Source organism: Tachypleus tridentatus, chromosome 12, assembly GCF_004210375.1.
Source record: "Tachypleus tridentatus isolate NWPU-2018 chromosome 12, ASM421037v1, whole genome shotgun sequence".
NCBI classification, from domain to species: domain Eukaryota; kingdom Metazoa; phylum Arthropoda; class Merostomata; order Xiphosura; family Limulidae; genus Tachypleus; species Tachypleus tridentatus.
This window is the reverse complement of record NC_134836.1, coordinates 40422527-40566705: the sequence shown is the minus strand read 5'-3', so window position 1 is coordinate 40566705 and position 144179 is coordinate 40422527. Positions and strand designations below refer to the sequence as shown.

Below are 144179 nucleotides of genomic sequence, written 5' to 3'. Positions count from 1 at the left end.
AGTAAATAAATTATAAATGACAGTATAAAGATTTATACCTACAAAGTATGATTGGTGTATTTCAAGGATCCTGTGAGGTTGTCTTGTTAAACTGGGAAGTGAAAACTTGTTTTAAGTCTTACTTCTATGCAAAAACTCTTAAGCACTTGTTTGTTTTTCAGCTTAATAATCTACTTAATAAGTTTGATTTCTTTACAGGAAATTTACCCACCTAAGTTGTCAGAATTTGCTTATGTCACAGATGGAGCATGTACAGAAACAGAAATTCTAGAAAAAGAACTAGTCTTACTCAAAGTAATTACCTGATTTCTTAGTATCAGTATTAGTTTTTATAAAATCTACTTAAGTGCATAACTTACATAATGTTCCAGTGGCTTACGTTAGTTCAACAAAACATTTATTTTGTATTATGTCACTTTATTTGTGTTTAGAAGTTATGAACTTGACAATAGGTAATTAGTTCATAATGTCTTTCTTCAAAGATTAATTTCTCTAAAACAAACCAATATAACTTGTTTCTTGATAACTTGATATCTATTGAAAATTCAATGTTGAAAAGTGAATAACAGATGACAATAGATATCTGACAGATATTACCGTGCTGAAAAAAAACAATTTTAACAGCCAAGACTAATTTCTTCAGATATTTATGAGGATAATAAAGTATTTAATAAATTAATGTAATGAATTAGCTCTTATAAAGTGATAATTGAATCACAACATTAATGAGGGCATAAATTACAACAGTTGATGTGAAGAAGCATTTGGAGAAGAATGATCATTTTTTAAAATTAATTTGATGTTATGATGTGTGTTGATGAAAAAACTTCATATTTTCAGGAATCTGATTTTAAACCCATAATATATTTCTCATTAGTGAATTGGGGTAATGATTTAATGTGGGACATTTAAAAAAAAATTTAATTCAAGACAGGCACTTCCCAAAAAAAAAAAAAAAAAAGGTTAGATGAAACCTTATTTTCACAAAAGACAAAACTAAATAAAAATGTAAATAGTTTAATTTGAGTGAAAGATCTACAGAACTATGTGAAAGCTATGGATTTACTTTAAAAAAGAAGAAATTAGTCAATCAAAATGACTTAAGTAAAGTATTGTTGAGATAAAAAGTAACAGTAAGAATCTTGTAAAGTATGTTAGCAAAAACGTTAAAACTGGATCAAAATCCTAAATGGACACTGATAACAATTTTTTGTTAAAGACTTAAATGGTTGAGCGATCAAATGTTTTTCTCTTTATATTTTTACAAGTGAGAATGGGATGTTCATCGTCACAATATTCAAGACCCTAGTTATTTTATGGGGAATATTGAAATTAACCTGAATTGTGTAGATATTAATTCCTTGCTTGTAAGTTGAAAAGAGTTGAAAAATTAGTGTTGGGGAAAACACCAGGGTCAGAAAAAGATTTTCCCAAGGTTTAAAACGTGCATTTTTCTTGATAATTTGAGAACTGAGGGGGATAAAAGTTATGTTAAAAATTATTGTTAGGTTAGTCTTACTTCAACAGTTAATAAAAAGTTCTAGAGAGTTGGATAAAAGTTTTATTTGCTATTTTTGTGTATGGCTCTTGCTCTGTTTTTACATGAACCTTCATAAAATCAATGGTTAGAGGGTAACATGAAAAGTTGAAAATCCTCACATAAAATGCATAATACTTTGTTGAATATTACACTGTATATGGTTAACTCATGTACATTTTAACCTTACTTATGCACCTAGGTAGTTGTTTTTTTTACAGGAAGAAGTTTTTTTTTTAAATATAAATTTCCACTGGCAAGACTGGAGTGGAATGCCTTACAAAAATTTAAATGAAAAGATTATTAAAATTTTTACTTTGTGAATGTGGATGCACAAGTGCAGCTTTGAAAGACCATATAATTGTTTGTGTTACACGAGACAACTATAGTAACTATAGATAGTAGAAACAAAATATATATGTTATCTGCTTGTTGTTTTCAATGGATTTTACTGTTAAAATAATATAATTTGCTCTTATTTTCTACCCTAAGACACTGAATTGGGATCTGACACCGATGACTATTAACAGTTGGTTAAATATATACCTTCAACTTGCTGATGACCCTTCAAGTACACGTGGAGATGATTTTTTAGTTCCAGACTATTCAGGGCACATTTTTGTACAGGTTGCACAGGTGAGAAATTGTGTAATCCCAGCTTTTCTAAAACTATTAAGTAATTTAATAGTAACATTATTTTTATTTAAAGTAATATAGAAACAGATTTTTTTTAATGAAATTAATTTGACCTGGCTGTTATCCTGAATTTATTTAAGGATATTGAATAAATACAAAAACTACACTGCATAAAATAATTACATGAATCTTTTATTTTTATGAATGTGGCAACTGAAGTGTAGTTGAAGAATTTATCTTTCATTTTCAAAATTTCAAAAATTTTGTTAATATTAAAGAATTTCACATAAAGTCTCATAATAAAAAAAAAACTATTAAAAGGAACATGATTTATAGTAAAATCAATTGAATTACAATAATGTTTTACAAATTGTGTTTAAATGTCTTATCAATTGTGAATGGCAACATGGCAGTCTGTAGAATTATGCAAGTAACATTGGCCTGTTCAGATTACTTACTTTCATTTTGATTCTAATTAGGATAGCAGTCAAACAACACATCCAAGAAAAAATTGATGGAAAATACAGGATACTTTAATAAAAACTGTTTTGATAACCTAAAAGGTTGTGTATGTTTCACATTCCACTTTCTTCTTTGTATCAAATTCATGTATTTGTTTTTACAGTTATGTTAAGAATAAAGTTTTTTCATTTATTAAATATGATCACTTTCAGGTAACTTTTTCCCATATTGGATGGTCCTAGAGAACTATTTTATATAATGACTAACTAATTATATACTATGCAAACATATAAGATTTATAGATAAGTTTGCATTGATCAGTTTGAGCAAACAAATTGTTACAATCACAACTGAACCTGAAAAATGTGTGTTTTTTTTTTTCATTTCAGTTGATGGATTTGTGTATCTTAGACGTGGGATGCCTTCAATTTCCTTATAGTGTTGTAGCAGCATCTGCTTTATGTCATGTGACATCTGAAAATCTTGCAACATCTGTGTCAGGTGAGTATAAAATTGATACAAAATAACAGAACCTGTTATTTTAAAATTTAGTATAAGCTATTATCATGAATGAATACAAGACTTAACAAGTACCAAACATACCATCTTTAATATTTTCTTTATCAATATGCCTTAAATGACAAGGGCTTCAAGTATCCTTTACTGTGCATGGGCTAAAGTTTTAATGTCTTACGTTCAAGGTTTTATTAGTTTAGTCTAACATAAAATATTAACTGTTAATCTATTTTAATAGTATACAACTTCAAAGTTCTTAATTCTACAAGGCAATTATTAAAAAAGAAACTTGAATTTCTCCTAATCTGATGCATTTTTTGTAGGCATTTTCTCTGGTTTATCCACCATTCTTTCAAAAAGTATAAAAATTTAATATAAATTACTTGCTATAAAATTATTTCCCAGACAAAACATAACTTTTATAGCTTTCAATTTTTTTAGTTACAGAGCTGTTGAATAGAAAATCAGACCCCTCCTGTTGTTATTTTTCAGGATTTGTTAGTAGTTTTCTCTTACGTTTAATTCTGTATTACCTATAACCAAAAGAAACTCAGGGTTTTTGGCTGTGAAATTGCGTACTGTATTATGTTGTGTTTTGAATAGATAAGTGTCAGTTTCACTTAACTTTGGTTGTCACGAAAATCACAACTGTTAGCTTGGATGAATTTGCAGTGGTTGTTGTCACATAGTTCGAAGGCAAGAAAAATTGTGATTGTTAGAAAAAGTTGTTTGCTTCTTGCATTATTGTTCTTTTGTGCAATATTTAAATTAAAAAATTTGTTCATTACTACTATTAGTGTATAAAAACTGGCTTAAGTTTCACTGATGATTCACAGCAAGAAAAAAGTTTGGATAAGGACTTTATTTCTTATTTTTTTATATATTGTCTTTATCTGTTATAAAAATAACTAAAATGTAACTGTAGTGACCTTTTTAGGGTAGTTACGATTACTATAGGTAAAATAAATAATATAATAATGTTCTCTTAAGTATGCACACCAGCAGCTTGTATTAACTTGTGGATAATGTAATTTGATAGTAACATGAGCTGCATGTGCCCCTAGTGATTTATAATGGTTCAAACAGTAGTGTCACACTGATGAGAGGGTAATAAAACAGTAAAAGTTAATTGTCATTAGATGTATACTGTTACAAGTGTAAAGCTACTTTGAATAAATAAATTTAATCTTATGCTACAATTTGAAGTCATTCTAGAAAGGAAAAAAAGTAATATATATACAAAATATATATAATAAATATATTTATTATAATAGATATAGAAGTTTCACTTTATACTATTTTGAAATAACAGAACTGTACTTCAGTATTTTAGGATTATGGTATTGAATTGCTATGATTTTTTTATAAGCAGTTGGATACTTGTAATTGAGAATGTTTTTATATGCTATTCATTAACTTTCCAGATAGTATGATTTTTTTCTAAATTTGTGTAAATTATTTACTGCTTTGGCACTGAATCAAAATAAGTGTTGTTGTTTTTTTGTACTTAGCTCCTTAAATTAGTCAAACTAATCATTTGCTCACAGTGATCACTTTTTTTGCCCTTCCTATAGAATTGAAAACAGTGGGTTGATGTTGTGAATTTGAATGAAAATTGCTAGAGCAATGCCTTTGGATTTTTTTTTGGACACATTCTGTCCACATTGGATTGTTTTAAATATTTGTGTGTCATTCTAGGACTAAAGAAAAATGAATTAGCACCCTGTGTACAGTGGATGGTTCCCTTTGCTAAAGCAGTAAAAGAAAATGGTGAAGCCCAACTGAAGTTTTTTCATCAGGTTACACTGGACGACATGCATAACATACAAACTCATAGTGTTAATCTTCAGCTACTGGTATGGTTTAAGGATGTTGTTTTTCCATAAACTTTGCAGTGTTTCACAAGTTTAACTTAATAATGAAGAATAATGGAGCAAAATAACTTTCTTTACTGCATTTTAATTGTGGAAAAAAATTAATCAGATATTGAATGTATTAAACATAATAAGTCAATCTTACAGTGGATGTTACAGCTGTTTAATATCATGCACATTTAGAGATATCCTAGTGGATGTAGTTGAAATATTAAATTATGGATTTGTACAAAGTAATAACTTAAAAATTCATGAGCATTTGTGTGAGAGAGAAAGAGGGAAGTACATTATATAAAATAAAAATCATCTAATTGTAGACTTCCTATATTGTTCACTGTTGGTGAGGTCCACATATTGCATGTAACTGAAATTTTATTTTTGCCTGTTGTAACACTCAGTGTAAAGAAGGAATCAAAAATAATTTTGAGTGAAATCACTTATGTTCTATGTAAAGCATAAAGAAAACCTCCAATAGTAATTAGTGGGACAAACTTGTTCCTTTTCTTCTTTCATAACTTGTGTCATAAGGGACCCTGTAATTCACAAATTATGAACTACCAAGAACTTGATGCATGAACAGTTTAAGTAAATGTGTATAGATAGCAATGTCCTTTGGTTGTTCTGGGATGAACTGATGCTTTACATATTAAATAATTTTAATTTCCATATAGATTTCAGTGAAACTTGTGGAATAATTTGCTGAAGTTCAAACATTGCAGATACAATAAAAATGTTTGTATTAAATATTTTTTGTCACTTAATATATACTAAAAGACATTTTTGTTCTTGGTGTGATTTACTAGGAGAAAGCCCAGGCTCTTCAAGTTGAAGCAATGATGTCTGTACAAGCCAGCCCACAATCAGAATATGGAGCTTTAACACCACCTCAAAGTAGTGAAAAGGAATCTTCAGATTTTAGTTCACCATTATGATTTGTAAAAATATCCTAATTGTGAAAAAAGCAAAAATTAAACATGTTGAGGTTACATTTATGCATATTGTGAAAAATTATCTTTGTGTTAATCATAGTCAAAATATGACTGAATAAATGCAGAGTAACAAAAGTGTGGTTAAAAGAAAAAGGTGTCTGCAATAGAGATAAGTTTCATACGTTGGCTTTCATTGTAGCCACGAGGGAATTTAAATGTTCTTAAGAAGTTAAGGAACACAGTGGTATTAGCAATGTTGGAATCAAACATATCTAGTGTTTATATCACTGAATGTCTTGGGTTTATTATATGACTTTTAATGTTCTTTATAATTTGAAAATACTTGTGTTCTCTTTTAAATGGAATTTTTTAACATTGTTTGTGAATCTTGTTGATGTACAGTGATACTGCCATGTATTTATTTAATGTCAGGGATAACTTGAGTGTGCGAGTGAAAATTTCATAGGTTCAGAAAATAGTGAGTATGAAGTGAGGGTGAGAAACAAATGAATTAAGTTAGAATCTTTTATATGGGCAATGTATAATGTAGAAAATTATACCCATGTTATCCATATTTTGAGGTGATTGAATTTATGAATCCTTATTGATGTTTCACATATTTTTTTCAATTATAGTATGAATTTAAACCTAGCCAAATGATTTTTTCACTTTATAATCTAAGAAATGAAATATTGATTCTGTTGGCTCAGTTTTTGGTGTTTTGAATTTTTTTAATATTAATATTATTTAAGACTAGTTAGTATACTTATTTTGTACATTACAATTTGATTTAATTCAAAACATATATGTGGGTTAAAATGGTGGGTGGGAAAATATTTAAAATTAAAATATATTTTTCTAATTTTTAAAAATGCAATGCCTTTGAAATGTTGATAGTGTTTTAAAAATGCACATTTTCTTAAGTGCATTATGATTTCAGTCTTCAGAAGTTAAATAGGACTTTTCTAATGATTTTGTGCAAAAAATATTTTGAATTTTCATGAAAATGTGGATTAGTTGCTTTGTAGTAAATATTTAAAATAAAACTTAGTCAAGTTAGTTTTTGTCACAAAATGTTAGTAGCAAATAATTTTTACAGCCATATTCAAGCTACATAGATGTTTATTTCATTTCAGTGACTCTCTGCTGTTTGTTTTTTTAAAATTCCTCTGTTTATTGCATTAATAAATAAAAACTAATATATAATAGTTTAATGCAAACTTCATATTTATAGCTAGTATTAATTTTTTTTTCAATTTACCAGTAGTTTTATCTGCAACTGTTTAAGTACGAAGTAAAATTAATGTGGATTTAGTTTTCTAGTCTTCTCTTTGCCAAAAAGACTAAACGTGTTTTGGGTAGGAAAATTGCAGTACAAACTGCAAGAACATCATGCTAAATAATGAAGTCAGAATTTTGTACTGGTACAGATTACTTTTTTTATAATAAATGGTCATGCGTGAAAGTTAAATTTCTTTAGGGTTTGGTGTGCATGTGTGCTGACATACAAATACTTTTAAAAACAAATGTGTTAATGTAGTCAAAGTTATATATGGATAATCATTGTATTTAATCCATTTCAGTGTGGTGAAATTTAGCACACATTTTTAAGCATGTATGTGCAAAAAGTAGGTTACAAGTTTGACATAATAATGTTTTTATTACAGCATTGGATGTTTTGTATATTAAAATATAACTAATTTTTGTATGAAGAATCTTAAATGTACTTGTGTACAGTTTTAACATGGTCTTTGGAAAAAATGTATGTAATAAACATGAGAATTTCTACATATTAAGTTTCATTTTAGTTATTCTGAAATAGATATTTTAGTAAATACTGAATACTAGCAATTAATAGAAGACAACTGAAAATAATTTTTATAATAGAGGGAAGGAATCTTCCAATTTTACAACAGCTTTAATGTGTTTCCATTTCAGTCAATAATTGTAAAAAAATAAGTCAAAATTACTTTACATATTTGAGAATTTAAACAAGTTTAAATTTCTTTTTAAATTGCAATAAGTTGGCTCCAAAATGCAACTGTTCATTCTATATGCGAAAACGGCTCGTTTGGGCTGAGAAAACACTTTGCATAGAAGAGCGAACAACGTTTCGACCTTCTTCGGTCATCGTCAGGTTCACAAAGAAAAGTAAAGTGTTTTCTCAGCCCAAAGAGCCGTTTTTGCATATAAATTTCTCAACAAGTGGGTTTCTCGTCATCACGAACTGTTCATTCTGAAAATATTAATGTAAACATGCACACACTCTCAATACCTTCAGTAAACCAGATGTCTAGGAAGAGAATGGAGTTACTCTTTAATTTGAAATGTTGGTGCAGAAAATTTTAACACCTCCATTTTATGTATTCTTTAAGAAAAATAGTTAAAAAAATGAAAAGGTAGATATAAGTATTTGCAATGTGAGTACAAAAAGCAACAAATAGTTTTATGATTTCTGCCTTTAGCTTATAAAAATTTTTTTCACATTTTCAAAACTTCACACGTTTATAGGATAGTGAAACAAAGGCAAACTAAGAGTGGGACATGTTTATAACACCAGTGAAACATTTTCCTTCTTGTTCAAAATGCACTGAATTAATGATCACAATGTATTACCATAAAATTTCATCCAGCACCTTTTTTTTCATACTTAGTAAGTATTAATAGAAAAATAAATTCAAATATTATATAATTTGGTGTTAACATTTATGGTCTAAATAAATATTTAAAATTAATGTATGCATGATGCAACCATATATTTATGAACAGTGTTTCTCACTTGCATGCAGTGCTTGCATCTGTCAACAAAAAAGAAATGGATGTTGGCATGGTGATCAGAGGAAGTTCTATGGCTTCATACAAACCTGTCTTGTTTTCATGTTTTATGAATCTTAAGATTCACTGTTACCAGTAATAATGAATAAGTATCATTTGGATTATAAAAACCATGGGTATACATAATCTTTCATGATTCATCATACTAACTTTTGTTCAAGATATTTTAGATTTAATTGAATAATTTTCATGCTGAACTGAAAATTACATAATTTTATATTTAGTTAAATATGATTCCAGCAATACTTTTTAGTGTACTTTGGTCTACAGATTTATTTCATGTTTATTTTTCATCTAAATTTGTGACTTTTAATGCTATCTATATACATAGTCCATTTCAAATTTGTTTAATAATAATAATAAATTGCTTCAATATTTTACTGTCTTTTTTCACTGACTCATAACTATATTAATTTTTTTAAATTTATAAACAATAGTTGCAGGTATAGAAGATGGAATCTTCAAATACTTTAAAACATATATAATAATGAGCATTCTCTATGTCACAGTGATTTTTCAAAAAGTTTGTGTTTATACAGTCATAAATAGTCTTACAGGTCATTCTGACTATGTGTCTTAAACTATCTTAGTTTTATGTTTTAGCCAAATACAAGTGATCTCTGGTTGAAATTTTATATATAAAAATTACAATTAAAAATACATTTATTTTGATATAAATACAACAGTATATCCTGAAATAATGAATTGCGAGTACAATGAAGAAAAAAAAAGTTTTGCAAGGTTACAGAATCCATTTGAATAAAAAATACAGCAGTGGTAGAAAACACAAGCTAGGACAAAACAATAATTTAAAATTTTGGTGTTAAATTTGCTTTTTAATAAAATACAGTATACTTGATACATAAATTTCAAAACTTGAAATGCTGTTGTTTTGAATTAAGCACAAAGCTACACAATGGACTATCTGTGCTCTGCCCACCACGGGTATCGAAACCTGGTTTTTAGCATTGTAAGTCTGCAGACATATTGCTGAGCCACTGGGGGACAGGAAATGCTCATATTTAACAAGTCTTATTGTTAAAAAGCAAAAGGTTGTCACAGTTTGCTTTCAACAAAAGTACTGTAACAAGTTATATGTATAAGCCCATGGTAAAAGGACTGCTGTTAGTCTCTATAAAGAACAAGGAGATTATTTGGTAGTTTCGTGAATAGTTCAGGTAAGATAGTTTATGTTGTTTCAAGACAACCTGCCATCTTTTTCCAGGCACACACAATTCCTATAGTTTTTTCACCTATAAAAATGTATCATTAAAACTAATGGATACAGATAAAAGTTGTATCAGAAAATGCATGTATGTGAATGGAGTTTTTTTTAATATAAATAGCACCCTTTTCTCACAATTTTCAGTTATGATACAATGTGCTTGAGTTAAAAACAAATTGCATTTTATATCCACTGACATGCATGTGCGCAAAAACTGTAAACAATTTGCTGTCTTCACAACATAAGGTTACCAAATGTTAGCATATAGGATATACTGTTGAGATCATGCTTATAATTTTAGGTTTGATGTTGAATTCATTTTCGAAGTCCTTGTTATTCAACAGTCAAAATATTCTTCTTCTATTCAGTAAGAGTTCAACTTATGAATTTTTATTCTTTTTCCATTTATGGTCCTTCATTCTTCTCTGTGTACATTTTCTGGAGAAGCACAGAAATATGACTACATTATCTTGGACCAAAAGTTATACATAAATCAGAAGTATCTGGATTATTCTCATATGTAGAACAATAAAATGTTAACATTAACTGTCAGTTGGGTGAAATAATAACTCTTCACAGCCAGTCTAACAATATTGTGAGCTATACTGATTTAATACTACATTATGCTTGTTACAGTCATAAAACAAAGAGGGTTGATTATGTTATTTCAATATGAATTTGAATATGTAACTCAGCAAGTAATTTGACACTCTCAGGAAAAAAAAATAAGTTGCAGTAGAATTGCATGTTATCTGAATTACATGTTGACATATCTGGTTCTATGTAAGTAGTGTGATACCACAGAAAATATCATTTTTTTGGAAGGGTACATTACAACCCTCTCGAATACAATATCCTTAAACAAAGATGTGTTAAAATTGGGGACTTAGTACCAAAATGGGGATATTCTTTCTATTTAATGGCACTGAGAAACAAAGGAATATGGATCATTTTGAGAGGTGCAAGACCATCAATAAAGAGAACTTCAAGTTGTAATTCACCTATGATGAAGAGTGGTGTTTTGTAACAGATGAGTATTAGTAAATATAATGTTTAGTCATAAAAATCATACAAATATACAAAGCAACAGTGCATTATTAATCAAGAATCTATATTTAGAAGTGAGACAAATAGGGTTTAGTCATAACCTCCCATTCAACTATTGCATTCCTCAAGCAGCTGGAGAATGAAATAGATTTTTATGCATTTTAACATAAAGACACATTGGTTAAGTCTTCAGATACAGTGCTTATAAATGTTTATTTGATGGGGCTGTTGAAATGGGTACTGAGAAATTATTGTCCTCATACTCTAAATGCATTATGAAAACCACATTGGGAGTAGTAGTCTGTTTCAGTTATAACTAATTCCAAATTTTAACATGGTAATAGTTTTGGTTTTTAAACCTCTATGGGAAAAACCCAAGAGGCATACCAGGGGTGCTCAGAAACTGTTCTTTCTCTTCAGCTCCCCATGCATTCATAAGTTAGGACTGTCTTGAAGGACAGGGAAGTATCTTGTTTTATGTCTGGGAAAACTGAGAAGTTGGAAAGGCTGTGGAGAAGGACAGCTGGGCCATTTCAATTTGGTTATAACTGACTTATGATAGAACCTTTTGTAATGGAAATTATGGTGAAGGGTTATTTTCAGGATGCAAATTTATGAGATGGAGCATAACTGGATATAGCAGTATGGATAGTAATGATATAGCAAATCTCAAAAATTGTTTTAATATAGCATATTCTATATCAAAGATATTGATTCAATACTATATCATGATGATTTTGCAGTCATACAGTACTAAGTTTCATAAAGTGTTATGTCAAATTACAATGCTATATGCACTTCTGCCATGTCCCCAAATGTGTTCTGTTTCAAGAATAAATAAAACCAAAACTAAGAGTTACAAATATTTTTATTTCTTGCTTTCAAAGTTCATATGTCATGCTGTGTTGTAGCCTACAGAGTGCATGATTCTTGTGATTCATGGCATCTGCACATAACTGGCTAGCAGACAACACAAAAACACTGAATTGTGGTTACAATAGGCATCTCCTCCATGTGGCCTGAGGCCCGTTTTAAGGCAAATAAAAAGACCTACCAAATTCAATGTTGCATAATGAATGTAATCATAATTATACAGTATCAAAAGTTATGCTGACTTAGAGCTAAGCTTTGACTAACTTTCAGTTCAATAACGTCCTCTTAGTACATAGACTTTAAGAATGTAGCATGAAAAACAAATTAAAAGGCAAAAGAAACTCACATTAATCTTTTTTAGTATGTTATAAACACCATAATCCATGCCAATTCATGGATGCAGTGTCAAAGGTGTTTATTCATATTATGAATAGCTATAAAGACTGCTTCAACAAATATTAACAAATACTTTTAATGTCTTAAATATTTGTGAGAAAAGAGCCATTTTACATCCTGCCACTTAAAGTATTCTTTTTGATAGTATATATTAAGTTTTTAATTCTGGTTTAAATTACTAGTATCTGTTTCTTTAAATCTAATGCTGTGGTTGATAGGGTCAAAATTAATTGCAAACAAATATATATTTATACCATATTTTGTAATTATACATTTTTTAATATTATTATATCTTCCATGGGAATAGTTATAACTACTCTATATGTTTTCATCTCAGATTTAAAGTCTTTATATTTCTCATAATTTTACTTAACTTTATGAATGTGATAAACATACCTCCTGGGTTTTGTGCTTGTAAAACAAAACATTCCAATCTTGTCAGTGATATGATGCCAGTTTTATGTAGATCTTATCTCTTTAGGCCATCTGTGGTACAGATTCTCATGTTGGTAATCCTCTCAGCTATTCCTTTCATACCTTTAAACCTACAGAGTTCAACATTAAGATATGGTAATGTATCTGTTAAAAATGTATTTAGATGGCTGTCTTTAAGGCAAAAGCCAATAGCTTTAACCCAACCAAACTCACCCAAACAGGCTTTAAGAACAAAGAAGTACGAATTGCAGAAGACACACAAGTATTAATCATAAAGGTTAGGAGGACTTTATGGTTTATTCATGAAAACACTCATAACATTTCAACAAAAACTTTTGATATTACACTTTATTAAAAAACAGCAATTTATTTCAAAATTCTTAAACAGAACTTTCATTTTTACATATATATTTGACAAATAAGATACACTTGTTTCATAATAATTAGATTCTGCATTTTAGGCCTGGGAGTGCATTATAATAATTACTCCCAAATCCATTACATAGTCAAGAAAAAAACAACCCAAGAGTTAGTAAGTAAGAACTGTTGACTAACTAACTTCTCTCTAATTCATCAGTTCAAAATTATGAATGACTATCAGCAGACAATCTTATATATATCTTTATTTACGTTCTTAAATAAGAATTTTATTGGAATTATTATTTAGTTACCATTGCACATTTGGGGAGGCACAAGTCCCATTGTCTGTTCTTTTTTGTTAATCCAATGTATGTTTTTTATCCAGTAGCCTTGAAGGTTGTTATTAGACCAAGACACCATTGCTACAGATGGCAAATTTTCTAAGCAATAACATAAAGAAAAAGACTACCACAACATTAGTTTCATGGTTTAAATGAATTATGCATCAATGTTTTCATGTTTCTGATACTGCCCAAGGTTCTTTAACACTCCTACACAGAAGTCATTCAGTGTTGTAAAGGTGATTGGACAGTCTGTGATATTACCACCATTTCACACTAGATAAGAATAAACATATTCATTTTACACATCTCATCCTTACAACTTCAGAGAGTAAAAGATGGCATTTACTTTTAAAACATAAAGCAAATATGCTCACAAGCAATGCAGGCTAAGATGGCAAAAAACAAACAAAACAAAAAATAAATTGTTGCTGCACATTTTGTAGCATCATTAGCAAAAACTATTACTAATAATAATTGATGTAAATTATTTAAAATCCATTAAACAGTTGGTAACTTCTTTTGATCTGGGATTTCAATTAACTAATGTATTTCAGTATTTTAATGCTTGAAGCAATAACAGCTAGTTTTGTGCATGTTCTTTTTCCTCCACTTTTGCATCTTTAATTTCCTTAGCCAGCCATGTTCTGTTCAGTGAGGTGGTGAAATATTTTCAAAGGTTGCATTCACATGAAACTTTTGCACCACGTGGCTTTTGTCTTGCTGTCTTATTACTGTTTGCAGGCACTTTAAAAAAATTCAAATCATGCTCTTTTGAGTCGTATTTAGAGCAAATAACAATTCCTTGTTGCACATATGTTCTTGTCTCAAATATTTATGCAATACAAAATTATTTGCAACAACAAATATACAAGTACTTTCTCAGTGAACAAAGCTATATTCATTATATTACTTAACACAATTTTTTTCTGCTGTGATAACATAACACTTCTTTATGTTACTTACCAGGAAAAAGCACCCATCATGAGTTATTCTAGTCCAGAAATGACCTGGAGAGAGGCAATGGGTAAAAGACAAATATATGCCATCTTTGTACTACATTAAATAAGAGACAAAACTATGCATTCCATAGTAAATTAACACTTACACAGTACTAAAAGTCCCTTCTCAATTTCTTGTGCATCTCAAACTCATGCATATCTGTTTAATAGTGTTTCTAAATTCATGAAGTCTTATACCTATGCACATATGTATTTACATAAGTTTCTAACTTTCTTTCTTAATTCAAAGATTTTTGCTTGTTAGTATAAAATAACATTTTAAAAGTAGTAAAAGAACATCTATATAACATGTTTAGAAAAACAATTAAATCAGTTGTATAATTTTCAATTATTTCAGAATTCACACACACAAAAATATCTTAAAGCTTAATCTCTGAAATGAAATGTTCTCACTGACATAACAAAATGCTTGCATGTGCAAATACCAGGTGCCAGACTTCCTGCAGATTAACAAATTACGGGTAGCAGCATATTTTCAAATCCATGTTTCTGGTCATTGTGAACTCTTCAGCCTATTCAAGTAGTTTTTAATCAAAAATTGTTGTGAATACAAAAACAGTACATCTGATAAAAATATTAAAACATTAAAAGTAAACAATAAGTGAAATGGAGACTATACTGACAATTCTATTCTCTCTCCACTATTTCAGTTTTTGTCATCTGAAACTTGAGCAAGCCTTTATTATATCTAAAATAAAGCAATTTCAGTTTTCAAATTAGCATGTCTAAGTCATACATGAACATGCAATACTAATTATCTACTGATTTTGTATCCAGACTGAGAAATTTTATCATACAAATTTTCAGAAACTTCACACAAAAAATACAAAGATAATAATAAGAAACTAAAAAATATTTCATCGTATAATCAAGACTAAATGTGAAAGTAAAGAAGAAACTTTTCATTTATTTTGCTCTAATCAAGTATTCTTCAAAACCACAAGCTTCCATCCTTCACAGAACCTGTTTAAAACAATGAATTTAGCCTAATAATCACAAATAGCAATTATGGTTATACCTGTGTATATACAACAAAGGTATGAAAAAGCTTGGGTATAAATGCAAAGGTGGTGCAAGAACCAATACAAAATAAAGTTTTGCTCTTTATATTTCTATGGTGTTTTGGTTGCATTTTTCTCAAAATGGTGAGCCTATATTTAGGTTTTGAGTAGTATGTAACATTTATACTGTTCATTTATTTTTCTCAGTCATCCAGCAGACACATTGTTTAGGAATTGAAAAAGAAATATGAAACTCAGTATATCATTTGGTTCACCACTTCTTCTTGAGACAAAACAGTTTAAAGAAATTCCATCGTCATCAGTAACCATATCTAAACAATGTTGAAAAGATGGACTTCGTGTGTTTTTTTTTGTTTTATCCCCCCTTATCTTTGCTAGTTGGTCATATATGTATAAACATATGTACAGAACAGATTTCAGACAAGAAAATGGGACATTAGTTGTCATTACCAGGTGTTCTTGAAATCAGTTGCAGTCAGATGTCAGAGCTCATTCATTGGTCTGGAATTGTTGCATACTAAACATTTTATGTGACTTGCATTAATACTTCTATAATCTTAAGATAATATGACATTTACTGTTGTTCTAAAATCTAGACTATTACAGTGTTTTTTATCTTTTTAATAAATGTGGTTTATATATTCTTATAAACCAATACCAACCGGTAAAGCTGTTAGGCATATGTTTTTCCATTACTTAACCTCGGTTTAATGCCATAAATACATACATACACACACATAGATATAAATATATACATATAACAATAATTTCCCTACTTTATACAGCCTTAATTTGTTTTAAGAAGTCCCATGAGGGACCACACATAAAGTTACAGTTACGTAGATATGTACCTTTTTCACTTCAGGTGAAACAAAAACATTTTCCTTGATCATTTCCAAATGTAACTAGACTGTATAGTATAACGGATTTACTATTATGTATTTATTTTAATATCGATGTTTGTTTTAGTTATATATGTATAGAAATGCTTGTAACTTATGCTGTTAAATGTGTATTGCGAAAGTCCCGCCTGTTCTCTTAATTTGTGGTAGATTCTCGAAACTAAAAAACAAAAATATGTGTTTTACATTACTGCCAACTGAACTTTCGAGAACCTCGCCTTAAAGCTTATAAAAGGTAACAAACGCATCGGTTTGACATATTGTTGGTTTGCTACATTTAGTATACTATAAAGCTTAGAAGCTATAAACATGGTAAACGCATATTAATTGGAAAACTACAGATATTTCACCAGAAACAATTATAGATTTCGAACACTACAAACCTATATAAATCATATATACAGAACATTTCGTGTATAAATCATTATTTGTAATAACCATTATTATAAATTGTATTGTTGTTTGTATATTAAAATATATTTATGTTAAGAAAGAAAATTTTGTGTGTCAATTTTGTTGGCAAAGATCATAAATTTGATACATATCGACATTCAATTAACTTCTAAATTAAAATTAAAATTTCCAGCTGCTTGAAACTGTAATACGTACCATAATAAATCGGAGACTCGTCCAAAATAAATGATACGTAACATTAGTCACTAGAATATTTCTACAAGTTGTTCTCTAATAGGCCGTTTCTACTAATTTTGCAATTCAATATGAATGCTCTGCTCAAACTACCTATCAAAGAATATCTTCAAGGTTAATTTTGTGAGAGCTGTAATACCTGTTTGAATGCTTTTATAACTCATGAACAGAATCAGGAGGTTCCAGTTTCACATAGAACTACCAAGAGCCAAAAAAAAAAAAACACAAGAAAACAGTAAAGGGTGAAAAAAAATGAAAAGAAATAGCCGGAAACTGCATGGTTGGGGAATGCTTTAATTTTTTTTTTCCAGAAAGTTGATTCACAACATGTTAGCTTCAAAAATACGTTATCAAGCAGAAAGTCTTTGGAACAGGGCTCGGCATGGCCAGGTGGGTTAAGGCATTCGACTCGTAATCTTAGGGTCGCGGGTTCGAATCCCCGTTGCATCAAAAAAGCTCGCTCTTTCAGCCGTTGGGGGCGTTATAATGTTACGGTCAATCCCACTATTCGTTGGTAAAAGAGTAGCCCAAGAGTTTGCGGTGGGTGGTGATGACTAGCTGCCTTCCCTCTCGTCTTACACTGCTAAATTAGTAATGGCTAGTGCAGATAACCCTCGTGTAGCTTTGCGCGAAATTCAAAACAAACAAACAAACTTTGGAACAGCCAAATGTTTATAAGGAACATTGATTTAATAGTTGAAAATAACATAAGTCAATGTAGGATTAAACGTGCGCTAGGTATGTGTCTAACAGTATTTTAAATGAAGATGTTATAAATAAAGGTTTTGTATCGGTATTTATTTTCGAATATTTAAAAATAAATAAATAAAACGCGTTGGAAATTTAGATATTATTACGTTAATGAAAACAGGAACGATTTGTTATTTAGGGTTGGGTGATTTTTGAAAGTGGAAAGGCTTTCTTTAATTTTGGAGTTTTAAAAGAGTGTGTGTGTTTTCTCTGTAGCAAAGTCATATGGAGCTATCTGCTGAGTCCACCGAGGAGAATCGAACGCCTGATTTTCATATTGTAAATCCGTAGATTTACCTCTGTACCAGCGGAGGACTTTAAAAAAAATAGGATGATTATTATTCTGACTATATAGTTAGATTCAAGACTCTTATGCATGAGTTTATCTTACATCCATTTTTAGTTAAAATTCCCCATTTAATCATGTGCGTATATTTGTAGTTGATGCGTAGTTTTACCAATACAAGCAAACTTATAGATATTACTAGTGCATTTATAAACGCTCCGTGAGCGCATAGGAACGAGTAACGTCTTTCCTTTCAAAGCAGTAAAATGTCTTTTTATTTTTTAAGTCGTGTTTACGTTTTTTTTTTTTTCACCCTCATAAGAAGAGACTAGAACTAGCGGATATTTTGAAAGAGAGCGTGTCTTTTCGGTGAGTTTTATTTTATTTGTTAAAAATACTCCTGTGATAGAATTAAAAGAATAGTCTTTAGTTTGTAATGTATTATGAATTTTGAAAAGTGTAGAGCTAAGACACAACTAGCCAGAGCAGTTATTATACGCTCTATTCAAGAAACTCAGAACAAGATTACAGTGGAACAAAACTTATGTGAAATCGTAGAAACGTGTGTATAAACCTATAAATATTTTCTTACGGCGAAAATATGTTGCAAAGGTAACGTTTATTTTATTTTCGTTGACTAGGTTGTTGTTTTCATCCATTTCATATGTAAAATTTAGACATGGTATGATCGGTATTATGTAAAAGTAGAAAAGTGTCGTCACCGTATCTTATATATAACACTGATTTGTAATATCGCAGGGAATCCAGCCACTAATGCTCATAGAAACAGAAAACAAATATTCCTAAGTATTGGACCTAGGGGTTATAAAATTTTTTCTGGTGTGTTTCTACACAAAGAAATAAAATTTCTATATCTCTCTATCATGAAAATTAGGTTTCCCAGATCATTACTTGAAATCATCATTCATGGTTACTTGTATATAAAACCCAATCCTCTTAAGCAAACTAAACAGATTACTGTGCTTAAATATCATATATTTATGACTTACTTATGTAAACAGAACTTAACTCTTATAAACCAACTCATCAAACTTTACACAAGTCTCTCTCTTTCTATGTACTGTATTCAAACAGGACTTTAGTGACCATGGCCTATCATAGATCTCTTCTTCTTATGGTATAAAGAAATTCAAATGTCAGGTCCGTAAAAAATTATTTTTGTTAAGCCTCTTTCAGGCCCTGAAGTTGTTCAAATCCTGGCCATTAATGATCGGCCTTGGTAAGTCTTCAGTTTGCATCAGAAATTTCTCACTGTACAAATTAAAAAAGTCAGGAGAAGAGACGCAACGTTGAATCGCACCTTTCTTAATTTAATGATGAAATTACTTAATTCATTTAATATCTTCACTGTTGCAGTTTGGTTTCAATGGAGTTTTCTTAAAACTCCCAAGTCTTTATTATCAATTCTCAGTTCTTCCAGTATTTTAGCTAAATATAAATAAATAAATAAAGAATTATTTAAATTAATATTAAGAATGTCAATGAGTTGAAGCGTCTATACATCATGGTATTGATGTCTTATCTTTATAACACCAGTTTTTAATTATCAAAATAATACATTATACAGAGGTCTTCTTTCCTTGCAGCCTTCAATAAAACTGAGCCTGGATATGTATGTGTATGCATGGTATGTTATTTCATCCGTATGATATCCTCTCTATTAATTAGTCTGACCCTGGAATGTTATCATCAACTGCATGCACATACCTGGTGTGAAGTTGGAAAGCGTGGGTTCTGAAAATGTTCACTTAACGTTGGTCGAATGCGCTTATACCGTTCAGGAGGAACCATTACATCTTCACTACCTTCCCTCATTTAATCTACTAATAGAATAAATTATTTGTTTCTCTCGTTAGAACTATGAAGTATTCGTTGCACATACAACAAGATAAAACGAATATTTTATGGATTTTTAAAATCTGTTCCTAGATGGCGGACAATTCATTTTCTTCATAAAAAAATATTATTTTCTGTTAATTAAAGTGGATTTATTTTTCCAAAACCATTATTATTAGGAACATCTCTTCTTTACGCTAGTAAGATATAACACAAATATAAAATATAATTCCTGTGGATTCTTAGCCCAAATTAATGTGATGTCAATGTATAATTTTGGTTATTAATTAAAGTGTAATATTAAATCAAGTTTTGTTAATTGTAGATAATAGAATGTAGGCAATTTGTTGTATTATAACAAGTACATCTGTAAAGAAATTATAAAATATACAGTCATCAAGGAAAAGAGGGACAAGTTTACTGGAGTTAGAAATTAGTAACTCTCACTCCAATTTTATATTGAGTTTTTTTTTAAATCCATTGTTTTATTTCTTATTAATTTAATATAACTCTTAATACAATTACAATTTTACTTACGGAATGCAATACACTTCCCATTTGTTTTGCCTACTTTTAATATTATTTTGCACATCATTGTTCAAATGTACTAATTCTGGCGCTCCCCAGTGGCACAGCGGTATGTTTGCAGACTCACATCGCCAAAAAACGAGTTTCGATACCCGTGGTGGACAGACCACAGATAGCCTATTGTGTAGTTTTGTGCTTAATTCCAAACAAACAAACTAATTCTGGCTGATTGGCATAGCTACTCTAGCATGCAAATTTAGCTACAAATTCACAATAATCACGTCATACACTTTATTGTATTGTATTGTATGTTGTTGTTCATCAACAACAAAACTATTCTTATACAAAGAAACATGAGCAAGAAATTAAATTTATTTTGATACCAAAACTGTAGAAATAAAATTTCTTACGACTATACTAATTTCACTGCCCGGCATGGCCAGGTGGTCAAGGCACTCGACTCATAATCCCTGTAACACCAGCCATGCTCGCCCTTTCAGCCGTGAGGGTGATATAATGTGATGGTCAATCCCACTATTCGTTAATAAAGGAACAACCCAAGGGTTTTCGTTGTGTTAAGTGTCTAACTTCTTCATCAGTGTTTTCTGTGTTGCATACAGTGTATGCTAACATTAAGTTATTATTTAGAGTGCCTATTTTGTTTGTTTGTTTTTGAATTTCGCACAAAGCTACTCGAGGGCTATTTGTGCTAGCCGTCCCTAATTTAGCAGTGTAAGACTAGAGGAAAGGCAGCTAATCATCACTACCCACCGCCAACTCTTGGGCTACACTGAAAATAAATAAATCTCGTTAGTTGTAACAGTTCAATTAAGTGCTGTTGTTTTATGCTGGTTGTAATAAACAACTTAATCACTAAGTAATCTCAAAACAAATATAAATATAGTAAAACAACCAGTCCTCAACAAATGTTCCAGTACCTCAACTTTACCAACCACTTTCTCATTCATACTCTGACCCATTGGCATAGAGAACAATTCCTAATCTTTTAAAAAAATCTCTCTCACCTACAATGTAACAGCCAGTTGTCCAAAGTAAAATTGTTACTCTATGATTATTATTTCAATATGCTTTATTTACAGTCCTGATTTGTTACGTAATTTCTCATTGGCCTGGTTTGTTTCCAATCAGGTAATGTATTGTAATTGCTGGTATGGATATTAACACATTTACTGATATGGAGAGAACAACGTTTCGACCTTCCGAGGCCATCTTTAGGTTAACCTGAGAACAACGTTTCGACCTTCCTGTTAATACCCATACCAGCTGTTCTGAGATACATTTTTAATTCAAGTGAGTTTCTCGTCATCAGGAATGTATCATAATTATCTATTAAAAACTTTCTTCCATTTAATATACTAATTTCAATCCAGACAGATTTAACCTCTTGACTGCATTCCATTTTTGTTTTTTAACCTTATCAGCTTGCAGTTCACCTGTTATATAGAGTTATCCTGCCCCATTCTTAAACGTTTGTTACTGTTAAGTAACTTATAAACTGGAATTTCAAAACCATTTCTTTTGTCAACGTTTTCCTATTCAAACCAAGTTTCAGTAATTTTAAATACTTTGTTGTGGATTATGTTTTTATGTTTTCATTTAGAGTTTTCATAATGTTTGTTCAAGGAATATTTTGTACAATTTAGTGATCACTTAGAAGTTTCCCGAGTTGTTAGATCTGGCTCGAAATAGAATTTTCTTGAGTGATGTCTCGAATTTGCGTAGAATTTGGGAAGAAACAAATATTGTGATACATAAAAACGAGTAAGTCAGTTAGGAGTCAAAAGATTATACAATGATTTATTTAGCTATTCAGTACTGTTGCTCTGGAATTTGTGTTTTGACAAAATAGAGAGCTTCCAAGTTAGTGAATATTTAGCTTCATTTGCAATTTTATGAGCTAAGAATGTCAATAAATGTAGATTGTAGAAGTTGTGTATTACAGTTGAAGAAATAAATTAGTTTTAATGTTGTTAACGGACTGAAGTCACTGGACTTTGGTGTGTTTTTTTACCATATAATCAAAACAAATCTTCTAACGATAGAAACTACTAAAATAGAAATTATTAAACTATTGCAATATTTAAAATGGAATTACTTTGTGAGAAATAAAGTACGTAGCAGACCAAAGTCAAAGATGACGACTCATACTGAAAGTGAGATCGAAAATGCTTTGGAGATAATGGTACAGTAAAAAGAAGAACAAGCAGAAGAATAGAGATAATTAAAAGAACATCAAAGCTTAAAAGACTAAACATTAAAAAAAGAACAAGAAATAGTTTACAGGAAAGTAATCGAACAAGAAGAAAAAGAACAAAGAGACGAGAATTTAAGAGAGGAGTTAAAAGAAAGAGACGTAAGGTGGAGAAAAAATAAAGAAAATGAATTGAAAATAAAATCGAAAAAGTTATTAAAATGTGCAGAAGAATACTGTAATGTAAAAATTGAAATAATGCAGAAAAATATCTAAGAAGTGCGGAAAGACTGTATTGACAAAGTTGAAGAAACACAAAAGACATCAACTTAGTACAAAAATAAATCAATGAAATGCTGTATGACCGTAACAGCAAAACCAGTGAGATAGAAAATGACATCTGTGTTTGTTTGTTTGTTTGTTTGTTTTAAAGCAAAATTACATTGAGTTATTTGTTGTGTCTTCTGTGTGGAATCCAATCCCGGAATTTAGCATTGTAAATCTATAAAATTATTGCTGTTTCACCAGAGAACAAAAACCAGTAACAAAATAAAATACATATAAAATGAAATGAAAAATGTAAAGATCAAACTAGGCAAAACTATTTTTTCATTTGCTCAAGAATTTCATTCTGAAATTTAAATAATATTATCTACACCTATTATGTTATCTATATCACATGATATTTTTGGACTAATTGAGCTATATAATTTCTTCACCGCGTTACATAATTTAATGGGCCAATTCAATAACATTGTCTGAACAAGCAATTAACATACTATGATAAAAAAAGGTACAATTGGAGGCATATCAAGCACACTTCAAAATAATTTCCAAAGTGAATGGATGGTTAGCAAACAACAATGTATTCCTTTTACTGCTGGTTCGGTTCCCTTCGGTGGGCTGAGCAGATAGCCCTTTGTGGCTTTGCTATACGAAAACACACACACACACTTTTACTGGTCGATTAAAAGTACTAGACTTAACAACATCAAGCAATCTTTCAATTGAAAATCATAAGAACTGTCAATCATAATGAGCTGGGTTATTCAGTTGTTTTGAAATGACATATGAGAAAGTTTCCAAAGTAACATTTCAATGTAGGTAAGTCGGAAGAATGATTCCCAAGTTGAACGTGCGGAAGATGTGGATAGGATAGTTATCTCATATGGGTTTGGAGACAATTGCTAAGTAGGACCCATACTGTAGTGAAGATACACCGTCCACCAGTCTTGATATCCATTCACTAGTCTCACATATTGAAGAAAACAAAATAATAAACAAACGTATATTAGTAAAGCAGGGCGTGGGTGCTCAAGCCCACAACGACCCACATCTATATCACCCTTCACTACCTGAAAACAGTTGTGAAAATGTGACTGCTCTCCAAAGTAAAAGAAAAACTAGGAAAAGCTCCTAAACTGAGGGTAAGTAAGAAAAATGTACTTCCTGATCTTGGCATTGCAGCCCCAATTATAATAGTAGATTCCTAAATTAAGTTAACTGGTAGTACAGTATACATATTATAGTAGTATAAAAACCCAACCAAGTTATCTAAACTACTATAACTCTGTACCATCATCCATTAAGTTTACTCGTAGAATCCACTGTAACTACCGGTTTTCAGAGTTTCCCTAAGCCTTTACATATTGTAAGGAGTTCATCCACATAAAGTTAGTTTAACTTGTATAAACGACCTTATGAAGAAATAAAAATAGTTATCAGAAAATTCAACCAAATACTTTTCAATTTTTACTTCTTTATTTTATTTAAAATATTTTTATATTTATCAAAAAATATTTAAGTAATTTTATTTAATATATCTTTATTAAACCCATTAAATACTAATTTTTGCGTCAATATTCTAACATTAATAACTAAATACTGTGATTCAATAAAAACATTTGTGAGATCTGAGTTCAAGTTGTCTTTGTGTTTTGTTGTTCTCGATAGTATGGGGATACTGCGATAATTAGTGTAGGATTGTTTTTTGCTGGTTGGTTATTTTTTAGAGCAAAGTCACACTGAGTTTATCTGCTATGTTCACTGCAGAGAAATGAATCCCAGATCTTAACATTATTAGTCTATAAGCATGCAACTGTCCCACCAGGAAACTCAGTGTAAGAAAGGGAAAATGACTATAACTTCTCCTGTTAGTCGAGTGGATGATGTCTCTATGTTTCAGCCAATAAATACAGTAAGAGAGTGACCAGACACGCCGTGACAGTATTAAAAAGAAAGGATACGAGACTTCTTACAAATATGAGACTTTTGTTCTTGGCTGTCTTTCTGACTAACACAGCAAAGATTTATCTATTGGTATAATTATTGATTAGTCTCTTAAGCTGTCCAAGCAATTTGTTGTTTCTAGTGATATCGTAAATAGGATTTTTGGTTGTATCTACATAAATATTGAATACAACTCTAAAGAAGCGATAACTACATTGTATAGGTCACATATGGCGTATTGTGTTCAGTCTTAGCCTCCTTACCTGAGGAAAGACATTGAATTTTTGAAAAGGGTTCAGAAAAAGGTTACTAGAATGATACATGGGACAGAGGGGTTGTCATACGAGTAGAGATTAAGATCCTTAATTTTTTTCTCTTGAAAAGAGAAGAGTTACAGAAGATCTGATTGAAATGTTTAAGATGACAAAAGGAATAAGTAATTTTGACACGTCAATATTTTTCAGCAAGAATTACAAAACTAGGGAACATAAATATTGATTTAGGCAAGGTAGGAGCCGTCTTCAGCTGAGTTTGTTTGTTTCGAATTTCGCGCAAAGCTACACGAGGGCTATCTGCGCTAGCCGTCTCTAATTTAGCAGTGTAAGACTAGAGGGAAGGCAGCTTGTCATTACCACCCACCTCCAACTCTTGGGCTACTCTTTTACCAACGAATAACGGGATTGACTGTCATGTTATAACTTCACCACGGCTGAAAGGGCGAGCATGTTTTGTGTGACGTGGATTCTAACCCGTGACTTTCAGATTACGAGTCAAGTGCCTTAATCACCTGGCCATTCTGGGCCCTTCAGCAAAGACAATCTTATTTTTCAACTGGATGGCTAGCTGAATGGATTGCAGAGGCAGTAAATTTGAATAAGTGTATACTGCAGGAATTATTACATTGGGCTGAAGTTTTTAACAAGTGTTCCAGTATATGTAATACTTATGTCTATGGTTTTACCTATATACTAGTCATGGACCACAAAACATTTGCAGTAGTTTTAATGCCCTTCACTTGAATTTACCTTATTCTATTATTTTAGTTCTGGAATTTAAACAACACTTTCTTGCAGGCATTATATATTGCATCCATAAATCTTAGTCTTTTTGAAAAATTGTTACGTGGTCAGACAAAGGAATTCGTGTAGAGGTTACTTTATTTAATAAAACTACTCAAAATTCAACAATAAAGTATAGTAATGGTATTTATGATAGTGTGTGTTTTCTTAAATCAAAATTACGTCGTGTTGTTTGCTGAGACCAGCAAGGGGAATCGAACTTCTGATTTTAGCGTTGTAAATCCGTAGACTTACCTTTGCACCAGCGGGGGGCATTTATCATAGCATGAAACAGTTATGGTCATTCAGTGTATAACACGGTTTTTAGGTTGAAATAAAGAAACAAAAAACCCAACCAAAAACAGAGAATATATCCATAGCAAAGAAAAACAGCTAAAAGGTGTTTATAACAGTTTATAAAACGAACTGGAGCTAAAATATTTCAAAGTAAAATGAAGGCAACGTAGCTGAATATGGAGAAATGTTATAGACCTCAATAATTTGTAAAAGCCCGTATAAATTGTGTTAAGTGTAATGTTCAATTTAATAAATTACATACAGATTAAGTGCTGTTTGTGTAAAATACTTGTCACATAAAAATTGACGCCGGTCGTCACGTGATGACAAAAACAATGTGCCTTCACGTAGCAAACTTGAAATGGAAAAACCAATATGTAATCCGACTCCTAGGATAAAAGCATTTCTAACAATATGATAATTGTAGCGTTTGATCGAGAAATATGCGAGAAAAGTTTTAGACAAACAGAGAGATATATGCAGGCATATTATTTATTATATATACATATTAATGATAGCACATGAGGCTAGGATGAAGCATGAGTTTAATATAAGAAAATTATAAATGGAGACTTGAATGAGATTTTCAAACATACTTGTTAGAAACTGTTATTCATGGGTGTAATTTGTCATATAAGACTAAGCTAGACATGTATTCATTTGAAATTTTATCTTTAGTCTGAATAGTAGCTTGTATAATTTTCAGTGAACAGATAAAACACATCAAAACGTTATTTCAAAGTATATGTGAGGAAAATATCTGTTTTAAAATGTATAACAGTTTTTATGAATCTATAAATTGATATTTAACATGCATTGAACAATGAAAATGCAGCACGAAAAATATTACTGTAATGACTATAAGGCACATATTTGAATCCGTTATTCATTTATTTATGTAGTGACATATTCTTCGTATGATGTATTAAAATTTCTCATGATAAATCCAGTGCTTGTTTTCAATAATGTTACACATATATAAATTCTAAATGAAATAGTGATATTAACATAATGCACAAAAGCTGTATGAAAGCTAGTTCAATATTTTATAAAATAACAAAACATACGTAATACATAAAAAACATAAACATAAGTTGAGACAAATTGAAATCTACATGCAGTTCTAGGGAAGTATAGTAACATTGTATCCCAATAGAAATATTATTCTTAGTAAGACCATCCGCCTATAGAACTTTAGTACACTGCTCCCTTATCTATCCACATATAGACCATTAATAACACTATCCTCCTATACAAACACTATCCTCAGTAACAGAACTTGCAAAGTAACACTGTCCGCTTACAGAACTTTGGCAACACTATTTGTCTGTAAAAGCACCATCCACATTTGTAAAACGTATACAATTAAATATATAAGTGAAAACTATAAAGTTAATTGGAACAAGAGAGTAAAAGAGCTAATTTAATGTTCTAGTTATAAAGTAAAAGCGTAAAAGTGATGAAAAAATTTCAAAACTGAAAAATATAAACACAGCGTTATGTAAATTAGATAAAATATTAACTTTAAGACTCTGATTGCTAGTATAAAGATTATGACAAACCTTTTGTGGGCTCATCATACCACTACCTGAAACTATCACCTTAGCAACACGACATCTGGTGCCTATTATGTAACTCATTCGTATATCACGTAATAATTATCTAACTTCTGAGTCTTGCAATAACTTGATTATAATGTAACAGTTATTTAACCCTCAGGTGCCAGCGAAGTTGCATGTTATACAATAATTATGTAATCCTCGAACAGCATCCATTGTTTCCACTTACCTGGCGACTCTTCACTGAGGCTGCATGCATTGGTTGCTGAACAGCTGCCCTACTATTTACATGATAGTGTTTAGTAAATTATTTCCAAAAAGTGTCCAACTATATTTTATCAAAGGCTGTTATTATTTTAAAAATGATTCTTTTATGGAATATTAGGATTATTTGTTTGTTGAATTTCGCGCAAAGACACACGAGAGCTGTGTGCGCTAGCCGTCCCTAATTAGCAGTGTAAGACTAGAGGAAAGGCAGCTAGTAATCACAACACAATTCCAACTCTTGGGTTACTCTTTTACTAACGAATAGTGGGATTGACCGTCACATTATAATGCCCCCACGGATAAAAGGGCGAGTATATTTGGTGCGACGGGGATTCGAATCCACGTACCTCGGATTACAAGCCGAGTGATGACCTAACCATCTGGCCATGCCAGGCCCCGTAATATTAGAAAATATTTACAACCATGATACTAAAACCCAAAATAAACACTTTATTTTCAGATTCCTATTGTCCAGAATGAAGAATACCTGAAGAGCTCACTTTTATTTGTGTTGTATACCACTGATATTCTAAACCCTCAACAAAGGTAGTTGTATTAATACAAAATATTAAATTAGTTTTAACAGATTGTGAATTGTAGATATACTGTTTTAACCACAATAAAACCCAGTTTATTGTTTTTCTTAAGAAAATTAGTATAAGAAAAGAAGATATTGCATTAGTGAAAAACTTAATGTAGTTATCATGCTGATAAATTGTGTAAAATATTTAGCCATATGATATACCTGGAAAATATACTGGCAAGGGTATATAAATTATTTAATGCAAAAGGGTTGAGCCAGAGTTAACATACCGAAGTAAATTGCATCCAAGAGTTTTGTGTGTAATAATAAATCTATTTTTAAAAACTTATAAAGTATTCATTATGTACACCTTTGAATATACATGTAAAGTTTGGTGTATTTCAACAACGTTTTTAGCCCTTTGCAAATTATGTATTGAGATTGTATGCCAAACAACTAAAATTCACTTCTATCAAATTCTTACATGTATTGTTTTTTCTCGAACGATGGAGCCGTCTATTGAATCAAAAATATTAATATTACACCAAAGTAAAAATTATTATTAAAATACATTCAAATTAATACTAATTAAAAAATAATTAGTTTAATTCTCCTTATATGCTAACTGTTTCAGAAATTTTATGATTTCATAATTTTGATTGTTTATAAACCAAATATTTCTGTGTGATCTCACATTTAACTGTTTTATTTATTAACTCTTAATTTTTATTATATTGTTTTATCATCTTATTTTATATTTTATTCCCCAGTCGGTTTTCAATTATTTAAAATTTATTGTTTATGGTTTTATTATTATTATGTATAAAATGATTGTATTTTTCTAAGTTATGCTTTTGGTTCAAGTCATTGTTGTATTTATGTGTTTAAAACTTTGCTATTTTTTATGTGAAATGTTTAATCTAATTTAAATATGGTTTGATTTGGCAAACTTGTTTTAGTTTTAGATATTTTGTTTAATGATTTAAATATCATTAATTATGTTTGAACTTATTTCTTTTATTAAATAAAATATGTTTGTTCATTTACTTTGGCATATTTTATTGATTTTAATTATTCTAACATTTTAGGCAACCTATGTTTATAATGTTCTGTTTATGTATAATTTTGTAGTTTTATTTATAATTATTTTACATTTTTATTTGACTTTCTTATTAAGACCCATGTTTCAAATTTTATTTATTTTATGTAATTTGTGATAAATTATATTTCTATTGTTCTTATGTAGGATGTATTCAGTTCAATTTTTAATTTTGTTTTTCTTGTTTAATATATTTTACATGTATATTGAATTTTACTTAAGCTGAATTAGGCTATATGCGTTTTTATTCCAAAACCTCTTGATTCATTTTCTATTAATTATTTTTTATACACTATTGATATTTAATTTATGTCGAACTCTTATGAGGTCCAATAACCCAAGTCACCATTCATAATGGATAATTAAGCATCCCTATTGTAACTAAATGGCTGTGATAATCTTAGTTCAAACATATCTTCTCGTTATTCATATTAGTAGATTATATTGTTGTTGTTTTTAGAAATTTGTAGATGAGTCTAGAATTATCGTATCGCGACCCTGAGAAGAATTTCCAATACTGTTGAGTTATAATAAGGCCTATGTGCGTTTCCCTAATCCATTTGTCAATTATTTATAAAATATGGTTTAACGCCATGTAGTTAGAACGGTTTGCTTACTTTTAAATCCGTCGTCAACCGTTTGGAAGAAAAATAATATTACAATTTTACAGATTCCTACAAGGAACTAAAAAAGGTTCAGAAGCTCAAGAGCCTTTACGAGAATGATCTTTTTTGGATACCACACTTCAAAATTACTCGTAACTTTCGCACTGTTTTTTGTATATCACGACAACTTTTAGCTATTCACTGTGACATTTCTCTTTAAAATAGCATGTTTTAACCCTGGCGTTTTATGAATTAATGCTATGACTTTTTTAAATTCCCTTTTGATTCTGTTAATTTTTCTTTACTTCTCATACAATCAAGTTACCTATTTTTTGAAGTCGATTGTTATGATTAGAAACAAAGGCTTCTTTATGTACGTCATCTTTAATTTTTAATTACAGTTTTTCACAATCATTTTTGCAGCTTTTAATGTTTTTAATACAAACCTTATTTTATGCGACACATGAGCTAATAGCCTCTAAAGCTTAGATATAGCCATTGCTTTGTTTTATTTGTCTATTGTTTGAAACAAAGGTACACAATGGGCTGTCCGTGCTGTGACCATCAAGGGTATCGAAAACCGGTATGTATTGATAACTAAAAAATATACTGGTAGATTTATCAAATATTAGTTAATTTAGCCAAAGACCTATTAAGTTTGTAAGTTTTTTTTTAATTCCACAACATAGATAAAGCTAGCAGTCTAATATAATGGGTCCCGAGCTTTGACCTCTGCAGTACACGTACAAATGGTTATTATTTCAACATTAAAAGTATACATTAAGATTTCATGTTAACTATCAATTCTCTAGCAATCTTCATAAAGAAGTAAGTTTTAAATTACAAGCTCTGAACGGAAAACGCTAAAAGTTATTCACAATTTGTGGGAAACAAAAAGTCACTACATTTCTCCTTTCGTGTTGTTCCATTAATAAGAGGCTCATTTGTAGAAGTTAAAATAAAGACTTATGTTAACTGGTTCTACTTTAAGATTGACAACTTGGGCTTCACTTTGGTTCTTCTTTGTTGTACAAAGTTCTTCTAATTTTAGAGAATGTTCGGAGCTCCCTGAAGTCACATTTTTTAAAAAAAAAGTCTATTGTACATCAGGTCTAAACACTTCTTTTTATAATAATAACGTAGAACAATGTCTTTTGAACAACATGTCATTGATGAAAGTTCATTGTACCTCAGGGATAAATACTATTCACTTTTACAAAAATGTAACAATGTCTTCAGAACAATATATCACTTTTGAAAGTTCATTGTACTTCAGAATTAAATAGTATTCACTTTTATAACAACGTAACAGAGAATATCTTCAGAGTAGTATATCATTGTGAAAAATTCACTTTACGTTAGAGTTGAACACCACTAGCTTTGATAACTACGTAACACGTTGGTTGTCAACTGTATCAAACAGAAGAGTAACTAAGGCTTTGTTAATTAACAATACCTTGCATGCCTTAGTGAGGCTGACATATTTATTTGTCTATGGTAATACCTAGTTTCCAAAATTTAGGTATATAATGCTTTTGGGGACTTTACTCGGTTTCTACTTATCTTTAAACCAAGTGCTCAGTCGACATTCATCTAGTCAAAATTTCATGATGTCAGAAAACTACACCGATGTTCTAATAATTGGGTGGACATAAGCTTTTTTGATTCTTGAACTGTTCAAAACTAGCTCGAGATCGTAAAAGCTTAATTGACAGATGTTTAAAATGCGCTGACAAGGAGATAGACGTTGACAATAGAGAAGTTTAACACATACCGATCTCATGTTGAAGAATATGGCGCATTGTCCACAGTCAATTAAGAAATATAGTTCTGATAAGTATACTCGTGGGTAATTGTTCAAAATAATTATAAAATGTTAAGGTAGCTGTAAATGAACTTCACTTTTACCACAAAGTAATTTACTGATTAAAATCGTTCCCCAAGAGTAGAGGAGCTAAAATCGGTTCTAGTGCTCCTTTACCAACGATTCTCAGAAGTCTTTCATAAATTTGGTTCTTAACAGTTTCATCAGATGAATATCACATGCTCTGGTTTAGAAGACTAACAAAAAAGATCACCTCAAACTTGGGGCTATAAGTCGGAAGTAAAACCTTTTTTGTTTCCTGATTCATAAACTAACTCTTTCAAACATTGTTGGTCAGGCTGACCAGAATCTTTTATAATGATTATTGATTTCTCAGGCTGATTCTTTGCGTTTTCAATTAGCTACTTCAAGTTGGACAAATCTAAAATAATTATGTCACTCAATTACAGACAACGCTACAATGAAAATAATTACATCACTAACTGAAGAGAAACACCACAGGTAGAAGGGCACGTTTTCTTTACACTGCAAGATACTAAAACAGCAAACAGTAAAAAATTGTGGGTTTTTGGAACGAAACAGAACACAAGCACATCACTGTAAATCAAAAACAGACAACTTTCAGCAGTTATCATACTGGTAGCTGCTGGCTGTCTGTTTGCCTTCCTTTTCTCGATTTTTTTTTCCTTTCTTATTTTCCAGCTCTTCAGAGTTTAGTATAGCCCACAACCTCTAAGGTTGTTGGCAATAATGACGTCAGTAACTGCATCAAACACGAACTGGATGTTGGTTGTGTCAGTAGCACAAGTCATGTGACAGTAAATTTCCTTATTACTTGATTTGTTTTTGGCCTCAAACTGAGCTTGGATGTAAGCTGCTGCTTCACCGTATTCTTGGGCACCTGTCAGAAGAATGTACAATATACTTAATGGTACCATTCGATGTACAAACATTTTCCACATCGATATTAAATAAACTAGTATTTAATATCTTGGAATATATGCTTAGCTTTCCTGTTGGAACCTTTCAAGTTTCTAAAGTTTAAATACAAGATTGATTACCTCTTGTTAATACATTTTTTCTTGGTAATCTAACATTGAGGAAGGTGTTGGTAAGTAAAAAAAAGTCCAGGATATCTGATTTTTAAAGTATTTTTAGTTAACATTAGAAATAATTACATTAACAAACTACTCCAATAAAAAATGATCAAATATTGTTCAATATTTCGATGCGAGCCCTCATGTGAAAGTAAAACAAGTATCTAAATCTAGTGTTCTATAAATAAACATCGCTTATATACGAGTTCGCCTGTGTTTGAAGGCTGCAAGGTTTTTTTTTTGGTTTTTTTTAAAGAACTAACATTGTTTTCTAACGATAGCGCTACCTATGTATGTAGAATCTAAATATTTCAAGAAATTATGGGGACCCATGTATTTTGAAAAGTGATAATAAAATTTTGGTGTATTATAATACATTATATCTATCTGAAAACTATATTTTTTCGATGAGACGACTCCAGATAAGCCTAATTAGGTTTGATGACAGTAGGCAACGACAAAATATTCTGACGTCTCAAATGATAAAAATCCTTATTCTTTGAATGCAATTTATATGTTTATCGTAATAAAAAAAATCGTGCATGACTGAATAAATGATTACTTAATTAATAATGGATATTAAATAAAAATAATATTATCGTTACTATGTTTCCATTATTTTATTATCAATTTATATAATTTAGAGTAGATCAATGGAGTGATTCGTGTATATCTTAAAAATAAACAAAATAACAACCTCATAGTTGTCTCGACAAGTTGGAAATGTTCAGATTATCTTTAGATGAAAATTGCGCAAAAAACAAAACAAAACACACGCCAATTCCCAAAATATGAACCCTTGAATTTACTTACAGTTAGCACGCAAACCACTCGAATACGACATAGGCCTACGTAGAAATCAAAACACGTATTCATTGTATTTATATATTTTTTTTTTTGGGGAGGAAGGAGAAAAAAAAACTTTAATTATTTTTGTTTTCATCAAAAATTATCAACCTACCTGTATACTCCGGAAAGCAGATTGTTAAAGGTGACTTCATGATCTTTTCCTCAAAGAGATCTTTTTTGTTTAAAAAGAGAATGATAGCAGTGTCTGTGAACCATTTATTGTTGCAGATAGAATCGAATAATTTCACGCTTTCCTGCATCCGGTTCTAGAGTAGGAAATGGAAAACAACGATCTTTTAGTTTTTTCTACGATAACAGAATAGCATCACAAAAAATACTAGTTTATTTCATTCTGTGAGAAAAACAATGCATTGAAGGAAACAATACTTCAGTTCAAGAAAAGCATGGTCGGCGACATAGGCCAGGGTGACTCAGAGGACATTTGCCGTCTTGTTTAGGTCCTGTTTTCACCCAGGTTTATATTCCAGATTGATATACAAAAAGCAAAGATATATTGTTAATAAAGTTAAAGTTAAGCCCCAAGTTAATTATAATAAAAAGCATTTCTGAAAAATATGTAGGGTTTAATATGTAGTTAGTAACTGTAATACCAGCTGTTAATAAATTATTTGTTGAGTCTCCTTAGTCGTGTGTGTGTGTGTGTTTTTTTATAGTAAAACGATATCAGGCTATCTGCTGAGTCCACTGAGAAGACTCAAACCCCTGATTTTAGCGTTGTAAATACGCAGGCTTACCACTGTACCAGCGGGAGATTTCCTTAGTCGCATTCTCCAATATTCGCATTTCAAGAACGGTATTCGAGTGCTAAGCAGTGTTAATTTTTTGTTTGTTATGAATTTCGTGCAAAGCTACACGAGGGCTATCCGCACTAGTCGTCCTTAATATAGGAGTGAAAGACCAGAAGGAAGGCAGCTTGTCATCACCACCTACCGCAATTTCTTGGGCTACTCTTTTAACAAAGCATAGTGGGATTGACCGTTATATTATAGTGCTCCCAAGGCTGAAAAGGAAAACATGTTTGATTGGACGAGGATTCGAACTCGCGATCCTCAAATTCAAGCACCCTAACCACGTGGTCATGTTGACCCGACTCCAAAAGTACTGGATCGCAGAGGATAAAAAAGTGCAAAACTTTATTTATAATTCTAACATAGAAATACATATGTATTGTAATAAAACCCCCAAAAAGACAAATTTACAAAGTTCAAAAGCATTAATTATAAAATTACTAATTAGTCTTTTAAACTTATTTTTCTGAACTTTTTAGTCACAACATTGATTGTTGGTACATTAATTTATTGGCTTCAGTTTGTTTGTTTGTTTGTTTGTTTTGGAATTTCGCACAAAGCTACTCGAGGGCTATCTGTGCTAGCCGTCCCTAATTTAGCAGTGTAAGACTAGAGGGAAGGCAGCTAGTCATCACCACCCACCGCCAACTCTTGGGCTACTCTTTTACCAACGAATAGTGGGATTGACCGTCACATTATAACGCCCCCACGGCTGGGAGGGCGAGCATGTTTGGCACGACTCGGGCGCGAACCCGCGACCCTCAGATTACGAAGCGCACGCCTTAACGCGCTAGGCCATGCCAGGCCCCTATTGGCTTCAGAATCCTTAATAAATTCTATCCAGAAAATGGGTGATTCTGTTAATGTGGTTTTGGTCATTTCTTCACACTTTCTGGTCTACTAAGCAAAATATATTAAATATGCTGCAATATACGGACCCCACGGGTATTGAATCGTACAAAAACAAGTTGGTAATCTGAAGGGTAATTTAATAACCTGCTTTCTAATGGAATATCGAGCGCTTGGAACTCACAGTTGTTTCGTCTTCGTGCAAGACTTGATCATATTCACTCATAGCTACACAGAATATAATAGCAGTCACATCTTCAAAGCAGTGGATCCATTTTTTTCGTTCTGATCTTTGTCCTCCAACGTCAAAAAGCCTGAAATGAAAATATTAACTACTAATGTTTCATTCGCTCAAAATGTATACTTATTACTTTTTTCATTAGTAGAATATCATCATTTAACTACCAATATTCCAAAACAAGGAACGAACCCTGATTTGTTTCCTATGGGAAAACGAAATGTATGTGGCCTTTTATGAAAATCAACACAAAAACCTAAGTCTCAATTTTTAGTTCATTTTCTTTTAATGAATGAAATATAAGACTTTACAAATCGTCTTTCGTCGTTTACTCAAAGTAAAAATAGGCTTAACAGTATTAGTCTTCGAACTTTTATCAGTAAGATAGTTGTTCGAAAGCGCCTTTCTTGGAAATGCAAGCGGGTTGACCCTTTAACACAATTAACAGAGCATTCATCTGACAAACGAAAGATCTTGGGTTTCATTGTGATCCGATGAAATAATAAGTCTGAAATTATTCCAGTAGGGCCTTGTTTGTGATAGTAAAACATGTTCGTAGTTTGAGTTGTTAAAAAAGTGCTTTACTTGGAACTGTTAGTTGGTTAATCATTTAGTTCAGTTGATAAAGCACTCGTTTAACACGTTTTTTATAGTTGAGTAAGATCAAAACTTCAATTATCTCCTATTGTAATGGGCCCGGCATGGCCGAGCGCGTAAGGCGTGCGACTCGTAATCCGAGGGTCGCGGGTTCGAGCCCGCGTCGCGCTAAACATGCTCGCCCTCCCAGCCGTGGGGGTGTATAATGTGACGGTCATTCCCACTATTCGTTGGTAAAAGAGTAGCTCAAGAGTTGGCGGTGGGTGGTGATGACTAGCTGCCTTCCCTCTAGTCTTACACTGCTAAATTAGGGACGGCTAGCACAGATAGCCCTCGAGTAGCTTTGTGCGAAATTCCAAAACAAACAAACAAACCTATTGTAATGAATTTAGGGACTGCTAATCTCAAATTTGACTTCCTAATTAGCAAGACGTCTATCAAAAGACTGGAATCGTCTGAAATTTAGGTTTAATATTTTTAGTAATAAAAGTGAACAACCTGTATTTAATATTAACTCTCCATCAGAAGAAGCTTTGTACTTAGAAACTAAAAACTAGCCTGGCAGTGAGTATCGCTAGTGAAGCGTGCGTTTCTCAAATTTCTGTTTAGAAATATTAGAATACATAGTTTCATCAACTGGGCACCATCACTGTTAACGATATTTTCGACCATAATCCAAATAATGTCTTACCAGTTTGAGTATCGAAACCCGGTTTTTAACGTTGTAAGCCCAAAGACATATTACTAGGGTGGTGAGTACAAGGGATAGAAAGTGCTAAACGTATAATATAAGGTATGTCTAACAAATTTAACCACTCTTTATTATAAGCATCCACAGTAATAAACACATACATCCTTCATATGACGTTAAATCATTAGCATGTTTTGTTAGCTATGTTTCCAATGTTTTGATTTAGATGTTTTTAGAAGTCTCATGAAGTTAAAATATATTAAGTTCTGTTGAGAGTTAAATAAACACATTATAAATACTAGTAACCAGTTAGTCTGAGCGCAAGTCATCAGTGAAGTATCTACTGAGAAGTTGTTGAGAATTCAATATAATATTCAATATTCAAACCGTTTTCGATCAAGAGAAGACTGATCAAGTTAAATTAATCAGTAAGCTTGTTATCAATCGAGTAAATTTCTGTTAAGCGTTATACATGAATTAGAGTATTATTAGACCTTCAGTAGTTGAAGAGCTGAACTAGTAAAGTTTGATTTTAAACTTATGTCTACAACTTATGTCGAGGGCTATCTGCGCTAGCCGTCCCTGATTTAGCAGATAAGACTAGAGGAAAGGCAGCTAGTTATCACTACCCACCGTCAACTCTTGGGCTACTCTTTTACTAACGAATAGTGGGATTGACCGTAAAATTATAACGCCTCCACGGCTGAAAGGGCGAACATGTTTGATGCGACCGGGATTTGAACCCGCGACCCTCAGATTATGAATCTAACGCTTTAACTCACCTGGCCATGCCGGGCCTACAACTGTAATATAAGTGATAATTATTATTTAGTTAGATAAGCTAGGATTGATCTGTTTCTGCCAAATAATTAAAAGAAAAAGTTATCCAACGATAAAAGATGTTACAATATCTAGACCTGAATTAGATATGCGTCGGTAGCAGTCCAGTACATAGCCCGTGTGCAAACTTCATGTCAAACTGAAGAAACACATTGGCAAATGAAAAAGGTTATGGACATAATATTATAATGCCACGTTCTACAGTTTCCGTAGAACAATATTTAACTGTTCTAATTATCAAAATGCAGTTGAAGTTCAAAATGGAAGGAGGCGCTCACACCAGACGATCCTGTCCCCAGTCCGCCCTGCGACGTCTACATTTTTCACTTCGAAAGGTGTCAACTTGAACATCTGCGCATCGTTACCGTTTTGAACGGCAGCGAAACATCATCTTACCTCGCTGAGCTGTGAATAAAAACGTTAGACACTTCCTGTATATAGCAGATAGATTATTAGTTTCTTAATACAAATAGCTTGAGTGGTTGAAAAACTAGTCGATATTTATACCAAATTCTGGCACCTTCATGATTGATGGCGAAAAGTCATTTAATCGTAGCTACTTTCTTACCTCGTCGTCCTATTCGATACGAATTACGAGCACGTGCTGATCTACCTGGTAGCCAATTGTGCAACAGGATCTTTTTAAATATTAATACCTGTATAAGAATGCCTTTGGTGTTTTTATACGTCTTTAAAAGTATTTTATATGTTTGTTGAATATAAAATGTCATAAAATTCAATTTAATCCAAAGATAAAAAGCATTTTTTCTTACTCTAGTCACCTTTCTCGTTTTTTTCTACTAAGGCAAAATAGCTGGATAAATAGTATGTTTTTTATACTACATAATATTTACTTTGTTTAATCATAAAGACCTCATTAGCATATATATATATTAGCTGATACCGAACATTTAAATCAGTTCTGATGATTTTGAAAGAGGAAATACTTAGACACATTATTGTTGATGGTTCAAGGTCTTTTGTTCTTTATGAGATTAGCTTATTCCACCTACTTGTTTGTTATTTACAACAAATAAAAAAAGAATATTTGTTCAAGGTAACATTTCACCTAAAAGTTATTATGAAAACAATAATTTTGTGACATATACTCACACAACCATTGAAATATGGAAAACTTCTAACAGTTGATCTAGCAATTTTCATGACTTTTATACCTTAAGTTACTTCTGTTCGAACATAAACATTTTTGCTGTACTTTAAAAATATTATAGGTACAGATGTATTTAATTCTTAAAGAGATATAAAATGCCAGAAGATGCCGCAACTTACTAGGCATTAAAAGGCACAGAACAGAACATTTTAAAATCTTAACAGTCTTAAATAACTTCGTTTATTATGAGAAGTATAAACTACCTAGTAACTTCAGGGATTACGATAAGCAAGGTAAGAAGTACATATTTTTAACAGTGAAATAGTTTAGGAACAGAAACTAACCACGGTGATAATCGAATTACGAGTGTAACTACAACAATTACTGAACTTTATCTAAAATATTATTTGACAAAGTTCTGTGTGTATTTGTGTGTGTGCGCTTATTACTGGCAAACAACTGGACTAATTGTCACTAAACCTGACATGTATATGAGGGAGTGCGTTTGGATCTCACTCCAGTATGTCGCCTCCGGGGGCTTTGTGTCTTTCCCATTCATTTAAGGAAAACGTCAGTGTGTTAGAAGTGATTTTAGGCTTATTTCAATATTCCATACCGGAGGCGTTAGCGTGTATATTGAAACTTAAGCCTTAACTGATTTATAAAAAATCAAGCAACGTTTCTACGATCAAAAAAGAGAAAACAAGTTGGAACCTATGATACCTCGCTTATGAATGTTATTATATTTTTCCCACTATTTATCAGTCTTTCTCTTGTGTATCATAGTCCTGTAAAGCTGTATAAAAGACTTAAACTTACTTAAAGTTTAGATTTTTAAATGAAAAATGAACCTCGACGATGCCTGTGGTTTTGACTCTCGTTCTCAAAATGTCTTGTTCAGTAGGCATGTAATCTTTCTTTCCCAACCGTTCGAGGTCGTCCAAGAAACTGAAAAAACACACCAAAAAATATAACATCATTAAACAAAAATGTTGAAATAATATTCATAAAAAATATCTTAAGGCTGAAAATTTGGACGTGCTTAAGTTCAAACGCACGGTTTGAAAGTTTTCTGCCCAAATCATTGAAACAAAACTTTGTATTATCTTTTCTTCACAAGGCCTACTTGATCTGCTTGGATTACGCCTCTATTCATAACGAAATAACTTTCCTTCAGAACACCTTAAATTAAAATTATGGATAACCTTCATCCTTACTGGAAAACGTAACACGCAACCTTTTTACTAAGAAAGGAACTCCACCGAATAATATCCGAACATAATCCAAATTCTCTCTAACATTTGTTAATCCTTACTTTGAAAAACAAAGTATTGTTAAAACCCAAATCAACGAGCTACTCAGGCCTTTCTATCCTCAGATTAAACTCCGTATTGTCTATAAATTAATATTAGTAGCTTTTATGGAATTAAATACATTTCACTTTCACCCTTATATTCATAGAAAAAAAAATAAGGTTAAAGATTTGGGTGTGTTAGAGTTCATCATTTTAAATTACTATAAATTCATTAGCTATGAACTAGAAAAGTATAAAGTGTAATACGAGATATGTATATATATATATAATATTCATAAAATGTATTATCCAAAAAAGAATAAAGTGTTGTTTAGCGAAACGAAGTGATAGCTGTAAAGCCACCTACATGGGCAAGATTTCTCGCCACTTTCAAATATACGCCTGGAACAAATGATAGTTTCTAAGAGAACAGGACTTCAAAGTTCACCTAACTCTCCTATATATTCTGAAATCGAAACGTCATCAGACCTTGTTTTATTAGAAGACATTTCAGTTCTAACTTATGGATGTAATGATCATGAAATGTTGATAAAAGAAAGTCTACATATTGCGAAAGAAAATTCAAGCCTGGATAGCTATTTAAACTAGTTCCCCTTGATTTATCCAAATCTCTCTCTTTCTGTCTTTACTTTATAAATTGAATGTTTCATAATTTTCTAACAATATTAATTGTATTTTGACATGAATAATTGTTCTAAAGATTCTTCAGTTTGTCATATTTATAGATTTGAATTACACATATAGAATACGCAGAATATAAGTTCATTCAAAATGTTTACAATTGTTGTCGTTTCTTTGCTATTCATTATAAGACTTCATTTTTCGCTAAATTAGCTAATTTTCAATTCTGAAACTAAGAAAGACACTAATGGCACTACTACTGAATAAGTTTATACTAGTTTTAACTCGTTCATAATGTTGTTGTTTTTTTAAATAAGAAGAATAAAATATTAACGCTCTAAATGTTTTAGTGTATTTTTAAATAAGAAGAATAAAATATTAACGCTCTAAATGTTTTAGCGTATTTTTAATAAGAATAATAAAATATTAACGCTCTAAATGTTTCAGTGTATTTTTAAATAAGAATAAAATATTAACACTAAATGTTTCAGTGTATTTTTAAATAAGAAGAATAAAATATTAACGCTCTAAATGTTTTAGTGTATTTTTAAATAAGAAGAATAAAATATTAACGCTCTAAATGTTTTAGTGTATTTTTAAATAAGAAGAATAAAATATTAACGTTCTAAATGTTTTAGTGTATTTTGCTTTAAACAATTGCTCAGAGTTATACAATAACTATTTATACTAGTCGTCCGTAATTTTGAATAAAGGGATGGCAGAGAGACAACTGTAGGCAGCGCCACCATTTTGGATACTCTAATAGAATCGTGAATTTAAACATCACTATTATAACATACCTGCAGCTACAGAGTGCGGAGCGTGGCTTTGTGGCAATGGGATTCGAGACAAGAATCTTCGGATTCAAAATGCAACTCGATAACCACTAGGGTCTGCTCTAAAAGACGCAACTAAATGTTTAGATGAAACCAAAATTAATTTCAATTGAATCTGGTGATGACGAGAAACCCAATTGAAGTAGAAATGTATTTTCAAGGAGGCTAGAATTGGTATTAGCACTTTAATTAAAATAAAGTACAGAACACTTTGTTAACCTGACGATGACCTGAGAAGGTCGAAATGTTGTCCTGTAGTTTGTTGTAAATAAAGTACTAATACCTACACCAGCCGTGTTGAGAATACGTTTTTAATTGAATCTGTTCTTAAACAATGACAGTCAGAGTCGATGCCAGGAAGAAGAGATATAAATAAGCCCTAAGCAAAAGATCTCTGGAATTCCTCATTTCAAACCTATTTGACAAAAAAAAAAATAATATTATTATTGTTTATTCTGAAAGCTAACCTTCAAAATACAGCTAATTAGGGAGTGAGCATAACGTATGCCGTGAAAGCTTTTCACAGTACAATTAACTCAAGAAATGTAAGTTCAGTTTTTAAGTAACGATTTTAAATAGCCTAGTCCTGTCTGTATTTTGACTTGTTTTATAGTTGTTTGAAATGTAAATATGAACATCTGACGTAATTACAGTGAAACAATTGAAGGGCTGTCATATATTCAATTTGTACAATTGCTCCGAAAACCCAGAAAACTGGCCTGATGACAGTGAGCCTTTCAAATCTCATCAATAATTATGCTTTCTAGTAACATAATATAGCAAACTAATATATGAGGAATAATCGATTTTGAAGAAACGAGTCGCTTATCTAAAAACTTACTCATATTAGCTTTTCAGATCAAAACGTAAATATTCCATGCTTCAACTAATATAACAGTTTATAAGTAATTTATTCTAAAATTATCGACAGAATTCACCCTATCAACTTTTGAAACATTTTAAAATTTATCAACAGTATGACAGCTAAAACTATTAATTTCTGCTAGATTTTCCATGTGCATTTGACATAGGAAACAAGCGATTTCACCCTTTTATTTTGTCAGTTTTTTGTTTACAGAGAGCGTCGCTTTGTTTATGTACAATAAACTTTCCGTGCTTTTCCCATTGTGGGTATTTAATCTCGATGTTTAGTGTTATAAGCTCATAGGCTTATACCCGAGCCATCAGATAGGGCAAAGTTGTTTAGCTGGCAAATATACAAAATGACTCAGTGTACTGCAACTGGTGGGCAGTGAACGACATAAAAAACAAGTGAGTAATTGGAGGGTTAAGTTACAGTAAAAGTGTTTTGAAATTGTCTGAAAATATTTCTTTATTTACGTTGGTATCAGTTAATATAGAGAAAGAAGAAGAGATTAAAAAAAAGAACCACAAACAAAGAACCGATGCAATATTTCGAGTTTTCTTTTTCGATTACACAAAGATTGTTATTTACAATAAATATAATACCTTCACGTTATTTTTTAAGTTCGAAGCTGCATATTGAGGTATAGGAACCTAAATTTTAACGTTAAAAACCTTAACGCTGACCAATCAGCGTGCGTGGAAAGGAGAGAGAGAACAACTGGACATAACTGTTGATGAGATATAATAATCGAATTCTGTTTTCATGACAAGAGCACTGTTTAAATAAGTAAAACATTGCGTCTGTTAATACTATTTCTTATTTCCTGCCTGAGCTAAGGCTTATGTTATATACACTGCTGACCAAAATCTTAAGGCCAATGAACATAAAGAAAAAATATGCATTTCGTGTTGTTAGACTCAACCACTTATTTGAGTAGAGCTTTGAAAGATGAAAATAAAAATAAAAAACGTTTTTAGCATTTAATATGGAAAGTTTGAACACTATAAAATTAGCCTAAATACTAGCTGGTCAAAAGTTTAAGACCGTACTGAAACGAAGCGCTAATTGGTAAATACGTAACGAAATTTAGTCATTTGTGTTCAAGCATTAGCGTTGTCAACATCTCCCACTGACATCTCCTGTGTTACATTGGGTAAAAACATGGCAAAGGCTAAACAGTTGACAGAATTTGAACGTGGCAGAATTATCGAGCTGCAAAAGCAAGGTCTCTCTCAACGTGCCATTGCTAGTGAGATTGGGCGTAGTAAAACTGCTGTTGCAAATTTCTTATAAGACCCTGAGGGATACGAAACGAGAATTTCAATTGGTCGGCTCAAGAAAATTTCGTTGGCGTTGAGTAGGATTCGTTGAACCAGATTAAGGCCCTTACTGACGCAGAATGCAGCTCAAGAACAATAAGACGGTATCTACGAGAGAAAGGCTTCAAAAACCGTAAACATTTTCAAAAGCCACGCCTCCTTCCACACCACGAAACAGCTCGGTTAAACTTTGTTGAGAAGCACCAAACATGGGATGTAGAAAAGTGGACGAAGGTTTGATGAGAAAAAAATTTAACCTGGATGGTCCAGAGGGCTTCCAACGTTACTGGCACGATAAGGATATCTCACCGGAGACATTTTCTACACGACACAGTGGAGGAGGTTCCATCATTATCTGGGTTGCTTTCTCCTTCCATGGAACAATGGAGCTTCAGGTTATACAGGGGTATCAAACAGCAGCTGGCTACATTGGCATGTTAGAGAGAGCATCTTTATTGACTGAAGGCCCTCGCTTGTGTGGAAATGACTAGATCTTTCAGCAGAACAACGCTGCAATCCACAATTCCAGCAGAACAAAGGACTTTTCATGGCGAATAACGTGATTCTTTGGGACCATCCAACGTGTTCACCCGAACTGAACCCCATTGAAAATGTTTGGAGTTGGATGGCAAGGGAAGTCTGTAGAAATGGAAGTCATTTCCAAACAGTGCATGATCTTCGTGAAGCCTTCTTCACCACTTGGAATAACATTCCAGCCATCTTTCTGCAAACGCTTATATCGACCATGTCAAAGCGAATGTTTGAAGTTATTCGCAATGATGGCCGTGCAACTCACTACTGAGACCTCTTGTTGGGTATTTCCTACCCTGTTTAGAACTTCTTTTTGGTATGGTCTTAACTTTTGATCAGCTAGTATTTAGGCTAATTTCATAGTGTTCACATATTCCCTATTAAATGCTAAAAAAGGTTTTTTCTTATTTTCCCTTTTCCTATTGTCATCTTTAGAAGCTCTCCTCAAATAAGTGGTTGAATCTAACAATGCAAAATGCATATCTTTTCTTTATGTTCATTGGCCTTAAGATTTTGGCCAGTAGTGTATGAACTATACGTCTCGGTCAGAATTCAGGCATGACCATCCGTAATATAGAATGACAAACTATTCAAAGAAGGCAATCAGACAACAGGCCAGCCGCCTTTATGGCTACTCTTAACCTAGGAGCGGGATTCACACTTATAACCCAACAGGTATCCCACAAAAACTGAAAATTCGTATGTACATCTACATGGACCTAATGAATCTCCATACCAATTTTGGTGAAGATCCAACTACACCCTACGAAGTTGTTACATGGACATACAACAGACAGTACTATGAAATTTATATAGATTTTCTGTGTGAATTTATTATCGATAAGGAAAAAAATAACAAAAATAAACTGTTTACATAAGCTGACTGACGATAAAATTCTAAAATAATAAAATCTAAGATTACATTGTGTGTCTCCATGGAAACTACATCCAAATCTTCATTTTTACTTAATGCTGTGGACATCAAAAGAGGTTTCTATAGAAACGAAACATAGTAGACACTGTAAATGTAGAGACGTAAAAAAATGAAAAGTTGTTATAGTGAATGGTTAAGTCAGCGACCACAAGGAAAGAAAAAACTTACCAAACCTATTCGTTCTCGTAAGCAACTAATGTTCCTATTCACATGAGATGATATCCTACGCTGGATTTAGGCTTTTCTAAAGCCTACCAGATAAATACTGAAGATTATTAATCCACCCAACGGTCGTTCTATGTACTAATGTTATACCTGATAACAAGGTGAAAAATGTAATTTGATTTTAATTTAGAGAAACACACTCCGTAAGTGACATATAAACGGAAAGTCTTCAAGCACAAATAAGACCAGTTTCTCTGTGTATGAAATAAAAAGGCTACAATTACTAGAAACTTACCAATGTTGAATTAAGTATTTTCAAAGGAATGGTTGTTAGTCTCCGAATCAAAGTACAACAAGTACTCTATAAACTGTTCTTGAAAGTTTACTTGTCATCGATAAGAGTTCAAATTTTCTCTGACGTGAACAATAATTTGATTCGTTAATAATCTTTATTTACCATTTTGTACTTCACAGTTCTTTTTGGTTTTTTAGAATTTTCTGAATGGAACCAATAACTTGTAGTCAGATAAAGCAAATAACATGGACGTGACCTAAAAATCCAATCAATAAGTATTGTAGCTAATGTAATATATGAATATATATATTTTTGTAAATTGAGATGATGTATACAATTTAATCTGAACGGCACCTTATGCTCATGTGAAAATAAAAGGTTATGTTAGAATCTCCTAGGGTCCAAGTTTAGCTTTCCATAATTTTGAACTACTGACCAGAAGGGAAGGCAGTTAGTCGGCAACACCTTCATCAAGGGGCTTTATCCGGCTCCTCGAACTGATTAACGGTACTGACTTCTATAATGCAGCTACTGATAGTATGTAACGTTTTCAACTGCATCATTTCTCGAATACTGTAACCTCAACAAGCTAACAACTTGGCTTTACGAATATTTCCAGAATTTTTGCATGTGATGGCTGTGGGACTAAAATTCAGAGAATTATGACAAAATTTATCTCAGACCTTAAGTAAACACAAGGAAGCTTTTTACAGATTGTGACAGAAATACCTGTGAACCTAAAATACAAATAAATTATAAATATTAAGTTCTAATTAACTTACCGTAGGAGTCGTCTGAAATGTGAGGACAAATAGATAACATGCAGTATCACACTAGTGGGAAAACACACGGGTCAGTAAAAGGAAGGTGAGGATTTTTAAATGGCATTCGTATCTTACGTTTTCAATACGTCATTACTGTCAGAACAATTTGATATCTCCACATCAAAAGTGTTTAGTTTTCCTAGCCATTTATTATTCTCTGTTATATATATGTTTCACTGGCAAGACATTCCAAGGACCGTGATCCTGGAATGCCGTTTAAATATTGCGTGTTCACGTGTTATGACGCACTCATACAAACTCTAATAGATATGTAAACGTCCCACCAGAAAGTAGGTTCTAATCACCCAATAACTAATCAGCCTTATGAACTGATTCACAGTAATACGAAGTAAATCGTTAAGAAACTGATTTTCTGAGGTTTTGTAACAGCAAACTTAACTTCATATCAAATGTATTGAAGTAAATGTAATGAGGCTAATATCAGCAACAGTATGATATGTGGAACTAACAGTTGTGTTACAACAGACGTCAGATCAAACAAGGTCTTCTTTCACTTGTTTTGTTATATTTTAGTCAATGTTAAAACTCTGTCGGTGATTCAACATATCAATGTGGCTATGTTTTTTCTATACAGTTTTTACTGTACAACATCATATATATAAAGCAAAGTGTGTGTCCGGAAAAAATAAACAGTCGCTTATCGATCGTTTCGTATCTATTCCTTATACATTTCCACACTTCTTGACCAATCAGTATCAAACTGCTTGAAACAGTGATACAGGATGATGTCATGAAGGGGTGGGTGGGAGTTATGGACCACCCATATAATTTCGGAAAAACTATCCAGTTAGCACAATTTGACACAGTGATACAGGATGACATATGGGAGATTATGAGGGGGGTTGGACCCCCCATCTGATTTCATATTGATAAGAGTTCTTGAAAACATTATGACTACATTTTCAGTATTGGTGCTTTTATGTGTTTTCTTTGTACTTTAATGTTTATTATGTTAAGGATGAAAAATAGAAGCAAAATTTCCTATTCTTTGTTACAAATCATTTTGTTCTCCAGAGCCCTTTATGTAGCGTTGTGCTTAATTCTAAACAACAAATGAGTTTTCATTTTAATTGTCCAACGGTGGATACTCCAGCTAGTATGTAAAAAGTTCTGTTTATAAAAGTTCATGTGGAATCAATAAAACTTGGTCAAAATAAACAAACTGCATTGATGAGAATTGAAATTAACACAATAACATGATTAATGTAGTGTATATAATACATTAGAAATGTGGAATATCATAAACATGCGATTAGAATGTTTTGATTCATAAATTTATTAACCTCGCTTTTATCGATATTTTCGGCTGTAATCCCAACAATACCTCACTCTTGGCTAGTTTAAGAGATTTAGGTTAGTCTTGTATCCTTATACTAAACAAACAGCAAAAAAGCTCTGATCGTCAAAATGATAAGAAATATGATAAATTAATGAATAATAAGAGAAATAAATATATTATATATGTTAAACAGCATAACCAATACTATTAACAAAACTGGCGTCATAGAATTAATATAGAGTAACTTTATTTACTATGTTGCTTCTAAGACTTAGTTAGAAACTTATCGCTTTTCAACAATTTGTTTTTGTTGAATTTCTAAAAACTCGATTACTAGTCTGTTATGTATAACCACTTCATATACTATTTAACAATAAACAATTTACACAAATTACTTAATTTATAGTGATATTAGTATATCTAAGAAATTAAGACATATATATATATACATCCTTGTCTATGCTAAAAATAATATAGGATAAGTTAAGTGCAACCATTATCACTAGCAGACTCAATGAAGTTTATATATTTAGTTAGTATGCAATCTCTGATTCAAAGGCAACGGAAATATTAGGACACGTTGTAAAAAACACAGGCAACATTTAATGTTGTATTTCTTTCTTTCTGAAATCCACAAGAATGAGTATTATTTTATGAAAAATTCAGAGTTGTGCGCTGAACTATAAGTGAAAGGTGCCCAAAAAAGATATGATTGTTTTTTTGTCAGCAGAATTGGTTGATTGTCTATCGTAATTTAGACAAGGGTCATGTTATTGTTGAAGTGCATTATTTACAAATTACATGCAATTCCCAAAGTTTTTGTTAAACCTCTGAAGAACTGTTGAGACAATGATCCAAAATCTTTGAACGTTGGTTCTTGTCGATGTGTAAACGAGATCGGATGTAAAGCTAACCAGCAAATGTAAAGTAAGAAAATGTTACGAGTGTAACGTTACAGGTATAGACGAGATTACAATGACGTACCAGTTCCTCAAAATGTTAGTCGTAAGAGAGGTCGCTAAAGCTTCAGTGCTGAAAGAGAAGTACGCTTGAGTAAACTTGTGATGAACTTATGAATGTATCCGACGCTCAAATATGGATGAACAACGATTTGGCGTGGTGCGAATCCCGACGAAACGAAGGACAATGATTTAAGATCAGGTAAAGAACGAACAAAATTAAGATTTTTTGTCTGTGCAAGGATAATGCATATGGTGAAACCATTGTTTAATTTTAAAATCGAGGAGTCTGTGTGTGTTTTTTTTTTAACAAAGCCACAAAGGCTATCTGCTCAGCCCACCGAGGGGAATCGAACCCCTGATTTTAGCATTGTAAATCCGGAGACATACCGCTGTACTAGCGGTCGGCATTGAGGAGTCACATATATAACAAAACCATTGTGTAATATTGAACATGATGTACAGGGCTGACGAGAAAAGGGGCAGCTGTTCTGGAGCTGGAAGTATGCTGAAGGGCCCCTACAGGGGATATTCCAAAGTTCAGTAGAAATAAATTCTACTTAATGAGTTGAAATGGGTGTTATTTTTTCACGCATTCATGAAGAAATTTGTCAGTTAAATTCTGTTTATGAAAAATTAGCAAAAGCTAATAAATATAATTAAATATTACTGATCCCGGGGCCTGAGTAAACATAATATTAAAAACGCAATGGATATGGAGAGTGAGTCATTTTCCTAAACTGAGCCCAATGTAAAATACGGACGAAGACTTTTGTTTAATATCAAAAATTCATCCCGCCATGATTCAGCTGTATGTTTGAGGGTTGAGTGCTTGTTTGTTTGTTTGTTGTTGAATTTCGCGCAAAGCTATATGAGGGCTATTTGCGCTAGCCGTCCCTAATTTAGTAGTGTAAGACTAGAAGGAAGGCAGCTAGTCATCACCACCCACCGTCAACTCTTGGGCTACTCTTCTACCAACGAATAGTGGGATTTACTATCACATTATGACGCTCCCACGATTGAAAGGGCGAGTATGTTTGGCACGACGGGGATTCGAACCCGAGAGTTAAGTCCAAAAATACTCGTGATGGGCACAGCACAGTCATCCCATTTTGTAGCGTGGTGCTTAAGAAACAAACATACAAATTAAATATTCATGGAGAAATTTATTATTTAATAAGCAGAATGGTTTAGGTCTTAAGATGATTACTAGAAATCACCAAACTTCCCATGTTCAAACATGAAATTAGTAGAATAAAAGAAACTTAGAAAAGAAGCCTGAAAATTGTAAATCTTTTCTATAGAATAATTTATAAGTTTATTATGAGTCGTCTCAGAATATTAACATTAAATGAACACGTGTTCAATGGTGTGCCACAAGCTGTGACGCATAGTTATAACAGGTTTAGAACAGAAAACTTTACTGGTTCTCATCAAACACTGTGAAACCAGGAAAGTCATTTCACGAAAGGCTTGGGAACGGTCAAGTTACACTGACCAATTCAGCTTGGAGGCTTATGCTATGGTGTAATTAATTTGTGCATATATTTCATACAATCTGACTAAAATGTCTCACACAAACTTCCGTTTGCAACCCCTTTCCAGCTTAAGAAAGAAAGCCGTTCCTGCCCGCTTTCTCCCAAATGAAGTCCCTCTATAAAACTTATTGTAAGTCCGTTATGGTAATACAGTGGCGGATTTTGTCACTGTAATGATACAAGCGTTTTTCATATTTTAAGTAGAGAAGATAAGAAAGAAAGAAATGAAGAAATTAGGCAGCTAGTCATCACCACCCACCGCCAACTCTTGGGCTACTCTTTTACCAACGAATAGTGGGATTGACCGTCACATTATAACGCCCCCATGGCTGAAAGAGTGAGCATGTTTTGGCGCGACGGGATTCGAACCCATGACCCTCAGATTATGAGTCGAAAGTCTTAACTCACCTGGCCATGTCGGGCCTCATTACGTATGGTAAAAAAGAAATTGTTGGCTGTTAAGTGTAAAGCTATGTAATGGTCTTTTGGTGATTTCAGTGATGTCGAGAAATCCCACTTGTAGAGAAACATATATGTAAAAACCTGTGAACCTGACGATGACCGAAGAAGGTCGAAACATTGTTCATTCCTCCACATAAAAAATTTTCTTAACCTAAACGAGTCGTTTTTAAATATATTTTTCTGTGGTTTGCCCGCCATCGGTATCGAAATTCTGTTTTTAGAGTTATAAGCTTTCAGACTTACCGCTGAGCCATTGAAATACTTTAAAAAGAAAGCAGAGTTGCATATGTTGTAAGATACTGAATTAATACTGAACTTTATGTCTGTCTACTGCGGCTCCCCAGTGGCTCAGCGGTATGTCTACTGACTTATCACGCTAAAATCCGGGTTTCGATACCCGTAGTAGGCAGAGCACAGATAGCCAATTGTGTAGTTTTGTGCTTAATTCAAAACAACAACAACTGTTTACCGTGAGTCATATGCCAGATGGCGTTGTTATTGCCTTATACGGTATTAAATAGATTTCTATAATTAATCGGTACGGTGGCGTTGATCCTAAAAGTGATTGAAAAAAACGCATTTATTATGTACAGTTGTTGTTTGTTGAATTTCGTAAAAGCTATTCGAAGGTTATTTGTGCTGGCCATCCCTAATCTTGAGGTGATGGACTATAAGAAAGACAGTTAGTTAACACAACCCAACCCTAATTCGTGGGCTATTGTAATAGGGATTTGACCATCACTTTTAGAATATGTCCACGGCTCAAAAGTTCAGAGCGCGATTGTTATTATATCGCTATGTTTTTTTTTTGTAAAATGCATATATAGTAATAAATGTAGACTCGTTAATCTATTATTCTTGCCGCATGGTACGGATTTTTCTCAAAAGTTTATAAAATTTTTAATCTTGATACAATGCCAAAGTTATAATTTCAAGACGTAAATGTGCTACGTTGGTTTTTCACTAGGTTAACTACGATATATTTTTACACGGTTTATAAAACTGTGGGTCTACTTACATTGGTATGAACATATTTTACTGAGATTGTAGAGATTTCATTGGATAAAAATGATCATGATATAAGTATTTTTAGGTTTTATAAAATTATCGCGATAAACTTATTTGTTTATATTTAGTGGTTGACCGTATTGTTAAGACAAAAGTGTTTAGATATCAGTACATCTTAATTGTTTATACTTATTGGTTGACCATAATGTTAAAACAAACGTGGTCTCGATATCAGTACATCTGAATTGTTTATATTTAGTGATTGACCATAATGTTCAGACAAAAGTTGTCTCGATATCAGTACATCTTTATTGTTTATATTTAGTGATTGACCATATTGTTAAGACAAAAGTGGTCTAGATATCAGTAAATCTTATTTGTTTATATTTAGTGGTTGACCATAATGTTAAGACAAAAGTGGTCTAGATATCAGTACATCTTAATTGTTTATATTTAGTGGTTGACCATAATGTCAAGACAAAAGTTGTCTAGATATCAGTACATTTTAATTGTTTATATTTAGTGGTTGACCATAATGTTAAGACAAAAGTGGTCTCGATATTAGTACATCTTAATTGTTTATATTAAGTGGTTGACCATAATGTTAAAACAAAACTGGTCTAGATATCAGTACATCTTAATTGTTTATATTTAGTGGTTGACCATAATGTTAAAACAAAAGTGGTCTCGATATCAGTACATCTTAATTGTTTATATTTAGTGGTTGACCATAATGTTAAAACAAAAGTGGTCTCGATATCAGTACATCTTATTTGTTTATATTTAGTGGTTGACCATAATGTTAAAACAAAAGTGGTCTCGATATCAGTACATCTTTATTGTTTATATTTAGTGGTTGACCATAATGTCAAGACAAAAGTGTTTAGATATCAGTACATCTTAATTGTTTATATTTAGTGGTTGACCATAATGTCAAGACAAAAGTGGTCTAGATATCAGTACATTTTAATTGTTTATATTTAGTGGTTGACCATAATGTTAAGACAAAAGTGGTCTAGATATCAGTACATCTTAATTGTTTATATTTAGTGGTTGACCATAATGTTAAAACAAAAGTGGTCTCGATATCAGTACATCTTATTTGTTTATATTTAGTGGTTGACCATAACGTTAAAACAAAAGTGGTCTAGATATCAGTACATCTTAATTGTTTATATTTAGTGGTTGACCATAATGTTCAGACAAAAGTTGTCTCGATATCAGTACATCTTTATTGTTTATATTTAGTGATTGACCATATTGTTAAGACAAAAGTGGTCTAGATATCAGTAAATCTTATTTGTTTATATTTAGTGGTTGACCATAATGTTAAGACAAAAGTGGTCTAGATATCAGTACATCTTAATTGTTTATATTTAGTGGTTGACCATAATGTCAAGACAAAAGTTGTCTAGATATCAGTACATTTTAATTGTTTATATTTAGTGGTTGACCATAATGTTAAGACAAAAGTGGTCTCGATATTAGTACATCTTAATTGTTTATATTAAGTGGTTGACCATAATGTTAAAACAAAACTGGTCTAGATATCAGTACATCTTAATTGTTTATATTTAGTGGTTGACCATAATGTTAAAACAAAAGTGGTCTCGATATCAGTACATCTTAATTGTTTATATTTAGTGGTTGACCATAATGTTAAAACAAAAGTGGTCTCGATATCAGTACATCTTATTTGTTTATATTTAGTGGTTGACCATAATGTTAAAACAAAAGTGGTCTCGATATCAGTACATCTTTATTGTTTATATTTAGTGATTGACCATATTGTTAAGACAAAAGTGGTCTCGATATCAGTACATCTTAATTGTTTATATTTAGTGGTTGACCATAATGTTAAAACAAAAGTGGTCTCGATATCAGTACATCTTATTTGTTTATATTTAGTGGTTGACCATAATGTTAAAACAAAAGTGGTCTCGATATCAGTACATCTGAATTGTTTATATTTAGTGATTGACCATAATGTTAAAACAAAAGTGTTTAGATATCAGTACATCTTAATTGTTTATATTTAGTGGTTGACCATAATGTCAAGACAAAAGTGGTCTAGATATCAGTACATTTTAATTGTTTATATTTAGTGGTTGACCATAATGTTAAGACAAAAGTGGTCTAGATATCAGTACATCTTAATTGTTTATATTTAGTGGTTGACCATAATGTTAAAACAAAAGTGGTCTCGATATCAGTACATCTTATTTGTTTATATTTAGTGGTTGACCATAACGTTAAAACAAAAGTGGTCTAGATATCAGTACATCTTAATTGTTTATATTTAGTGGTTGACCATAATGTTCAGACAAAAGTTGTCTCGATATCAGTACATCTTTATTGTTTATATTTAGTGATTGACCATATTGTTAAGACAAAAGTGGTCTAGATATCAGTAAATCTTATTTGTTTATATTTAGTGGTTGACCATAATGTTAAGACAAAAGTGGTCTAGATATCAGTACATCTTAATTGTTTATATTTAGTGGTTGACCATAATGTCAAGACAAAAGTTGTCTAGATATCAGTACATTTTAATTGTTTATATTTAGTGGTTGACCATAATGTTAAGACAAAAGTGGTCTCGATATTAGTACATCTTAATTGTTTATATTAAGTGGTTGACCATAATGTTAAAACAAAACTGGTCTAGATATCAGTACATCTTAATTGTTTATATTTAGTGGTTGACCATAATGTTAAAACAAAAGTGGTCTCGATATCAGTACATCTTAATTGTTTATATTTAGTGGTTGACCATAATGTTAAAACAAAAGTGGTCTCGATATCAGTACATCTTATTTGTTTATATTTAGTGGTTGACCATAATGTTAAAACAAAAGTGGTCTCGATATCAGTACATCTTTATTGTTTATATTTAGTGATTGACCATATTGGTAAGACAAAAGTGGTCTAGATATCAGTAAATCTTATTTGTTTATATTTAGTGGTTGACCATAAGGTTAAGACAAAAGTGGTCTCGATATTAGTACATCTTAATTGTTTATATTAAGTGGTTGACCATAATGTTAAGACAAAAGTGGCCTCGATATCAGTACATCTTAATTGTTTATATTTAGTGGTTGACCTTAAAAGTGGTCTAGATATCAGTACATCTTCGTGTAATATTTGTATCAACCCACTATTCTATCGTTGTCATTTTCATTTCTTGTGAGAACAAGCAGTCCTACGACACAGGAACTAATCAAATATTTAAAAATATGTAAAACAGGGACAGTTTCTGTCACATGAAACCGAAAGATATAGTAAAAACATTAATGAATTAGAAAAATATGTTTAAACACAATATAATTATAAGATGTAATCATTCGACAAAATATATAATTGGATGAAACCACTGATTTGTTTAAATCTGTCTTTTTTTTTTTTTTGCTTTTTAATAATGATATAGTACAAGTTATTCCGAGAGTTATATTTGAAACCTACATCAGGATTGAGGCTATGTTCTCAAGCCTATCATATGATTGGCAAAACCTCTTTTTTGCTCCTGAACAATTTAGGCTCGCGTACTATAGGTGATATGTTGATAATATTTCTGAGGTATTTGATGACATTAAACTCGTTGACACATTTCCTAGTAGTTAAATGTAAAACACATATAGATTAAATTTACTACAGAAAATCAAGTATAACAGACTCAAGTTTTTAAGATGCACTTGTCTTCAAAAACCATGGTTATGTTAAGCTTTAGGATTATTGTAGCTTATTCGAATAGTATTTTTCTCAAGGTCAAGAAGAAAAGTTAAAAAAATTGTTTAACAATTACACCCTCTAACTTAGTTAAAATGTGTATTTAAACAGAGGTTAAAGTTAAAAAAGTTTATGTAAACCTTAAATATAAACTGTTGTATTTTCGCGTAAAGCTATTCGAGGGACATTTGTGACAGATGCTCCTATTCTAGGAAGACTAGAAGGAAGAGAGATAGTATATGTCATTCATCACCAAATTGTGGGCTACCTTTATTTAACGAATAATGTGATTGACCGTAACATTATCACCTGTTTCGATACCACGAACAGCATATTACAAGTCGAGTGCCCCAACCACCAGATCATGTCAAGATCAAAATAAACTCAATCATTTAAGCAACTTACACTCCAATAATATATTGTTCCTACTATTAAGTGTACCTAGGAATATATTAGTTTTACCACTAAAGGAAAAGGTAGACCCAGAATGACCTGGTGGTTAGGTCGCTCAGTGGCCCAAGAGTTGGAGGTGAGTGGTGTTAACACCGATAGATCTTGAGTAATCTTGAGTGTGAAATTCATCATACAAAGTCGTTAAAAGGCTACTCACTCGCATTGGCCAACACTGTAGTTCATCAACCATAAGAGTGTTGCTATAAAACATCTAATACATTTCACCCAAATCTGAGTTTTCTGTATGATAATAGGAGCGCTTTCCTCTCTCAGTGGCACAGCGGCAGGTCTACGGACTACTGCACAAGTAAGCGTGTTTAGGTACCAGTGGTGGGCAGAGCACAGATAGCCTATTGTGTATCTTTGTGCCTAACTTCAAATAAACAAATTAGGAGCGCTGGAAGAGTTTCAGTTAGTCTTGCCTTAATATCGTTTAATAAACATTTAAAAACATTATTCTCAGTTCGTCTACTAAGTATGCTACGATCGAATTCGAAATTGTAGTTTTTCAGAACTCACTATTTGGCACTGTCATTGAGCTGATATTCATTGGATCGACCGAAGCACTCTTGGACTCCTGTATCCATCCACAGTCGTTTCATGGCACCAAGCAGTTCCTCAGAGAAGGGTTCTGTGTCTTCCATACGAGAAACAACTTCGAAAACTAGTTTAGCGTCGACCTGAAAAGAGAATTACAACACTCACTTGTTAAGTTCTTTGAAGAGCATCAAACTTTCATAGATTCTGTAGAAAACTTCGTAAATCAAAAGTTCATCGGATGGCCAAGGAAAGATTCTATGGATATGCCTAATAAATAAAAATATACCTAAATCATTTCTCTTCATTGTTTCCAACCTTTCTTATTCATTCAGATAAATTCTTTTCATGAAATTCAGTGTACATAATCATTTTTAGTAATAACTAACTTATATTGTTAGGTTTAATAAAATGTTTATTAACTTGACTAAATACATACAATATAAAAAAAGAAACCTAATCAGAAAATATCCAAGCTTTTGAATAAAGATGAAACTGAAATGTTGTGATTTCAATTTTAGAGTTGTGATCTTTGAATCTTTTACCGTCGACAGAAGAATAACATTAACTAAATTAGTATGCCTGGTAGTTTGTGCCATGTGGATGCTATAATGTAAGGGTTAGTTACACATTTTATTGATAAATAATATTCCAGTAATTGTTGGTTCATGGTATTGACAAGCTGCCTTCCCTCTAGTCAATCACTTCTACATTAGTGATGGCTAGAGCATATAGCTTTTAAATAGCTTTGCGCTAAATTCAACAGCAGTTGAACCTTAAAAAGGTTTACTCCATTCCAAGAAAAAGGGCTCGGCCTGGCCAGGTGATCAAGGTGCGCGATTCGTAATCTGAAGGTCGCGAGTTTTAATCCCGTCAAACCAAATATGCTCGCCCTTTCAGCCGTGGGGACGTTATAATTTACGGTCAATCCCACTATTCGTTGGCAAAAGAGCAGCCCAAGAGTTGGCGGTGGATTGCGATGACTAGCTGCCTTCCCTGTAGTCTTACACTGCTAAATTAGGGACGGCTAGCGCAGATAGTCCTCGTGTAGCTTTGCGCGAAATTCAAAAACAAACAAATCCATGAGAACATCTGTTGAGTATAGTCATTTTTTATCTTTTATTAAATCTTTAATGTTGTGTGAATTGGATAATATTTTGTTAATGTTAGATTTTATGTGTAAACGAAACTTTCCAATTACAAGCAGGTAAATTATATAAAAAAATAAACCAAAATTTTGCATAAATACTCAGCTAAACTTTCAAATTTCTAAACTCATAGACTTTCAGTTAAGATATACCATACTTTGAAATTAAGATAATTTTGGTTTGTTTTGAGGGAAGGCAATTACTCATCATCACCCACCGCCAACTCTTGGGCTACTCTTATACCAACGAATAGTGACGTTTTAATACATTATAACGCCTCCACGGCTGAGAGGGCGAGCATGCTTGGTGTGACGGAGATTCGAAATTAAGATACACTGAACTTGTAAATACAGATAAAAATCATGTTTCCAAGTAAAATTAATTAGTTTTTCAGTCATAATCCACATAAAGTTTAAAACGGTATTAGCACAGTTTTAAATCAAACACATAAAACGGAATCGGTTAAAACCTTTAAAAATTATTTTCTAAACTTCTGATAAAAGGTAAACTGAATCGTTAAATACAGATAAAACAAAAGTTAGATTTTTACTGTAAAAATAAATCAAACTTTAAAAACATTATTAACTAAATTAATAAACTATAGCGTATTTTCAATTGAATGTTTGATGTAAGAGTTGATCAAAGTTTAATTAAAGATATACCAAATGTTTACAATGAAATGAGCCACTCTTACAAATGTTTGTTAAAATTACAAATCTAAAGAAGTCAAACGTTCAGTAGAATATAAAACGAACTTTTAAATAAAGATAAAAATTTTAAACTTACTAGTCAAATTTTTAATAAAATATAAACTAACGGTTTTAAATCTATTATTAAGTGAAGCGAGCTTTTATTGAAAAGTATTTGAAATTTAAAAAAGAATCCTAGTCTTTTCTAAAGATATTAAACTCGCTTGTAAAACATGTTTGTTTTTGAAACTGTATGAACGTCGAACTTCTACAGAGATTAACCAAAGTGTTTCTTTTTATATGTTAATAATTTCTCTCCTGCTAACGAATCCAAATAGATCAAAACATACAAGAGAAAGAAATGAATGTGGACATATCTAGACGTATTATTGTGTTTGTGTGGACGTCTCTATTTGTGTTACTTCGATCATTGTGTACATCTATATTCCAGTGTTTATGTTTAGTGTGGATTTGTCTAAACATTTTAGTATGTCTGGTGTATCCAATTATTTTATTTCTTGCATGAAGTTGTCAAGGAAATTTTATAACTAAGAAAAATTATCTTCAGCTTCTCTAGATATATTGTTATTTTTAATGAAAGAAGATGCGAACAATCGGAGAATAAGATAAGTAGATAATTAAATAAAGGCTAAGAAAACAATCCGCTTGTTGATAGAATTCGATCATTATGGTTGCCAATGTATTTGTCTTTACGTAAAGTTTCTTCACATTTCTTTCTTGTAATAATGTTACTATAGCATCGTTTTAAAAGTTCATTTTTAAAGATCACATGGTGCTACAACATCACGATCCATGTAGAAGAGCCTTTCTAAAAATAGTTTATTATATTGACAAGTTGCTGTGTTTACTGTACAAAGTCTGATCGGGGCTCGTATTGATCTCACCAACGGTTTTAGCTCCTTGACGTAGCAAAATATTAATAGGACAATGAGCACTTGTCATTCATATGTTGTAGTTCAGATGACCCTTAATTATAGTATTCGAAAACTAAATTCAATGAAAATAAATTTTGTTTTTGTTAATTATACCACAAGTTGTGAAATTTATTCTTTCAGTGAAACATTCGTTCTGATGTATGTATACATACATGTATATGTATGCACCTATAGGTTTCCAAAACAAACTGTACTTGCTATCGAAAATTAACGATAAGTTACGTAAATTCAAAGAAATATATGTATATACATTTATGTTTGTAAAATTATTTTAGGAATATAGGTTTGGGGCTAATTTTTAAGATAACTTTTATTTCTATCTTATTTTACACTAATAGGATATTTTATCGTGATATAGCAGCAGATTGGTGTCTGCCATTTTACGGTCGCAGTGATGTTTTGAGAATATTAATCTGAGAAGGCGGAAAGAGTTAGTTGGGATGCAGAAAAGGAGGGGGGAAGTCTTCCCTTAGAAACTTGTAAAAATGAATCACAAAATCTGTTTCTACTTGGTCGTGGGCTTGAACATAAGTCTATAAAGGGGTGGAGTGCTACTTTTGGAGGAAAACTTGCAGTTATTTCTCTTCACTGTTTGTCAGTCCTCTGCATTGGAAATTGTAGCCATGCAGTTGACAACAAAAAACAGAAATAACGTTTTCGGCTATTCTTCATGACTTTTCTTTACTATCTGAGGTTGTACGTCAAGTCAGACAGAATCATTCATCATCAAGGATCTTCAAAATATTTTATTACATACAAGAATCTCTAAAATATGTTCGTTAAATCAATATTGAGCAGAAAATCAATTAAACAAGTAAGGAGTGAAGAGAAATTCAAATTTCTGTCAACTTCTGGTTTTAAACCAAAATGCCCATCAAGACGACAACGAATTTTGAAGGAAAAAGGGAATAAGAGGCGAAGCCACATTGGAAGATCAAAAGGCATGTTACCTCAGAAAAGTTTGCACTTTGGACTAAAGGTAGTGCATTTTAATGATATCCTAGGGAATGAGAGGCGAAGCAATATTGGAAGGTCAAAAGGCATGTTACCTCAGAAAAGTTTGCAGTTTGGACTAAAGGTAGTGCATTTTAATTATATCCTAGGGAATGAGAGGCGAAGCCATATTGGAAGGTCAAAAGGCATGTTAACTCAGAAAAGTTTGCACTTTGGACTAAAGGTAGTGCATTTTAATGATATCCTTGGCTGTTTAACATCTTTCTAAACAGTTTTTACATACATATATATGTGTTTCCCTTTCGCATATGCGCATGTTAGCGTATTATTTGTTGCATGTTGTGAATTTATTTCCTCTCTGGATTAGTATACGTAAATTAGGTGATCGTGAGCAATACAGTTAGATGTACAGATGATCTCCCAGTTTTCTTTAACACAATTATCATATTATTGTATACTTAAACATTTCTACAAAGTGGAATATTACTTTTCTCGTGTGACAAGACCAAGGTTACGACAAAATTGTTAATTTCATTAGACAACTTTTGTTCCTGTGAGGTGTAGCTTGTATTTACGATTTACGAAACCAACTTAAAATAATATTTCAAGACTCTCAAGTAAAAACGCAGTTATTTAGCCTAACAGCCTTCAGCCAGGCGACGCCTTTTCTACTAAATTAAAGTTTAGAGCCCTTCATCGAATACGCACAATTTGATTTAACCTTCCCTATACATCTAATGACCAATGGAAGACCGAAATAAATGTCTGTTACACATTTCTTACTTTAGAATCCTGTAGCATGGTTTGGTTTGAATTTCTTGCAAAGCTACATCAGGGCTATCTGAGCTAGCCATTCCTAATTTAGTAGTTAAAGACTAGAGGGAATACAGCCAGTCATCACCACCCACAGCCACCTCTTGGGCTACTCTTTTACCAACGAATAGTGAGATTGACCATTCACCTTATAACGCCCCAACGGCTGAAAGGGCAAGCGGTGTTACGGGGATTCGAAGCCGTGACTCTAGAATTAAGAGTCGAGTGCCTTAACCATCTGGCCATGCCGGGCCACAGCCGAAAGTAATTCATAAAGTTAAACATTAAGTGGACTTTTCAAAAACGCTCGGGTTATAGGCTGTTTATTCATTTCTGTTAGGACTTCTTGAACCTACGTGTTGTTCTAACATAATGAAAGTTAAAAAGTCGAAATGTGCGGCATTCAGATTCGAGAAAGCTCACGATAGTAATAACATCCGGACAAATGTAAGAACTTTACATATGACAATTAAAATAATTAACAGGAACTAACGTGACGTAACTAATGGTGTAATGTTACAGTAGCTGTAATAAACATACACACATACTGTTAGTGGTGCACTGCTGTATATAACCTAGGAAATGTATGTACATGCACTAATATATCATTATCAGTAATAAACATGCTCCGCTTCCCAAATGTTTGGGGTATGTGATGGCTCTACTTATTGTGTTTTATTATTTTCGAGTTTTTGCAATTGTTTGGAAAGTAAAAAATAATAATCCGTTTAAAAAGTAAGGGTTGGAATATACGTTTGTAATATCAAAGCAAAATGAGTTTATGAACTTTGGAATTTTCAAAAAATCTCCACGACAAAAATAAATAAATAAATACAGTTATTACTTCTTTGACAAAAATTACTAAAGCCCAGCATGAAATCTTATGGGAGTAATGTTGTGACATGAATTCGTAGGATAAGTGTGTGTAAAAAGTGGCCTGCATATGTGACGTCATAAATGACAATCCCTTTAAGTAGCTAAATGCTACTTATAATATTTTTTATTGTTAAAAATCTACTTAAAATACTAAATTCTTGACTGACGTGATACTTTTAAAAGCGTTAAAAATTTCACGTTATAAACTACAGAATTGAATAATGTTATGTATAATAAAAAACAGCCAATAAGGGACCATTTAATCTTTGAAGAATGACTTTACACATCCACTCACAAATAAAGTAAAAAACTAACACCATAAGATAATTCTTGTATCCTCAGAATCATCACAATGTACCTTCTCTGATCCCCTTCTAATAATTTGAATATCCTAATTTAGACGAGAAGACTAGGACTGTACATATGCTATTCCAAATGTAGCTGTTGTTTCAGCGTAAAGCTACACAACAGACTTGTCTACATTTTGTCTACAGCAACGAATTGAACTCCGGATCTTAGCGTTGCAAGTCCGAAAACTTACCGCTGAGCCACTGGCGGACATATCCCAAATGAGACCTAACTAGTGATTTGTATTTAGAGCTAGCTGCCTCATTTACATTATAATTAACATTTCTATCACTAAATTCTAAACTTCAACTGGTTTTATTAATAGAAGCTCTGTTTCAATAGTTCGAGAGAGTTAACAACCATTACATTAATATCACTTTCTTCTGCTACGATATTACATCGGTTACCATCTATATAACACGTTTATTTGTTTTGAATTTTCTCGCAAAGCTACTCGAGGGCTATCTGCGCTAGCCGTCCCCAATTTTGCAGTGTAAGGCAGCTCGTCATCACCACCCACTATCAACGTTTGGGCTACTCTTTTACCACCGAATAGTGGAATTGACCATCACATTATAACGCCCCCACGACTGAAAGGGCGAACATGTTTGGTGTGGCGGGGATTCGAACCCGTGACCCTCAGATTACGAGTCGAGTGCCTTAATCAACCTGATTAACAAATCTACCCACACTACATATAAAGATAGAAGAAAATTTATGTTGCTTTGTGCAAAAATTATGAAACAAACAAACAGCCTATGTACAAACATTTCTAATAACTTGTTATTATATTCCGTGTAATGTCTACACAATAATTTAAACAACTCAGCTTATTAAGGTATTTCTAAGAATTTACGTACATATTGCTATTAATATTATCATTTTGGACTTGGTAATTGATAATTACCATTCCTGAAAGAGAAGACTTGAGTAAAAAGAGTTGACATTTCAAATTTGATATTCGTTTCACGTGGTTGTTCAAATGCTGGACTTTTCTACGACCGAGTTTTCAGCTATATATAGGGCCTCAAGAGTCTAAATGTAGCAACCACTAATTCCTGACACATACTATACATTTAGTTTGGAATGTAAAATGCTACATCTATTAGCCAGTTGTATATGATTTTGGAATTGTTAGAACTTATTACAAAACGTGATAATTCAAAGTAATTTTACATTCGGGTTTCAAAACAGGTATATTTGCGCTTTTACGAAAATACAAAAAAATGTGTTTTTTTAAATATAAAGTAACTGAAAGATTAAATAAATAAATGATAAAAATGTTAAGCCTAAGCTAAATGTATTTGAAAGCCGTGTTTACATACATACACGTCAGTCTCAAGTCGACGAATTTAATTGCTTGCCAGACATAAACAGCCTGTACTCAATTTTTCTTGTAACAAAAATAATGTAAGTAGATGAGTGTTTGTTTAATATTGGTTTTAAAGTATGATGCTATAAACAGAAATATAAAATGCATTATTCTTTAAATTGCCTACAAATTGTTTCGCTATTTCTTGTTCGAACATACATCACTTACGAAGTTCCGTAGACAGTAAGGCGTAAAATACTAAGAGTAATTTTAAAGATATTACACAAGTATGTACAAAAGTTGAGTAGACTAAAGAAAATGCAAGAAAGTGCACAAGGCTAAAATACAGTTTCATTCTTAGTATGAATGTAAACATACAGGGCTATCTGAGGAACAGCTTTCTTTCTACAATGTATAATGATACAATAAGATTTATTTAAAGAACAATTGACTGATTGATTGATTGATTGATTTAGTGTTTTATGGCACAAAGCAGCGAGGCTATCTGCGCCAGACATTCGGTAAAAATGTAAATAAATAAATAAATAAATGTAGTAATAGACATAAATGGAAATGAAGGTAAAACAAAAAAGTATAAAACCAATGTTGACACCTAGTCTACAATGTTATGATAGAAGGCAGAGTATAAGAAGTTGTAAGGTATTTACTCTAGCAAAAAGGTAATGATCATAACCCACCAGGAAGACTAACAGGTAAGTTCAAGAACCACCGTCAATCACCTGAAGTTGGCCTTTCCAGTCCTGGTTCTGGGTTATGTGTCATAGCAGCTATTATCAAAATGTAAAAGAAAGTAAAAGTTTTAAAAGACACTCCGCAAAATCGTAACAATGAGTAGCCAAATGTCCAGTAAAAGGATAAAGTCAAGTAAATGGAGTAAAATTTGTAGAAGTAATTGAAGATAAAAGCAAAACGGCAATTAAAACAGAAAATGGCGTAAAAACCAATGTTGACATCCAGTCAACAAAGTTGTAAGAACTACCTGTAGCAGAATGGTAATGATCGTAACCCGCCAGGAAGACTAACAAGTAAGTATAAAAACCACCGTCAGTCACCTGAAGTTGGTCTTTCCAGTCCTGGTTCCGGGTTATGAGTCAATATGGCCAGTACTAAAAAGTTAATTAGTAAAAGTGTGAAATGATATGCAGTAAAGTATAATAACAACTCGCCAGGATGACTAACGAGTAGTTCAAACGGATAGTTCAAACAGGAGCGTTAGTCACCTGAAGTTGGCCTTTCCAGTCCTGGTGTCGAGTTATTTAATGTTCTGGCTATTGTCCAATGTCAAATTGAATGAGAGAGATTAAAACTGTAAAAAAGGAACCACAATTAAAAGGTGTAATGAATAAACATGCAACACTTAAATGAGATTAAAAGGTTAATGGCCATTAAAAAATTAAAAACATTATCAAGGTGGACAGAGTCACCATCACCAATAACTCTGTCCAATGTTACAGATTGACCCTGGGAAAAAATATGTTTAAAATATTGCCGTCGTTGAGAATTGTAACGATGGCAAGAAAGTAAAACGTGGCTGATAGTGATTTGAGTGTTACACAAATTACACATTGGTGCATCAGTTCCAGATAAAAGAAAATGATGAGTTAAAAACTGTGACCAATGCGTAGCCTAGTGAGAACAACTTCCTCCTTCCGAACTTTACGGAAGCTAGATGGCCAAAGTCCAATTTTGGGTTTGATTTGAAAAAGTTTGTTGTCACGTTGCTCACTCCAAGTGGACTGCCAGCTGGCACGGAGCCGACCCTTGAAGATAACACCATAGTCCATGTACGGAATAGGCATAGGGGTGATGGTGCTGAAGCAGACATATTTAGCTGCCATGTCTGCAAGCTCGTTCCCGCGAATACCAACATGGCCTGGTATCCAGAAAAACTGGATTGAAGTAGCTGCTAATGAGAAACGGGCCAGTCGGTTACGAATATCAGCGAGAATAGGATGTGAGCCAACGTGTAAAGAACAAAGACATCCATAACTCACAAAGATACAATAACATTTATATAAATAACAAATCTACCCACACTACATATAAAGATAGAAGAAAATTTATGTAAAGAATATATCTGTACATGTATTTAAAGATGTAAATTTTATATAAAGAACAAATCTATAGTATGTGAAGATTAAAAAAGGTTTTCTAAAGAATGAATCTATTCATAATGTGTGAATATAAAATAAGGTTTACCTAAAAAATAAACATGTCCGTAACATGTATATATATATAATCATAAAATATTGAAGCTATAAACCAAAACACATTAACATAATATATCAAGTTAAGGCTATTAAACTTAACTTCATAAAGTTTGAACAATGCAATGGAAGGTACGAGATAATCAGTGACCATTCACATGGATTGAATAAATATTAGTGAACATTTATCGTCATTTAGTTAAGTTCAATAGCCTTAATTAGACATATTATGTTGATTTGTTTTGGTTTATGGCTTGAATATTCCATGATTATAATGTAATTAATCAGAGGTTAGGATTTGCTGTTTTTAACGCAGTCCTTCCTCACGATTTTGTTTATTTATTTAACCTCATTTAGATATAAATTATTAATTTTACTGATATATATATATATATATGTGTATGTAGAAAGGTTTATCTAAAGAACAAATACTTCCATAGTATTTCAAGATTTAAGATTGTTTATTTAAAGAACAAATCTATCTGTAATATATATATATATAGATACAAGAAGGTCTATTAACGTAAAGAACTCTTTTCTTTATGTCTCTAGTATGTAAAGGCATATGAAGGCTTATCTTGCCAAAACAACAGTTTTAACCCTAATATGTAAAGGTATTATCTGTCTATAGAAACATTTTATTCTTATTAAGTAAACATATATGAATGTGTACAGATGGAATCTTGCCTCTCTCTCGTTGTTACCGAAGCTAATTCCTAAATTGGGCATGGCTCGAAGAATGGCTACTATGGACTGTGCAGTGTTGCTGTACACAACAGGCTTGTACTGGCGAAAGTCTTCCTGGGTAAAACCGCTGTCATGGATGATTCTGAAGAGGAACAGGTAAATGTTAGTTCGTAATATAGAAAATCACATATTGATGATAGATTTATTTTGTGGATGTTAACCATTTTTTTTAATAAGCTAGAAACCATTATTAGAATCGAGGGTGGGCGAGAGCAAAACGTCCATCCACCTTTCTGAAAGGTTGGACGTCTTCCACTTATAATTTGTTAAACTCTTGCTTGCATTGTTCTTTGTTCTGGATGGTAGTTTTGGAAGGTTTTAATTTTGCAATTATATTTTCGAATTGGACCACCATAAACAGTCCACTCACTGTTTTATAGGAGCCCAACCATTCCGGAAATGGAAATTTACTGATATAGTATTTCCTTCCAACTCTTATATCAATCACATTTGAATTATTGGTTAAAATGCAAGTTAAACTGGTAACGTGTAATTTTTAAAATTTTAAACCGTGGAACTTGTATGTTTGTTTTGAATCTCGCGCAAAGCTACTCGAGGGCTATCTGTGCTAGCCGTCCCTAATTTAGCAGTGTAAGACTATAGGGAAGGCAGCTAGTCATCAATACCCACCGCCAACTCTTGGGCTACTCTTTTACCAACGAATAGTGGGATTGACCGTCACATTATAACGCCACCACTGCTGAAAGGGCGAGCATGTTTGGTGTGACCGGGGTTCGAACCCGCGACCCTCGAATTATGAGTCGAACGCCTTAACACGCTTGGCCATGCCGAGCTCCCGTGGAACTTCATGGGTATTTATCAACATATGTTAAAAACGTAGCTAATAAATAAAGTAAAATATTTTTGATGATAATAAATACATTTATAACCAAGTAATTCATACATGAAGAGAAAATTCAGGCTTGAACAGAGTATGTGTGTTGCACTGATTTGAACTCTGTTGTTGATAATGTGGTATGCAGCCATACTGTGTTCTCCTACCTATTATAGTAATATAGAATCATTTTATATTATTGATTATTTCCACATTGTCATGGTGGTTCAAGGTATGTTCTAGGTATGTTTATTCTTTTGTTAGATGACGTCATCGCTTATGAGGATATTTCAGTATCATATATTGAACCTGGTTTGAAAAAGTTAAAAGTGGGTTATCCTTTGCTGGCCGAACTATGACGTAAACTGAAACTGTTATATCTACTCAATTCTGTCAAGAGAATGTAGTAATAAGATGATGCCATCCTCTGAACAAAGAAAGCGAGGTTACATTCAAAATCCAGTTTTTTGTTCAGTTCTGCTTAGCTTTCATTGTGACTAGTTCGGCAGATGGAAAGTTTGCGAGCTATTCGCTAATCCGGAAGAAGCGATCGCCTACTCTTCTAAGCAGGTTGCACGTTGTGTTTTTTTATTTTGCATCTAAATAAAGACTTTTCCACAGTCGTTTAAACATGTCTAATCTGTTTATTTGTCATGCAACTTAAAATTAAATCACGTTATAAATTAGAGAACACTTCCCTTATTAAATGCTCGAATCTGCTGCTATTTGTGGATTTGCCTTTTCGATAACTGTCGGAAAGTCTGCGCTACCTGAAAATACCACAATAGTTTTGATCCAATGTAAGCATAAGAGATTTAGGGTTGTGTGTTGCACTTAACATCGCTGGTGATAGCTTGATTCTTAGCTTGACTGACTCAGAGTAGTTATTTAACGAACGCACTTTTCTTTAGGGATTAAGAAATAATTTCATTTTCCTTACTGAAAGTAGAAACGTATTTTAACCTAAAACCCTCAGATCTTAATTAAAAGCACAACTAGTGTTTCTGCTTTAAGTCTTCATAAGGGAAGAAATGAATCTGACAAATTACAATGAACCTCTTCCAAAAGGTAATTCCAATCATAAACTAACTGTTCTTTTAATGGACTAATGCTTTTAAAGCAACAATAGTTGTCGATGACACAGATTTAGTAACTCATTTCGTCTAAGATTATTTAAACCTCTGCTATATTACTATGTCTTTTTTCTTCCAAATAAAACATGATGCATTGTCCAAAATTCAGTTGAGCGTTATAGTGTTTATTGAAACTTAATGCTAGAAATAAATGGTGATTCACTAATAGCTAGAAATAACTGGTAAATAAACAATTCACACCCAACACCGTCAAAAGGAGAGAAAATATGAGAAAACAGACAGCAACTGAAAACAAACGCCAATATGGACATCAATATTTACTTGTTTCAAGGGAAGTTTAAGTGTTATTTATCCACCTTTCTAGAAATACCTGATAAAGAAATTTAACTGCAGCCTCTGTCAGTATGGAAATGGAACAACGTTCGCAATTATTGATTAAACAACTGTTAATGTAAAACGCACGAATGAATATACAAAATTTGCATAGAAACTGCTTATTCATTCTCTAGAGACTTGACGGAATTCTTAGGAAAATGCCTTGGAAATGGTCAATTGAAATGACCAAAATAACTACTAATAAGTTCGAACATCTTGGTAAATGGTAGTATTACAATTCTTTAAAGGTGACCACGAAACATTTGGTAAAGCGCCATTTAATTTAACAAAAAGAAAAGACAAGTAACACTAGGAGGAAGTAACATATCGTTGGTAATACTGGGGCTGTACACTGGTAAGGTGAAAATACTGGGGCTGTACACTGGTAAGGTGAAAATACTGGGGCTGTACACTGGTAAGGTGAAAAATACAGCACGGTTGCGAAATTAGTGTCTTCACGATTATTGTAATGATACAAGAATGACTATTTAGGCCTTGTACTTCCTTCTTCTATCGTCAGCGAGGATGGTCAAGGATAATGTGATTAGGTATCCAGATTTTTACAACAGGTCATAAGCAATGGTCTAACTTCCCATGGGCATAGCGGTATGTCTGTGAACTCAGAACACTAGAAACTCAGAGCACAGATAACCAATTGTATTGTTGTTTTGAATTAAGCACAAAGCTACACAATGAGCTATCTGTGCTCTGCCCACCACGGGTATCGAAATCCGATTTTTAGCGTTGTAAATCCGCAGACATACCGCTGAGCCACTTGGGGGCAACCTATTTTGTAGTTTTGTGCTTAACTTTGTAGTTTGTTTATACAACCGTATGTATACTATGCTCCTGGTGTGTTTCTTTGGATATAAAATTGTTATGGATTAATGTTTTGCTTTTACAAAAATTGTTTTCAGTGATTTAAATAAATGCATCCACTTAAGAATACTGTTCATTACACATTCCACAGTCAATATTATGTTCCCATTTTATACGCTATTCCCAAACGTGTGTAGGTAAATTTTATCATACATAGTTACTAAAATATGAATATTAAAGAAATATTTTTATGAATTTTATTTAATATAATAGTCTTAAATAATCCTCTCTTATCTCGTCAGTACTATTTCAAAATACTCGTTTCAGAACTCCTACAAGAACGCAGATGCAGCGCTGTCTGATACTTCTGTCAAATAAATATCCAATTTCTTACAAACAGATAAATTTATCCGCATCACATCATCATCCTCCACACCGACTCCAGAAACAGTGGGAAAAATGTGCATTCTAGGTTAAGAAAATATTATTAATATGTCTCAAATATGGAAATTTCAAGTCATAATGCCTTACCAAAGATGTTATTATTTCATGGACGTCACTAATTAAATTATAAGTTGGACATAAGTTTTGAACCCTGTATTTTTGGCAGTTAACATTGTAAACCTTACAAAGAGGTTTTCGTAGTGACTTGTATATGAAGGCCTTTTATAAAGTGAAAAGTTAGGGTTAAGGTTTGTATTGTATCACAGACAACTACAATGTAAACAACTGCGAGACAAGTTTGATTTAGGTTAATGCTGTATTTCAGGTTTTACACTCAAGCTTTACCCAAAAGGGTTAATTGCTGTTATTGAAGAACATTAATTACGTGCTAAATTAAGCGTTTTATACTACATCTCAGGCAGATGCAGTAACGCTATTAAAGGGGGTTAATACTGTTACTAGAAAGTCAATATAACCTTACCTAACAGAGCTTACGACAGTTATAGGAAGATTACAAATTATCTGAGAAGTTAGGACTAATACAACACGGTTGGAAATGTTATTGTGACAGTCACCAATCATATGAAGTCGCGGGTGAAACGGGAAGTACCAGAACTATATATTGATAGTGTGATGATACCGAACACTCATAGTGTTTAGGAAGGGTATGTTACAGTTCTTTCTGACGTAAAATATCATACACTTAGACCATAAAGATGTGTTGGATCAGCGAATTAAAATTCACAAAAAAAAGGAAATTTCTCTTATATTTCACTGTAGTACCCCAGTAGACACCCCAATAAAAATCCACAAACGCAAAGATCACTAGAAAAATTATACTTATAATGAAAAAGAATATCCACTTGGAAAAATAACAAAAGCTGTTTTAAGACATATCAATATCAGGTGAACCGTTGCATACCTCACGTAGCTGGAGAATGAAACTGTTTTCATACTAAGTCGCCGAACACAGTACCTATGTATTTCCGTGTTACCGGACTGTTGAAACAGATCTAAGAAACTGTTGTTCTTATATATTAGGAAGATTATGGAAAGTCATCAGGTAGGAGGGGTATTCTTTGGACATGACAGCCTTACGAAGGATCCTTTTGTAATTGGAGACTACACTACGCTGTTATAAAGAAGAATGGTTGAAAGATAGTGTATGATTAAACGTTTTGAGGCTCCAAAGTCGTTTTGAGGCTCCAAAGTCGTTTTGATATAACGCACTGAACCTCTACCAATCTCAAGTGATGGATTAATGAATATCTTACCTCTCAGAGAGCTATAGTGTAACCTAATTACAAAGTCTTATTATTTATACTATCATAACTGCCAAGATACATTGACAACCAAATAAATAAATAAATAATGTAAACAGGTAGCAGTTAATTATTTTAGGATGCTATACAATAACTTACACTTGCTAATTGAACCATAAATAAAAACCTCCACTTTCAAATCCAGTTTAAAGTGCACGCGCGTGCTTGTTTCATTCCTTTACATAGATATTACTGATTTTTTTAAGTATTTAATTAGATTTTATCACATAAAAAATTGATTTAAGATTTCTTAAAAAAGGCTCAAACTCTGTAATTTAAGCTTTGTAATTAATATTTAAAATTATTCACTAACTAGTTAATATCTGTTATGAAGCCCCGCACTATCTCAGCAGTAATTGTGCAGGTTTACGATAATAAATTTCGGGTTTCGATACCTATGATGGGAGGAGAAAAATAGTACATTTGAAACTTCAAAGAACTAACCAGCCACAAAAACACAAGTTTTCAATTTGAGTGCAGGCTGGTTTGTTTTGAATTTCGCGCAAAGCTACACGAGGGCTATCCGCGCTAACCGTCCCTAATTTGACAGTGTAAGACTAGAGGAAAGGGTAGCTAGTCATCACCACCCACCACTAACTCTCTGATTACTCTTTTACTGACGAATAGTTGGGTTAACCGTCATATTCTAACGCCCCCATGGCTGAAAGAGAGAGCACGTTTGGTGTGACGGCGATTCGAACCCGCGACCCTCGGATTACGAGTCGAGTGCCTTAACCACCTGGCCATGCCGGGTCTCTTAATAAGTCAGTAATTGAAAATAAAACTACTTTTCAATTAGATAAACCCGATCCAGGAATAAATATAATGATATTTGGGAGTTTTGGTGTAATCCGTAGTCCATTTTGCTAAAGTAAAAATTGATATAAAAACCCGTTTATTGTGATGAACGGTCTTATAACTGACGAGAAATACTTTAAAATAAAACCAGAGATGACCAAGAGAGACTCAGAAGTTATTTATTTTTTTACTGGTTTGATTATTAATAATTTCAATTTAAAAGTTATTCGACGGCTTCTAAAGGAAACATGATTTAGACGCGAACACTGTATATACACGTTTCTCATACAAAGTAACAATTCTGAATATATACAATCCTATGTTTAGTGGTTTCAACCGTATTATTAATAACTGCAATTTAAAATTGATTTGATGGTTTATAAAAGAAACTCATTTAAGAAACGACACTGTAATTCGTGTTTCTTATGAAAAATGAGAGTTGTTAATATACATGATACTGTGTTTGAATGGTTTCAACTGTAATAATGTTTATTTTAGGTTGAAGTCTTACAAATTCATTGCTGTATCTAGAACTCTAAGGCTTAAATGTAGATGCGATACAGCACCATGTTGCGTCAGAAAAAGCTAACAGCGTAATGAATTTTAATGACATAAAGACTATTACGATTTTCTTAAATCAAGAAATTTATTCAGGAAAAACACGTGAGCAGTCTGTGTGTTTTTTTTTAATTTTCGCCCAAAGCTATACGAGGGCTTTCTGTGCTAACCGTCCCTTATTTAGGGGTGTAAGACTAGAGGGAAGACAGCTAGTCATCAGCTCCTACAGCCAACTCTTGGGCTACTCTTTTACCAACAAATAGTGGGATTGACCGCAACATTCGAACGCTCCCACGGCTGAAAGAGCGAGCATGTTTAATGTGACGGGAATTCGAACCCGCGACCCTTGGATTACGAGTCGAGTACCTTAATCACCTTGCCACGCCATGTCGCAAATATTGAGTTTAGTAAAGCTGTTATCATTGATTGAATAAATAGAGGTGATGACGACAGATATATGGATATTTTACTTATATATTTTAAGATTAAAGGGAATCTTAAGTTATCTAGTTTCGTTAAATGTTAACCGAAACGGATGCGATTCTTCTTTAATTTTGCCCTGGTAACTGAAATTAATGAATTTTAGCGTCGTATCTATTACTAATAACTGAAACTAACCAGATTTTAGCTTCGTGCTTATTACTGGCAATTGAAATTAAAAAAGTTTTAACGCCGTGCTTATTACTGATAATTGAAGTCAATCAGTTTTAACGTCATGCTTATTACTGATAACTGAAATCAATCAGTTTTAACGTCGTGCTTATTACTGATAACTGAAATCAATCAGTTTTAACGTCGTGCTTATTACTCTTATCTATGGTCCTGAATTGTGAAGCCTGAATAACGAATCATGAAAACTGTTTTCTATGGATAAAAACATTGCTTAAGGAACAAGTTAATTAAAACACAGTATTGACCAAAATGTTTTCATACTGTTCAATACTGTGTTATTATTTACATGCATTGATTAGTTATTGAGTAAATGCCCGAATAGTAACAAAAAAAGATAGCGTATATTGGAAAAATGTGTACGAATTGCTGTTCTGGTCTCTATAAGTTGTTCTGAACATTTGTTCTTCAAAACGTACATACGAACTGTTTTCTATAAAAAAAAAAAAAAGTGTGCTTTTGATATAATATTTTTCAAAACAGGTCAACACATTGTTCAGACAGTTTCTCTGTAGTTGGTGTAGAGTCATACCTTGTCATGTGCCAGGAATGATACCAGTTTTAAACAATTTTCCAGATGTTTAGAATTGGTATGAATCAAGCGGATACTACCAGAAGAGTATGGTACCTACAGTGTAGTGTATCCAGATTCCCGAAACGTCATCGGACTGCAAGAAACGTCGTTTCAGCAAAGTCTGCTTGTAGATGCTGATAAAATTCCCGAGATTAATCAATTTAACACGTCAAACCTTACGACAAGAATGGCATGAGCATATTCATTCCAGGGTATTAAAAAAACAGTGAATAGGAAAGTGGTCAAACAATATTTGAAGAATTTGAAGCAAGTCTATCTCCAAACCGATATTAACCAGGATTTACTGCTGTCACTGCGTTAATTGGGCGAAAGAGCATGCCAAAATACAGTTAGAACACTGACGACCTGTCATGTTTTCTGATGACTTCTTAAAGCTGGTGGTATGAATCGTGTTCATTATTTGCCTGGAGAACAGACGAGGGAAGGCTGTCTTTCTCACAGGAAACACACGGCAGGTGGTGAAGTGCATGTTTAGGCAGCTATTCGTCATGGTAGAAAAATTGCTCTTAATATCTTCCAAGAAAACGTCAATGGCGTTTTCTACAAGCACTACACGAACATGATATTTCTATAATATGCTATGGAAAGGTCTGGCAATACTTTTGTGTCCCTGTATGACAGTCCTACTTCCCACAGTGCAGGTAGTGTAAAGGATTATCTCGACCAGGAGGACGTAACAATATTGCCATGGCCAGCAAAGTCTCCAGATTATTATCCCATTGAGAACTGAGTTAGAAGATTGCTAACCACGACCCTAATCTACTACAGTTGAGCTGCAGCGCCTTCTAGTGAAAACAAGTTGCGGTGAAACTACGGTGGATTACATCAATAAATTCATCGACAACATGTTACACTGCCTTACGGAGTTTATCAGAATACGAGAAGCACCAATCAAGTACTGAATGTTTAATATGAACTGATATAAGGTTAAATACACTATTTATAATAATTTGATGTAACATTTTTTATATATGTATTTTAGTAAGGTTTAGTTGTGATTGGTGAAATGCTGAATGATACATCCCTTTAGTAGTATCTGATAAAATTTTCTGCTGTTCTAATAAATCGCTCAAGATGTCTATAGAATTTGTCTTAGTATACAAATTACACATTTAAGTGTTTATTATAACATGCATTTCTGAGTTTGACAGTGCTAAGAGTATGGGCATTCAATTTAAATAATAATTATATCATTTCTTACAAAATATGCAAATATTTTGGCCAAGATTGTACATATTTTATCATAAGAAAAACAAAATGACAACTGTTACGAAAGATTAATAACGAAATATTTTCTAGATTTTTAACTGCAAGGTTATAATTATTATTAATATTTGCAAACTTTACTATACTATCAGAGTATCCCCAGAGTTGGCGGTAGGTGCTGTTGACTATCTGTCTTCCCTCTATTTATAAGCTTAAAATTAAGTTTGTTTTGTTGTTTTCCGAATTAAACACAAAGCTACACAATGGGCTATCTGTGCTCTGCCCACTACAGGGACCGAAATCCGGTTTTTAGCATTTTAAGTCCAGCAAAATTAAGAACAGCTAGCTTAGATAGTCCTTATATGATTTTGCGATGATTATATAAAGTGTAAAGTAATCGCAAGAAACTTTTCACGTTTAAGGTTATTTGGCGGTTACCGCTAACAACTTACTTCTTACAGATTACTTATTTAGCGCTTAAAGATATCTGCTTAGTTGAAACTGCTTGAGTGCATTTTTCACATTAGTGTATTTATGTAGCAACCCTATAGTCGATCCTAGTCGTATCTTCACATCGAGACAAGCAATATGTGCAAATTCGGTGATGTTTTTTCGGAAGGGGGGCACTATAACTATACCCCACGAAACGGATCCTTTTCTTTTATCATGTTTCTATAGGAACTGGGAGATCAACATACACATGTAACTCAGGTAAGTTATTTTGCCTTCCAGTGGCACTGCGGTAGTCTGCGGACTTACAACTCTAGAAACCTGGTTTCGATTCTCATAATGAGCAGAGCACACGTAGTCCACTGTATAGGTTTGTGCTTAACTACAAAGAAAATCGATCCAAGTAAACAGCAAACCATGATTAGCATTGTCAAAAAAAAAAAAGTACAAAACTTAAACGTATTTCTTCTTCAATGCGTTTCTCACATGAGCAAAGCTACTCTGTAACCGACCTCAATTGTTTCGTTAAGACTGGGTCGTCTGACTGATTAGTGGGATTTGACCATCATTTTTATAGTATACCGCAAAAAGCAAAACAAAAAAACGTACAAAGTTTTAACGTAAAAATGTTGTTCCAGTGAAATAATTTGAGAGCTAAGCCTATGATTTTCAATCTTTTTCTATATACAAATATCAGTAATTAGTAGCTACAGTTATAGGGGTATTTGGTTTGTGATATAGGAGGAGACATATTAACCAAGAAATACATTAACTGTACCAACTGATTAATATTGTATGGCTGTCACAATGAAGACTGGTGCCATCCATAATTGTTTTTAAAATGCATGTGTGTATGTATATATATATATATATTCTCACATTTAAATAATTTAAATTGTTAGTAACCGAAGAATATAAAATATGTTTTCCATTATCGTAATCATCAACACAAATACCTTCTCAGCATCAGGTGCACTGATGAATCGGACCTTGTTTGCGTAAGCTTAATACGTACATGAGCAGAAATGAATCACGAAGTGGCGGTACTACTTTTTACAATGTACGCATGCTCGGCAGGAAGCCTAACGTCACCATGGCGTCAGTTGTTGCCGAAATGCACGGGTATTGATTTTCCGTTATGGCTTCCTCAGCTTGTGACAGTGGGAACTTGAAAAGAGCTATTATTCAGTGAAACAATAATAATAATGACCTATTATTCTCATACAGATCTGCTGTGATAGCAAATTTTGTTGTTTTTTTTTACAATATAAATAATATAAGCATATTCCTAACGTTAGAAAGCTTAATTTCGTGGTTTAGTTATAAAAACGAAACAACCGTAAAAAATGTTAATATATAACGATATAATTTACTTACAATAACTTTTAAAACACAGCATTACATTGACAAAAGCTGGATTTTTGTGCTAAATATACGGATAAACAAACGTATTATAAGTAGTTGTAAGTTTGTTTGTTTGTTTGTTTTGAATTTCGCACAAAGCTACTCGAGGGCTATCTGTGCTAGCCGTCCCTAATTTAGCAGTGTAAAACTAGAGGGAAGGCAGCTAAGTAGTTGTAAGAGAGAAGTAAATAAGTAGTTATAAGCAAGTGGGAAGTAATTAGTTGTAAGTTGTTATAATATCAAAATCTGACACTGAAGAGTTTATTTGTACTTACTCGCGTAAACCTAAACAAGGGCTACCTGAGCTACCAGTTCCTATCTTTGAACTGATTGATTAGAAGGAAGGCAGTTAGCTAGTCAACAGTACTCACAGTCAACTCTTTGGGTGCTTTTATAAACTAGTGAGATTTGACAGTCACTTATAACGTACCCACTGTCCCACGCGTTATTATTTTGAAGATATTTTCAAAAACAACCAACCAGAATATGTTAGAAGAACATAATTTAGAATACTCGGGCAAAACTACTCAAGAGCTACTCTTGTCTGACCGAATAGTGGGGTTTGACCGTTACTATTATAACGCACCGAAATGCAGGTTGCGATCTTTGTTGTTTTTTTTCTGTAACGGTATGTGAATGAAGGCCCCCTCAGATTCAAGTTTAACATATTAACCACTGAACAATGAACAAAAAAAAATTAAAATAACTTCATAGTTAAATAGCTATTTACGTTAAGCTACCGAAAAAAAACGCGTCTTAGTTTTTAATAATTCAGTTAAAATTTGGGAAAATAAACAGAATTCATTAGTTAAATAATAGTGTAAGTTAAACAAAAGAGAAAATAAACAGGAAATAATAACTCACTTCATCTGTTTGACAATAGTGCTTTTCCCTGATTCACCAGCACCTATAGGACATAAGAAAATCTTTGAATTATTTGTGGGTTACAAACAAGACCCCAACGGTCGATTAAACTATTCCCATAGGCACATTTTTGAGATTTTTTAAAAATCTGGTCTTCATTCTTTTACACCATAAATAACAGACGTTATAGGTAAATAACAATAATCAAATAAGTCCTTAAACTCACGGAAATGTACCTGCTTTGGATGTAGTTTTTGTGAAACAAATCTTATTACTTCATGCCTGAGTAAGCAGTGTTAAAATCAGAACTATAGACATATTTGGAATATGTAAACAAACAATAGGCTGTAGATCTCTAAAAACAATAGAACAAATTAATGACACACACACGCACTTAAATGAGAAAACCTACATCTGATTAAAATTCAAACGCTTTTTTTTGTACGAACACATTTCCCTTTAAGTGTAGGTTCAGAAGAAAGTTAAGCCTACCTAGGAGTAACAACTTAATGTCTTTCGCCGCTTGTAAGCCATCTTCTTTCAAGTTCTTCTCTATCTGTTTGCTTCTATTTAGAGCTGCCTTATCTTCCGTGCTCATAGCACAACCCATAGCGGCGACAGTGACTCGAAGGTCGGCTTCTCCTCACACCATCAAGCTCAATCTGTTTCCTAGCTAGTTGCGCTCACCACCGACGTATTTAAATTACTAAACACCACAGAACTACGAAAGAACACGGTATTCTATGGTATACTCTCCAAGTTTGGATTCTCGCGTTCGGTCTGCCTTATAAAACGTTAAAAAGCTTGTGTTCTTAGAAAATACGAAATCCGTTAAGAAGTGGTGATGTGAAGTAATGGAGAAGAGCAATGCCCAATCAGGAAGAAGCATGGCAAACTCAGTTTACTGTTTCCATAATCCCGCATCATGGAGTCTAGCAGGGTAGTGACGTCATCATACCGTGTGCTAACATACATTTTAGGCACAAATTAATTGTAAATGGTTGTCTTCACGAGATATCTTTGGTTGTATTAAGGCTAGGCGTAGACTAGTGGCTAACATTCTGGACTTTGAATCGGAGGGTCCTTGGATCGCGTCCCGTAACCACACTAACTTACTTCACACATTAGATCTGTGAGTGCTTTATAAGAATGACGGTTAACACCCATTATTCAAGTTAAATAACCCAAGATCTGGCGGTGGGTGCTGATGACTGGCTGTTTACCCTCTATTCTACCAGTTCAAAATAGGAACGGTTAGGGAGAGTAGCTTTGCGCGAATAACCATAGCAAACAAACGTTTTGTGTGTGTGTGTGTGTGTGTGTGTTTATTTCAGTGCAAAGTTATTCAGTGTACTATAGATGTTTTATCCAGAACTCCGTAACAGTCAAACTCAATTGTAGCTCTATAATCCCTGTGGCTTAACCCTTACCCATCGGGGGGACTTCGTGAGATCAGTTTGATTGTTGGATTAAATAAATACTCATCGATTCAATTACGTGGTTGTCTTTAGAGTAGAGTCACGAACACGTGTGAACACACCGAAACCGTTATACGATTCTTTCGGATGTATCTAAGCTAACAAAAACAAAGAAATGTTACGCCGCTTCTCCTGATATGTTAAGTATTAATTGTTCAGACCTGACACTCTCCAAACTTTGTAAAGGTACGTAGAGAGAATGTAGAAATTGGTGTTATAGATAAACACTATAAAACTGAAGTCACAGTAATGAAATCATAAGGCTAGGATACCATAATTTCAGTTTCTTTTCATTCATTCTATAACAGTTTGATATTCGATCGTTCTTCTTTTCATTTTCAAATTAGAGTGCGCACGTGTACAAATATTCTATACCGAAACATCACAGGTTTCCTTACGTGATGATGACGAAACGGTTATGCGAGTGATCTTTGTTCACCACGTGTATCCTAACTTGTTTTGCTGCTCGGAAGTTAAATACCTGTATTTCAGAGCTGGCGCTTGTCAACAAGTTTAGCTATAAAGTGAAATAAGTCACGTCACTGTATGGCCTCTTGAAAAGCACGAAGCCAGCCTACCATAGAAAGTACAGAAATAAAATGCTTCAATTAGCGACCTGGTAGATAACAAAGGTCAATCATATAAAATGCTTTAAATAGATACTGGAACAGGGTACGGACAGTACATTAACTGTTTTAAATAGATACTGGAACAGGGTAAGGACAGAACGTTAACTGGTTTAACTAGTTACTGGAACGGTGTAATGACGGAATATTAACTGTTTTAAATAGTTACTGAACAGGGTAAGGACAGTACATTAACTGTTTTAACTAGTTACTGGGACAGGGTAATGACGGAACATTAACTGTTTTAAGTAATTACTGGAAGAGGGTAATGACAGAACGTTAACTGTTTTAAAGAGTTACTGGAACAGGGTAAGGACAGTACATTAACTGTTTTAACTAGTTACTGGGACAGGGTAAGGACAGAACGTTAACTGTTTTAAATAGTTACTGGAACGGGGTAATGACGGAACGTTAACCGTTTTAACAAGTTACTGGGACAGGGTAATGACAGAACATTAACTGTTTGAAATAGTTACTGAACAGGGTAAGGATAGTACATTAACTGTTTTAACTAGTTACTGGGACAGGGTAATGACGGAACATTAACTGTTTTAAGTAATTACTGGAAGAGGGTAATGACAGAACGTTAACTGTTTTAAAGAGTTACTGGAACAGGGTAAGGACAGTACATTAACTGTTTTAACTAGTTACTGGGACAGGGTAAGGACATAACGTTAACTGTTTGAACTAGTTACTGGAACGGGGTAATGACAGAACATTAACTGTATTATATAGTTACTGAGACAGGGTAATGACGGAACATTAACTGTTTTAAATAGTTACTGGAAGGGGGTAAGAACAAAACATTAACTGTTTGAAATAGTTACTGGAACAGGGTAAGGACAGTACATTAAATGTTTAAAATAGTTACTGGAACGGGGTAATGACAGAACATTAACTGTTTTAAATAGTTACTGGAACAGGGTAAGGAAGGAACATTAACTGTTTAAACTAGTTACTGGGACAGGGTAATGACAGAACATTAACTGTTTTATATAGTTACTGGAACAGGGTAAGGAAGGAACATTAACTGTTTTAAATAGTTACTGAACAGGGTAAGGACAGTACATTAACTGTTTTAACTAGTTACTGGGACAGGGTAATGACAGAACATTAACTGTTTTAAATAGTTACTGGAACAGGGTAAGAAACATAACGTTAACTGTTTTAAATAGTTACTGGAACAGGGGGACAGTACATTAACTGTTTTAACTAGTTAACAGGGTAATGACAGAATTAACTGTTTTAAAGAGTTACTGGAACAGGGTAAGGAAGGAATATTAACTGTTTTAAATAGTTACTGAACAGGGTAATGACAGTACATTAACTGTTTTAACTAGTTACTGGGACAAGGTAAGGACAGAACGTTAACTGTTTTAAATAGTTACTGGAACAGGGTAATGACGGAACATTAACCGTTTTAACAAGTAGAACATTAACTGTTTTAAATAGTTACTGAGACAGGATAATGACAGAACATTAACTGTTTTAAATAGTTACTGAAACAGGGTAAGGACAAAACATTAACAGTTTTAAATAGTTACTGAACTGACAGAACATTAACTGTTTTAAATAGTTACTGGAATAGGGTAAGAACAAAACATTAACTGTTTTAATAGTTACAGGGTAAGGACAGAACATTAACTGTTTTAACTAGTTACTGGGACAGGGTAAGGACAGAACGTTAACTGTTTTAAATAGTTACTGGAATAGGGTAATGACAGAACGTTAACTGTTTTAAAGAGTTACTGGAACAGGGTAATGACAGAACATTAACTGTTTTATATAGTTACTGGAACAGGGTAAGGAAGGAACATTAACTGTTTTAAATAGTTACTGGAACAGGGTAAGGACAGTACATTAACTGTTTTAACTAGTTACTGGGACAGGGTAAGGACAGAACGTTAACTGTTTTAAATAGTTACTGGAACGGGGTAATGACGGAACGTTAACCGTTTTAACAAGTTACTGGGACAGGGTAATGACAGAACATTAACTGTTTGAAATAGTTACTGAACAGGGTAAGGACAGTACATTAACTGTTTTAACTAGTTACTGGGACAGGGTAATGACGGAACATTAACTGTTTTAAGTAATTACTGGAAGAGGGTAATGACAGAACGTTAACTGTTTTAAAGAGTTACTGGAACAGGGTAAGGACAGTACATTAACTGTTTTAACTAGTTACTGGGACAGGGTAAGGACATAACGTTAACTGTTTGAACTAGTTACTGGAACGGGGTAATGACAGAACATTAACTGTATTATATAGTTACTGCGACAGGGTAATGACGGAACATTAACTGTTTTTAATAGTTACTGGAAGAGGGTAATGACAGAACGTTTACTGTTATAAAGAGTTACTGGAATCGGGTAAGGACAGTACATTAACTGTTTTAACTAGTTACTGGGACAGGGTAATGACAGAACATTAAGTGTTTTAACTAGTTACTGGGACAGGGAAAGGAAGGAACATTAACTGTTTTAAATAGTTACTGGAACAGGGTAAGGACATAACGTTAACTGTTTTAACTAGTTACTGGAACGGGGTAATGACAGAACATTAACTGTTTTAAATAGTTACTGGAACAGGGTAAGGAAGGAACATTAACTGTTTTAAATAGTTACTGAGACAGGGTAATTACAGAACATTAACTGTTTTAAATAGTTACTGGAACGGGGTAAGAACAAAACATTAACTGTTTGAAATAGTTACTGGAACAGGGTAAGGACAGTACATTAAATGTTTAAAATAGTTACTGGAACGGGGTAATGACAGAACATTAACTGTTTTAACTAGTTACTGGGACAGGGTAATGACAGAACATTAACTGTTTTATATAGTTACTGGAACAGGGTAAGGAAGGAACATTAACTGTTTTAAATAGTTACTGAGACAGGGTAATGACAGAACATTAACTGTTTTAAATAGTTACTGAACAGGGTAAGGACAGTACATTAACTGTTTTAACTAGTTACTGGGACAGGGTAATGACAGAACATTCACTGTTTTAAATAGTTACTGGAACAGGATAAGAACAAAACAGTAACTGTTTTAAATAGTTACTGGAACAGGGTAAGGACAGTACATTAACTGTTTTAACTAGTTACTGGGACAGAGTAATGACAGAACGTTAACTGTTTTAAAGAGTTACTGGAACAGGGTAAGGAAGGAACATTAACTGTTTAAAATAGTTACTGGAACGGGGTAATGACAGTACATTAACTGTTTTAAATAGATACTGGAACAGGGTAAGGACAGAACGTTAACTGGTTTAACTAGTTACTGGAACGGTGTAATGACGGAATATTAACTGTTTTAAATAGTTACTGAACAGGGTAAGGACAGTACATTAACTGTTTTAACTAGTTACTGGGACAGGGTAAGGACAGAACGTTAACTGTTTTAAATAGTTACTGGAACGGGGTAATGACGGAACATTAACCGTTTTAACAAGTTACTGGGACAGGGTAATGACAGAACATTAACTGTTTTAAATAGTTACTGAGACAGGATAATGACAGAACATTAACTGTTTTAAATAGTTACTGAAACAGGGTAAGGACAAAACATTAACAGTTTTAAATAGTTACTGGAACTAGATAATGACAGAACATTAACTGTTTTAAATAGTTACTGGAACTGGGTAAGGACAGAACGTTAACTGTTTTAAATAGTTACTGGAATAGGGTAATGACGGAACGTTAACTGTTTAAAATAGTTACTGGAACAGGATAAGGAGAGTAAATTAACAGTTTCAAATATTAACTGGAACAGGGTAAGAACAGTGCATTAACTATTTTAAATAATTACTGGAACAGGGTAAGAACAAAACATTAACTGTTTTAAATAGTTACTGGAACAGGGTAAGGACAGTACATTAACTGTTTTAACTAGTTACTGGGACAGGGTAAGGACAGAACGTTTACTGTTTTAAATAGTTACTGGAACGGGGTAATGACGGAACATTAACCGTTTTAACAAGTTACTGGGACAGGGTAATGACAGAACATTAACTGTTTTAAATAGTTACTGGAACAGGGTAAGGAAGGAACATTAACTGTTTTAAATAGTTACTGAGACAGGATAATTACAGAACATTAACTGTTTTAAATAGTTAATGAAACAGGGTAAGGACAGTACATTAACTGTTTTAAATAGTTACTAAGACAGGGTAACGACAGAATATTAACTGTTTTAACTAGTTACTGGGAAAGGGTAAGGACAGAACATTAACTGTTTTAAATAGTTACTGGAACAGGGTAAGGACAAAATATCAACTGTTTTAAATAGTTACTGGAACTGGGTAAGGACAGTACATTAACTGTTTTAACTAGTTACTGGGACAGGGTAAGGACAGAACGTTAACTGTTTTAAATAGTTAATGGAACTGGATAATGACAGAACATTCACTGTTTTAAATAGTTACTGGAATAGGGTAAGAACAAAACATTAACTGTTTTAAATAGTTACTGGGACAGGGTAATGACGGAACATTAACTGTTTTAAGTAATTACTGGAAGAGGGTAATGACAGAACATTCACTGTTTTAAATAGTTACTGGAACAGGGTAAGGAAGGAACATTAACTGTTTTAACTAGTTACTGGGACTGGGTAAGGACAGAACGTTAACTGTTTTAAATAGTTACTGGAATGGGATAATGACGGAACGTTAACTGTTTAAAATAGTTACTGGAACAGGATAAGGACAGTAAATTAACAGTTTCAAATATTAACTGGAACAGGGTAAGAACAGTGCATTAACTATTTTAAATAATTACTGGAACAGGGTAAGAACAAAACATTAACTGTTTTAAATAGTTACTGGAACAGGGTAAGGACAGTACATTAACTGTTTTAACTAGTTACTGGGACAGGGTAAGGACAGAACGTTTACTGTTTTAAATAGTTACTGGAACGGGGTAATGACGGAACATTAACCGTTTTAACATGTTACTGGGACAGGGTAATGACAGAACATTAACTGTTTTAAATAGTTACTGGAACAGGGTAAGAACAAAACATTAACTGTTTTAAATAGTTACTGAACAGGGTAAGGACAGTACATTAACTGTTTTAACTAGTTACTGGGACAGGGTAATGACAGAACATTCACTGTTTTAAATAGTTACTGGAACAGGATAAGAACAAAACAGTAACTGTTTTAAATAGTTACTGGAACAGGGTAAGGACAGTACATTAACTGTTTTAACTAGTTACTGGGACAGAGTAATGACAGAACGTTAACTGTTTTAAAGAGTTACTGGAACAGGGTAAGGAAGGAACATTAACTGTTTAAAATAGTTACTGGAACGGGGTAATGACAGTACATTAACTGTTTTAAATAGATACTGGAACAGGGTAAGGAAGGAACATTAACTGTTTTAAATAGTTACTGAGACAGGGTAATTACAGAACATTAACTGTTTTAAATAGTTAATGAAACAGGGTAAGGACAGTACATTAACTGTTTTAAATAGTTACTAAGACAGGGTAACGACAGAATATTAACTGTTTTAACTAGTTACTGGGAAAGGGTAAGGACAGAACATTAACTGTTTTAAATAGTTACTGGAACAGGGTAAGGACAAAATATCAACTGTTTTAAATAGTTACTGGAACTGGGTAAGGACAGTACATTAACTGTTTTAACTAGTTACTGGGACAGGGTAAGGACAGAACGTTAACTGTTTTAAATAGTTACTGAAACAGGGTAAGGACAAAACATTAACAGTTTTAAATAGTTAATGGAACTGGATAATGACAGAACATTCACTGTTTTAAATAGTTACTGGAATAGGGTAAGAACAAAACATTAACTGTTTTAAATAGTTACTGGGACAGGGTAATGACGGAACATTAACTGTTTTAAATAGTTACTGGAAGAGGGTAATGACAGAACGTTAACTGTTTTAAATAGTTACTGGAACAGGGTAAGGAAGGAACATTAATTGTTTTAAATAGTTACTGGGACAGGGTAATGACAGAACATTCACTGTTTTAAATAGTTACTGGAACAGGGTAAGGAAGGAACATTAACTGTTTTAACTAGTTACTGGGACTGGGTAAGGACAGAACGTTAACTGTTTTAAATAGTTACTGGAATGGGATAATGACGGAACGTTAACTGTTTAAAATAGTTACTGGAACAGGATAAGGACAGTAAATTAACAGTTTCAAATATTAACTGGAACAGGGTAAGAACAGTGCATTAACTATTTTAAATAATTACTGGAACAGGGTAAGAACAAAACATTAACTGTTTTAAATAGTTACTGGAACAGGGTAAGGACAGTACATTAACTGTTTTAACTAGTTACTGGGACAGGGTAAGGACAGAACGTTTACTGTTTTAAATAGTTACTGGAAAGGGGTAATGACGGAACATTAACCGTTTTAACAAGTTACTGAAACAGGGTAATGACAGAACATTAACTGTTTTAAATAGTTACTGGAACAGAGTAATTACAAAACATTAACTGTTTTAAATAGTTACTGGAACTGGGTAAGGACAGTACATTAACTGTTTTAAATAGTTACTGAGACAGGGTAATGACAGAATATTAACTGTTTTAACTAGTTACTGGGACAGGGTAAGGACAGAACATTAACTGTTTTAAATAGTTACTGAAACAGGGTAAGGACAAAATATCATCTGTTTTAAATAGTTACTGGAACTGGGTAAGGACAGTACATTAACTGTTTTAACTAGTTACTGGGACAGGGTAAGGACAGAACGTTTACTGTTTTAAATAGTTACTGGAACGGGGTAATGACGGAACATTAACCGTTTTAACAAGTTACTGGGACAGGGTAATGACAGAACATTAACTGTTTTAAATAGTTACTGGAACAGGGTAAGAACAAAACATTAACTGTTTTAAATAGTTACTGGAACAGGGTAAGGACAGTACATTAACTGTTTTAACTAGTTACTGGGACAGGGTAAGGACAGAACGTTTACTGTTTTAAATAGTTACTGGAACGGGGTAATGACGGAACATTAACTGTTTTAACTAGTTACTGGGACAGGGTAATGACAGAACATTAACTGTTTTATATAGTTACTGGAACAGGGTAAGGAAGGAACATTAACTGTTTTAAATAGTTACTGAGACAGGGTAATGACAGAACATTAACTGTTTTAAATAGTTACTGGAACGGGGTAAGAACAAAACATTAACTGTTTGAAATAGTTACTGAACAGGGTAAGGACAGTAGATTAACTGTTTTAACTAGTTACTGGGACAGGGTAAGAACAGACATTCACTGTTTTAAATAGTTACTGGAACAGGGTAAGGACATAACGTTAACTGTTTTAACTAGTTACTCGAACGGGGTAAGGAGAACATTAACTGTATTATATAGTTACTGGGACAGGGAAATGACGGAACATTAACTGTTTTTAATAGTTACTGGAAGAGGGTAATGACAGAACGTTAACTGTTATAAAGAGTTACTGGAACCGGGTAAGGACAGTACATTAACTGTTTTAACTAGTTACTGGGACAGGGTAATGACAGAACATTAAGTGTTTTAACTAGTTACTGGGACAGGGAAAGGAAGGAACATTAACTGTTTTAAATAGTTACTGAGACAGGGTAATGACAGAACATTAACTGTTTTAAATAGTTACTGGAACGGGGTAAGAACAAAACATTAACTGTTTGAAATAGTTACTGGAACAGGGTAAGGACAGTGCATTAACTGTTTTAACTAGTTACTGGGACAGGGTAAGGACAGAACGTTAACTGTTTTAATTAGCTACTGGAACGGCGTATTGACGGAACGTTAACTGTTTAAAATAGTTACTGGAACAGGATAAGGACAGGAAATTAACAGTTTTAAATATTAACTGGAACGGCGTAATGACGGAACGTTAACTGTTTAAAATAGCTACTGGAACAGGATAAGGACGGGATATTAACAGTTTTAAATATTAACTGGAACAGGGTAAGAACAGTGCATTAACTATTTTAAATAATTACTGGAACAGGGTAAGAACAAAACATTAACTGTTTTAAATAGTTACTGGGACAGGGTAAGGACAGAACGTTAACTGTTTTAAATAGTTACTGGAACGGGGTAATGACGGAACATTAACCGTTTTAACAAGTTACTGGGACAGGGTAATGACAGAACATTAACTGTTTTAAATAGTTACTGGAACAGGGTAAGGAAGGAACATTAACTGTTTTAAATAGTTACTGAGACAGGATAATGACAGAACATTAACTGTTTTAAATAGTTACTGAAACAGGGTAAGGACAAAACATTAACAGTTTTAAATAGTTACTGGAACTGGATAATGACAGAACATTCACTGTTTGAAATAGTTACTGGAATAGGGTAAGAACAAAACATTAACTGTTTTTAATAGTTACTGGAACAGGGTAAGGACAGTACATTAACTGTTTTAACTAGTTACTGGGACTGGGTAAGGACAGAACGTTAACTGTTTTAAATAGTTACTGGAACGGGGTAATGACGGAACATTAACTGTTTTAACTAGTTACTGGGACAGGGTAATGAGAGAACATTAACTGTTTTAAATAGTTAATGAAACAGGGTAAGGACAGTACATTAACTGTTTTAAATAGTTACTAAGACAGGGTAACGACAGAATATTAACTGTTTTAACTAGTTACTGGGAAAGGGTAAGGACAGAACATTAACTGTTTTAAATAGTTACTGGAACAGGATAAGGACAGGAAATTAACAGTTTTAAAACTCGAACAGGGTAAGAACAGTGCATTAACTATTTTAAATAATTACTGGAAGAGGGTAAGAAGAAAACATTAACTGTTTTAAATAATTACTGGAACAGGGTAAGGACAGTACATTAACTGTTTTAACTAGTTACTGGGACAGGGTAAGGACAGAACGTTAACAGTTTTAAATAGTTACTGGAACGGGGTAATGACGGAACATTAACCGTTTTAACAAGTTACTGGGACAGGGTAATGACAGAACATTAACTGTTTTAAATAGTTACTGAAACAGGGCAAGGACAAAACATTAACTGTTTTAAATAGTTACTGAAACAGGGTAAGGACAAAACATTAACTGTTTTAAATAGTTACTGGAACTGGGTAAGGACAGTACATTAACTGTTTTAAATAGTTACTGAGATAGGGTAATGACAGAATATTAACTGTTTTAACTAGTTACTGGAACAGGGTAAGGACAAAATATCAACTGTTTTAAATAGTTACTGGAACTGGGTAAGGACAGTACATTAACTGTTTTAACTAGTTACTGGGACAGGGTAATCACAGAACGTTAACTGTTTTAAAGAGTTACTGGAACAGGGTAAGGCTATAACGTTAACTGTTTTAACTAGTTACTGGAACGGGGTAATGATAGAACATTAACTGTATTATATAGTTACTGGGACAAGGTAATGACGGAACATTAATTGTTTTTAATAGTTACTGGAAGAGGGTAATCATAGAACGTTAACTGTTTTAAAGAGTTACTGGAACCGGGTAAGGACAGTACATTAACTGTTTTAACTAGTTACTGGGACAGGGTAATGACAGAATATTAAGTGTTTTAACTAGTTAGTGGGACAGGGTAAGGAAGGAACATTAACTGTTTTGAATAGTTACTGAGACAGGGTAATGACAGAACATTAACTGTTTTAAATAGTTACTGGAACGGGGTAAGAACAAAAGATTAACTGTTTGAAATAGTTACTGGAACAGGGTAAGGACAGTACATTAACTCTTTTAACTAGTTACTGAGACAGGGTAATGACGGAACATTAACTGTTTTAAGTAATTACTGGAAGAGGGTAATGACAGAACGTTAACTGTTTTAAAGAGTTACTGGAACAGGGTAAGGAAGGAACATTAACTGTTTTAAATAGTTACTAAGACAGGGTAATGACAGAACATTAACTGTTTTAAATAGTTACTGGAACAGGGTAAGGACAGTACATTAACCGTTTTAACTAGTTACTGGAACGGGGTAATAACGGAACGTTAACTGTTTAAAATAGTTACTGGAACAGGATAAGGACAGTAAATTAACAGTTTTAAATATTAACTGGAACAGGGTAAGATCAGTGCATTAACTATTTTAACTAATTACTGGAACAGGATAAGGGCAGTACATTAACTGTTTTAAATAGTTACTGGAATAGGGTAAGGACAGTATATTAACTATAATGAATAGATACTGGGACAGGGTAAGGACAGTACATTATATGTTTTAAATATATGTCTTAAACATAGTGAGCACAATCAGTAAAGTTTCCCAGTTACAGACCTAATAGATGATGTCAGTACACGTGCTTTTTATAAATAAACTCTTCGATCATACCGAGGACAATGCTTTTTTTTTAATTTCGCGCAAAGCTACTCGAGAGCTATCTGCACTAGTTGTCCCTAATTTGGCAGTGTAAGACTAGAGGGAAGGCAGCTAGTTATCACCACTCACCGCCAACCGTTGGGCTAGTCTTTAACAACGAATAGTGGGATTGACCACCACATTATAACGCACTCATGACTGGAAGGGCGAGCATGTTTGGCGTGACAGGAATTCGAACCTGCAACCCTCGGATTACGGGACGAGTGCCTTAACCACCTGGCCATAAAATAAGTAAACTTGAATTTTTTGTATACTATAAGATATTATTGTAATCCTTATATTTTACCTCCATCTGTAGAGTAAATTCTCAATTAAAGTTATGAATAAAACTAAAATGGAAATGATTAAGAAACAATGTAATAAAGAAAATGTCTTTTAACAAGAAAAAGGAAAAAGTGGATGGCACGATGAAATCAAGATATCTTGACAAAAATTAGGATAACTGAAACAAGGGGAAAACGAGTGACACCATCAAAGGAAGCTACCGAAAAACAAAGTCAAGACTAATTAATAGTGGGAGATATGCAAACGGGTTTTACCCTCTTATGCATTCATCAGTTAGTTAGATATAATTAACAGACTAAACGAAGTTGTGACGTCAAAGGGCGTCGAGAGCAAGCTTGGTCATTTTGCGTTTAAAAATACGATTAAATGGAATTTGAAGAAAAGAATAGCTCATGACCCCTTGATGGACCCCAGGGCAGCAATCCTCTATCATTGGGTCTGATAATGGCAGCTCTTATATATATATATATATTATACACTTACCAAGTAACACTGTGTTGTAATGACAGTTTTATATTTGTACATATTATAGGTTCAACAGGCAACAATATGTTGTAATGATAGCTAGGATTTGTTAACTACATATATATTTCTTATAAACTCATGTTAAATACTTTTCCATTTTCTATTATTTTTCTCTTTTCTAATTCCATTACATTTGAATCTGTAAAATTATTTGTTTAAAATGCAAAAACATTTGTAAAATTTAAATAACTTTCTGATATCTGCACATTTTTTTTGGTGCAATTAATTCATTGTAGTATTGGAGTATTTATAAAATCTTTCTTTATTAACATCACATGGAAGACAACAATATCATACATAATAAATTGCAAATACATGAATGATAGATCTTAGCTGTAATTTCATAAAGGATTTTAAAGGTTACCAAGAAAAAGTTCGGAAAACTCGATGTTTTTTACCAAAAAACTAAAGCATTACATCACTTTCTGGTTCATTTTTTATCCATAAGGTTTTTGAGGCCTACTACAAGTCCTGGTGTTTATTTTATTCAATGCAGATTCATCTCAGATTAAGCAATTACCAAAAACTTGTGATTGTCTAGTTTCACTTCCAAATTCTTGAAAGTTTAAATTTTTTGACTAAAGTTTTATAAAGAGTTGATACAGATAATGATGAGAGTCTTTGATAACAACGGGTGATTTACTAGATCTTTCTTTTCTTCATTGTACAAATAAACATCTTTTTATAAAGTATTTTGATGTATGACAACTTGTGAAGTGAATACACACTTCATTCTGGTTTGAACAGAATAGACTTAAGTATGAGAATCTCAAGATTTTGTCTCAGTCTTTCTAAGGTGGCACTTTTGACATAGCAAGTGATTCTCTATAGGATAACACCTTTTACCAGGTTCATTGGATAACTGTGTTCCACAGTCCTAAAGGGAAAAAATAATAATTAATTGAAATCTGGGCAACTAATGGTTCCAAAGTGAAAATATATTTATTTACCTCTTAGGTTATGTGAATGCATAGATCCTTCACTGTATTTATCTGAATTGGTACATATACAAAAAAAGAAGAATGGATTATTTTTGATACAGGTAAAATGACAGAAAAATTATAAATCTGTCTTTTATTCTAATTGACCAGCAAATCCTAAAAAAGTATTTAAAATACGATTTATTTTTTAGAAATAAATCATTACTAGATATCAATAAGGTATGTACAGATGTAGTCATTGTCCATGGTAATGATGCAAAGATGATTGTTTGGGTATTGCCACTCTTTCTTCCATCACTATCAGTGTTCTCTGTGATGGCCCTAATCATGGACTATTGTACAATTTCCACTGCAGGATGGTTTTGTACAACACAATAATATCAATCAAAGTCCATCAGCCATGACAGAATAAAGATTGTCTGGGCCTCTTTGAGCAATTCTTGAATTTTTCTGTTTAAAGTTCCAAGAGAGGTTTTACTATAGTTTCAATAGACTACTACATTACAAGTTGCTTCTGGTGAAAAGCTGTTTAACTTTCTTCAATATGCCCAGTTTGCATCTGGTAACTACTTATTAAGAACCTCTCTTACCCAAATGGAATAGAATTTTCCCTTGGTTTAGCAAATCAGATCAGCACTATGGCAATACTAAACCAGAAAAGAAGTCAAACCAGAAACTCTTGTAATGTATCCATCTCAGAAGTGCTTTATTCTGAGCACCATATGCACTTTCAAGTCACCACTCATCAACTGATTTACAACAAGAAGTTCGAGGATTTTATCTTGTGTTGTCACAGACCAAAAGCAAAGTAACTGAACATGCAGGTTATTATCATTGGTCATAAATAATCATTTGTTCATCACCAACAAACATTAAGTCTTTAAAACCATGGCCTACAAGTAACAAGTCAATAAAATGTCAGATACTAAAAATTATGTTTTAACTTTATAAAACATTTTTTATGTAAAAATTATTCTGAAAATGATAGAAATCGACCTTTTCAAAATTTTGCATTACTTAAAAATAAATAAGTTCCAAATATTCAAGTATAAAAATTTGCATAGAAATTGCAACAAAATCTTAATAAGCATACCATGAATACCACTGTCTAAAAATTAAAAAACTTAACTCATGCTAAATATAATGAGAAATACCTCACAAACAAAACACTGTTGATGAAAGTCTTTATCCATTGCTACTACCCGCACAGTTTCATCAGTCCCCTGTTATGAAACAAAACTTGTAATGTACAGATTACTGATAAAATGTTAAGTTGATAACTGCTGACTTGTGAGTAAAGAAATCAAACGCTTTGTTTTAACATCACAATGTAATGATACTATCACATGTAACCTCATTAGGAGTGTGAGATCCTTTTTCAGGTGAAATCATGCAGAAAAACATTACTAAAAATATAAAATATACTAAATAAGAAATATATGATACATAATCTTATGTATATAGAGTGAGTTCTCAGCTTCCCTAAAGCGTTTATCAAATAGTAATTTAAATACTACATTGATACTGAAAATTACAGAATTTTTTCAGTATCAAAAAATAAGGGCAATCAGAAAACACTATGATAATTAGTACCTCTTTTGGAGTAATAGATTTTCCACATGCTGAACATTTACGGGCAAAAACTCTGCAAAATGTAAAAACAAACAAACAACAAAACAAAAGAATTCATGAATACATACTTCATTCTGCTTTTTAAAGTATTAAATATTTAACCTTTCTTGAACTGTTGCAAGGAAAATTAATTTGAGCGCCATCTGTTGTTAAAGATCAATAACTTTAGTTACATAAATATAGTAAAATAAAATCACTGTGATGATTTTAATATCTATAATGGTAAGAATTATAAGGACGATTTGGTTTAATTTACCAATATATATCTATGTGTAATTTAGATTAGTTACCTTTAAAACTAAGCTTTGGAAACTTTTTGATTCGAACTAATGGTAACTAGGTAAACAATTCTACATTCTTTAAATTTACAAAGTATACGCCAGAGCAGTTGTTCATCTAACATAAAGTTTGAATTTTTATTTCTATTTTTCTCCAATGAAAATGCCAATATTAATCTTAAAAAGTAATCCAATTTTAAACGAAATATACTTAGAAACATTGATTTTTAAGTTATCTTCATCTTTTTTGTCTTTGACATCTGAAAAAGAATAAATAAACATTTATTTTTAATTCCCCATATATATATATATATTGAAATATTCGGTTTCAGCATTTTGTGGAGAAAAAGGCAGGAAAACTCATAATTAAATGCCAGCTATTCAGACTTAGTCTCATGCTAACGAATTGTTCTTGTAAGTTAATGTTACCAGCCATAATGCATGAACAACTTCTGCTTGATTTCAAAAAAACTGTACCAGTGTCTTGTAAATGTTTACCAAGAGCCAAAAGTTTCTAACAGAATGAAAGTGTTAGCTGAGAGCATATAGTGCTATAACATATGACAGAACCACTGGAATACCTTCCACATGACTACATGTCTGGATATTTTCAGCTAAACAACATATAATACAGTATATTTTAAAATCACCTACTTGAAAATTATATAAAGTTGGAAAATGTGCTGCATAAAAATGACTTAATATTGTCAATCAAATGGTCATATACTTTTTAATATAAGAAAACTGTTTATAAAGTTAGTTAGCACTAGTTAAGTGGTTCTCAAAGTGTAGTCTGTGAACCATTGATGGTCCACAAGTGTCCTTCAAATAGTCCAAAATGCAAGTCCCTGATAAGGTTTCTGTTTGTAGTTGTAAGTGAAATTTGGTGGAGTAGGACCATAGGTGGTCCTCAGGGATTTTTGACTTGCTGAAGTGGTTCTCAGGTGAAAAGGCATAAAGACTATTACACTATCTTGTGCTGGCTAGCAAATCTCTATCTCACTACTGGCAACAAATTGCAGTATCGGCTCTTATGATCAAATCTGTGTAGACGATAGTATATATTTTTAGGCAGGAACGTATTTTTGGCATAGCTTTTGTTAAAACAAACACTTTTAAATTCTTTCGTTGTAAAATATTATTTGAAGTAGTTCAACTGAAGTGAGCATTATGGGACAGTTTATCTTTCAGTTTTTATAGGCTGGAAGTGTTTCATCAATTAATATTATATGAAATTTTGTATAAAACAATTACTCAACAAACTTTAAAAATGTAGTAAACTATAAATTAAGAGGACTCGACCAAAAGTGACAATTTAAAAGAAAAAAGGAGAGAGAGAGGGAAGTCACTGGCTTACTTATAGTAATCACGCAGGCAGTAAGCCTTATTATCTAAATCAACAGTGAAAGGTTCACCACTAAGTCCTTCATTACACACACAACATCGGAAACACCCTGGGTGAAAGGATTTTCCCATTGCTTGGAGAATCTGTAATAACAATAATAAAAACTGTTTAAGAATGGTCATGGAACTTATTACAGTAGTGCATGTATTACAAATATACAGTGTTCATTTACCAATAACCTTTACACATATACTGTGATGGCCAGACAGCTTGAGGGCTTTACTGTAGGTTATCATTCTAGCATTTTTAATCTTTAACCCATAATAGGAGTTTTGAACCGCATGAGAGAACAGTGGTTACTGTTCTTTAATACTACACAATAAAAGTAGATTTCAGTGTATAAGCAATGTTGTTTTAATAGTTTATATGATAATGAATAAGGTAAAAGACAAATGATATTGAATAACTGTCTTTTTAAATTACAACAATTTCATACTTTACTGCTCAATATCTAGATAAGTACAAAACATATCCTGTTTCTCATATGATCCAGAAAGTACTTTTAAAGATAACCTAAAAATCTTTAAGTGAAATATAGTAAGCAATATTATCACATTATGATCTTTGTAAGATGCTTTTCAACTAGAAAATGAGACACAGTGCATACAACAAACAACTTTTTATGTATTTTGTAAATAAATTATACACTAGTCTTCTGTCAGTTTTTATTTCATGAACATCATTTATCAAAATTTAATATATATATATGGTTTTAGATGTTTTATTATTCTTAAAATTCATTTGCAATTTTAAATTAGTGACTAGGTTTAGAACAAATCCAAATATCCTAAGTTGATCCAAACGTACGAGTTATTGCTGAAATTATTTTAAAGCTTTTATAGTAAGAAAAGTTACTTTTTTAGAACAGCAATGATATTTTAATCACTGATGTGACCATTCTCAAGTAGGTTGAGTCGTGTACCTGATAATGACAGCATACATGACCAAAACATCTTTCTGTTCTAAAAAAATAACCTTCTTTTGTGTAACTACATTCAAAATAAAAGTATTATTAGTATTATATTGTTAACAGCAAGGATGTCCAACTAGTAAATCAGTACAGTATAATAATGGAAGTACCTACATCACACATAATGTTGCAAAAAAATGAGATTAGCTGGAAATAGTTTGACCACTACAAACTAAGGAATATGTGTAAACTACAAGTCAGAAATGATACAATGTTGCAATTTTCACTGATTTTTCTGACAACCTACAAACAGGATGAACATTTCACTTAATTTGTAGTATAAACTACATACATGGTTTTATTAACTCAGTGATCAGAATTATCATTTGAGCTATACTGAAAAATTGCACTAACCAATTCCATTATCATATGATCACACACAGCACACTTCTCAGCTGTTTGTTGGTAGCCTGAATACTGCAACCAAAATATAAAACAAAACATTTATAATAACTATTATGTATACCAACAAGAAATATCATACATATTTATATACTTGATCAAGTAATACATCTCACTTTTATATTTCTTATTGCCCTTGTATGGATATAGAAAAATGCTCATTAATATGTTATTGTGCAATAAAAATGTTTTAAGGTTAAATAACAGTTTAAACACAAGTCCATCAGATACAAAGTTAAACATGGATCAAGAACAAGTTTCATTTCTATTATTATAATGTTGGGAGTATTAGAATCAAAACAGATGAATTCATGACACTAGTTGGAATAGAAGACTGTAATATAATAGGAATTATTGAAACTCTGTTAAGTCTGGAGTATACTGATAATATTAATTACTTGAAAACTCGGGTTATAAGTTATTTAATAGTAAAAGATTGTTGGACAACAGATGATAGGTTTGTTTTATTTTTGTTTTTTCAATAAAAGATGAACTGCAAGTATTAGAACTGAAGGCATAACAAATGCCAGTCAAGAGTTTGACTAGATATGGGTTACAATCTGAAGTTTCAAGGAGAGAAATGTGTTAATTAGTAACTGTTTTGGCCACACAATCAAAAGGTAGAGGCAGAAGATATCATAATTATACTAAGAAGAAAAATGATTCAGTAATAACCGGAATCTAATTTTAGACACATTGGAATTTCATGAAGCAAAATATAGTGAGGGAGAGAGATCCTTTAAAATAATACATGATAGTTTTCCATACCAAATAGTCCTAGAGTCAACCAAAGTGGATTCCATTTTAGATTTATTTCAAACATTAAAAGAGTTGAAATGAAGAAAAAATTAAGAAAGAATGATCACTCTATAATCAAGTTTGAAATTTTGCTTCACACTAAGAGAAAAAGAGAAGCTAGTTTCTAATTTTCAGAAAGCCATAAATTTAAGTATAAGCTGATTGATAGGTTGGGAGATTGATAGAATTACAGGAAGGTTAGGAATTTGGTTAAACATTATTTTAAAAAATCTTTAAAAGTATATGAGAAATAACTGACTGATGATGTTGATTGCAAAGATTCATTTAAACATGTCAATGATAAGCAAAATGTTAAAATGTGGATTGGACTCTCAAAGGATTATGACGGCAAGGTTTTTGTTGAGTAAGGCTGGTCATAGACATTTGATAACCCCTGGCAAACATATTTTTGGCAGACCTGTATAACAGTCTTCAAGTATTTTGCATTATGAGGAATAAGCAATAACTCAGTGGCTTATAATGTATTATATATACCAAGTTTTATAGGTCTGTTAATCTAGGACTTCACATGTTTATTTCAAAACATAGTTTTAAAATTATATTTATTCCTGTTAAATTTTATATTTATTTTAAAAATTTGGAGATCCCCTAAAACTGACATCCAGAAGTGGCAACCTGGTTAAAAACTTGAAGTACAAACAAATTAGAAATGATATAATTCAAGAAGTTAATGTTTTTAATAGCTATCCCTGAGTGATCTGTTTAAGTCGTGAACTAACAGTGTTAGAAATCTGGACTTGTTCCTCAATGGCATTTATTTTCTAAAAATTAAAAGCAGACAGAACTTTTTTCTTAATGATATTACAAGTTACTGTATTTTACATTTGTTAAATCCATGGCATACAGGGGTGCCATTAGGCACTGGTACATGGGACCCATTCCCAAATTGTACATGACAGTGCCCCAGTTGGCATCATGAAGAAACAGAATAGAACACCATGATCAATATCATATACTGAAATGCCAAAACTTCATATGCCTTTGGGACATAACCTGAATCTTTTAAGCACCTAGCAACACCTCTGATTACACAAATACAAATGCATACATGGTAAAATGTCATATTAATCTCACATTTAGGCTAATTTCTCCTAGTGATTGAAGGAGGTAATCTCAACTTGTCATTCATTATTTGAACACTTGCTGGTTGTTATGTTCTTGAACAAAAATGCTACTGTGTAACACTTGCATATTCTATTCAAGGTATTTGATTTTTTCCTGATAAAATCTAGAACTAAACAATTCTAAATACAAAAATAATTTTTTGTACTATGTAACTAATGTTATATAAGTACTACACTAAATATGAATAAAAAAGGGGAAAACATTTTTAAACTAATAAAAAACTAGAAATGTGTATGAAGCAGTAACGTCTACATTACAATACAAGTGACCTGCATATAATAAATGGATTAATAGATGTGTGTAATGTCTGTTGAACAAGAATATTCTGGTTAATAGTCCCTTATTCATTACTTTTGCATTCTGTTCATGTTTTGAAAAGTGTTTTCTTTACATCAGTGCAATATATCTTCAATAGTATTAGAGCTTATTTACTTTTTAATTATTTAGTAAAATTTCATAAGACTAAGAGAAATTTTCCAAAAGTAAACTTACAAGGTAATCTTCTTCACAATAAATTTTTCCATGAACAATATAAAAAGCCTTACCACGTAGAGAACGACCTAAAAGAGCATTAAAAAACAAGCTAATTATTTAATTAATTCACACATGAAAATTTTGTCACTAAAACTACTAAGGCTGTAATACTGACCTGAATTTCTGATACACTAACATATCTGCATTTATGTTACAAGTTTATAAAAAAATAATTAATTAAATACTACATAATGGAGAATACTCACTACATGAACTGCAGATAAAACATTTAGAATGGTAGAGGTTTCCCATAGCTTGGCATGCTTGTCCCACTCCCGTAACCTTTTCACCACATGCATTGCAAAGTCCTGTAAGTTAAAGAAAATGTTTTTCAAAAGTGATAATTTTATTTAATAGATGGTGTCCTATGAAGAATATAAAAATTTGTAGTATGAGGCTTTAATCCAGCTATGTTTTACATGTAGGTTTATTGTTGTTTTATTAAAAAAATCCTATTTTATACTTGTTTCTACATGTTTTACAACTACAGATACATTTAACACTGAAATCTATTAGGAAGCCCCAAACACTTTGAGTTCACGTTTATATCATATATAAAACATAATGTTCCTGCTCAAACACTTATATAGGAGAAACAGATAGTTTGCAACAAGATTTACAAAGCACAAGAACAACACCAGATTGTTGAAGACACAAAACTATACAGTTGAAGAGCATGCCTTTCTCAAAGGTTATATCATTAACTGGGACGTAACTTTTTCAACAAAAACCTATGTGAGACATGGAGATTTAAATAAGCCTTTTACATAACATTACAAAACAAAGAGGCTTAGAAGTTAGTACCCACTAAGAGATTTACAAATATGCCTTCTTCTTTGAAATTATTTATTAAAAAAAACATAATTTCAGACAACAACACAGCCACACTCTTAAGAAAATTCTTAATTATGAACTTCTATCCATCTAGGTCTCATTGATCTGTGTATTGTCATGACGTCACCATCAAATTCTCACTCTGGTCCAAATTGTCATGACACATATGTTTTGTTTTATTTTGTTTTGAATTTCGCGCAAAGCTACACAAGGGCTATCTGCGCTAGCCGTCCCCTTGGAGGGAAGGCAGCTAGTCATCACCACCCACTGCCAACTCTTGGGCTACTTTTTTACCAATGAATAGTGGGTTTGACCGTCACGTTATAACACCCCCACGGCTGGGAGGTCGAACATGTTTGGTGTGACGGGGATTCGAATCCGCGACCCTCGGATTACGAGTCGAACGTCTTAACACACTTGGCCATGCCGGGTCCAACACATATGTTAACTATCCTTTGCTGCACTAACACCTAAACTATCAACACGGTTTTTGACTTATTTCAATCCTCTCTAAATCACCAAAAACTCCAAAATCAAATGCTCTGCCCTGTCATTAAACACTGAGAGTTTCCCTGAGTTATATAGTTATATAATTATTACGTTACTATAATTATAACCTTGCCACTCTAATGGGGGCAACGAACCTGAAGGTTCAAATTACCCACTAAAATGACTCTCCAATAGGGGTTTCAGTCCAACAAGAAATCCTTCTCTAGGTATTATGCTACAGGTTGAAAAACATCACATTTCTCTACAAACATCGTCAAGCCATTCAATACTACCAAACCTGTGACTAAAAGTAAGGCCAATTAAAACATAAAAAATTCAGATATTCAACAATTTGTAACTCCTACTTACCTCAAAGTAGCTTTTATTTTTGTTGTGTTATCTTCCTAGAACATGTTTGTGTCTGTTCAAGCTATTTTTGTAAGATATATGTTTGATGTTGTGAGTTGATTGTTAGCTAGACGATACAGAAAGCATAAAAAAATTCTAAATTGACGTCAAGTTTTGTCGCATATTGAGTGGTAGGTTACAGACAGGAGAGAACTGTGAAAATTATAAGTTTTTGTTTTTTTACCAAGATAAAGTTTTGTCTGTTTAGAGCAAAACCACTTTGACCAATCTGCTTTGTTTATTACGGGAAATCGAACCCCAAATTCAACATCTGTAAAACGTATTTTTGTTCATCTGAGATGACTTTACTATAAAAAGTTTAATCAGTCAGCGTTATCATAAAGTATTTAGACCTATATTTGATATCGTCGTATCTTAATGCTTATAACCAGAAGACGTAATTTTTTTTTTTTTATGTTGGATAGTAACATTAACATCATTTATAAATTTATAATGTTGCTCTGTGACACTTTATGACTTCTTTATTCTGTTTTTCTTTTTTTTCAACTTTAGTTCCTTTGGCTTCTGACTGCCTTTAGATACATGCACATACACACATGGATACAATCCCACATAAAAAAAGTTGATCTCTGTAATCGTGGGTTTACTTCTTTATTAATTCTTAGTATTAATTACACTCAAATCCAATAGTTTGGTTGTTTAATGAGCCTATTATTCATGGTGCACAGAAAATAATCAATCCAATTCAAGGGTTCAAAAGTTAGCTGTGTATATTTAAGGCAAAACCTCACCCCCTCCTTTACTAGTTTTTTTTATTCATTTATTTTTAACAGTTCAACACATAGGAATATCCGCACTAAAGTTTGATTTGAAGTTTTTCAATTTTGCGCAAAACTACATGAGATCTATATGCGTTAGTCGTTTCTAATTTGCAATTAAAGACTAGAGGGAAGGCACCGTCAACTCTTGGCCTATTCTTTTACCAACGAATAGTGAGATTGACCGTAACATATAACACCCTCATGGCTGAAAGAACGAATATGTTTCGTGGGACGGGATTTTGAATTTTTGACCCTCAGTTTGCGAGTCAAGTGACCTAACCACCAGTCCATGCCATATACAAAAATCTCAGGTTTTATCAAAGTGCTACTCAAACTGTAAAACAAATCTTGTGTATGTTATGCAGCAGAAATATTTTGTCAAAATAAAATGTCATATTTTGCTATTACTAGATCAAATTACTAAGGAATGTCATTAGCTTTATTATTATTCGATTCAGCTTTAAAGCTAATTACACTTTCAGGTAGTAAATATCAAAAACGGAGAATACTGGTCATCATGTAGATAGATGTGGTACTGAAACTTGTGAAATACTAAACAAAAGAGGCCCGGCATTACCAGTTGGTTAGGGCACTCAACTCATAATCTGAGGGTCGCAGGTACGAATCCCTGTCACACCAAACACGCTCGCTCTTTCAGCCATGGGAGCGTTATAATGTGACGATCAGTCCCACTATTCGTTGGTAAAAGAGTAGCCTAAGAGTTGGCGGTGGGTGGTGATGACTAGCTGCCTTCTCTCTAGTCTTACACTACTTAATTATGGAAGGCTAGCGCAGATAGCCCTCGAGTAGCTTTGCGCGAAATTCAAAATAAATCAAATCAAACAAAGCAAAAAACAAACAACAGAATTTGAAAAATTATTGTTCTATATGCTTCTTCTTAGTGTTTTATATAAGTTATTAACAGATTAGCGGGAACATGAAAATTATGTGACTTTTGAAAAGTACAGTTTGTCCACGAATTTGGATTGCCTCTAACTAGGACTTTGTCTTGGTCCAGGCCTCACTAGTTTACAGCCAAACACCTGCTGAGAAATAAGACCGAGGATAAGTGTGTTTATAAGGAACAAATATAAAATTGAATTTTCGCATACTCCCAAATCTTTGTCTGATACCAAGAAAAAGAATAAAAAAACTTCTAATTTTATGACCAATGGTAAAATAAAAAAAACGTACCAGAAGTATTCTGTTTTCTAAATTTCAGAAAATACTACTGTATTTCCATGCTGTCTTGCAATAATTAAGCAACGATATCACTTTTGCTTCGTTAGAATTTCGTAAACATTTCTCCTCTAGGCTTTTAAACTCATACGTGTATGAATGAGTGAATACTTTTACAAACATTTGTTCGACATGAACCGGAGCACAACTTGACGTGTGGTGTTACCCATGAAACAAGCGAAAGTAAGTAGTCCCACATTTATTATCTCGTTTAGTGGTTATTGTTACATTCCTTAACTAGTATGCGTAATTAAGGAGACATAACACTTTGACTCATAGATATCTCAAGACAGAATTTTCCTTTCAGAAAAAGAAATTCTACTGTACAGAAACTCTTATTCAAACCAAACTCAAGATTACATACTCCATTCCCAGCTGGAATTATTATAACTCTGGTTATGATCATATCCAAATTTTAGAACATCGCTCTTTTACCTCATTTCTTTCATTCTATGGCTGGTACTTGGCTAACCTCTTTATACCTGCTCTCGTCTGATTAAAGTAACAAAATTTTACTAACACTTCAGATGAATCCACAACACTTCAAAACTCCCAAGTTCATGTTACCTACACAAGTCCATGTTTTGACTCCACCAAACGTAATTGTAGGTAAACGCTGTTGTTTGTTGTTTTGAATTAAGCACAAAGCTACTCAATGGGCTATCTGTGCTCTGCCAACCACGGGTATCGAAACCTGGTTTTTAGCGGTGTAAGTCCGCAGACATACCGCTGAGCCACTGGGGGGCGTAGGTAAACGCATGGAAGTTTATAGTTTAAGTAAATAAAGTCAACAGTATCTCAGTCTTGTTTCTTGCTTTTTACGAACCCTATTTACATGTCTGTAAATTCTATTTTTTTATTTATTTCGTAGCTATCCAATAACAGACTAGATATGATACTAGTGCTCCGAAAATTTGCCACGAGCTGCAATTTTGGAGCCGTATCGCGTCCCGTGCATACATTAGTGATGCGCCCACTGCTTAAATTGGAGGGAAATGCCGTTCCCTTGTTAACAGAAAGAGGGAAAAAAAAAAAAACGAACTGAAACTCTGACTGTCAAATTCCTGAGAAAATACATCTGGGAGTAGATTTCACAGCTGGAATGATAGATGTACCTATCTACGTAAATTATTTTAGGTCGTTTCTCACATTTAAGGCTTTGATTAACTGCATAACAGAATATTCTGAGCGATCAGAATTTTATTTTCAATTTACTGCAGATGTTATTATTTTTCTGCGAGGTAAACGTATTACAAACTTCTGACAATGAAGTTGTATAAACCTTCATTTTTATAATGTTTATACATTCGTTTGTCCTTTCTAGTATTTTACTTTATTGTATTTCTTAATTATCATTGTTGTTTGAACATTCTTACAACAAAACAAATGTAGATAAAAGGCTTTTAGTACAGTTGAGTTGCTTTAAATTTTTATTTCTATTGGTTTGTTTTTACCTTTAATTCGTACCATTCCATTAATTTTACTTTGTTTTACTGTTGTTCCCTGGAGTGAATAAATTTATTATAGAATATTTTATTTGCTACTTTGTTTCACACTGTATAGCTATACGTCGTATTCTGACAAACTTACTTTGAAACGCTGCAAGTCACCTAGGAAAGGCGTTAGACAAACCAGTTTATAATACTAATAATCTGAACGGTAATGATAGAGTTCCAGCTCCTTAGAGGCTTGGCATCCCAATCATATTCATTTTAATTTACAGTTTTGCCAGATTTAACTCCATAACCAAGTGATTCTCAAACTGTGGGGCGCGACAATTTTTTTCATTTGGGAGTGGGACATAAGAAGCGTCAGAGAAAAAGTCTGTCATCCGTTTTTTACAGCTAAGTTTATTTTTGTAATCATTGGCTCTCTCTCTACTTATATAGTATAGTGCATGTTAAATACAATATTTTTTACCTTATATAAAATATGTGGCCTTATTTTAGTATTACTACAGCATTATTTTATTGTATTCCAAGTGTATCATTCATATAAGCCTACGTGTATGATCATCTTATTGAGATGTATTGAATTTTGTGTGGACTATAATATTTACTGAATCCTGAGCAATAGCTTGAAAAACCCGGTATAATTATATCAAGTAGCTCAGTGTTAAGTTTGAGAACTGATATGCTAAAAACCGAGTTTCGACACACGAGGTAAGCACAATGCAGGTAACACATTGTGTAGCTTTGGGGTTAAATGCATACAAAATCATTATATAGGATCTTTTTCATGATTTCAATCAGGAGAGAAGCAATATATATATATATAAAGTACAACATTCATATGGTAGTAATCATATAACGTATTCAAATTCACTTATTACAGAGATTGAATGATGCTAGAACAAAATTACAATTAGTTAAGGCAATGGAGATTTGAGATTACCATGACTCACTGTATTACACTTTTCAATGTAGTGCACTATAAGCCAAATTTTTGCTGGCTCGGCATGGCCAGGTGGATTAAGACGTTCGACTCGTAATACGAGGGTCGCGGGTTCGAATCCCCCGTCGCACCAAACATGCTCGCCCTTTCAGCCATGGGTACTTTATAATGTGAGGGTCAATCCCACTATTCACTGGTAAAAGAGTAGCCCAAGAGTTGGCAGTTGGCGGTGATGACTAGCTGCTTTTCCTCTAGTCTTATACTGCTAAATTAGGGACGGCTAGTGCAGATAGCCCTCGTGTAGCTTTGCGCGAAGTTGAAAAACAAACAAACAACAGATTATTAAATTCCTAATTTTTTATTATGTCTCATTTGCAAGCTTTTGTTATGAGCAAGTATTGGCAAAAAATTGCTTGATATGGTAGCTAATCTTATACATTGCAACGATAACAAACATATTACTGATATTCATATGATGTATTTAGCTGCACTTATAGCTTTGATAATAAGTTTAGAGCAAATACTCATTCGTTAGTTAACTAGACTGCGTATTACTCATGATCATACTTTAATTTGAACAAAAATACGTTGCCTAGTTAACTAATGAATGAAAATATGCTTCAAAATTATTATTAATGTTACAAGTGTAGCTACTAGTTCGGTCGCCAATTTTGACTAGATTCCTTTAAGTTGCAGACTCAGTCTCTTCTTGGCTGTATTATTTTTTCACACCTAAGATGTTTTTAATTAGATACCATGACCTTTTGTCAATACACACTAACAAATCATAGCAAGTAAGAAGGTGACACTCGATAGTAATCAACATTAGCTTTAAGATCACAACCTCATTATTTGGGACAGGCCGGTACTTTACAGAACCACCTAGATTATTTATAATATATGGTGGTAGTTTTCCTCTCTAATATTGTGTTAATAGCACTTTTACAATAACGCCATGGAATATAGGTCAGCAGTTTCTTTTCATCACCCGCTGTATTAAGCATCATTTACACTAAGTGCTGTCCCCCTCTGGGACAGCGGTAAGTCTACGAATTTACTATAAGAAAAACACACCAACACTAAATGTTTATGCTAATATCACGTGAGGCTAAACGCTCTTTAATTAGAATTTAATAAAATTTAGCACATTTATGATTAAAAGTTGTCAATAAATAATGAATAACTACTTGAAGTAGAAACTGCTAATCTGGTTTAATTGGCTTAAACAATATATGTGTATTTGTATGTATATCATTTCACCTTATAGTTTTGCTACTCTAAATAATGACAAACAAAAACTGTTCACTTTTAGTTGAAACTGCAGTTAGACCGATAGCTCACGTGACTTTTTGCATGCGCAAAAAAATGTGATCAAATTAGAGGAGTTTTAGTTGAATAACTCTGCAAATGTGGCTTATATTTAGATCAAAGTTGACACCCTTATTATATATACTAAAGGTCAATCAGTGTACCAAACTTGAAAAACAAATCCACAAAAGTGAAGGTTGCTTTTCTATCAAAATAATTTCCGTACTTCCAGTGTGGAAAAAAATTAATTAAAATAAGAAATTCTATATATCACGTACTTCTTAATGGATTGTCTTGAAATTTGGTGTTTAAAGTAAGTTTGATTTACTTTGAATTTCGCGCAAAGCTACACGAGGGCTATCTGCACTAGCTATCCCTAACTTTGCAGTGTAAGACTAGAGGGAAGGCAGCTAGTGATCACCACTCACTGCTAACTCTTGAGATACTCTTTTACCAACGAATAGTGGAATTGATCGTCACATTATAACGCCCCCACGGCTGAACGGGCATCTTTAGTGTGATGGGGATTCGAGCCCGCGATCCTGAAATCACGAGGCGAGTGCCTTAACGTTTAAAGTAAGAATCCAGTAGATCACAACCACTGACGGTATGCGTTTAGATTACCACTGTCCGAACTACGGAAAATTTCTGGACTCTCACTCCTTTTAGTAATATACTAGGCTTTCTGCTAAGTCCATCGCGGAAAATCGAATCCTGGATCTTAGCGTTGTAAGTTAGTAAATTACTGCTTACCATGCGGTTGACACAAACAAGCAGTCTTCTGTGACTATATTTTTAATGAAGTTTTCATTTTATAAATAAGGTAAAAACTCATATTTACTAGTTTTAACAGCATTCACGATCTCAAAGTGCAGAGCACATTTTTAAATGAAAATGATTCTGTGTACACTAATCACTGGGCCACACCCACGTGCCTTCGGCATTTGGAAGTAAGCTTTAAAGAAAATAGTAGCAATATTTCAATGAAGAGACAACTCTTCATTATTCAAACACTAATGTCCAGAATGAGTTAATACAGATGCTCTAAAAATATATATATTATGCCTATGTTATTATTAAACACAAAGATGAACAATGGGTTATTTGTGCTCTACCAACCATGATGAGTCTGGTGGTGAAGGAAATTGATTCGCAACCTGCGGAATCAAAACCTGCCTTTCCTTCAGGTTGCAGGTCGTTATAACATTTCGTTTAGTCCAACTATTCGTTAGTAAATGATTAGCCCATGAGTTGGCGGTGTCGACTAGATGATGCATTCCCTCAGTTCAAAATTAGGGATTTAGGGATAGCTAAACATCTGTCTGTAGACGCAATTACTGGCGTTGAATGTCAATAGAATGAAAATACCTGTAGAAAAAAGTTTATTACCTTCGAAAAGACTACAGGCGCTGCTTTATTAAGAGTGATTCGTTGATGAGGTACGAAACACAGAGTACTGTTCGCTAATACGAGAAGCTAACAAGAGCATATTCAAAACAAGTTGTTGGAATAAATAAAACTGAATATCTTGTTCATTATAGATATAACTTTTTTAAATCTTGTACTGTGTTATACTACAAATTCTTGCAATTTGTTTTTTTTTTAAATCAAAGAACGTGCACTATTTTTCAGGCGTCAACTAGCAGATGGGCTGTGAGTGTAAAAATGAAAATGTAAAAGTCAAAAAACAAAGACAAGATACTGGCACTATTAATAAATTGGTATTAAACCCCAACATATAGTGCAATCTAATCTGAAGCTTGATCATTAGCAAGTAAGATACAGATTTCAAATTTCATTTTAAGTCTGGTATGACATGTTTGCACAAAGACATTTTGTCAGCACAAAACGAAAAGATCAGATATGGGAATTGATATTACAATAAACTTGGTTATTAGCATAGGACCAACCGTCCCTGAACATGAAAAACGTTATAATGTCACGATCACTCCCACTAATCATTAGTAAAGAGTAGCCCACGAATAAATGTGTGGTGTTGACCAGGTGCCTTCCCTCTGTGCTATCACTTCAAAATCAGGGATGGCTGGAGCAGACAGCACTGGAGAAGCTTTGTTTTAAACAGTTATATCTTTCGTTGTATATCTCCACAATCATTATGGCAACTTTCTAATCATCGTCCTTCCAGCTATTCTTTCTACCTTTAATATTATGTTATTTAATATTATAGTTTTAAAAAAATGCAATAAGCTACATATTCAGACATCGAAATCAATCAGATGTTTCAGCTTGTAACATAATTTGAACAGTTATAGTTCCAAAAATAGTAACATCAAATACAAGAAACAATCTTTTATAATTTGTATATTAATAAGCATTTTATAATAGTAGTAACATTTGCATTAATTGAAATTCTGGACGTTTGACATTGCGTGAAAAATGTCTGAAAGTTCCGATTTTTAAACTATTTACGAGTTATGGGCGTGTTCAACTAGTTCGTTTTCTCGCTAAAGACGGTGTGCGCGTTCGAGCGTTATCGAAATAAACTAACACAAACCCTAAGGCCAAATTTTTAAGTCTCTTATACATAATACTATTTTATAAAAATTGAAGACTTACCACTCATTATGGAGGTATCCAAATTTCGGAATACAGAAACCGCAAAAATTACGTTTACTTACACCCATACATACATACAACTCACCGTCCCAACACACACAGCTGCTCAACTCGTATCTGTTTGCTATAAACAGATCTTCAAGGGTAACAGCCTGCCTACACGAAAAGCACAAGCTGGCACTGTGCCATAAAACCAAGTTTCTTAAGGCGCACGTGGTTCTATTACTCCGAAGGCACATAAGTTCAGTAATAACAGAGAGGACACAGAATTTATTTATTCTATCTGTTTAATTTTCTAGTAGATACATAGTTTATACACATACTATTTTTAACGGGATGACCTGATTTTGTTTTTAATTTCATCGAACTTCATACATACAAAAATTAAAACGAGTTACTTATAGCTAACTGCAAGGAAAAAATATTTACCACATTAATCAACTTTATCAATTTAAATCAGCCTAATCGACTTTCGTATAGTAAGAAATTGGTGAAACTATTTTGCCATTTTATAACATTTTATCTGTCAGTTACGATGTTCTGAATATAATTACATTTCTTTAAATGATTAAATTACATGTTACAATAACATTAAAACTATACTTTATAAATTCTAACACTAAAATACGTTTGCTTCTTAAACGTATTACATAAATCTCCTGTTTGCACTTCTGTGGTTTTATAAACAGGACAGAGTGTAATCAGTTATATTTTTCATAAGACAATATTATTCGGTTTATTGTACTTAACATTTTACATTCACTTCTACATTTCTAATTTGAAATTAATAATGGTGATTTTAAAATGGTTTAAGAATAAAAATTAAGTTATTTTTATTGCAATTATTTGATCCGTTGGTTTCCAATGTTCCATCTATTGTTGGTATTCAAAAGCATAACTTAATATTTAATTTATTTCTTTCCATAAATATGTGCATGTAAGGACATCATTAGACACTGACATTTTTTTAAATTTCTTATCATTTTCATTGTTGATATAGAAGCAAGAAATCTGTAATTTTATCCAGTTTTTGCAGGAAATGTAATTTTATTTTTGAAGTATTCAATAAAGTTAACTTTTTTAGCTAATGATTAACGTTTTTGTTTATTTTAAGTATCAATTCAGTTATTCATTGCTTTTACAATATCTGAAAAGAACACTGCTGTATTTTACGCCCCAGAAAGACCTCAAAATACAATGTCGTATTTTTCCAGAATAAAACAAATTATCAGATGTAAGAGAAATATGTAATGGTTTACAATGTATTTGGATTTGTGTAAAACGTTTTGTACTGATGAAATGTTTAATACCTATATTTTAAAGAAAGTTATGGATTCAATTTTAATGAAAAGATACATTGTATGACATACAAGTTTAGTTCATGTCAGTTTCATATCTGCATAGTTATTCCTAGGTAAACATCATATTACTGGTAATATATTATCTACATTTTAAACTAACACATGGGTATAAAAGCATCATGAATCTGTTTTCTCTAATGGACTCTTGATGGCATGATCTGGATGTTCCTGAATAAACTTTTTATATGGTGGATCTAGCCCAAAGAGTTCACTCTCTCTATCAATATCTTCAATGAATTCATTCCCCAAGCATTTTTTTCCTGTAATGGGGTCTATAATGTTTCCAAGTTCATAAACAATTTTCTCTACCTTATGTTTGACCTTTAGGCTAAGTGGTTCAGGTAATTCCTGAAAAAAACAAAAAAAAAAACATACTTGTAGGATTGAACAATGTACTAATCAAAACTTAACATGATTAATTAGTCATAATTTTCCAAAGGAATTTTAATGAAATGAAGCAAAATGAAAATAACCAAGTTATTAACACTTGAAAGATATCAATGTACTGAATCTGTCTTAGTATACTATTTTATGACATTTTAAGTTGCAAAATAAACATCTGCATTAACAGCTCCAAATACCATCCAAACTTCCTAGGATAAATACACTCCATTCACAAGGCCTTTCAAATATACTCCTCTCTGCCTAAGCCTTCTCTTAGGCAAGAACTATTAACACACTACACACTAATCTGACACCAGCTTTTAAAGACAAACATACTATTTTACTAAACTATTTTTGACTGTAGCTTATGTTAATAGCAAATCAACCAAAATCATTCTATACAATGAATATGGTGTTCTAGAGAACATTAAACCGTACTATAGTATATGATTAGGTATATTAATCTATCTCAATACCTACAAGTATTAACTGTACATGCACAGTCCCATTAACTACAAATACAATAAAAAAGTAATTAGAATACCAAGCTTTGCAGAGCTTAAAACATTATGTACAATGTGTAATATACATGCTAATGAAACAAGAGCACAAGAAAAAACAAATAAACACCAAACAGACACAACAGTCTACAGCAAATGTAAGGAAACAATAAAGCAGGTTTGTAGAAGTTAGCACCGTGTGTTTGAAATGTTATGAACTAGTAATTAAAAATGGCCTTGGAAAATTATTTTTACATTAGCCATCTATGAGACCAAGATAGAAGGATTCTTGAAAAAAAAAAATTAAATTCTGCTCCTAATCCTAGTTGTACTATAATATGTACTAGTACTCTTCTTGAAGTTCATAAATGAAACAAAAATATATTATCAATTACAATCCACTGTTTATTAACTTTCTTAGTAAAGTGTAGACTTAGATGAACACAAAATTACATGGACTTAAAACAGCAATGTAATTATCCATTTACTGCACATCCACAATATAAGCTGTTAATGGGAACTTGAATAACCAGTTTAGCATGATTTAGATAAAATTTGATTTTTTTTAGAATTTTATTGGACTGTTAGCTAACCAGGAATTTCCCCAGTGTTCCAGCCATCTAATCTTCTTTTATGTGTATACAACTAATATTCAATATACACATAAAAATAACAACTACATTTTTGCAATGTATACAAATTCATATTTTATAAAATGTCTATAAATTTTATACAATCAGAATGAATAGATATACCCATGGTAACTAGATAAATCAATGTGCAACATTTATTATTTCATATAGAAGCAATATGTAGGTTGTAAAAATGTTACGCAGGGTATAGAAATTAATGTGGACAGTGATGAAAAACAACACAAGTGAAAAAATAAAGCAATAATTTTATTAACACTGATGTTTACGTATTTATATTTGTACAAGACAAAAATCAAAAGAAAAATGTAATCTCACACTCTGAAGTCAGGCCATAACCCAGTACTTGTATCCCACATCCTCAGTTTAAGTACCTCAATGACTGTTGCAAATAATATATATATATAATAACCATAAATTTTCAGGCCATAAAAAAAACACATTAACATGAATAAAATATGCTGCATATTTTTAAAAAATGAATCCTAGGGTACAAGCTCAAATGTGGGATTATAAAATGTATCCGAGGTTTTGGAGGTGACTGTGAAAATCAGACCCACATTGTGGTGTGGATACACCATCTATTTTGATGTAATTCTTCCTCATGATACATAGATATACTGAGATTAAATTATTACATTCAAATGAAGCTAAATGTACTCAAAATATAAACACTTCAATTTATATGAACTTTCACAAGTGTTTTTGTCACCTCTTGAGCTGGTCTTGACTCTCACCAGGGAGCAAGTAAAGGTTTTAAACTGGTAAAAGCTTCTGTGTGATAACTGTTATCATTCATAATGTTTAGCACCTTTCTAGATTCAATTAAAATGCACAAAACACTTAACACTCCTTCGAAAAGACGTTTCTAGTCCTGATTTCTCCAAGCCCGTTCCCCTGGCTGTGGTTTCGCCAGATAGTAAATAGGGACAGTGGGAATCTCGTTAATCCATTCATTGATGGATTTAAATGGCAATTTCAGTTAAATACAAAATTATTAGCCTAATATTAATAACCTTTCAAGTTGCTCTGGGGCCTATTAGGCCCCACTTTTCATAGGAGTGTTAAATGAAAACTGAAAATTTTCTCTAGTAAATTTCTATGTCATAATAATTATATATATATTATATGCAAAATTCATTTCATGCTTTTCACTCATGCTGATATACAATAAGCTTATTTTAACAATTAATAGTGGAAAAGTTTAAGGGTAAACAAAAGGTAACATGGACCTTCAAACTGTGCAAATTTACATGCTAAGGAAACACTGTTAAATACTTATTCTAAAATTTCAAGCTAAGCATAAAAGCATAACATTGCAATCTCTGAAAGTTCACTTTGAGTCATATATATCATAAACATAATTAATGCAACAGGGATAAAAAAGTACAAGAACATTTTAATATCAAAATTCTATTCAAAAATGATACAAAAAGTGAAAATTCATACACATGCTCTTTGTGAACGTTCTCATAACTTGAATAAAAACTTTTGAGAAAATATCCAATAACACAAAATATTTAGTTGTTTATAGAAAAGAAGTTGAGCTTTCAATTTAGGCTAAATTTGACAGATGTAATTTTCGAAATATTGGTGTGCTCTTTAAGAGTCAGACCTACCTTAATGTAATATACTGTCATTATGTTATTTACTTAAAATTCAAACAAAGATTAGTTCTAAAAGTTGCTTTAACTTACTCTGATCAGGACATAATCACCTGGCTTACATTTTTCTTCTGGATCATAAGCATAAAAATCACTTCTTTCTTTGAAATGCTGTGGGAAAGAGCATCACCACATTTATAAAAAATACCAAATTACCACACCTTAAATATTATCATAATCTAAGTGAAACAAATACTTTTACAAGAATAGACTAAGTATGTGAATTTTCAGTATTATAGCGTAATGTGACACTCTTATTTTGATAACAAGAAAATCCATTTCATTTCACTTACTAAGGATAGTTTAATAATTATTTTTAGTGTTAATTGAAAAAAACTCACTTGAAATTACTTATTATTCAATATTTTTGGTTAAATGTTGCATAAGAAAAAAAATGCAAATTTCTAAAAGAGTATATGTAGCAGTAAAATCCATAAACAATAAGACCCACAGGCAATATGTTTTTTTTTCATCATTATAAAAGCATTAGTGAATAACAAAAAGAAAGTGATAAAGATCCATCGTCTGTATCATGGCTTTTGGATTATTTCTGGAAAGTGCAATGAATTCGAATAAAAAAAGTAAAATGTTCCCTTGTACAAATTAATTGAAACAAATTGTCATTTTACAATATTTTCAGCATGGCACCTGGTGTAGGCTCGCTGGACCCGCTGATTTCCTTTAATAGTCATTTTTTCACACAGACGACATCATTAGCTGTGTTTTGGAGCATGGTCAATTTATTTTTGGGATATATGTTGAAATTTTGAGGAATATTACATCATTCGAATTTGCTTTAGAAGGGCAAGGAGACCAGTTATAAAACAACTTCTTACCAACTCAATGAAGAAAAAACAGTATCAATGGGATCTGAAATACAAGAACTAGATGCAAGAATAATGGAGGAAGGTGTTATTCGGTGACGAGACTCATTTCTTCATACAGGGTCAAAGAAGTCTGCATGTTTGCAGATCTCCAGGTAAGAAACTTCTATAATCTCACATCAATCAGTTCATAGAACATCCCTTGAAGAAGATGTTTTGGGGCTTTTTCAACTGCTATGACATCGGAGGCTTACATATTGTAGAAGGTATGATGCGAGGACCACAGTACATCAAAGTTTTGCAGAGAAGAGTTGTTCCAGAATTAAAAGAGATTTCCAGATGGATCTGGCATTTTTCAGCAAGATCTGGCTCCGTGCCACACATCAAAACTTGTGAAGAATTTTATGACTACAATGCAAATAAAGGTACTGGACTGACCTGTAAACTCTCCAGATTTAAATCCTATTGAAAATCTTTGGTGATTTGTAAAGAAAGACTTTGGGGAAAAGACTGTATTATAAAAGATATAGATAAGCTAATTGAGGTGTGGTACCGCAATCCAAAAATTAGTAAAAATTGCAGTCAACTCATGGACTTGATGTCAAAGCAGATTAATGATCTTCTGAAAAAATAAAGGAGATCATATCGTGTATTAATTTGTGAGTAATTTTTGGATCCTCAGAAGTAAAATGCAAAAAATTGAAAAAAATCGTAATTTTCCTCTTGTTTCAATTAATTTGCACAAGGGTGTATATACGCATATTTATATATATAATAATAAGTTGCTATGACTTTAGGTATTATAAAAACAAGAAAGATTACAGTGAATAACTCACAATATTTAAGTCTCTATTCCAAATTCACTATGACTAAAGTCAAGATAAAGTTACCATATCTGAAGTACATTTTGGCATTTCATATACAGTGATGCCACCAAAAATGACTGCTTATGGAAAGAATATGTACTAATCTATTCCAAGGAAAAACAGTGTTCATATAATCACATCACAAAAATGTCTTCAGATCAGAGACTTCGAACTTCCAAAATGGTAATATCTCTGGTACTTAATGGCATTGAGAAAAAAAAAAGGAACATGTAACAACTTGGATTGCCAGGGTAATCCAGAAAAAAAAATGATGCAAAACGTTATACCCTGCCAGTGGTAATTTAATTGGTTGCCTTGTAACCAATGATAAACAATAAACACAAAGGTCAGTGGGAAAAACTGTCCATGTGCCACAGGCAACAGTACTCAACATGATCAAGAAGGATTTCCACCTGGAAATCAACACGGTACATATATATATATATGTTATTTACACAACATATCAATGAAAAGAAGATCAACTGTAGAAACACGGGATGAATGGCACATAGCTTGGGAAAGATAGCAGCACTGGTGACACTTGATTAAATATACATGTACCTTGATAACTGTAACAACTCTCATGAAATTTTATACAACTCAAGGTAGGTAAAAATTTCTGAAAGTAGCACATGGCACAGTGGATGATCTTTTTGGAATGGATTCATTATCATCACTGGATACTGTACAAGAAGCAAATGATCAGAAGAGTGGGCAAAACTCTCAATGTGAACTCTGTTTAGTGTCAGATCAATATTCTGGACCACACAAAAATACTGGCTTATTACAGAAATCAGGAAAACAATGGGTTCACCAAGATAAGACATCAAGTGACATCTACTGTTCAACCATCACATATAGCTGAAGAATGAAATGCGTATTCATGGTTTTATGTTTGAAGACATATTGATTAGTTCACTGGTTCAGTGTACATAGATTTCTTTGTAGTCACTGCTGAAATAAATGCAATTAAACTGACGTTCTTTGTATACTTGGTGGATTATGGAAAGCAAACAGGAAAGAATGATAAGATCCAGACATAATAGCCTTACAAAAGTCTTTTGCAGTGAAAACTAAGCTGCACAACTATTTTTGAAAGACATGATCAACAGAGAGAGAGCATGATCAGATGTGTGGATATGGAATGTAACTACATTGCAAGGCTCCAAAATAATGTAATATAACATACTCAACTCTCTGTAGTAGTTAAATCTGCAACTTTTCCAGCATTTCAATATATTTTCTATAATAAGAGAATCACAATAATATGCAACATTTTAAAAGAAGCTCATCAGTCTAGTGTAGTACAAAAGTGATAAGATATTTAGCAACACACATCCTGAATTGAAGTTCAGCTTTTGAAGAAAGCTGAAGATTTATATCAGTGTCAACAAGCACTTTTGTATAGATGAATTTGCAAACTACCTTAAGAAAAACAATGTCAGTTATATTTCAGTAAAAAGACCTCAGAATTCTGCATCTCAGAATGGCTGGTGTGGGTACAAATACCCATACCAGCTGTTCTGAAATACATTTTTACTTCAAGTGGGTTTCTTGTCATCAAGAAGGACCCTAGAATTCTATTTACACTATTCATAAAAGTTTAACACTACTGAAAGTTTGAAGCTCCTAACAAAAAGTACTTTTCTCTTTTTTCCATTACAATATGTAGGTTTTCCATACTCTATATAGTAGGAGTGAGAAGAAAATAAAAGTATTCATCAAATATTGTTGGAAAATGGAATCCAGAAAATGATACTGATGTGAAAGTAACTAAACAAGTAATAACTGAATTCCATATTCTCCAAACAGAAATGGATTAAAACAGTTCATCCACATTTACTCTTGACTACCACTGCTTAAATACTTCTCTTTTTTCTTCTCAATAGTTACAAATATTTTCTTAAGTGCTTGCTCATTCATTAAGTGTTCAAGTATTTTTAATTAAAATCCATCTCAAGCAGGTATTTAACTTGCTAATTCTCTAATTTTCAATATGAAAATATTATGTGCTCACATTTTAGTTTGTTTTGTTGCATGAATGTACTTTTTCATAACTGCAAATTTTAGTCATTTACAATAATTCTCTATTTCATTTATACTCTGTAAAATGTTCTATGGATGATAGAAGTAAAAGTTAGGTACAGTATTAACCTATGTTGGCCATATACATCTGTTAATATCTTGTTAACAGGAAGGTTAACAGAAATAAAGAAGAAAGATATTAAAACTGGACTCTAAGTGACTACAAAAGCTGCAATTTTTCAGTAAGTACAATTTCCATTTTCATTACCTATCTGCTTTTTCAACAACCTTTCATCAGATTTATTAATTTCAACATTTTTAATGACTTTATCTTAAATCTAAAACAAAGAAAATTAGTCAAGTTACTATGGCATAAAAGTTTAAAAAAAAGTTTAAATAAGTAAGGAGACCTTTCTAAAGCTTTTCAAAGGATTATTTATTAAAAGCCAGCTGAGTTGTTATCATAAACTACATCAACAAATTCAAATACTTTACTAACAATAAAAGTAAAATATGTTTGTTATTTCCTATAACCTTCTGCAACTTCCATTTTAAATAGCACCACATCACCAGTATTTTCAATCATCAGCCACTTCTCCACTATTCAGTAACTTTTAACAGCTATTTGTTGATGACTTAACAACTCTTTCTGTAAAATAATCTTTAGAATTATACAGTGAATGAATGCAATTCTAACTTCATTAATATTATAAACACAAGGTAGAAGTGCTTAACTCTTTTGCAATAAGCCTGTTATCTATAATAAGATGTAATGTTTTGAGTACTTGCAAACATACGTACCAAGCAAAAATCATATGTAATACAGTGGCTAAATAAAATAAAACACAATAATTTATGTATATAGCAGTAGTTTTTATAATATGACAATAGTACATCATCACAACAGCAGTGCACATTAATAAAAGACTTAACCTTATTAAACAATTTTTTAGCTTTTTGATGACGAAAAACCAACTTGAAATACAAATGTATCTCGGAACGGTTGATATGGGTATTAACACTTTTATTGATAAGCAAAGTACAACGTTTCGCCCTTCCTAAGTCATCTTAAGGTTTGTTAGCCTGCCATTAGCAATAACAATAATAATAAAATTGGAAAAAATAGCGTATTAAATGAGTACAAGTAATAACATCTCATAAAAAAAACTTTATAATAGCAATGCAAAGTGGGTAAAAACTAAACAGTTTTAGGACTGCGTAAAAAATCATAAAAGCTATTAGTTTCGTACTTTTCACTTGAAATTGAATTATTATCAGTAATAATATAATTACAATATACTGGTGCAAATACCTTAAGAAGATGCGGATTAAGTTCCATACGCATCACACTAACTTTGACTGTTTTTCTAATATTAAAATTTACACATTGTCCTAACATCAACAAAGTCCTACTTCCAGCAGTTGCCATGTTTTTATTTAGCGCCCTCTGAAATATTTCTATCAATAAAAACGGCTTTTGATATTCAACCAAAGATATTCATCTTTGTTTAATTGTTTTGATTTTAAACAAAAAGCTAGACAATGGCTTATTTGTGCTGTGTCCACCAAACGTATCGAAACCAGGTTTTCAGCACTAAGCTTTAAACTTACTGCTGAGCTTACTTGGGAGTGGAGTTAACTTTCAAAGGTAATGGAGCAGCAGAGAGTTAACGAAATTGATCTTTTCTTGGTTTTACTTAAAGTCAAACAGTGTTTATGAATACCAAACTTTACGTAAACATAGCTTGGAAATTAGTTGTATTATTCTAGTATAAATACTGATTTTATAAAAACTTATAGAATATGTGTATGTACGAGGGCTGTTCAAAAAATACGCGGACTGATGTCATAAAACAAAATGTACTTTATTTAGAAGTTACAGGTCTGGGACCCCTTCAAAGTACTCTCCTCCCCAACGCACACACTTATTCCAACGGTGTTTCCACTTGTTGAAACAGTCCTGGTACGCTTCTTTTGTAATGTCCTCCAGCTCCTTCGTCGCATTTGCCTTAATCTCGGGAATCGTCTCAAATCTTCTTCTTTCAAGGGTCTTTTGAGTTTGGGGAACAAGAAAAAATCGCAAAGAGCAAGGTCAGGTGAGTAGGGGGGATGGGAAAGAACAGTAATCGAGTGTTTGGCTAAAAACTCACGAGTTCTGAGGCACAAATTTCGCAGCAACGCGGTGCATCTTCAATTTTTCGGTCAAAATCTCGTAACAAGATCCAACTGATATCCCACACTCTTCAGCAAGCTCCCTGACAGTCAGACATCGATTTACCCTCACCAGGGTGTTGATTTTGTCGACGTGTGGGTCGTCAGTTGGCGCGGAAGGACGTCCAGGACGCTCATCATCTTCAATGGACTGTCGACCATCCTTAAACGTTCATGCCACTTGAAACATGCCGTACACTTCATAGCAACATCACGGTAAGCCGTGTTAAGCATAGCAAAAGTTTCAGTCGCAGATTTTCCAAGTTTAACACAAAATTTCACAGCAAGTCGTTGCTCCTTCAGGTCATTCATTCTGAAATCTGCCATACGAAAAAATCGCACTTCAGTTAAAACCGCGTAGCTTATACATAAATAAAGATATCTGCAATCGGGAAATGGCGTCGTAATCAGCTGATCTGTGCAAACCTAGCGACACCAAGCGGATTCCCCTAAAACCAACTAAAGCCGCGCAATTCAAACAGTCCGCGTATTTTTTTAACAGACCTCGTATGTACGTATGTATGTATGTATATATATATATATATATATATATACACTGCTGGCCAAAATCTTAAGGCCAAAGAACATAAAGAAAAAATATTCATTTTGCGTTCTTAGACTCAACTTAGTTGAGTAGAGCTTCGAAAGATGAAAATAAGAAAAAGGAAAATAAAAATGAAAATCTTTTTTAGCATTTAATAGAGTAAATGTGAACACTACGAAATTAGTCTAAATACTAGTGGTCAAGAGTTTAAGACTATATAAAAAAGAAGTCCTAAACAGGGAAGGAAATGCCCAACAAAAGGTCTCAGTAGTGAGTTGCACGGCCATCATTGCGAATAACTTCAAACATTCTCTTTGGCATGGCCGATATAAGCGTTTGCAGAAGGCTGACTGGAATATTATTACAAGTGGTGAAGATGGCCTCACGAAGATCATGCACTGTTTGGAATTGACGTCCATTTCTATAGACTTCCATTGCCAACCATCCCCAAACATTTTTAATGGGGTTCAGTTCGGGCGAACACGCTGGATTGTCCAAAAAAATCAAGTTATTCGCCATGAAAAAGTCCTTTGTCCTGCAAGCATTGTGTATTGCAGCGTTGTCCTGCTGAAAGATCCAGTCATTTCCACACAAGCGAGGGCCTTCAGTGAATAAGAATACTCTATCCAACATGTCAATGTAGCCAGCTGCTGTTTGACGCCGCTGTATAACCTGAAGCTCCATTGTTCCATGGAAGGAGAAAGCACCCAGATCATGTTGAAACCTCCTCCACTGTGTCATCTAGAAAATGTCTCCGATGGGATATCCTTATCGTGCAAGTAACGTTGGAAGCCATCTGGACTATCCACGTTAATTTTTTCTCATCAGAGAACAAAACCTTCGTCCACTTTTCTACGTCCCATGTTTGGTGCTTCTTAGCAAAGTATAACCGAGTTGTTTCGTGGCGTGGAAGGAGGCGTGGCCTTTGAAGACGTTTACGGTTTTTGAAGCTTTTCTTTCGTAGATGCCGTCTTATTGTTCTTGATCTGCATTCTACATTCGTAAGGGCTTTAATCTTGTTCGACGATTAGTTGGTGTCTTGCCAGACAATCCGTCGAGTCCTCCTGCTGAACGCCGGCGAAATTTTCTTGGGCCGACCACTTGAAACTTTGGTTCCGTATCCCTCAGTGTCTTTTAAGAAATTTGCAACAGCTGTTTTACAGCGCTCAATCTCACCAACGATGGCACGTTGAGAGAGACCTTACTTTTGCAGCTCGACAATGTACACGTATTGTCTATTTTTTTCTTTTTTTTAGTATTTCACGAAAAACATTTTTGTGTGTTTATTTTTGTCATCACCTCTGTATGCCCAATTTAAACAGGGGGAACGGTTCTCTTTTCCAAAGAAAAAGGCCCGCATAGCCAAGTGGCTAAGGCACTCGACTCGTAATTTAAGATTTGCGGGTTCGCATCCCCGTCGCGCCAAACATGCTCGCCCTTTCAGTCGTGAAAGCGTTATAATGTGAAGGTCAATCCCACTATTCGTTGTTAAAAGAGTAGCCCAAGAGTTGGCGGTGGGTGGTGACGACTAGCTGCCTTCCCTCTAGTCTTTCACTGCTAACTTAGTGACGGCTAGTACAGATAGCCCTCGAGTAGCTTTGTGCGAAATTCCAAAACAAACAAAACAAACCATATCAAACCGAAAAAATTCCAGGGAATTTGATAACCTTCTAATGTAAATAAAGAAAAAGTCAAGAGAAATATTATTATTATTTTCTTTAAAAAGAGCATGTTTTGTCTAAGTCTGTACAAAGCCTTGTTGCGTTTTCACGAGTGATAAACCTAGTGGTATTGTGGTGAAAGAAAAGTTGATTGAAACCCTACATAATGTCTCTTTTGAAATACCTTAACTTGTTGGCCAATGCTATGATGGAGACAGAAATATGCAAGGCAAATATAGGGTTATAGTCACATTTATTAAGACTAAATATAGCCAATCAATGTACTATGGTGTTATACCCACAAGACGAATCTTGTACTTAAATCCTCAGCCAGCTGTTCTGCAGATGTATGAAATATACTTCGTCTTGCTAGAAGAGTTGTATGTCTTCATGAGTAAATGAAGTAAATGAAGTTGTTTCATTAATAAGCGAAACAATGTGTTTCAATGGACACAAGAAAAACACTAGTGGAGACGTTTTCAAAACTAGAGAACATCATGAATCACTTATAAGAGCTGAACACTGGAAATGATAGAATCATTGGTGCAATTGGGCTTCATCTGAGAATAACTTTGTTAGAGTTTATACTGAAGGCAGTCTTAAAACGACAGAACCATCAACACGGGTTTTACAAGTAATTGCAACTGATATAAACGTTGCAATGTTTTAACCGAATGATTCCAAATTAATATTCACCAAAATACGTTCAGATCCAGATAACGCATGCCACACTATTTCCAAATTTGCAAAACAGTTTTCAATCCTTTATGATATTCAAGCAGATATTTTTATTGAGAATCTCAAGAGAAAGAAGAGACATTATGGTGGACTAGCTACGGATAAACCATTAATGAGAAAGAAGCAATTCAAAGCAGAAGATTTTCTAAGGTTACTTGACGAAGTCAGTCATCAGCTCCAAAGCCGATTGGATTATGGTAATCTTTTTTTAATGGGAGAGATGTCCTGTTTCACTTCAGCTAACCTTCTTATATATCATAATGTGACTATAATTGTAACAGCTATCCAGAAAATGTGTCGTAGCTACGGTTTCGAGTGGAAGTGACAAAGGAACTGCGGGATTTCCCAGAGGCATCTGAAGTTGACAGTGAACTTACTTTCAAATAGTAAAGATCCAACAAAACAGGAGAGGCAGTGCTACAACAACAGTCTTATCACTCTAGTCATTCAACTCTCCAGTTATCCAAACTTGTTCTTACTCTATAACATTCTTACATATTTAACAGTATCAATTACATCTGCAAAGAGAGCACTGAGCAAACTCACAATTGCAAAAAGCAAAACAGGCTGCAACACACAATGGCTGATGAGCTGTTGACATCACTTCTTGCTTTAACATCAGAAAAAGACTTTTGTTTGTTTGTTTGGGAATTTCGCACAAAGCTACTCGAGGGCTATCTGTGCTAGCCGTCCCTAATTTAGCAGTGTAAGACTAGAGGGAAGGCAGCTAGTCATCACCACCCACCGCCAACTCTTGGACTACTCTTTACCAACGAATAGTGGGATTGACCGTCACGTTATACACCCCCCACGGCTGGGAGGGCGAGCATGTTTAGCGCGACGCGGGCGCGAACCCGCGACCCTCGGATTACGAGTCGCACGCCTTACGCGCTAGGCCATGCCGGGCCCAGAAAAAGACATTATGTTCAAAGTTAACACAAAAATATAATCAGTGAGGTGTCTAGTGCATCACCATATCTAAAACAATGTTTATCTTATTTTTGATTAAGCCAATTACAGTCAGGTGCTGCTCAAATAAAAGAAATTTCAGATTCATAAAACATGTGTACGATAATTAAAAATTCAAATATTGAATTTTTTTTTGCTTTGATTTGTTTCAGAAACTTACATTTTGTAAATTTTATGTTCGCCCTCTAATTATATGAAACAATATTGTTTTGCGTTATGAAATTACTGATTTTGTTTTTGCATATCATTTGACATGTGATATTTTGTAACATCAATAATAATAATGCCTAAGTTGAGTAATTATGATTATAATATCTATCGTAGAGGTAATGCGAGATTTTTTAAAATATTGTAATACCGGTAACTTTTAATTGCTACAATAAATAATTGTTTTGGATTATAATGACTTCATTTTATGTGTAAAAACATGATTATGAAAATAATAGACTTTTAACATCCATCTGTTGATGTATGTCATGTAATGTGCACAGTTCTTAAGTATTCTTTTAAAAATATACTACGCTACTTGCAACCGATCCGTACCATTGCATACATGTACAAATTATAAATTATAGTGTGGAAGTTTCATGATATTGCAAATATAAACATTACAATAGTAATACAAAAACGAAAAGAATTGCACTTATATTAAGACTTCCACAATTCTAAGTGACAAATTCTTGAACTGCTTGTTTGTTTTGATGTTAAGCACAAAGATATACAATGAGCTTTCTGTGCTCTGCCCATCACAGCATCGAAACCCGGTTTCTAGCATTTTGAGTCCGCATACACACCGTTGGGGAAAAAATTGCATGAAACCTGGCCTACAATTACATGAGTGGGCTATGGTAACTTCCAGCAGTCTTCTAGCTACCATTACATAAGGCAGTGAAGGTGAACACAGTTGTCATCAGTAATCTTGAAGGTAAATACAGTTATCATCAGTAATCTTGAAGGTAAACACAGTTATCATCAGTAATCTTGAAGATAAACACAATTATCATCAGTAAACTTGAAGGTAAACACAGTTATCATCAGTAATCTTTTAGTACCTTCGATGGAGGAAATGAGGCTGGATGTGTGCAATGAATGGGATAGACATGCTTGAGTGAATATGCTTGTGATATTTTCATACTTGTGTTACTTACATAACATCAAATATAATTAAAATGAAACATTGATTGAGCATGAATGTAAACATTTGTTCATTGGAAGATTAGTTTTAAATTATTATTTGACTTTCCAATACTTCTCTCGTAGTTACTGAATGATAAGACAAAGTGTCCAAAAATTAAATTCACTTCATAAAAAGAAGTGGAGCACTAACAAAGTTAAATAATTTCTTATCATGAATTTCTGGTAATCTTGAATAACGGCACTTAGGTGTCTGTAGAATAGCAGTAGAGAATGGAACTGAAATGCATAATAATTGTTCACCTGAAAACAACAACAACAAAAAAATTAAAATATAATGTAGCAGTAATAAAGAACACTAGATAGCAGCACATATTAAACTACTTTTCCCGAGATTTCGGTGGGAAGGAGAATAGAAGCACTGAGAAATGTTTCGTTATTTGTTACGAAAAAAATTGTAATTAAAAGAGTTAAATTAATTTCATCCAGACTCTGATTTTCAGTTAGATAATAAAAGAGAATATTTGTTGTATAAACAATTTATTTTTTCTTATATTTTCTTATAGCAAAGTCACAGCAGGCTATCTACTGAGGAAGGGAATCGAACCTCTGCTTTTAGCGTTGTAAATATGTAGGCTTACCACTGTACCTGAAAATTGCAAAATGCATTTGGTTATATACTTTTAATTATGTCTGAACATTATGAAATGTTTAATGTATTTGAAAAGAAGTGAACAACAAAGACAATCGATACATTTTTGTTCGGGACAATAAACTTACCATTAAATGTGTTTTTTTTATAGCAAAGCCACATCGGGCTATCTGCTGTGACCATCGAGGGGAATCAAACCTCTGATTGTAGCGTAATAAATCCGTAGACTTACCGCTGTACTAGCAGGAGGCTAGACTTATTATAGAACGTTTGGCTTAGAAGAATCTTGTAGGGCATTGCATATGATTTATAACTTGTTAGTAAATGAAAGAGTTTCAATTTTTAAAATAACCAACAAACAAAATAACAATATAAGATATCATTCATTGTATAATAAATTACTAGATAAATATCTTTTGTTCAAAGAACATTTCGAGCTCTTAGGTTTTGGACGTTTTATCTTACTCTTTCAGACTAGAATAAACTGGATTTTAAAAATAAAGCGATTGCTGAAAGAACGTATTCGGAAGTTTTATATTGTTTTGTTCTCGCTTCTACAGAACAGGTGTTGATTCCCAACTTTTAGTATTATAAGTCCGCGAGCCCATAACTCAACCTAAGGAAGTATCTTCGGATATTTATCTCAGAACTATATGAGACACGATCGTAGTATACTAAATATTTCAAAAAATCTGCACATTTGAAAACATTCAAAATATAATGACTTTGATTGCTTAAATTTAATGTATTATTTGTGATTATTATATATTATCTTCAAAAAGATAAGTAATATATAAGTAAATGCAAGAAAAATCACCTTATTAAAAAATCGCACTTTTGAATTTTAGTCTCAATATTGTTTATTTTATTTTTTCCCTAAAAAGGAAACACATTTTTGTAGACGGATGAGACGGCTGCTTTTTTATTAAGTTCTAAAATTAAAATAAAAGTTAATTAAGGGTTACACCCTTGTGCAAATTAATTCAAACAAATAGTCACTTTACAATATTTTCAGCATGGCGGCTGGTGTAGGCTCGCTGGACCCGCTGATTTCCTTTAATAGTAATTTTTTCACAGACGGCGTCATTAGCTGTGTTTTGCAGTACGGTCGACCTGTTTTTGGGATATATGACGATATTTTGAGAAATATTACGTCATTCGAAATTGCGTTAGAAGGGCAAGGAGACCAGTCAAAAAACAACCTCTTACCAGCTCAATGAAGAAAAAAACGGTATCAGTGGGGTCTGAAATACAAGAACTGGACGCAAGAACAATGGAGAAAGGTGTTATTCGGTGACGAGACTCATTTCTTCGTACAGGGTCAAAGAAGTTTGCATGTTCGCAGACCTCCAAGCGAGAAAGTTCGAGAATCTCACATCAATCAGTTCGTAAAATATCCCTTGAAGAAATTGTTTTGGGGCTTTCTCAGCTACTATGGCGTCGGAGGCTTACATATCGTAGAAGGTATGGTGCGAGGACTACAGTACATCGAAGTTTTGCAGAGAAGAGACGTTCCAGAATTGAAAAAGAGATTTCCAGATGGATCTGGCATTTTTCAGCAAGATCTGGCTCCGTGCCACACATCGAAACTTGTGAAGAAATTTATGACTACAATGTGAATAAGGGTGCTGGACTGGCCTGGACACCTCAGGACTTAAATCCTATTAAAAATCTTTGGACGATTTGTAAAGAAAGACTTTGGGGAAAAGACTGTATTATAAAAGATAAGCTAATTGAGGTGTGATACCGCAATCCAAAAATTAGTAAAAATTGCAGTCAACTCATGGACTTGATGCCAAAGCAGATTAATGATCTTCTGAGTAATTTTTGGATTCTCAGAAATAAAATGCAAAAAATTGAAAAAATCGTAATTTTCCGTTTTGTTTCAATTAATTTGCTCAATGGTGTACTTAAATTTTAATTTTGAAGGATTTTATTTATCGTATATGGTCTCATGATTATAGAACGAAGACGAGAGGAAAACAAGATAAAACGTTGAGACTGTAAAAAATAAAAACAAACGAGAGATCGAAGGATCATTAGATTAAAAGCCTCTGACTTCTTTCTGCTATATTAAAAAATTAATAATAATCTGAAGTGAATTAAGGCAAGTTTATTAGCAGTAGTAAAGACTACACTGTACAGGAGATAAGAAGAATGACCAAAATAGGAATTAATAATAATAGAATATTTCTAAAATGGAAAGGATAGGTTTAATTTTTTTAATTTTATGAATGACAGCTTTGTAGAACCATTTGGTATTTTGTTGTCGTTTGTTGTACTATGGAAAGCGAGAACAAAAGTATGTTGGAAATGAAATATATACATTTTACATTTTATTCAAGTATGCAGGTTTGATATATTTACAAAGAACAAAAAACAGTTATGTTTAGTAAATAATATAATATTTTATAATAGAATAAAGTAAAAGTTATGGTCAAAACCAAAGAGAAGACTATTTTAATGATCGTATAATCAAGTTTGTTACTAGGAAACATTAAGACAATTATGACGAGAAACGATATCATTCAGCAATATTCATTGTTAACTAAAGTATAGTTTTGAAATATTAAAAGGTGCTGATCTGTGTAGCTGTGGTACCGAATTTTATTATTACGGCGCTTGTTTAAGATTTACGGAAGTTAGCGGACAGCGAATTCGAAATCGGGAAATAGTGAAGCATGAGTCGAATGAAAAGCACACATTTTTGATACATAATAAATTTATTTTATAATTAATCTAGATAGTTTAGAAATGTCTTTTAAGTAACAATGACTTGTCTTAGTAATTCTAAGGCACAGTAATGCAGGCACACTAGGTTTCCAAAATTAGACATTAATCTAATTACGCTGTGGACGCTTTTTTGATTCCCATTTATAGAGGTTTGGTTCGTATTTCGTGCAATGCTACTCGAGGGCTATCTGCGCTAGCAGTCCCTAATTTAGCAGTGTAAGACTAGAGGGAAGGCAACCAGTTATCACCACCCACCGCCAACTTTTAGGCTACTCTTTTACCAACAAATAGTGGGATTGATCATCACATATAACGCCCTTACGACTGAAAGGACGAACATGTTTGATGGGACGGGTATTCGAACCCACGACCCTCAGATTACGAGTCGAGTGTCTTAACCATCTGGCCTTGCTGGGCCGTTTATAGACTCGTGACAAAACGTTGTCTTTAGGACCATTAGAACAGGATGAAGTATTTTCAGAAATATCGAACATATCGTGTAATGCTAAAATTGAAGGAAAAAATCAATTCAACACCCATTATTATCTATAAGTTATATATAATTTCAATTTCAAAAAACATTTATTGATTTTGTACACAGAAAATATCATAAATTACAAAATAAAGCACTAAAATATAATTATGAACAATATACTTAATCTTTTTTTCTTTATTGACAAGATTATTTATGTCCTTCTTGTAACTGCCTTTGCTGAAAAGCTACCTATGACGATGAGCCACATGGAAAACATTTTTTTCTCATTAGGGTTTCTAATTATATAATCCTGAACTAGCTTAATATATCTTTCAGTAGAGTCATTTGCTACTTTAAGCTGTTTAACTTCTGGGCAGGATTTTTCATAAGTTTCACATTTCTTATCTTTAAATGTTGATTTGCCTCCGACTTACCAAGTTTCTAGTTGACTCCCTGCAATTCTAAAATGACGAATTTTAGTTTTGATTCCATTTGAATTTTTTTAAGGTTAGGTTTCTTCTGAGAAAATTCATCAGGAACATTATACTGAAGAATGAATTACAGCTATTCTGTCTTCAGACAGAAGGTCTTTATCACCTAGAGAATGGACAACCAGCTGAGGAGTCAGATACCATGTGCGCTACCTTAAACTTTCAAGTATTTCCACTGCCACATCAACAAACATTGGATTATATAAACTTTCAAGTATTTCCACTGCCATATCAACAAACATTGGATTATATCTGAGGTCATGGCAAATTTTAAAAGTCTGGAGATCTTGAGCTAGAACTTGAACTGTTACATAAGTTTGAAGGTACCATGAAACATGGCAGCATGAAACAAATACAGCAGCAGTTGTAAGCCATTTATTATCATGTGATGAAAGGCAGTTATTGAAGTTCTGTGTCATAAAAATTACAATCAAATAGATGGCATCTGCCATAAATTTAGCTTTATGACAAGCTCCAGGGTGGTGAAATTTAAAACCGGGCACATCTCCTCCCAAGAAACATGTTATAATCTGGAAAGATACTTGTAATATCCTCTCTGAAATGTATCTATTCTGAGCGCATGGTTACATAATCTTAGACTTTTCTGTGCTAGCTCAAATATCTGAGAACAAGTTTGAATAAACCAGATGCTAAGGAAACCTGATAAAAGTTTCCATCTTATTTAATTCATGGTATACTCAAGGGCATATTTGTTTCAAACTTGGTACCTTTTCCTCTTTGGGTCTTTTGTCTTTTGCCCTGTCAAAGCCTTTATCACATGGGAAATGTGTACCTCATAAATGTGAAGATGGCTCATAAGCCAAAATAAAGGTTTTTCAAAATTCTTATCATGTTGGCAATCGTTTCATTGCACTGACCTATGTTGGATGACGTGGTGTGGCAACAAACTCTCATGACCTGATCTATGATATCATAATATTCATGAAGGTTGTAAAGGCTAATTTACTCCTCATGACCTTTAAAAGAAGGTAACTGGATGATTTCTAGAAGAAAATCTGTTGGTTATGTGAATGGAGTAGTGGCACTAGCTGCAAGCTTCCCATGGCCATATTTTTTCTCTCCAATTCTCTTACTATCTTCGTGTCGTTGAGAGTGACAATATTAACGCGCCGAATTCGACTTAACATGTCTTCTCTGATAATTGCAGCTTCAGATTCTATAATTTTCCATTTACTTCTTTGAACATTTGACCAAAAAAGACTGACATTAGTAATCAAAGGTAGGCCGCACTCTGACTCCAGCCTTATCGGTAATAGGGACGGCATGTTCTATGAGCTGATCGATAGAGGTCTCCAAAATTATTTTATCATTATTATTAGATTTTTCCTTGTTTTTTTTTTTTTTTTTTTTAGGAGAATGATATTCTACACTGGAACTGTCATTTTCACCAATACTTTTAATTTATTCTTGTGGGACATAAGCATCATCATCATCTTTTGTCTGGTGTTTACTTAAACTGGTGTCATGCTCTTCTTCTTGATTTTCAAAAATTGGACTTGCTGCTTTCTCCAGTTTCCACTGTTTCATCCTTTCCTCTAAGATTTTTATTCTGTCTTTTACTGTTTTTGATCTTATCCTCAAATTATTTGTTACCTTCCAACATCACTAGTTTTTTCTCTCTCTGCAATAACGTTAAAAAACAATGTATTCTTCCTTATATTCCCTGGATCTGAACCTAATATTTTTTATTATTTGAACTCTATCTTTCATCCCAATATTAAATAATTTGTCTGCTTTGTCCAAGAATGTGAGAGCTTTCTGAGAAAATCTCTTGTTTTTTCAGTACGGTGTGTTACTTCTTTTAAGATCCTTATACTCTTTAAAGAAGTTTTAAGTTTTGTTTCTGATTGCTTTTCCAGATAGAATAAAGCCTGTTTCAAAGCCTGCCAACTCTCAAATAACTGTTATTTCCTTTAAAAGACAAAAGTTGGAATTGCTTATTGCTGGTTCACAACCACCATCTTTGCCTTGACAGATCAGATCACTTGAATTGTGTGCTTGTGGAAAAGAAATTTTCTCTTGACTGACTTGTACTTCAGTTTTTGAACATGACAATTGGCTCACAAATACCTCCTAATGATAAAACCTAGAGCCGACAATCTATTTTATGGTAACTGGGTAATAGGGTGGTATAGGAGGAACATTTCTTTTCTCTGTGAATATCTAGGATTGGATGGTCCATCTTTATATTTTTAAATGGCATATTTATCTAAAAATAGAGTTAAAAATCGTAGCTAGCTTGCTCATAACAAAAATTTAATAATATTATTAATAAAATTAATAATAATATTGTATGAAATACTTCATTCACTTCTAATCGTCATGAGGAAGCAAACTATGGCTTTTTAGCATAATTATGTAAATATAAATGAGAATTCACACCGCGCCCAAATTCGGGTTCCATGTGGAACACCCAATCGAGTAAGACTTGTTTTTCACTATAATTTTTATGTATTGACTTATATATATATATATATATATATATTATAACACATAATTTTACAAAAGAACAACAAAAGTAAGGTATGTAATAGTACTAACCGCATAAGATACCTTTATAGTGTCCAGATATTAATTATCTCGTAGGAAACAATCTCGTTTAAAGAACTTAGCCATAACGCTGAAACTTTGCTTTCACTATCAGTGAGATAATGTTATAAACATACGCTAACAGAAATATACTCATGTACGCAAACGTCAAGAGTCTTATATAAATTCACCTAATCACAAAAGTGGATGGTTTTTTTAAACTTGATGAGGTTTGTCAGTAATATACTTTGGTCTTTACTGAGACGCATAAGTTTGGCACATGGACAATGGTTACAGTTACTCGATTCTTTTTCATGTGTAACCATGGCGTGGTTCGCAGTTGTTCAACAATGTTAGCTAAAGACCATAATACAACAATAATGAAGGACTTCAGGCAATCCCATATTATGAAAGTCCGGGAAACACCTACTTCAGGTGTCATGCAGAGAACAAGCTGAAACGTACACTAAGTGTTAATGTTGTGACCTGGTTCGCGTGAAACCATGAAAATATGTGGGATTGGTTTTAAAAAATGCAAATCTGAGAAACATATAAATGATCTTTATTTATAAATGTAATCTAATTATGTATTTTTAACTCATTCATTTTATTGAATTATTAAAAGAGAACTAACATAAAAACTTGTTACATATTTTGCTGTTGTAGGTGAAATTATGTAAGATATTTCCAATGAGCAATCATCTAGGTAATAATCATTTCGTTAATAAGTACCTATATATACTTTTAAACAGTTTAGCTATTTTAGATACAAGTAATTAAGGTCCTATGATATGAATAAAAATAAAATGTTTTTCTTCTATTTAATTTTTCTTTCGTATAATATTTTATTTTTATTCTCACATACTGAAACGTATGCTATTACTTTTGGTTTTTGGTTTTTTAATTTTGCGCAAAGCTACACAAGGGCTATCTGCACTAGCCGTCCCTAATTTGGGCTACTCTTTTGATTGACTGTCACGTTATAAAGCCTCCACGGCTGAAAGGGTGAGCATGTTTGGTGTGATGGAGATTCGAACCCGCGACCCACAGATTACGAGTAGAGTGCTTTAACCACCTGGCCATGCCGGGCCTCTTACTTTTGGTAACCTGGAAAACAGTGAAACAACACAATCTCATGTAATTTGTTTATTTGTATGCCTTTGTACATTCGCGCAATAATACATTAGGGCTATCTGTGTTAGCTATTCTTAATTTTGAATTAACAGACTGTAGGAAAGTCAACCAGTCAACAGCACTTACTGCCAATTGTTGATTTGCTTTTGTCAGTCCCAGCAGTAGGATTTGACTGTTGCTTTTATAATATACCAATGGCACCAAAAAACGGAGCATGATATTTTTGCAGAAACGGGGCACGAACATTGAATCTGCAGAAATAAAGTTCGGCATGTTAACAGTTGATCAACACATTCCAAGAAGAAGTTCGACTTTCATTTACGTGAAATTGTTCTGAACTGTTTGTTTATTTATTCATCCACTATCCAAACTGATAATTCATTGTTTCTATATAAAATATTTTACCTTTATTAGTTCAGACTATCACTGTTGTTCATTTCAACTATTACAACCTTCCAGTAGACTAAGATGGTTATGTTTATCATTTTGTATTTATCTGGTTGTAAAGAAATCTGTCCTGGCCACTTAGCCCATTACGCTGTGAGAATGTAAAGCAAAGGTGGTGTTTAGGTTAAAATACCAAAGAATATTCTGTAACGTGATTGAGCAATAATCAGTTCAAAGGGAAAATGTCGTATACATTAATTAATACCCTAAAGAGCACTCTAAATTTCGGGCTAGCTATTTTTCTAGCACTTTCTAAGTTTCCAGCCTGATATTTGGGCTACATACACACACACGTACATAGATACACTATATTTTAGGTTTAGATAGCGTTAGCAGTGACATTTTACGCGTAATATATTGAATTTACTGAGTAAAACTGAGTAAAGGTTAACACAAATATATTTATTTATTTTGATTACCGAAGGAGCTTGTGTTCAGCAGCTAATCTACATATTCAACTGTAAACTCGCTGAAACTGACACTCCATACCATCGTGTTTAAGAAGAATTGGTTCATTAAAATGAGTTAACTGGGCCGAGCTGTGATGGATTCGACATCCCGTAGTTCGTGCCTCATCCTAAGATTCTCCCCCCCCCCCTCCAAATAATCACGTGCGTTATAAGAGTGGCAGACACAGCATACTATTTGATTACAGCAGTTCACGTGTTATTGGTATGCGGTGTGAACCTGCTGCTTTTCTTCCTGTCTATCACTCCAAAATTAATGTTAACTGATCCAGATAACCATCCAGCAGCTCAGAGCAAAATTCAACGAAACAACCCTCACTTGCTGCTAAAAAGCTCTATTATAACTAACGTGCAATGTGTACTCTGCCTTTAAAGCTGCCTTACCAAAAATATATTAATATTTCTGTATTTCTATTTTTTTGCTTATGCGAAAAGTACGAAAGCTATATGCCGCTGTCCCAAATTTTGAGATACTGATCACAGAAAAGGTGCCCTACACTCGTTTGCTAATCAGTTATGCTAATGAATTGACTGTCACACTTATAACCCATGCTATGACATGCAGACTTATAATGTGTTTTCAATCTTCTCTAATGATATAGATTTTTTTGAGGGGGATTTTCAATCATTTGGTTTACTTAATGGCGGCTACACATGATTCAGAAACTTGTTTCCTTTGCTTTGGTCTATTAGCTTCTACCTTTGTTCTCTCTAGTAGATGATGTATCCTAGTGCCCACAGTGATGTATCAGAACCTTATTTGAGTGAATTAGCACTGAAACATTTTTGGTAGAGCGATTATGAAGGTGACTGAAAATGTTAGTTCGATAAAGGCTGTTAGGGAACAGAAGTTACGAGATAATGCTATACACTGGACAAAGAAATCGAACTTACATTATGGTTTCCCATGCAGTTTTTTTGTTGTTCGGATTTACTTGGTTTTTAATTGTGAATAGATACATAAAGATTTAATTCAAGAGATGGAAAGCTGATGAGCACTTCACCGAACCAGTAGAAACACTCAGTCACTTTTCTATACAACTGCTTACCCCATTTTTTCTTTGCTTTTTGCTGTATTGAAATAAAAATTGTTTTAACCATTCTTTAAATTTGCCCAATTGGTTTGTGTCTCGTGAAACGTGAAACTCATTGACGTATTCATCTACGAAACACTCCCCTTATATTTTGATCTAATCTACTGTTATTGCGAGCTTACTTATTTGATTGATACTTGTTGGAAAATTGGTTTAATCTGAAAATACCACGCGGGGAATATCTTGTGTTAGCGCACAAATCCGAACCAGACTCACCAATTCTGAAATCCATTGCTCTACTACAGGGTGTTCCGTGCTCAATAAAATTTGAAAAAATAAAGTTAACACTAAGGAACGATACTTTTTAAATGGATATTAAATATTAAGTTGGGCGAAATGTGTTGTAAGTTACTTGATCTTTTTTCTAGGATGTGCCGTAATCGTCTAGTGGTCAGGACATTGCGTGGTGTCCATAATAACCCAGGTTCGGATCCTGGTCAAATACTCAACCTTAAGCTTAACATTATAGATTAACATCTCCGACTAATATATATCCACTTTTAGGCCCCGGCATGGCCAGGTGGGTTAAGGCGTGCGACTCGTAATCTAAGGGTCGCTGGTTCGAATCCCCATCACACCAAACATTCTCTCCTTTTCAACCGTGGGGGTGTTATAATATAACGGTCAATCGTCGGTAAAAGAGTAGCCCAATAGTTGATTATTAATAGTGATGACTAGCTGCCTTCCCTCTAGTCTTACACTGCTAAATTAGGGACGGTAGTACAGATAGCCCTCGAGTAGCTTTGCGCAAAATTAAACAAAAAACAAAACTTTTTTCTAGACCTAGCGGGGCCCGACATGGCCAAGCGTGTTAAGGCGTGCGACTCGTAATCTGAGGGTCGCGGGTTCGCATCCCAGTCGCGCCAAACATGCTCCTCCTTTCAGCCGTGGGGGCGTTATAATGTTACGGTCAATCCCACTATTCACTGGTAAAAGAGTAGCCCAAGAGTTGGCGGTGGGCGGTGATGACTAGCTGCCTTCCCTCTAGTCTTACACTGCTAAATTAGGGACGGCTAGCACAGATAGCCCTCGAGTCGCTTTGTGCGAAATTCAAAAACAAAACAAACAAACTAGACCTGGCGGATTAATTTTATATTTAGTGGTTTGCGGAAAACCTGACACATCAAATATAATTACCACAGGAAATCTATGGGGACTATAAGTACTTTTATACTATGCATAATTTCATATATCTTGAAACTGAATTAGTAACAATTTCGTTTAGCATCAAAAGCCTTCCGATGCTCAGCGATAAGTTTGAGGGCTTACAATGTTAACACTCCTACGAAAAGACGTTTCTAGTCCTGATTTCTCCAAGCCCGTTCCCCTGGCTGTGGTTTCGCTAGATAGTAGATAGGGACAGTGGGAATCTCGTTAATCCATTCATTAATGGATTTAAATGGCAATTTCATTTAAATACAAAATTATTAGCCTAATATTAATAACCTTTCAAGTTGCTCTGGGGCCTATTAGGCCCCACTTTTCGTAGGAGTGTTAAAGACCAAATTTCATTAGCGTGTAGGACATAGAACAGACGGCATGTTTTGTATCTTTGCGCTAAACAACAAACAAATAAATTGCCATTGAATTAGAAATATCTTTCTTACGGATTTATGAGATAAAAGTATATTATAATGTAATTTATTATTTTTTCTAATAATTATTTCTGTGAATTATTTTACAATATGCTGAATAAGGTGCTAGGAGTTTACAAATAGGAACTATAATAAAACAACGATACCGCATTTCGTCACGAAAGGTAGAGAAAAGCAGGGCTATTTCCGATTTTCACTGCCATGGATAGTTCCTGATTACGTGAACAAACCACGTGACTTGGAGGAAAGAATACTGCACGACCTCGTTTCGTTGCTGTATTTTTATTGTTGTTGTTTTTGATGTTCAGCTTACTTACTTGTTTGGGAATTTCGCACAAAGCTACTCGAGGGCTATCTGTGCTAGCCGTCCCTAATTTAGTAGTGTAAGACTAGAGGGAAGGCAGCTAGTCATCACCACCCACCGCCAACTCTTGGGCTACTCTTTTGCCAACGAATAGTGGGATTGACCGTAACATTATACACCCCCACGGCTGGGAGGGCGAGCATGTTTAGCGCGACGCGGGCGCGAACCCGCGACCCTCGGATTACGAGTCGCACGCCTTACGCGCTAGGCCATGCCGGGCCTTGATGTTCAGCAAAAATTAAATAAAAACGTTGTGCAACTTAAGATTAGTATTCGAACGCATACGAAAACGTTATTTTAAAATTTGATGACCACAGTGTTTATACTCTGCAATAATTAATAATTCTGTTTACACAAATCATCGTGTGTTATTGTAAACATATAAAGTTTGTTTTTGAATTTCGCGCAAAGCTACACGAGGGCTATTTGCGCAAGCCGTCCCTAATTTAGCAGTGTAAGACATGAAAACAGTATCAAAAGCTATTATAGATTTGGTATTAGTAACAGTAGTAACAAAATTGATAGCTGTCGTAGATAGGATAACTGTGTTAATAACTATTCAGGTAGTTACTTTTTGCGAGACCTAAGTACGGTGCAACTGAGAAGATTAGCGAATAAGTATATGGACTTATATTAATCTCATTTTGAAAGCAAAAACAATACGAAGTTGCATTTATTGTATATTAAAAGTAAAAGTGAAATTTAAATGGAGCAGTAGACCTCGAGAACAATAAATATTTTTTTGAAGTTCGTAGCTTTATTTATATCTCTGCTATTTTTGCTTCAGTAAACCATGACGATTGTTAATGAATAAATCGTATTTATACATTGAAACTGTTTTTCAAGAGAGTATCTTTTCAAAGTAATGGACATTTTTAGTAAGTATATAACAAGTTCTAAGATTTCATTTTCGAAACATTGTAAACAATGTATCACAATCAACATAGACTTTAACCATAACCAAATTTTGGGTCTTTATGTACCAGAGCGAAACATTATTCAAAATGTATTACAGCGTGACTAGACATTTTTAACCATGATTTTATTTTGTTTTTGTGTGTTTTGAATTTCGCCCAAAGCTACACGAGGGCATCTGCGCAAACCGTCCCTAATTTTGCAGTGTAAGACTAGATGGAAGGCAGCTAGTCATTACCACCCACCACCAACTCTTAGGCTACTCTTTTACCAACGAATAGTGGGATTTATCGTACATCATAACGTCCCCACGGCTGAAGAGGGGAGCACGTTTGGTGTGATGGGGATTCGTACCCACGACCCTCGGATTACAAGTCGAGTACTTTAACCAGCTGGCCATGCTGGGCCGTTTTGGTGTTTGTTATAAACCTATTCATTTTTAAGTAGCTGTGGAGCAGGTTTTGGTTGCAAAGTTCATATTCTATCTCGAGATATGATTCCCCACGAGTGACCAAGAAAATAGCGACATTGTTATTTATAAACTAAAACAAAATAACAATAAAGAATGAATTTTTATCATTAAACGATGGCATTGGTGAAGGTTTCCCATGTTCATATAAACAACATTTTTTGCCATTTCTCTTCCCTTGCCCTACTGTGACATAGCGCTAAGTCTGAGGGCTCAAACCGCTAAAAACAGGTTTCGGTACTTGTGATGGGTACACCATAGATAGCCCATTGTGTAGCTTTGTGCTTAATGACAAACAAACAAAAAGCCAGTTCTTCCTCCTCTCCGATGGCTCAGCAGGACGTCAAATAACTTATAACGTTGAAAACTTTTGTGCTACCCGCGATGTTAGAGCAAATACGGTTCGTTGTGTAGTTTTGTGCTTAGCAACAATAAAAATGTTCTTTTTGCTCTTCTAATACATTACCATCGTCTTAAACTAATCGTAACGCAGGGAAATAATAGTGATAAACTATTCATATTCATTTAATAAGATTACCAGGAATTATTAATGTATAATTTTGAAAATGTCTGATTAATTCATTACAGTAATGTCATTATAGTACGTGGCTGCCTACCTCTTGTGCTATTTCTTTGTTTGTAATTGAGCACAAACCTTTATAACTAGGAACTCACTTTTATGAAAATAAAAGTTTTGGAACGGCTTGATCGGATAATGAAAAAACTTTATTATAATAGTACAACATTTGGATAAGATTTTGTCATTTTCAGGTACAAGTAGTTTACATAGATACATAGATATCAACAAAGATATCACATGACCTGATATTTCTCCACATTCTAATATAGGTATCCTGATACCCTGGGGTGTTGATTTAGGGTTGGGTTGTTTTCTTTAATTAAGAAGGCTTCTTTTATTTTGTGTTTATTGACATTAGGTTCTTTGTTTAAAACTACAGCGTTTTCTATGTTGTTGTTTTTTTTATTTTGACCTGCAATCGTGGTAAACATGGGAGGGTGTTTTTACCATGTTCAATGAATCTGGTTTCCAATTTTTATACCTGTTTCTCCGATGTAAAATTCTCAACAGTTATTGCATGTTATTTTATAGACGACGTAATGTAATTTTAATTTATTAATGATTTTAGTTAAGTGCCAGGTGTTTGGGTGGATTTGGTGTCAACAGGAATTTTATGATTAACGGTATTTTTTCTCCACGGGTTGACTGTTTTTGAGCTGACGCCAGGGATAAACGGTAAACTTCAGTGTAAGATTGTGTGTCATTTGATGTGTTACTGTTATTTTTGTTTGCGAGTAGATTTTTGAGGTGTTTGTCCTGGTGGTTGTGTGGAAATGTTTCGACAATGGTCAGTGGAAATTTGTTGGTGTGGATGAAGAAATGCTTTAAATAAGGGTGATTTCTTCATCAGTTGAACAAAGTATTGAAACAGTGTGTATAAGGGTGATTTCTTCATCTATATAATCAGTTGAACAAAGTATTGAAACAGTGTGTATAAGGTTGATTTCTTCATCTATATAATCAGTTGAACAAAGTATTGAAACAGTGTGAAAAAGGGTGATTTCTTCATCTATATAATCAGTTGAACAAAGTATTGAAACAGTGTGTATAAGGGTGATTTCTTCATCTATATAATCAGTTGAACAAAGTATTGAAACAGTGTGTATAAGGGTGATTTCTTCATCTATATAATCAGTTGAACAAAGTATTGAAACAGTGTGTATAAGGGTGATTTCTTCATCTATATAATCAGTTGAACAAAGTATTGAAACAGTGTGTATAAGATGTTTTAGTGAATTGAATTTTTGTTTAGATCAGTGAGAGGAATTTCAGGAAATATAGAAATCTGTGTGAGTAATGTTTCGGTACATTTTGGTTTGAAACGTGTGTTAGATCTATTAATGCTTAGGCTAAGAAGAGAGAAAACTATTTGTCATTTTTTCTTGTTCAATGGAGTCTTTAATGTTAGGGTGAACGGAGTTAACGTGTTTCACAGAAGTGAAACAAGCAAAAGTGTCGCCGACATATCTGTATCTGTATAGAGGAAGATAAAGTGCGGATTGTATGGCTTGTGTTTTGGTCTGGATCATGTTGGTGAGAACAGATGAAACACATGCTTAAACCATTTGTTGGAATAAAGTTTTGATTGTTGAAAATGAAGCTTGTTTTTGTTGTTGTGAATTATAAAAGTGAAATACAACGTGTGTTGAGGATGTGAATTACAGAACTGGAATCATTACTGTAGAGGGGAACTTCGGTGAAAATTGATACAAAGTCAAATCTACTAATTAGGGCTTCGGGATTTAATTGGTTTAATATGTTTCTTTAAAAAAGGAACTTGCAGAAGTTATGTAATGTGTGAGAGCCCAGTCTGTGTATTTACAAAGATTATAGTTAAATGAGTCATAAGTGGATAGTATGACTCATATTATCATAGATTTATTGTTGTATCCACCGAGGAACCTGGTAACGAAGGTGATAAACGCTTAGAATAATTAAGCATATCGATTTCCAAAAACAAATCAAGTTGATAAAAAGGACTGTAGCTGAAAGAACATTTTTATTACAATGAGGAACATCTAGGCCAAACACGGCTAGGTGGTTAAGGCACTCGACTCCTAATCTGAGGGTCGCAGGTTTGGACACCTGTCACACCATATATGCTCGCCCTTTCAGCCGTGGGAGAGTTATAATGGACGATCAATCCCACTATTCGTTAGTAAAAGAGTAGCCCAAGAATTAACGGTGGGTTGTGATGACTATCTGCCTTCCCTCTAGTCTTACACTGCAGATAGCCCTCGTGTAGCTTTGCGCAAAATTTAAAACAAACCAAACCAAGTTAAGTACCCTAATTTTAAACTCTTAAACTACAAGGAATACAACATTCAACAGCACCCACGCCAGATCGCGGGCGTTGTTTGTTTTAACGAACGGAGTGATTTGATCATCACTGTTATAGCGCACGATCTCAGAGTACGGAGTGAATTACTTAACAACGGGACGCGAACACATCCATAGTTTGGACTCTAAACTCTAAGTCATGCCTGGCCAGTTTTTCTTTTAAGTTTGTTTTGAGCAATTGATTTGTATTACAACATTAGAAAGTTCAGTAACATTTGCTACAATAAGATCTGGGCTATTTATCCCTAAATACTTACTTTGTTCCTGACAAACACAGAAACGTTTTAACAAACGAGGTTATAATCAGTTAAATAGGACCCAAAACACCATTGTGAAACAAACAAAAAACAACAAGAACAAAACGTACGAACAATTAGCACAACTAAACCCCACACAGACCAAACTTTGTTAAATAATATTTATAAACCTATGTTACGTTGTTTTCAGAATTGGTATCTTATGAGTAAGTTTTTTATTCTTTAAAATCAGATGGTGTTCTGCCAAATCACACTCTTTTAGGCCCGCATGGCCAGGTGGGTTAAGGCGTTCGACTTGTAATCTGAGGGTTGCGGGTTCGAATCCCCGTCGCACCAAACATGCTCCTCCTTTCAGCCGTGGGGGCGTTATAATGTGATGGTTAATCCCACTCTTCATAATTAAAAGAGTAGCCCAAGAGTTGGCGGTTAGTGGTGATGACTAGCTGCCTTCCCTCTAGTCTTACACTGCTAAGTTAGGAACGGCTAGCGCAGATAGCCCTCGTTTAGCTTTGCTCGAAATTCAAAACAAACACACTCTTTTTTTTTTTTATCAATGACGTAAACGAGACTGAAGGTTTAGTGTTTAAAATTAATAACATAAGCCTTTACCATTTCAAAGAGGCAGTGAACTTTTTTTCCAATTCCGTTGGTATGATTGACCGGTTCAATCGATTACTTAATTTTTGTCTTTTCATTCTTGAATTACAAAGAACAGGAATTTAATCAGGACGGTTGTCAGAGAATGGCACACAATGGTAATAGTTGTAATGTGACTTGGCAGCTAGCCAGGTTATAATTTTCATTGAACTATACCATATCATCTGTCCAATTAGTTAGCGGTTTTCCTGTTTTAAACAATGCTAATGATTCCGATATAATAAAACAGAAACTTATAAGAACACTGTATGATATCAAAGATAAAAATAGAAAATAAAAAATACATTTTACGAGCCAATAAGTGCATTAAAATTAAAATACTGTTTTCAAATTTTCATTACACAAAAAAGACCATTCTCAAAATATTTAAACAAATTATTTAATAACGTATTTCTTTTTAAAATTGTTATTCTTTAGATAAAATAGTCCGGTGTTTTATAGAAAAACAAAATGACTGTTTTCGTTACTTAAATATAGTAAATAAACGTTCTATACAGTTCTAAACAATCATATTTTTTATTAATTACTTTTAGGTATTTAGGTATTGTGTATGAACAACTTTTTAAAGATTTATAATTTATGTATCAATAACTTCGAATTTATTTATCTCCTAACTTAATTAATTGACTATTAAGATATGTTTCGAAAACAATAATTCCACATATTTCTGATTATTTTTCTTTTCTGTAGAGGTTATTTATATAGACTCAGTAATGAAAATAATCATGGAAACAAACAACTGATGCTCTAACGAAGACCACAAAGAATGATTAATGACAAATCGATGGTGAATACTTTAATGTTACAGAGAATTGAATAAACTGCACAATAGACTAGTAGTTTGTATGGTAACCCAACTATATTTTATTTTTGTAATTTCATACGATAATGGAATTTTGTAACATTTATCCTGTGTTACTACCAAAGATCCAAGTTGTTTGATCGCCTGTTCATCTTTTCAGTTCATTTACTCTACTTAACGTAATGAACAATTTACATTTAATGAAGGGTTAATTTTAAAGTAAGTCCATGATACAGTAGACTGACTAATTCAGATGATATTAACTTTAAACTAGCTCTGTTAAGATTGTATTCAAAGTGCATAAATGTCGCGTTAATAACTTAATTCGTTAAGGTTTTTCTTACCCGAAGCTTTTGTCGCTACCCTCGTGGCTGGTTACTTCCCTTAAAACCTAAGGGAGATCATAACCTTAAGGAATCACCTAACTGCCAGTGGAAGATATATTTATCTAACTTTACATACAATAAGTTGGATACGCATGCTACTTCACCAGGTGGATGACACAGAATAATAGGTAGCTAGAGCAAGAGAAAATGTGGTGTATGAAAACTACACATACATGCACAAATAATAAAGTCCGAATTCTCGTATATTAATACAAGGAGGTAGAAAACACATGGTATGCTTATATATTACCTTTTTTTTGTTGGGCGTATTGCCTTGCTGGATAATAAATCCCCGCGAAACGACATGTGTGAGATCAAAATTCTCTCCTATTTTTCAACAGTCAGGATTGTAACAGTTTTGCGGCTAAGAAGCACACCAAATT

At 33.0% G+C, this 144179-nt stretch overlaps 3 protein-coding genes across 7 annotated transcripts in view; 1 reads left to right on the top strand and 2 right to left on the bottom strand.

Moving 5' to 3' along the window:
- Window positions 1-7746, top strand: part of LOC143233093 (G1/S-specific cyclin-E-like) — a 16038-nt gene extending 8292 nt beyond the window's left edge. For both annotated transcript variants that reach the window (XM_076468989.1, XM_076468990.1), the window contains exons 7-11: window positions 199-294; window positions 2030-2173; window positions 3025-3136; window positions 4850-5007; window positions 5829-7746. In XM_076468989.1, the coding sequence (XP_076325104.1) occupies window positions 199-294; window positions 2030-2173; window positions 3025-3136; window positions 4850-5007; window positions 5829-5957 (639 nt within the window). In that variant the 3' untranslated portion in view covers window positions 5958-7746. The remainder of the gene's footprint in view (window positions 1-198; window positions 295-2029; window positions 2174-3024; window positions 3137-4849; window positions 5008-5828) is intronic.
- A 23074-nt stretch (window positions 7747-30820) lies between these two features.
- LOC143233092 (guanine nucleotide-binding protein G(o) subunit alpha-like) lies at window positions 30821-79650 on the bottom strand. 2 transcript variants are annotated; one of them, XM_076468987.1, is made up of 8 exons: window positions 78924-79650; window positions 78432-78474; window positions 66939-67080; window positions 56910-57070; window positions 40056-40184; window positions 35944-36073; window positions 34214-34367; window positions 30821-33056 (listed from the first exon to the last, which is right to left on the bottom strand). In XM_076468987.1, the coding sequence occupies exons 1-8, from the start codon at window positions 79039-79041 to the stop codon at window positions 32869-32871; spliced, it is 1065 nt and encodes a 354-aa protein (XP_076325102.1). In that variant the 5' UTR covers window positions 79042-79650; the 3' UTR covers window positions 30821-32868. The 2 variants fall into 2 exon arrangements, with proteins under 2 accessions (XP_076325102.1, XP_076325103.1); XM_076468988.1 differs by lacking the exons at window positions 78432-78474; window positions 78924-79650 and adding an exon at window positions 77120-77253.
- A 12314-nt stretch (window positions 79651-91964) lies between these two features.
- LOC143233090 (LIM domain-containing protein jub-like) lies at window positions 91965-119574 on the bottom strand. Of its 3 annotated transcripts, XM_076468984.1 has the most exons (9): window positions 119444-119574; window positions 114450-114527; window positions 100033-100134; window positions 99785-99852; window positions 97301-97370; window positions 95929-96059; window positions 94255-94306; window positions 93816-93884; window positions 91965-92597 (listed from the first exon to the last, which is right to left on the bottom strand). In XM_076468984.1, the coding sequence occupies exons 1-9, from the start codon at window positions 119558-119560 to the stop codon at window positions 92490-92492; spliced, it is 795 nt and encodes a 264-aa protein (XP_076325099.1). In that variant the 5' UTR covers window positions 119561-119574; the 3' UTR covers window positions 91965-92489. The 3 variants fall into 3 exon arrangements, with proteins under 3 accessions (XP_076325099.1, XP_076325100.1, XP_076325101.1); XM_076468985.1 differs by lacking the exon at window positions 99785-99852 and having other exon boundaries at window positions 97301-97363; XM_076468986.1 differs by lacking the exons at window positions 114450-114527; window positions 119444-119574 and adding an exon at window positions 109858-110010 and having other exon boundaries at window positions 97301-97363.
- Window positions 119575-144179: the final 24605 nt, after the last annotated feature.

Bases quoted from the DNA above. Each gene is read 5' to 3' on its own strand.
- LOC143233092 (XM_076468987.1), bottom strand. From the start codon at position 79,041: ATGGGTTGTGCTATGAGCACGGAAGATAAGGCAGCTCTAAATAGAAGC. The intron at 40,185-56,909 runs GTGAGTTCTGAA...GTGTTTTTTCAG, and splicing joins CTCAATGACAGTGCCAAATA to TTTCTTGGACGACCTCGAAC. The intron at 36,074-40,055 runs GTAAGTTTAAGT...TTTTCATTTCAG, and splicing joins TTTAAAAATCTAAACTTTAA to GCTTTTTGACGTTGGAGGAC.
- LOC143233090 (XM_076468984.1), bottom strand. From the start codon at position 119,560: ATGGCAACTGCTGGAAGTAGGACTTTGTTGATGTTAGGACAATGTGTA. The intron at 99,853-100,032 runs GTGAGTATTCTC...ATGCTCTTTTAG, and splicing joins TTTTATCTGCAGTTCATGTA to GTCGTTCTCTACGTGGTAAG. The intron at 96,060-97,300 runs GTTAGTGCAATT...TTGTTATTACAG, and splicing joins ATCATATGATAATGGAATTG to ATTCTCCAAGCAATGGGAAA.